Genomic DNA, 135,055 nt, shown 5'->3' on the forward strand with positions numbered 1-135,055 from the left:
AAAATTGAGGCTCTTAGCGCACTTTTTGATCAAAACGTGTCCCCCATCCACCACGGGGAGGTGGCCTCATTTAGGATGGGAACCTAGCACAAATTCTGAGCTTAACACTCAACTATCCACTCACCTCTGCTGGGCATATAGCCTCTGACTGGGTGACATGCTGGATCCATTTAAAACTCCACCTGTGAGAAAGGGGGAGGGGTGCACAGCTAAACAGGGTGCCATTTCCCCCTGAATTGTACACACAAGAAAAAAGAAAGATAGCCGGCACAACAGCCTAATACATGGGTGCACACTGCCATGGCATCAGAGTATACAAAAAAAGAGGATTGCAGCAGCACACATTGGTCAGCAGCAGCTGTGCACCCCTCCCCCTTTCTCACAGGTGGAGATGTAAATGGATCCAGCATGTCACCCAGTCAGAGGCTATATGCCCAGCAGAGGTGAGTGGATAGTTGAGTGTTAGGCTCAGAATTTGTGCTAGGTTCCCATCCTAAATGAGGCCACCTCCCCGTGGTGGATGGGGGACACGTTTTGATCAAAAAGTGCGCTAAGAGACTCAATTTTTTTGACCAATGTGTGCTGCTGCAATCCTCTTTTTTTTTGTATACTCTGATGCCATGGCAGTGTGCACCTGTGTATTAGGCTGTTGTGCCGGCTATCTTTCTTTTTTCTTGTGTGTACAATTCAGGGGTAAATGGCACCCTGTTTAGCTGTGCACCCCTCCCCCTTTCTCACAGGTGGAGTTTTAAATGGATCCAGCATGTCACCCAGTCAGAGGCTATATGCCCAGCAGAGGTGAGTGGATAGTTGAGTGTTAGGCTCAGAATTTGTGCTAGGTTCCCATCCTAAATGAGGCCACCTCCCCGTGGTGGATGGGGGACACGTTTTGATCAAAAAGTGCGCTAAGAGCCTCAATTTTTTTGACCAATGTGTGCTGCTGCAATCCTCTTTTTTTGTATACTCTGATGCCATGGCAGTGTGCACCCGTGTATTAGGCTGTTGTGCCAGCTATCTTTCTTTTTTCTTGTGTGTACAATTCAGGGGGAAATGGCACCCTGTTTAGCTGTGCACCCCTCCCCCTTTCTCACAGGTGGAGTTTTAAATGGATCCAGCATGTCACCCAGTCAGAGGCTATATGCCCAGCAGAGGTGAGTGGATAGTTGAGTGTTAGACTCAGAATTTGTGCTCGGTTCCCATCCTAAATAAGGTCACCTCCCCGTGGTGGATGGGGGACACGTTTTGATCAAAAAGTGCGCTAAGAGCCTCAATTTTTTTGACCAATGTGTGCTGCTGCAATCCTCTATATATATATATATATATATATATATATATATATATATATATATATATATATATGTTGCTCAGTATATTATCCTGATCATGTACATATCACTTTTATGTGTCTATGACCTATATTTCTCTCAGAATTAGCTTTATTTCTGAATTACCTTAATGTTGTCGACCAGAAGCAGAGGGGGCGGGTCCCTTCCTTCTCCTCAGGTGATAACCACTCCCACTCTTCCCCCTCCCTCACTCTCCTGAGTCACTGGTTTTAGGAGTGAGCATCTGTAACCCTTTCCTTTCTGGTTCTATGCTATACACACAGCTCCCAGCATGCCCACACTTTCTTTGAGTTGTAGCTTTGCAACAGCTGGAGGCATATGATTGGTAAAACTCAGATTTACAGCATTGTTGCGGCAGGCTGTGTTCCTCCTACTGTTGCAAAACTACAACTCCCAACATGCACACACATCATTTGGCTTTGCAGGCATGCTGGAAGTTGTAGTTTTGTAACAGCTGGAGGCATATGATTGTACTCCCCCTGAATTTAATACACACACACACATTTACTTAATTTATTCATATGCATGCACATTACCTAGACAACACAGATTTACACACCTACATATATATCCACACACACATATATACATGCAGGGACACTTACTTTTTATACAAAAAATCCTCCATTCAGTCCCCATCTTAAGTCATCAGCTTCTTTCATCATGTGCTCACAGGCAAGAGGAGACTGTGAAGTAAACACAGACAGTGAGGGAGCCGATCACAGCAGCTTAACATCTGCAGACCTGTCAATCATGAAGTGGGTCCATGATGTAGGTGATGATGAGTGGACACAGCCAGACTGGTATGTATCCTAGGAGGTAGGGAGTCAATCTTTTGACTGGCTTTTTCAGTATGAAATACTGAAAAATGTTTCATAAAAGCAATTGCAAAACCTATTGGTATTGCATGCTTTATAACATATCAAAAGTTTTTTTTTTTTTTTTTTTATCTGACTAATGCCCATTTAAAGACCCATACAAAACTATGGGAAATATATGTTACTGCATAACTTCCAAACGGCTGGAGATATTTCGATAATACTTGGTCACATGTTACTTATATGTCCACTTAAAATATAGGATAGTTAATGTAACCCTTAACTACCCCCATTTGTGAGGGTCGGGGTTTTTGTTTAACCCCTTAAGGACCAAGCCATTTTACACCTTAGGACCAGAGCGTTTTTTGAACATCTGACCACTGTCACTTTAAACATTAAAAACTCTGGGATGCTTTTACCTATCATTCTGATTCCGAGATTGTTTTTTCGTGACATATTCTACTTTATGTTATTGGTAAAATTTCTTTGATACTTGCATCGTTTCTTAGTGAAAAATTCAAAAATTTGATGAAAAAATTTTAAATTTTGCATTTTTCTAACTTTGAAGCTCTCTGCTTGTAAGGAAAATGGATATTCCAAATAAAAAAAATTGGGGATTCACATATACAATATGTCTACTTTATGACTGCATCATAAAATTTACTTGTTTTTACTTCTGGAAGACATCAGAGGGCTTCAAATTCAGCAGCAGTTTTCCAATTTTTCACAAAATTTTCAAACTCACTATTTTTCAGGGACCAATTCAGGTTTGAAGTTGATTTGAAGGGTCTTCATATTAAAAATACCCCATAAAAGACCCCATTATAAAAACTGCACCCCCCAAAGTAGTCAAAATGACATTCAGTCAGCGTTTTAACCCTTTAGGTGTTTCACAGGAATAGCAGCAAAGTGAAGGAGAAAATTCACAATCTTGATTTTTTACACTTGCATGTTCTTGTAGACCCAATTTTAGAATTTTTACAAGGGGTAAAAGGAGAAAATGTATACTTATATTTGTAGCCCAATTTCTCTTGAGTAAGCACATACCTCATATGCCTATGTAAATTGTTCGGCGGGCGAAGTAGAGGGCTCAGAAGCGAAGGAGCGACTAGGGGATTTTGGAGAGTACGTTTTTCTGAAAAAGTTTTTGGTGGGCATGTTGCATCTAGGAAGCCCCTATGATGCCAGAACAGCAAGAAAGAAAACACATGGCATATCATTTTGAAAATTAGACCCCTTGAGGAACGTAACAAGGAATAAAGTGAGCCTTAATACCCCACAGGTGTTTCACGACTTTTGCATATGTAAAAAAATATATTTTTTTAAAATAAAATGTGTGTTTCCCCCCAAATTTCACATTTTTGCAAGGGTTAATAGCAGAAAATACCCCCCAAAATTTGTAACCCCATCTCTTCTGAGTATGGAGGTACCCCATAAGTTGACCTGAAGTGCACTAGGGGCGAACTACAATGCTCAGAAGAGAAGGAGTCATATTTGGCTTTTGGAGAGCAAATTTTGCTCGGGGGGCATGTCGCATTTAGGAAGCCCCTATGGTCCCAGGACAGAAAAATAACCCCCACATGGCATACCATTTTGGAAACTAGACCCCTTGAGGAACATAACAAGGGGTACAGTGAGCATTTACCCCCACTGATGTCTGTCAGATCTTTGGAACAGTGGGCTGTACAAAATTTTTAATTTGCACAGCCCACTGTTCCAAAGATCTGTCAGACACCAATGGGGTGTAAATTATCACTGTACCCCTCATTACATTCTGTGAGGGGTGTAGTTTCAAAAATGGGGTCACATGTGTTTTGTTTTTTTGTTTTTTGCGTTTGTCAAAACCGCTGTAACAATCAGCCACCCCTGTGCAAATCAACTCAAATGTACATGGTGCACTCTCCCTTCTGGGCCTTGTTGTGCACCCCCAGAGCACTTTGCGCCCACTTTGCGCCTGCAGTCGGGAAAAATTGCATTACAAATTTTGGGGGGCTTTTTTCCCTTTTACCTCTTGTCAAAATGAACAGTATAGGGCAACACCAGCGTGTTAGTGTAAAAAATTAATTTTTTTACACTAACATGCTGTTGTAGACCCCAACTTCACCTTTTCATAAGGGGTTAAAGGAGAAAAAGCCCCAAAAAAAATTTGTTAGGCGATACCCCATATGTGACCCTATACTGTTGCCTTGAAATACGACAGGGCTCCAAAGTGAGAACACCATGGGCATTTGAGGCCTGAATTAGGGATTTGCATAGGGTTGGACATAGGGGTATTTAACGCCAGTGATTCCCAAACAGGGTGCCTCCAGCTGTTGCAAAACTCCCAGCTTGCTTGGACAGTCAACGGCTGTCCGGCAATACTGGGAGTTGTTGTTTTGCAACAGCTGGAGGCTCCGTTTTGGAAACAGTGGCGCACCAGACGTTATTATTTTTTATTGGGGAGGGGGGCTGTGTAGGGGTATGTGTATATGTAGTGTTTTTTACTTTTTATTTTGTGTTAGTGTAGTGTAGTGTAGTGTTTTTAGGGTACAGTCACACGGGCGGGGGATTACAACGAGTTTCCCGCTGCGAGTTTGAGCTGCTGCGCAAAATTTGCTGCATCGCAAACTTGCAGCCTGATACTCACTGTAAGCCCCCTGCCCATGTGAATGTACCCTGTACATTCACAAGGGGGGGCAACATCTTTAGAGCCAGATGTTGCCGAACTACAACTCCCAGCATGCTTGGAGTTGTAGTTTTGCAACATCTGGAGGATTACAGTTTGCAGACCACTAATACAGTGGTTCCCAATCTGTGCCCTTCCAGATGTTGCAAAACTACAACTCCCAGTATGCCAAAACTGTCCAGGCATGCTGGGAGTTGTAGTTCTGCAACATCTGAAGGGCCAGATGTTACAGAACTACAACTCCCAGCATGCCTGGACAGTAAGGGCATGCTGAGGATGTGTAGTTTTGCAACATCTGGAAGGGCACAGTGGTCTCCAAACTGTGGACCTCCAGATGTTGCAAAACTTCAACTCCCAGCATGCCCAGACACCAAGGGCTGTCTGGGCATGCTGGGAGTTGTAGTGTAAGGGGACCAGATGGAGCAGTCCAGATCGCTTTACTGCGGTCTGGACTGCTGCAAAGGTCCCCCGACGCATCCGAAGATCCACTCACCTGTTGCCGCTGCCGCCGTCTCCGCCGCCGGGATCCGGGTCTTCAGGGATGAGATAAGTACCGGTGCCGGGCCCCAGCACTCCCTTGTCCCCAGCCACATCCTCCGTTCTTCCTCCCGTTCTCTCCGGACTTCCAGGGGCCGGGCAGGACGGGAGGAAGTAACCGCCCCCCCTGCGATTGGTTGGTTAGCTAACTGAGGAATCGCAGGGGATAGGAGGAGGTGGTAGGCTTGCCACCTTGCTTCTATACTCCAGCATGGTCCTGGCTGTCTGTGACAACCGGGATCATGCAAAATTACAGGGCAGTCGGGTCCCAGAGACCTGATCAGCCCGGTATCGCTGCAGATCGCAGGGGCGATTACCCTCGCGATTGCGACGATCGCCGACATGGGGGGCCTATATGGCCCCCCTCGGCGTTTGCCCTGGATGCCTGCTGAAGCATTTCAGCAGGCATCCGCTTCCGATATCTGCCCAGCGTGCGGCAGGGACCGGAAAACGCCATGACGTCCTGGGACGTCATTGGTCCTTAAGGCCCAGGGTGCCATGACGTCCCAGGACGTCATTGGTCCTTAAGGGGTTAAAGTCCCATGCAATTCAATGGGAAATGTATGTTCCCACATGGTCTGTCTTGCAAATCACGCCCAGTCTCACAAAGCCATGTCCCCTTCTATTTTCAGCTTACAATATCTTCCTCACAAATCAGTCCCACCTGAGGACAAGATATGAGGATGGATCATTAGGAGGGATATGAGGTCGGGATATAAGGACGGGATATGAGGATGGGAAATAAGGACGGTATATGAGGTCAGGATATGAAGACAGGATGTGAGGACGGGATATGAGAACGGGAAAGGAGGTCAGAATATGAGGGCGGGATATGAGGTCGAGATAGGAGGATGGGAAATAAGGTTGAGATAGGAGGTGGGGATATGAGGACAGGATATGAGGACGGGATATGAGGATGGGATATGAGATTGAGATATGAGGACGGAATATGAGGACAGGATATGAGGTCGGGACAGGAGGTCGGGATAGGATGTCAAGATTTGAGGATGGGATATGGGGTCGGGATAGGAGGTCAGGATATGAGGATGGGTTATGAGGTCGGGATAGGAGGTCGGGATAGGGGGTCGGGATAGGAGGTCGAGATATGAGGTCAGGATATGAGGACGGGATACGAGAACAGGATATGAGGTCGACATAGGAGGACAGGATAGGAGGTCGGGATATGAGGACGGGATATGAGAACAGGATATGAGGACAGGATATGAGGTCGGGATAGGAGGTAGGGATATGAGGATGGGATAGGAGGACATGATATGAGGTTGAGATATGAGGACAGGATATGAGGTTGGGATATGAGGATGGGATATGAGGTTGACATATGAGGATGAGATATGGAGTTGGTGTTACGTTATGCGCTCCGGCCGCACACACTGGCCGTAAGCGCATGGTCCCATTACCTGCTGCTGTTGATGGGGCTGGGACTCGCATTGCGGGACGCCCCGCATGTGAGCCCCAGTCTGTCACTCACCTGGTGCTTCTCCTGCCCCCACCTCTACCTCTCTGCTCTGGCGTGTGTGTCCCCATCCCCTAGGGCTCACACGTGCTGGAGCTTTAAAATTTAAAGGGCCAGTGCGCTCATTAATGTAATTCACCTGTGGCTCATTGATAAATTCCTCCACCCTCCTCACTTCCCTGCCGGATCTTTGTTGCCTTGTGCCTGAGAGAAAGCATTCCTGAGTATTGTCTTGCCGTATATCTTTGCTCTGTGACTTGACCTTACTCCTCTGCCACCTGCCTATTGACCTCCTGCTACATCCTGACTACGCTACTGTGCCACCTGCCTTGACCTTCTACTATCCTGACTACGAGCTGCCTTATCTGTCCTGTGCCTCGCATCTCCTCAGCCGCCTGTGTGGTCGAGCTGGGTAGCGAGCTGGGTACCTCCTGCCGCAGCAATTCCATCCTGCTTTGCGGCGGGCTCTGGTGAAAACCACCGGCACCTTAGACTCTGCACCCTGGTATGGTCTGAGTCGTCTGCCACACAGGTCCAGCAGATCCATATCCACCGGAGTCCCTTCTGAAACGTGAGTGTTACAGTAAGATCCGACCATGGATCCCGCTGACTACATCCGCTTCAAGATCCCCTGTTACAAGCTCGGTCCTCGCTACCTTGGTCACTTCCAGATTCTAAAAAAAGCCAACCCTCTCTCTTACAAACTCCGTCTACCTGCTACGTTACGTATTCCCAATTCCTTCCACGTCTCTCTCCTCAAGCATCTTGTGATGAACCGGTTTTCTCAGAAGAATCTTGTCCCCACACCTGTCTCCAGCTCTTCTGACATCTTCAAGGTTAAAGAGATTCTTGCTACAAAACCGTGAGAGGTAAACACATTTTTTTGGTCGACTGGGAAGGTTACGATCCTGAGGAGAGATCTTGGGAGCCTGAGGAGAATATCCTGGACTGTGACCATCTCAAGAGTTTTCTGACTCATACTGTTTCATTATGCGCTCCAGCTGCACACACTGGCCGTGAGCGCATGGTCCCGTTACCTGCTGCTGCCGACGGGGCTGGGACTCGCATCGCGGAACGCGCCCGCATGCGAGTCCCAGTCCGTCACTCATCTGGTACTTCTCCTGCCCACAACTCTGCCTCTCTGCTCCGGCGCGTGTGTCCCTGTCCCCTAGGGCACGCACGCGCCTGAGCTTTATGCTTTAAAGGGCCAGTACGCTCATTAGTGTAATTCCCCTGTGGCTCGTTGATAAATTCCTCCACCCTCCTCACTTCCCTGCCAGATCTTTGTTGCCTTGTGCCTGAGAGAAAGCATTCCTGAATATTGTCTTGCCGTATATCTGATCCATTTCTCTGTGACTTGACCTTGCTCCTCTGCCGCCTGCCTATTGACCTCCTGCTATGTCCCGACTACGCTACTGTGCTGCCTGCCTTGATCTTCTGCTATCCTGACTACGAGCTGCCTTATCCCTCCTATGCCTCGCATCTCCTCAGCCGCCTGTGTGGTCGAGCTGTGCCAGAGGTAGCGACCTGGGTGCCACCTGCAGCAGCAAGTCCATCCCGCTTTGCGGCGGGCTCTGGTGAAAACCAGCGGCCCCTTAGACTCTGCTCCCTGGTACGGTCTGAGTCATCCACACAGGTCCAGCGGATCCACATCCACTGGAGTTCCTATCTTCTGAAATGTGAGTGTTACAGTTGGGATATGGCAACAATATATGAGGACGAGATATTAAGTCAAAAGCTTCCTCCTTTGTTGATTTTCATCCCCAACAAGGAATAGGAAGGAAAAAATGGGCAACGCCAGGTACTCAGCCAGTATATATATATATATATATATATATATATATACATATATATATAAAACTCAACGTGAGTGTGTGTGTATGTATGTGTGTATGTATATGTGTATGTTCCACAAAAACGTTCAAACGGCTAAAGATATTAAGATGAAACTTGGCACACATGTTACTTATATGTCAACAACAAACATAGGCTAAGTGATTTAACCCTTACTCACCCGCATTTGCCAGGGGCAGGGTTTATGTTTAAAGTCCTATACAAGTCTATGGGAAATATATGTTACTGCATAACTTCCAAACGGCTGGAGATATTTCGATAATACTTGGTCACATGTTACTTATATGCCCACTTAAAATATGGAATAGTTAATTTAACCCTTAACTACCCCCATTTGTGAGGGTTTTTTGTTTAAAGTCCCATGCAAATCAATGGGAAATGTATGTTCTCACATAACTTCCATACGGCTGGAGATATTTCAATACCTGGTACACATATTACAGGTCGGGATATGAGGACTGGATGGGAGATCGAGATAGGAGGTCAAGATAGGAGGACGGGAAGGTCGGGAGAGGAGGTCGAGTTAGGAGGTCGGGATATGAAGATGGGATTTGAGGTGGAGATAGCAGGACGGGATAAGAGGTCGAGATAGGAGGTCGGGATAGGAGATCGAGATAGGAGGACAAGATATGAGGACGGGATAGGTGGCTGAGATAGGAGGTCAGGATAAGAGGTAGAGATAGGAGGACGGGATAGCGGGTTGAGATAGGAGGACGGGATTGGAGGTCGGGATAGGAGGACGAGATAGGAGGTCGAGATAGGAGGTGGGGATAGGAGGTCAGGATAGGAAGTCGAGATAGGAGGTCAACATAGGAGGACGGGATAGGAGGACGGGATAAGAGGTCGGGATAGGAGGTCGGGATAGGAGGTCGAGATAGGAGGATGGGATAGGAGGTCAGGATAGGAGCTCGGGATAGGAGGTCGGGATAGGAGGTCGAGATAGGAGGTCGAGATAGGTCGGGATAGGAGAACGGGATATGAGGTTGGGATAAGAGTTCGGGATAGGAGGTCGGGATATGAGGACGAGATGTGAGGATGGGATATGAGGTTGGGATATGATGACGGGATAGGAGGTCTGGATATGAGGACAGGATATGGGGTTGGGATATGACAACAATATATGAGGACGGGATATGAAGTCAAAAGCTTTCTCCTCTGTTTATTTTCCTCCCCAACAAGGATTAGGAAAGAAAAACCGGGCAACGCCAGGTATTTAGCTAGTATATATATATATATATATATATATATATATATATATACATAAAAACTCAAGTAAATCTACCAGCATAATAGTGAGTGCAGTTCGGGATATAATACAGGACATAACGTAGGATCAGTACAGGAAAAGTAATGTAATTTATGTACAATGGCCCCACCAGCATAATAGTGAGAACAGCTCGGGGTATAAAACAGGAAATAACTTACAACTTAAGTACAGGATAAGTAATTTAATGTATGTACATGGTGACTCCACCAGCAGAATAGTGTTGCCCTCGGCTGATATCATGAGTTACCCCTCTAGAACACCATAGTGTTCCATAGATTGGTGTGACTCTTGAGATTTGCTAAGTTTGACAAAGGGGTCTGGAGGAGAACAGAGGGTCAGGGATGGACAGAGAGGTCTGGATTAGTACAGAGGGGTCAGGGATGGACAGAGGGATCTGGTGGAGTACAGAGGGGTCAGGGATAGGCAGGTAGGCAGAGACTAACAACACCACCATCTTTAGTGCAACCCCCCCCCCCCCCCTTTCACTGTTCCAGCTCTAGGTTGTATGGTTGTATGAGAATCCTGTCAAACTCTGGACAACCGGCCCCTCTACAGTGAGTGAGTGAGGGGTGAGGCATACATTACTTGATGCCACACTGCTGAATTAACATTTGCGAGTCTAGGTGCAGAGCATCCATAATGAGAGCAAAGTAGAGATAATGTAGTGAATGTCAATGCATGTAGCATTGCCCCTCACCTCTGGGTTGTTGTACACATTCGCTAGACAGGGTGTAAAGTGTCAAGCCCAGCAAATGTACAGAGCTGCAATGTATGTATGACACTCATGCACATTTTATCTGCACATTTTATCTAGATCTCAAACACTTGGTCAAGAGGTCTTAAGCGGGTGTGAGGGTTGGAGAACACTGGCACACTGTGGTACCTAGATGTCATGTTGTCACCCTTTTAATGCTGGCAGCTACATCTGTATATGTGTGCTCAGTGAATGTATGTATGTACATTTGTGTTTATGTGAGTTTGCTATTGTAACTAGTAAGTTGTTTGTATGCCCGTATAGTTAGTGTGCGTAAAAGAGTAAGTAGGACATTTGTGTGTATGTATGTTTGCACAAACTGTATGTACTTGTGTGTATTAAGACCATGTGGGTTGCTCTAATTTGTCAGCCAGGGTACTTTTTATTTACAATACTATTAAGAAGTTGCACCCTTATATGAACAAAGTGATTTATTCTGAGCATAGCTGGAGTTGTAGGAAGCTGGACATGTGACATGTGACTACATGTTTCAATGTCATTTTTCTAAATTGTCTCATTTGCAGTAAACATGTCTAGGATATGGATTTTGAAAACCTGAGTCATAGACATGCAATGTGATATTCACAACTTTTGACTGTTTCAGTTTAACTGTGGCACTGTGTGGGCACAGAAGTTATATCAGAGCAATGTTTTGGACCGTGTCCAGCAACATGCCTGCAAGGAAGAGGGCTGGGTGGGTGAGAAGGTATTGTAGGGATTATGAAAGGAAATGTAAAGTAGGCCCCCACATTACTATCACTTCCTCCCAGCTGCCTATATAGTTACAGCGTATGCTGAGTATGCAGACTGTCCTTAAAGCAATGGGACTTTTTAAATTTAGAAGCCTAAATGTGTGCACTGAAGTACAGTATAGAATAAACGTCATGAGCTGAGTATAGAAGGCTGGCATATGATTGGTATGTTTGGCATTAGCAAATAGTAAACCTTATATTCATCATGATAAAAAACAGTGACTAAGTCCTCAAGTTTAACTTTGTGGCAACTTTGTGAAGGACTTTTCCTGTTCTAGGTATTCACATGTTTTTGACTTTGTGCATTAGACTATAAAAAAAGAGAAAATTATTATACATATATTTTTTAAAGTGTAGCTCCCACCAAGTACTATATAATCTAATATGTCCCTACCTATTAATAATCTAGCCCTAACCCCCTACCTGGCTTTAAAACATTTTAAATCGCTTTAATAGAGCAGATTTAGTGCTTCTAAATCTGCTCTATCAAGCAGGGCAGGAAGCAGCGCTTCCCAGCAGGCACGACATCACTGATGCCTTGCTGGGCGCTTGCTTCCGCCCTCAGATCGTCTATGCAGCGCTCCTGTCAGGAGCGCTGCATAGACGATCTGCCAATAGCACGGCAGGCAGCTCCGGGGTCTCATCCTCCCTGTTTAGCTGTGCATGTGCTATCCAGGGTGGAGGAGTAGAGGAGCAACGCCGGCCTGCCGTGCACAATATTACGATATAAATATAAGACCTCAGATCAGACTTACCCATCCGGAGGATCAGCGCAGCAATGAGTGCTCGCGCTGCCTCCGGACAGGGTAACGGGGGCGGGCGGGGCCACGCGCAAGGCCAGTGTTGCTGGCCAATACACGCAGCCCCAGCTATCAGCGTGCTCGCTCTCGCCTGTTTGATTGACAGGCGGGAGCGAGCACAGCAGTGCCTGAATTTCGACTCATTGCCAGGCTGAAATGAGTCGAAATTCAGTGGTGACGTCACTGCTGAATGCATTCGGCCACTAGGAGGGTGACCCCTAGTGGCCGAATTTAAAAGTGATTTTAAAGTTGTTTAAAATCACTTTTTTAAATTAAAGTATATTAGAGATATGTTGTAGTACTGAAGTACTACAACATATCAATTTTTGTACTTCATGACAGTGCCCATTTAAATGTGTATATTGAACTCAAAATCACACATTTTCAGAAGAAACATAGGGTTAAATGCACCCCAAAATGTCTTAAACTAATACTGTAATTAAAATTATGTCAAATGTTAAAGTGTCCGTCATTTCAAAAAACCTATGACATGTCACAGACTATTGGTCTCATTTATTGCACCCCACATTAAAATGAGAAGGCAGTAGTGTGCTTCATTCCCCAACTTAACCCCTTAAGAACGCAGCCCTTTTTCACCTTAAGGACTGAGCCCTTTTTCACAATTATGACCACCGTCACTTTACAAATTAATAACGCAAAAACACTATTACCGAATATTCTGATTCTGAGATTGTTTTTTCGTGACATATTCTACTTTATTTTGGTGGTAAATTTTCGGCGTTAATTGCATCCTTTTTTGGTGAAAAATCCCAAAATTTCATGAAAATTTTGAAAATTTTGAATTTTTCTAATTTTGAAGCTCGCTAATTGTAAGGAAAATGGATATTCCAAATAAATGTTATTTTTCTTCACAAACACAATATGTCCACTTTATGTTGGCATCATAAAATGGACATACTTTTGCTTTTTGAAAAAATTAGAGGGCTTCAAAGTAGAGCAGCAATTTTCAAAAATGTCATGAAAATTGCTAAATCTGAAGGGACAGATGTTACAGAACTACAACTCCCAGCATGCCTGGGCAGTTGAGGCATGCTGAGAGTTGTAGTTTGGCAACATCTGGAGGGCTACTGTTTGGGCACCACTGTAACAGTGGTCTCCAAACTGTGACCCTCCAGATGTTGCAAAACTACAACTCCCAGCATGCCCAGACAGCCTTTGGCTCTCTGGGCATGCTGGGAGTTGCAGTTTGGCCCCCCTAGTGGTTGCCACAGTAAAGATCGATTTACTTTCACTTTCAATTCCCCCCCCCCCCCCCCCCCCCCCACTGTCGATTCCCTACCCGATCAGGATCCTGCAGGCTCCAGCGAAGATCCCAGGTCCCCAGGCATCTTCTCCTGCAGGTACGGCCTCCATCTTCTTTCCAGGGCCCCTCGACATCCAGGGGCGGGCAGAAAGGATGGTTGCCATGGCAACCCCCTGTCCTGCGCTGCCATTGGTCAGAACTCTGTTCTGAGTAATGGCAGGGGATAGGAGTAGATCGCAGCTTTGCGACCTCACTCCTATCCTTTAGGCTGATCGGGGCTTTTGCTGACAGCTCCGATCAGCCCTATTTTCCGGGTGATCGGGTCACCAGAGACCCGATCAGCCCGGAATTGGAGAAAATCGCATGTCTGAATTGACATGCGATTTTCTCCGATCGCCGACATGGGGGGGTCTCAGGACCCCCCTGGGCGATGTGCCAGGGTGACTGCTGAATGATTTCAGCAGGCATCCTGCTCCGGTCCCCTACCGGCTAGCGATGGGGACCGGATATCCCACGGGCGTATGGATACGCCCTCGGTCCTTAAGGACTCGGAATGCAGGGCGTATCCATACGCCCTGTGTCCTGAAGAGGTTAAAGTTATCTCTATCCTGCTTCTTTGAGCAGCCTTAACACTTTAAAACATTTTCCCTGAATACAGAAGCACCCAATATGTGACCATATAATGCTGTTTGGGTACACAGCAGGGCTCAGAAGGGCAAAGGTGCCATTTTCAGTACAGATTTTTTTTTGGAATGGTTTTAGGAAGTCATGCCGCAAATGTGCACAACCCGGAAGGCAGAAGAGTGGAAATGCCTGAAAAGTGATCTCCATTTCGCATACAGTGGTCCCTCAAGTTGCAATATTAATCGGTTCCAGGATGACCATTGTATGTTGAAACCATTGTGTGTTGAGACCATAACTCTATGGAAAAAATGGTAATTCATTTTTAAGCCCCCAAATCCATCCAAAAAATAAGAAGATAACTAATATAAATAAAGCAAGTCCTTACATATAAAAGTAAGAAAGAGCTGCTGACAGCTGTAAATCACTGTCTATGTAGAGGACAGGAGCTTCTTCAGGGTCCTAAACACAGAATACACAATGTCCAAAAAAAGTAACATGGTGCTGTTTCCCCAAAGTATCCAAAGTAGCAGCTAAGGAAAAGAGTAGAACAGAACATGTAGTACAGGTGTTTTACCAGTGAAACTTCCATTCTGATTGCTCAGTTCTTCCAGCCTTTGATATGTTTCACAGACTGTCTGTAGCATTGCATGTTAAGGTCATTGTAAGGTCATTGTACTAGACCCCTAAATGAATTATTTGGGATGTAGTGAGCTTTTTTGCCACAGCAATGCACATCAGATGGTGCTGAGGCAGGTGAGGGGGATCTTAGTGCAGTAGTAGCATTGCTGCAGCAAGACATTGCCTATTGCCAGGGGACTGTCTGCTTTAATAAGGGACATTTTTATAGAACCGGCTGGATGACCGGGCAGCATATATGCACTCATCAACTTGTTTATTTATATTTAATTGTTTGTCACTGTGCCACTTTTACGTGTTTGTTTTTGTACGCAGGATTTGTCAGGGTGCGGTAGCCCTTCTGTGTGTCCCTCCTGGTGGACTAGGGGAGGTGTGTGTGGCCATCAGGTTCCTCACCTCCCTGCAACCCCTGGGCATCTTGGCTTTGGTCGAGATGCCATCAGTATACGGCTCCTTGGCTGATACCTTGGTTAACGCCTAGGTTGAAGCCAGGTGCATTTGTGGCCCCTTAGTAGCTTTGGCCAAAAGGGGCATCGAACCTGGATCCTTGCAGGTGCCTTTTGGCCCAGAGGTGAATTGTAGGTTTCTTAAGGGGGTCTCTCTCCTGTTGGAAAAGGGCTTATCGATAGACAGCATGCTTTGTGCACTTTTTTTTAGTGTGACACGTTAACACTTTTTCTTGCACTTTGTATGATAGAGCGCACTTGTTTTGGCTCTAAAAAATATTTCTTTTAAATTTTAAAAATTTTAAAATGTAAAAAAAAAGTGTCTGCTTTAAAGAGGAGGGGAGTAGAAGTGCAGAGCAGGCCAAACAGGTGCTGGTAGTAGATGATTGAATTATTAAAGGTACAGGCAGGGCAATCTGTCATAAAGACAAGGATCATTGAACAGTGTGTTGTCTTCCTGGTGCTTAATCCTTAATCGCGGATTGGGTTGACAGATTACTGGGAGGGACTGGTGAAGATCCAGCAGTCATGGCGCAGATTGACACCAATGACAAAGTAGTAGGTAGATTAAGGGTCCTTAAAAAGGGTTTTATGGGTTTAGGCAGTAATCTTAACCCCTTGCCGCAAAACAGCATTTATAAAAGGCGCTGCAGCATGGGAGGGTTATCAAGCGAGCTCAGGATCTGAGCTCACATCACACCCGCACGGTCACGGCTGCTATCAGCAGCCAAGTACCCGTGACTAATGCAGGACGTCGCTGTTCAGGCAGATGTCCGGCATTAACTCTTTAGATGCGGCGATCAAAGTTGATTGCCGCGGCTGAAGTGAAAGCTTCCCAGCAGCTCAGTCGGGCTGATCGAGACCATCCCGGTAAAATCGCGATGTCCCAATCAGCTAGTATGCCTCAGGAGGGTACCCTACCTGCCTCCTGCGCGTCCGATCGGCGATTGATTGCTCCAAGCCTGAAATCCAGGCTTGAGCAATCAACCACCGATAACACTAATCAATGCATTGCAATGCAATGGCATTGTTCAGTGTATTGAATCAATGTACTGCATGTTATAGTCCTCTATGTGAGCTATAACATTGCAAAAAAAAGTAAAAAAAAAAAAAAAAAGTTACAAAAGATCATTTAACCCCTTCCCTAATAAAAGTTTGAATCACCCCTCTTTTCCCATAAAAAAAAAAAAAAACTGTGTAAATAAAAATAAACATATGTGGTATTGCCGCGTGCGTAAATGTCCGGACTATAAAAATATATCAATAATTAAACTGCGCGGTCAATGGCGTACGTGAAAAAAAATTCCAAAGTCCAAAATAGGGTTTTTTCTGCTCACTTTTTATACCATAAAAAGAATAATAAAAAGTAATCAAAATGTCTAATCAAAACAAAAATTGTGCCAATAAAAACTTCAGATCACGGCGCAAAAAAATTAGCCCTCATACCACCCGGTATGTGGAAAAATAAAAAAGTTATAGGGGTCATATTAGGACAATTTTAAACGTATACATTTTCCTGCATGTAGTTATGATTGACCATTGACCGTGTGGTTTAATTAAAGATATACTTTTATAGTTCGGACATTTCTGCACACGGCGATACCACATATGCCTATTATTATTTTTATTTACACAGGTTTTTTTTTAAATGGGAAAAGGGGGGTGATTCTTCCTTTTATTAGGGAAGGGGTTAAATGATCTTTATTAACTTCTTTTTCACACTTTTTTTTTTTGCAGTGTTATAGCCCCCCCTCCCGTGGCTATTATACTGAACATACTGGTCTCATACCCAGATCATTGCCACGCATTGACACGGCAAAGATCAGCGTTATCGGCGGACGATTGTTCAAGCCTGAGTTCAGGCTTGGAGCAATCAATCGCTGATTGGACGCGCAGGAGGCAGGTAGGGTACCCTCCTGAGGCATACTAGCTGATTGGGACATCGCAATTTCACCGCTATGGTCCCGATCAACCCGACTAAACTGCCAGAAAGCTTTTACTTTCATTTTAGATGCGGCAATCAACTTTGAATGCCGCGGCTAAAGAGTTAATAGCACGTGGCACAATGATCGGTGCAGCACACTATTAGCCCAGGGTCCCGGCTGTCATTAGCCGCCGGGACCGACCCGGTATGACAGAAAGCCACTCAACCAATTACTGGCTGAGATGGGACAGCAATGTGGCCAGTGATTGGCTAAGCGGCATTCTGACGGCCAAGGCCCCAGCGGTAGGAAGTAGAGAGAATGAACACCAGAAGCAGCAATTAAGGAGACTACGGGGGGCAGAGTGAGGTAAGGATATGTTTATATTTTGAAATGTCCATTAATGTCAAATAAAGGTGGTCATTATTAAAACGTCTGAAACTGGTATGTTAGTGTGGTGCCGGGAGAGTAATGGTGTCTAGGGTGTTGCGTCAATAGTGTAGGGTCGGGTGATATTAACCATTGAATGTTGTTACGCCAGGGTGCGGTTTCCTCAATAGTAATGTTCCTACCGCCAAACGTCCCACAAATGGCAGGGAGAAATAACTGAATGTCCACAGCAGATTTTATGAAGTAAACTGAAGAAACTTTACTTGCAGATTTTATGCAACGGAATTGAACATAACAGTCTTTTCAAGAGTGAACTGGGATACAGGTTCATCACAGGTTTTCTGGGACTTGGAAGCAATGAGCTTTTGAAGCTAGCCACTGATGAGATGTTTCTGCTTCTTTAGTGTCCAGGAGATAAGAGACCAAGAGAGTGAATTGATTGACTACAGCCCTTTATATAATAAGGGGCTGGACAAAGCTCATTGGTCAGAAAACCTGGAAGTTATGAACCCAGTGAACTCTGGGTACATCACATGACCTCCAAAGGTCCTTAAGCATTTTATACATTACAACGGTGCATCATGTCACCACTAAGGTCCTATACATATATTTCTTATACATTAAATTAATATGTACACACTTTACTTAAGACGACTAGGGGTGAGCCCTACAGGAGAGCCCTATAGACATGGAGAGACTCTAGCTGTGGGGCCCTTAGACAAGGGACAGGACCAGGTCCTATACCGGGACACCACATTATAATTAAATATAAAATAACTGACTGTTAACATCCATTACTATCCAATAAAACAACTGTTTATCTCCGTTAGTGTCAGTTATTTTTTTAACCTAAGCATGCTCAGTAGCAATAATGGATGTAAAAATTACGGAAACTAACGGAGAAGACTTCCATCACCATAGATTTCAATGTCAAGTACCTAACATACATTGGAATGTCTGTTATTTATGACAGAAAAAAATTATGCATGATATTTTTTCCACTAAAATAACGGAAATTAAGCAGGACTGATGGCAACTGAGTATAGCAGAGATTTAATTTACCTTCATTTTCCTTTTCTTTTCTCTTTTCTCAGATTCTTTAATGGAAATGAAAAATGCTGTGAGCCCACCCTAAGTATAGTTTTTTTGTGCTTGGTCATGTTATAAGAAAACCCTGTTTCTCCAGACAACCATTTTTAACCCCTTAAGGACTACGGATTTAAATTTATGTCCTGATGCGCTGGGACTCCCATCGTACACAGCAGGTCCCAGGTGCTGTCAGCAGTAGTGGCAGACATGAGCAATTGCGCTGATGTCCGCCATTAACCCCTCAGATGCTGTGATTAATACAGATCACGGCATCTGCGGCAATGCGGCATTTGTAATGGCTGATCTGATCGCCAGGGGCAAGGCCGCAGGGATTAGATTAGATGAGCCAAGATGGCAGACTGAGATCCCCTGACCTGCGTCTGTCTTCCCAGCGTCTTCTCCTCTGGTCTGCCTTTCAGCAGACAAGATAAGTAGATCTTGAATAATACTGCATAGCACTGAACAGTTTAGCAATCTAATGATTGCTATAAATAGTCCCCTATGGAGACATAAAAAGTATAAATAAATGTGAATAAAAAAATGTTAAAAAAATTAGAAAAATCCCCTCCCTCAATAAAAAATTCAACCTTGCCTTTTCCATATTTTACTTAAAAAAGGGTAAAAGAATAATTAATAAACATATTTAGTATCCGTATGTGTGTAAATGTTCTAACTATGAAAATATACTGTTAACCCGTTCCAGCAAATGAACGTTCATGAACGTCCATTTTTCCTGTCACTTAAGGCAAATGGACGTTCATGAATGTCCAATACATTTTCTATCAACATGTCCGTTGTCATTGTGATAGAAACGTCATCGCAGCTGTTCTGAACAGCTGACCGATGACACTATGCAGCTGGGGACCAATCAGAATGGTCCCCTGCTGCTGATCATTGTCATTAGTCAGTCAGTTAGTGACTTACTAATGACAAGTACTTGCACGGTTCCGGGCTGATCGGGTCTCTGGTGACCCGATAGCCCAGAAAATAGGGATGATCGGAGCTGTCAGAGATAGCCACAGATAGCCATAGTCACCTTGCTCCTATCCCCTGCCATTAGTCAGATATGACAACTGACCAATGGCAGTTGGGGCGGGGGGGGGGGGGGGTTAGGGGTTATCGTGGAAATGTCGGACAGAGCGGGGGGAGAAGAAGGCGGCGGGTACCTGGGGAGCGTCGGCGGGATCAGCGATAAGGAAGTGACGGCGGCTGTGAAGGTAGCAGTAAAGATCGCCGTAAAGCGATTGTTACTGCTGCCTTCTAGGGGTTGCCAAACTACAACTCCCAGCATGCACAGACAGCCAAAGGCTGTCTGGGCATGCTGGGAGCTGTAGTTTTGCGACATCTGTAGGGCCACAGTTGAGACCACTATACAGTGGTGCCCAAGCTGTAGCCCTCCAGATGTTGCAAAACTACAACTCTCAGCATGCCCAGACAGTCCAGACATGCTGGGAGTTGTAGTTCTGTAACATCTGTCCCTTCAGATGTTGCAGAACTACAACTCCCAGCATGCCTGGACAGTCAGGGCATGCTTGGAATTGAAGTTTTGCAACATCTGGAGGGCTACAGTTTGGACACCACTGCACAGTGGTCTCCAAACTGTGGCCCTCCAGATGTTGCAAAACTACAACTCCCAACATGTCATTCAGCGGTCTGGGCATGCTGGGAGTTGTAGTTTTGCAACAGCTGGAGGCACAATTGTTTGGAAACACTGAGTTAAGTAACAAACTCTGTGTTTTGCAAACAGTGTGCCTTCAGCTGTTGCATAACTACAACCCCCAGCATGCACGGACAGCCAAAAGGCATGCTGGGAGTGTTAGCAGTATGCCTCCAGCTGTTGCATAACTACAAGTCCCAGCATGCCCTTCAGTTGTCACTTCATGCTGAGAGCTGTAGTTTTTGCAACAGCTGAAGACACACTGCTTGCAAAGTTTGTTACCTAACCCAGTGTTTCGCAACCAGTGTGCCTCCAGCTGTGGCAAACTACAACTCCCAGCATGCACTGATAGACCGTACATGCTGGGAGTCGTAGTTTTGCAACAGCTGGAGGCACACTGGTTGGAAAATACTGAGTTAGGTAACAGAACCTAACTGAAGGTTTTCGAACCAGTGTGCCCCCAGCTGCTGCAAAAGTACAACTCCCAGCATGCACGGCCTGTCAGTACATGCTGGGAGTTGTAGTTTTACAACAGCTGGAGGTTTGCCCCCCCATGTGAATTTAGGTTTACATTAAGTTTCCTGCTTCAAGTTTGAGCTGCGGCAAATTTTTCGCCGCAGCGCAAACTCCTAGCAGGAAACTCACTGTAAACCTCCCCCTGAGTGAATGTAGCCTAAAAACAGTACACTACACTACACTAACACATAATAAAGGGTAAAACACTACATATACACCCCCTTACACTGTCTCCCCCAAGAAAAATGAAAAACGTATTGTACGTCAGTGTTTCCAAAACGGAGCCTCCAGCTGTTGCAAAACAACCACTCCCAGCATTTCCGGACAGCCACTGACTGTCCAGGCATGCTGGGAGTTTAGCAACAGCTGGAGGCACCCTGTTTGGGTATCACTGGCATAGAATACCCCTATGTCCACCCTTATGCAATCCCTAATATAGTCCTCAAATGCACATGGCGCTCTCTCACTTCGGAGCTCTGTCGTATTTCAAGGAAACAGTATAGGGCCACATATGGGGTATTTCCGTACTCGGGAGAAATTGCGCTACAAATTTTGGGGGTCTTTTTCTCCTATTACCAATTATGAAAAGGAAAAGTTGGGGGCTACACTAGCCTGTTAGTGTAAAAAAAGAAAAACAATTTACACTAACATGCTGGTGTTGCCATATACTTTTTATTTTCACAAGCGGTAAAAGGAAAGAAAGACCCACAAAATTTGTAACGCTATTTCTCCTGAGTACGGAAATACCCCATATGTGGGCGTAAAATGCTGTGCGGGCGCACAACAAGGCTCAGGAGTGAAAGCGCACTATGTACATTTGAGGCCTAAATTGGTGATTTGCACAGGGGTGGCTGATTTTACAGCGGTTCTGACATAAACGCAAAAAAATAAATACCCACATGTGACCCCATTTTGGAAACTACACCCCTCACGGAACATAACAAGGCGAATAGTGAGCCTGAACACCCCACAGGTGTTTGACAAATGTTCTTTAAAGTTAAATGGGAAAATGCAAAAAAAAATGTCACTAAAATGCCCCCCAAAAACCATTTCAACAAAATTCACTCTCCAAAATCCCATTGTTGCTCCTTCCCTTCTAAGCCCTCTACTACGCCCGACGAACACTTGACATACACATATTAGGTATTTCCTTACTCGAGAGAAAATGGGTTACAAATTTTGGGGGGCATTTTCTCCTATTACCACTTGTAAAAATTCAAAAACTGGGTCTACAAGAACATGTGAGTGTAAAAAATTAAGATTTAGAATTTTCTCCTTCACTTTGCTGCTATTCCTGTGAAACACCTAAAGGGTTAACACACTGACTGAATGTCATTTTGGATACTTTGAGGGTGCAGTTTTTATAATTAGATCATTTTTATAATTAGATCATAAATCAACTTCAAAACTGAACTGGTCCCTGAAAAATTCCGATTTTGAAAATGATGTGAAAAATTCGAAAATTGCTGCTGAACTTTGAAGCCCTCTGATGTCTTCCAAAAGTAAAAACATGTCACCTTTATGATGCAAACATAAAGTATACATATTTTTTATGTGAATTAATATATAATTTATTTGGAATATCCATTTTCCTTATGAGCAGAGAGCTTCAAAGTTAAAAAATCAAAATTTTCAATTTTTTTCATCAAATTTTCATCAACATTTTACCACTAACATAAAGTAGAATATGTCACGAAAAAAAATTCTCGTAATCAGAATGAAAAGTTAAAGCATCCCAGAGTTATTAATGTTTAAAGTGACAGTGGTCAGATGTTCAAAAAATGGCCGGGTCCTTAAGGTATAAATGGGCTGGGTCCTTAAGGGGTTAAGTAGTACAATAATAGAAAAGCATTAAAATATGGGTATAATTTTAATCCCTTAAGGATGCAGGGCAGGGCATACCGGTATGCCCTGACGCCCTGGTACTTTAGGACTCAAGGCGTACCTATACAACCTAGTCACGTTTACTGGGTTTAAACCTTTCTCACCAGCGGAGAATGGGTTAAACCTGGTGGGTCCCGGTTGCTACACGCAGCCAGGACCCACAGCTTTATGCCAGGCACCGCCAATCAGGCCGATGCTGCCTGGCATTAACCCTTTAGACGCCATGATCAAAGTTGATCGTGGCATCTAAAACTAAAGTGAAAGAATCCCAGAAGCTCAGTGGAGCTGATCGGGACTATCACGACAAAATCGTGATGTCCCAATCAGTTTACCAGACGACGAGAGGGTCCTTACCTGCCTCTCCATCGTTCGATCGGCAATCTACTGCTCCATGCCCATATTAAAAGTTAATAAAAGTTAATTATCCCCTTCCCTATTAAAAATTTAAATCACGTGCCTTGAATAAGTTGTATTATGGTTTAAGGACCTTTGGGTTATGTGATACCCAGAGTTCACATCTTAGCACGAACCATCAATTCAAGCTAGGCCCAAAGCCTAAGAATCCGCAGCCACTAAACGTGAGTTATTCAATGCTCAAATCACTGAATTTTGTGTGACTACTAGAAACTCAAAATCTCTTAAAAATAGTAGCACAGTGTCTAGCAAACAAAACTCATTGAACACGGAATCCCTGCAAACCTGTGAGGAACCTGTACCACAGTTCTCTCTCTCAAAGACTGTTCTTTTACATGCTGTTGCATAAAATATACAGTAAAGTTAATTCAAGTTTACTTCATAAAATCTGCTGTGGACATTCCGTTATTTCTTCCTGCCGTTTGTGGGACGGTTGGAGGTAGGACCATTACATTGAGGAAACCACACCCTGGCGTCACAACATTTAAGGGTTAACACCAATATACCCTACACTATCACCAGCACACCCCCGTCACCACACTAATGACAGGTACACTTTAAGGGGGAGATTCATCAAAACTTGTGCAGAGGAAACGTTGATCAGTTGCCTATAGCAACCAATTAGATTGCTTCTTTAATTTTTTTTGAAAGGTCTCTGAAAAATAAAATAAGAAATCTGATTGGTTACTATGGGCAACTGGTCAATTTTTCCTCTGCACAGTTCTTGATGATTCTCCCACAGAGTCTTTTGACCTTTTATTAAACTTTTATGTCATTACATTTCTGTATAACTCTAATGGGTGGTGTCATATCTACAAGACAAAGTACATTGAAAAGAGTCTGTAAATCCATCATACAGGCATACCTGTAGGCCCTTGTCCAGCTCCCCTTCTATGATGCGGGTTCAGGAGCTGAGTACACGTCCTAGCGGGTCGGTCCCGGCGGCTATCAGCCGCTGGGACCCGTGTCTAATGCCGGACAACACTGATTGTGCTGATGCCCGACATTAACCCCTTTGACGCTGCGATCAAAGTTGATTGTGGCATCTAAAATTAGAAAAAGAAACAGTCCCTGCAACTCAGCGGAGCTGATCGGGATCACTGTGGTAAAACCGCTGTGTTCTGATCAGTGGCGTTGCTAGGGTTGATGTCACCCAGTGCGGTAGAAAATGGTGTCACCCCATACCTCCCCCCCCCCCCCCCCAGTAAGTTTTTAGCCTGTTGTGACAGACACCACTGTTGGAGCGCATTGTGAGAAATTCCAGTATAATAATCAGATATACCAGTTGCCACAGAATAGGAAAGTGTTAAAGAAGTTTTCACCATTGAAATATACAGCTCCCAGAATTACTTAAAGGGGTACTCCACTGGAAAACATTTACTTTTATATCAACTGGTGCCAGAAAGTTAAACAGATTTTTAAATTACTTCTATTTAAAATCTTAATCCTTACAGTACTTATCAGCTGCTGTATGCTCCACAGGAAGTTGTGTAGTTCTTTCCAGTCTGACCACAGTGCTATTTGCTGACACCTCTGTCCATGTCAGGAACTGTCCAGAGCAGGATAGGTTTGCAATGGGGATTTGCTTCTACTCTGGACAGTTCTTGACATGGACAGCGGTGTCAGCAGAGAGCACTGTGGTCAGACAGAAAATAAATTAAAAAAGAAAAGAACTTCCTGTGAATCACTTATACAGCAGCTAATAAGTACTGGAAGGATAAAGATTTTTAAATAGAATTAATTTACAAATCTGTTTAACTTTGTAGCACCAATTGATTAAAAAAAAATGTTTTCCAGTAGAGTACCCCTTTGAGCAGTGGTGAGGTTATGCTGGGAGTTGTAGTTTCACTCACCATAACTGTGGAACTTACAAGTGACTACAGCTCTGATAGGACACAGAGAGGAGAATACACAATGATATCAGTGACTACAGGTGACGTCTTCTCTATAGTCTTCCCTCATCTAATTCAGATGGTACATACCGCCTGGTCCAGCTAAAACTTCTCTCTGCAGAATGTGACGCCCAAACGTCTCCTCACTATGTCAGCGCATTCTCATCCTCTATATGAAAACAAGTATTATTATAAACCTGCCAGACACTGTATCCTCTAAATATAATACTACTATACACTATACTCTTTGATTATAAACCTTCCATACACCATACCCACTGAATATAATACTACCACACACTGTACATTCTGAATATAATACCAACACATACTGTACACTCTGAATATAAATCTGCCACATACTGTACCCCTGAATCTAATACCGCCACACACTGTACCCTCTGAATATAATACTACCACACACTGTACATTATGAATATAATACCATCACATACTGTACCCTCTGAATATAAATCTACCACATACTGTACCCCTGAATATAATACTGCCACACACTGTACCCCTGAATATAATACTACCACCCACTGTACCCTCTGAATATAATGCTACCACAAACTGCGCCCTCTGAATTTAACGTTGCCATACAGTGCACCCTCTGAATATAATACCACAACCGCAGTAACACCCCTCAACATCCGTTAGCTGATGCTATTACCACGGGAGGGTTTTTTTGGTGGTGTTTCTAGTGGATGATGGGGGTGCTACTACTGGGGGGGTGTTGCTGGAGGATTATGAGGGTGCAACTGGCCATCCCCCCGTGGCAGTATCACCCCCATCATCCATCCACAGGATCATCCTCCTGGCAGGAGCACCGCCATCATCCACCATCAGGATCTGCTGATGGAGGTGCTACTGCTGGGGGGGGGGGGGTGTTGCTGGTGGATGATGAGGGTGCTACTGCCAGGGGGGGAGAATTAGGTAGGCAGCAGTTCCCCCACTTTAGGTAGGCAGCAGTTCCCCCACATTAGGTAGCATATTTTTCCCACATTAGGCAGCATAGATTCCCCACATTTGGTACGTGTTCCCCCACATTAGGTAGCAATTTCCCCACATTAGGTAGCACATATTCCCCACATTAGGTAGCAGTTCCCCCACATTAGGTAGCATAGATTCCTCCCCATTCAGTAGCACAGATTCCCCACATTAGGTAGCATAGACTCCCCACATTTGGTAGCACAGATTCCCCACATTAGGTAGCAGTTTCCCCACATTAGGTAGCATAGAATCCCCACATTAGGTAGCATAGACTCCGCACATTTGATAGTAGTTACCCCACATTAGGCCGCAGGTTCCCTTGCAGGTTCCCCACAATGGGTCAAAGTCTCCCCACATTAGATGGCTGTTTAACCCCCCCCCCCCCCCCCACAAAAAAACAACACAGACAGACACACACAGAGTCACAGTCACACACACAGAGTCACACACACACACAGAGTCACACACACACAGAAAATAAGGCATACTTGGCACACCAGAAGGCCTCCTACATAATTCCAATACAAGAAATGATTGTGGGCAGGGGTGTAGCGCTCCTGGGTCCCCCTGCAACACACACACACAGTCACATACACACACACACAGTCACACACAGACAGTCACACACAGACAGAGATAGTGACAGACAGACACACACACTCACCCATCCAGCACAGCGCTCCTTCTCTCCTGGTGCCCTGCGAGTGACGTCACTGACGTCCCATGCGGTGGTGCTGACAGACGGGCGCACAGCGGCGATGAAGGCCGGGGGGGGCAGCTGACAGACGGGCGCACAGCGGCGATGAAGGCCGGGGGGGGGCAGCTGACGGACAGGCGCACAGCGGCGATGAAGGGCGGGGGGGGGGGGGTGCTGCAGAGCGTCTTGGTGTCACCCCATTAGGTTGGTGTCACCCGGTGCGGGCCGCACCCCCCGCACCCGGGTCGCAACGCCACTGGTCCTGATCAGCTTAGAAGACGGCGGGAGGGCCTCAGCAGCCTAGCGCAATTGAGCACAGATAACACTAATCAATGCTATGCTGTGGCATAACATTGAACAGTGTATGCAATCCAAGGATTGCATGTGATAATCCCCTATGGGGACTATAAAATGGTGTAAATAAAGTAAAAAAAAAAAGTTAATAAATGTGAATGAGTAATAAAAGTTTGAATCACTCCCTTTTCCCATTTAAAAAAAAGGAAATATATAAACAAAAATAAACATAAATATATGTGGTATTGCCGCGTGTGTAAATGTCTGAACTATAAAAATATAATGTTAATTAAACCATATTCTACTTTAACTTAGTGGTAAAATTTTTTGGTAAATTGCATCCTTTCTTGGTGAAAAATCCCAAAATTTGATGAAAAATTTTAACATTTTGCATTTTTCTAACTTTGAAGCTCTCTGCTTGTAATGAAAATGGATATTCCAAATATTTATTTTATTTACATATACAATATGTCTACTTTATATTTGCATCATAAAATTGACGAGTTTTTACTTTTGGAAGACATCAGAGGGCTTCAAAGTTCAGCAGCAATTTTCCAATTTTTCACAAAATTTCCCAAATCACAATTTTTCAGGGACCAGTTCAGGTTTGAAGTGGATTTGAAGGGTCTTCATCTTAGAAATACCCCACAAGTGACCCCATTATAAAAACTGCACCCCCCAAAATATTCAAAATGACATTCAGTCAGCATTTTAACCCTTTAGGTGTTTCACAGGAATAGCAGCAAAGTGAAGGAGAAAATTCACAATTTCCATTTTTTACACTCGCATGTTCTTGTAGACCCAATTTTAGAATTTTTACAAGGGGTTAAAGGAGAAAATGTATACTTCTATTTGTAGCCCAATTTCTCTCGACTAAGCACATACCTCATATGTCTATGTAAAGTGTTCGGTGGGCGCAGTAGAGGGCTCAGAAGGGAAGGAGCGACAAGGGGATTTTGGAGCGTACGTTTTTCTGAAATGGTTTTTGGGGGGCATGTTGCATTTAGGAAGCCCCTATGGTGCCAGAACAGGAAAAAAAAAACACATGGCATACCATTTTGGAAACTAGACCCCCTTGAGGAACGTAACAAGGAATAAAGTGAGCCTTAATACCCCACAGGTGTTTCACGACTTTTGCATATGTAAAAAAAATTTAAAAAATTTCAATTAAATGTGTGCTTCCCCCCAAATTTCACATTTTTGCAAGGGTTAATAGCAGAAAATAGCCCCCAAAATTTGTAACCCCATCTCTTCTGAGTATGGAGGTACCCCATAAGTTGACATGAAGTGCAATATGGGCGAACTACAATGCTCAGAAGAGAAGGAGTCATATTTGGCTTTTTGAGAGCAAATTTTGCTCGGGGGCATGTCACATTTAGGAAGCCCCAATGGCGCCAGAACAGCAAAATAACCCCCACATGGCATACCATTTTGGAAACTAGACCCCTTGAGGAACGTAACAAGGGGTACAGTGAGCATTTACCCCCACTGGTGTCTGTCAGATCTTTGGAACAGTGGGCTGTACAAAATTTTTAATTTGCGCAGCCCACTGTTCCAAAGATCTGTCAGACACCAGTGGGGTGTAAATTCTCACTGCACCCCTCATTACATTCCGTGAGGGGTGTAGTTTCCGAAATGGGGTCACATGTGTTTTTTTTTTTTTTTGCGTTTGTCAAAACCGCTGTAACAATCAGCCACCCCTGTGCAAATCACCTCAAATGTACATGGTGCACTCTCCCTTCTGAGCCTTGTTGTGCGCCCCAGAGCACTTTGCGCCCACACATGGGGTATCTCCGTAGTCGGGAGAAGTTGCATTACAAATTTTGGGGGGCTTTTTTTCCTTTTTACCTCTTGTCAAAATGAAAAGTATAGGGCAACACCAGCATGTTAGTGTAAAAAATTAATTTTTTTACACTAACATGCTGGTGTAGACCCCAATTTCACCTTTTCATAAGGGGTGAAAGGAGAAAAAGCCCCCCAAAATTTGTAAGGCAATTTCTCCCGAGTACGGCGATACCCCATATGTGACCCTAAACTGTTGCCTTGAAATACGACAGGGCTCCGAAGTGAGAGCGCCATGCGCATTTGAGGCCTGAATTAGGGATTTGCATTGGGGTGGACATAGGGGTATTCTACGTCAGTGATTCCCAAACAGGGTGCCTCCAGCTGTTGCAAAACTCCCAGCATGCCTGGACAGTCAACGGCTGTCCGGCAATACTGGGAGTTGTTGTTTTGCAACAGCTGGAGGCTCCATTTTGAAAACAGTGGCGTACCAGACGTTTTTCATTTTTATTGGGGAGGGGAGGGGGGCTGTGTAGGGGTATGTGTATATGTAGTGTTTTTTTACTTTTTATTTTATTTTGTGTTAGTGTAGTGTAGTGTTTTTAGGGTACAGTCACACGGGCAGGGAGGGTTACAGCGATTTTCCCGCTGCGAGTTTGAGCTGCCGCGCAAAATTTGCTGCATCGCAAACTTGCAGCCTGATACTCACTGTAAGCCCCCTGCCCATGTGAATGTACCCTGTACATTCACAAGGGGGGTACCTCCAGCTGTTGCAAAACTACAACTCCCAGCATGCACAGTCTATCAGTGCATGCTGGTAGTTATAGTTTTGCAACAGCTGGAGGCACACGGGTTGGGAAACACTGAGTTAGGAAACAGACAATGTTTCCCAACCAGTGTGCCTCCTGTTGTTGCAAAACCACAACACCCAAACATTCTCAAGCATGCTGGGAGTAGTAGTTCGGCAACATCTTTAGAGCCAGATGTTGCCGAACTACAACTACCAGCATGCTTGGAGTTATAGTTTGCAACATCTGGAGGACTACAGTTTGCAGACCACTAATACAGTGGTTCCCAATCTGTGCCCTTCCAGATGTTGCAAAACTACAACTCCCAGTATGCCAAAACTGTCCAGGCATGCTGGGAGTTGTAGTTCTGCAACATCTGAAGGGCCAGATGTTACAGAACTACAACTCCCAGCATGCCTGGACAGTAAGGGCATGCTGAGAATGTGTAGTTTTGCAACATCTGGAAGGGCACAGTGGTCTCCAAACTGTGGACCTCCAGATGTTGCAAAACTGCAACTCCCAGCATGCCCAGACGCCAAGGGCTGTCTGGGCATGCTGGGAGTTGTAGTATATAGGGTCCCAATACAGCAATGCATGTCACTTTATGGTGACGTGCATTGCTGTAAAGGGCCCAACCGCGGCTGAAGATCTACTCACCTGTCGCCGCCACCGCCATCTTCCTCGCCGGGATCCGGGTCTTCAGGGACGAGGTAAGTACCGGGGTCGGTCCCCAGCACTCCCCCCGTCCCCCGCCGCGTCCTCCGGTCTTCCTCCCATCCTCTCCGGACTTCAAGGGGCCAGGCACGGCGGCAGGAAGTAACCGCCCCCCCTCCTGCGATTGGTCGGTTAACTAACCGACAGATCGCAGGGGATCGGAGGAGGTGGCAGGCTTGCCACCTCGCTTCTCGGCTCCAGCATGGTCCTGGCTGTCTGTGACAGCCGGGATCATGCGAAATTACCGGGCGGTCGGGTCCCAGAGACCCGATCAGCCCGGTATCGCCGCAGATCGCAAGGGCGATTTCCCATACATGGCCCCCCTCGGCGTTTGCCCTGGATCCCTGCTGAAGGATTTCAGCAGGGATCCGCTTCCGATCTCCGCCGGGTGAGCGGCGGAGACCAGGAAAGGACATGACGAATGCATACGTCATGGGTCTTTAAGACCCAGGGTGTGATGACGTATGCATACGTCATGTGTCCTGAAGAGGTTAATCTTACAAATTTTTGTGGCAATTTTTTTTTAACAGAAGTAAAACAAAATCAAACTTATATAAGTTAGGTATCAATGTAATCGTATTGACCTACAGAATAAAGATGCGGTGTTGTTTGTATCGAAAAAGTGCACTGCATAGAATCGAAAGCCCCCAAAAGTAAAATTTTATTTTATTTTATTAATTTTGTCTCACAATTTTTTTTCTGGTTTCGCTATAGATTTTGTGGTGAAATGATTGAAGGTATTACAAAGTACAATTGGTGGCACAAAAAGCAAGCCCTCATATAGGTATGTAGGTGGCAAATTGAAAGTGTTATGATTTTTAGAAGGTGAGGAGGAAAAAACAAAAGTGCAAAAATGAAAAAACCTGTGTCCTTAAGGGCCTAAAATGCTGTAGATTTGTGGCAGATTTTCAACTTTTCTATAAAGGGGAAAAAAGCAGCAAAACTAAAGTGTATCCGCTGCCTGTGAACATAAGTTTTGTAAGGATCCCAAGTGGAGTGAAGATCCAATCCCAGCCCGCACACCCCTCCCTCCCCACACACAGCACCACGCTTCTTTGTTTACAGACTGCAGGATACATTTACATAACCCCGCCCACTCCGAGTCTAGTTCCCAACCACAGTAAAAGGGGCGGAGCTTGTGCCCATCCATAAGAATACAATGTGAGAAGATTTCATATGATTTCATCAACCAGCAGCGTCCGGCGTCACCCGAACCTGAGCCCCAAAACTGGCAGCGACTTCTCCCAAGTAAGTGACAGCAGCAGCAGCATAGTGTGCGCCCCGGGGAGTGACGGGCAGTAACGCTGACACATCGGCAGTGAAGTGTGAACATGTCTGGACCATGCCAGCCCCGTGTGCCAGTCATTAGGGTGCAGCTTGTGATCATCCATGTGAGTTGGCACCGATGTCACTGTGTGAGTGCAATGTATATGTGTCAGGACCGGCATAGACTCAGGTAATGTGAACTGGTGTCTGTGATGAGGCCGGTGTGCGCCCGGTGCATGCAGTGACACGATATAGTATTAATGTATAGAATATACTATATCGTTTGTTATATGTGTGTGATGTGTAACAGGGGGCTCCAGGCGGGTGGGTGCAGTGTGACAGGGGCACAGGGTCCGGGTATTTTTAGGCTGAGGGGGCGGTGGGGCCGGGACATGTGCTCCGGAACAAGTCGGGGCTTGTAGGCAGCAGCAGCGCAGGTCCCATTCACTCCCCATGTGTGCCCCCAGCTATGTTCTGCCGGGCATGGAAGCTGCTGGTGGGCGGATGGGCAGACGTGTGTGGGAGAGTGTCATGCCTGGACCATGAGCTGCGTCCCAGATAAATATAGAGAAATGTAATGAAATAGGGAGAAGTAATGGGAGAGGGCGCCCTGGGGTGACATGGTGGGTGTTCTCTGTCACCTGTCTTCATACTTAGCAGAGAACAGGTGATAAGCTTCACTTGGCATAAAAGACAGAACTCAGTGACCAGTTCTTATGCCAGGAAGCGACTGGTACCAGGCTGGATGCAGATTAGCGTTGTTATGGAGGAAGGACCTGTAGACTGGCACCTGAACTCAGGTGGGCTTTGGAATAGCACTCAGACTGTTGGCTTGTACCCACAAGGGTGCAACAAGTAGCCACGGCCCCACTCCAACATGGACATTTATAACAACAAGTTCACTAACAATTCAAGGAAAACTGTCAGCTTGCCCCCCCCCCCCCCCCCCCCCCGCACCACTCTGACGTCAGCGCCGCTCGTCCGCAGCGCCTCCCAGCTCATCAATATTTCTTCTCTCCCTCTTCTCCCCGCTCTGTAATGAAGAGGGAGGGGCGCAGGGATGAGCTGGCCGGCGCTGTGGACAAGCGGCGCTGACGTCAGAGTGCCAGTAACCCCGCCTGTGCCACTTAGCACCTAATTAGCATATACAGAAAAATGAAGATTTCGTCCGAACAGCGTGGCGGAACCGGGCAAGGTAGGCATCAAACTGATCAGCGTCCCCCGCACTACAAGCCAGTAGCGCTGGTTAGTGCAGAGGGAGCAGGCTGACAGTTTTCCTTTAAGTTTAATGACTATTTTGCTCTCCCTGATGCACAGGAATAATGCACACAGTGATGTCACAGTGCAGGGATAATGCACTCAGGTATGTCACAATAATGCATGCCGTGCTGTCATAGTACAGGGATAATACGCTTCTCGGCCTTTTGGCTAAGATCAAGTTTAGTACCTTTCCTGTTAGTCGGCGGTGTGGAAGACCACAGTAGGATGGGTGTATAGCACAGCAGTCATCCCCGATGAGACCTGTTCCCTGCAGGATTTGGGCTTTCACTCCGGGTAGAGTGAAGGCCAAGTGCCCTGGGAGTGGTGACCCCAGGGTGCCGGAATTCACTTGGGATTTGCAACCCCACTTGAAGGAAAGCACGTAGCACACACTTTTTCTCTCACTCTTCTGGGCACTCACCCTTAGTAGGATCGGGGAATTTTTATAGATCCGGTCGGATGTCCGGGCAGTATTACACACTGCGCACATCCACTTATTTATTTATTTTAATTGTCACTGTGTCCACTTTTTGCGTTTGTTTTGTCCACTAGGATTTGGCAGGGTGCGGTAGCCCTTCTGGGTGTCCCCCCTGCCGGTCTAGGGAGGTGTGGGTGGCCATGAGGTTCCTCACCTCCCTGCTATACCCTCTGGCATCCTTGCTTCGGCAGGATGCCAAACCAGTTTTATTGGTTCCTTGGTGACAACTTGGTTAACGCATAGTTGTCCGCCGGGAACACCTTCGGTCCCTGAGTAGCTTCGGTGAAAGGGGACATTGTTCCTGGAACCTTACAGGTTCCTTTTGGCCCGGAGGGGAAGGGTTTGGTTTGTTGAGGGGCCTCTCCTTTTGGAGAAGGGCTTGCGATAGACCGCATCCTCGTGCACGTTTTTTTGTGTGAACACTTGCACTTTTTACTTGCACTCGGGTGATTTGAGAACACGTACCTCGGCTTTAAAAAAATAAAAAAAAGTACAGGGATAATACACACAGTGATATCACAGTATGAACTATTTTGTAAATAAGGTGATTTTCAATCAAGAAACACTATCAGGTAATGTACACAGAGATGTCAGAAAACAGTGATAATGCTCACTATGATCTCACAATATTAAGATGGTGGGCACAATGATGATTGACAACAATTACTTTAATCAGCAAAAAGAGATGTCACAAAACAGTGACAGGGATGTGGAAATCCTATCGCCTGACGCACGGGCCATGAAGTTCCGGGCATCGGGCAGGTAAAGCAGGGCCGGTAAGAGGTGCAGAATGGATACAGTTCGCACCTCACACACGACCTCTAATTTTGAGATGCTGGCGCTTAGGGTGTATGGAGCGGGGGATACACTATAGAGGTAGCTGGAGGTCTTACCTCTCATCCCATGGCTCTGTGGATGGCTCAATTAAATGAGCAAAGATCACACAGATCAATGGAGTTCTATGGAACTTCATTGATCTGTATGAGGAATCTATTGAGTCCCCTAGGGACTAATGAAGTGCAAAGAAAAAACAAAGTTTATTAAACGTTTAAAACACACCCCTTCCATATTAAAAGTTCATATCACCCCTCCCCCTTTTCACATTTGTCATGTAAACATGATTAAAAAAATACATTGACGTGTGCGTAATTGTCCAAACTTTTAAAATATAACATTATATACCCTATACAGTCAATGGCCCAATGGTTTAGAATTGCGTTTTTTCATCATATCCCAGAAAAAAATTTGTAAAAAGAGATCAAAAAGTCTGATCAATACAAAAATTGTATTTTTGTTTTGGAACATATGTTATCGAAAAATGAAAGGTGTCATTACAAATTATAATTGGTCCCGCAAAAAACAAACCCTATATGGATCTGTAGATGGGAAAAGAAAAAAGTTATGGTTATTATAGGGAGAGGAGGAAAAAAACGTAAGTGCAAAAACTAAATAAATCAACTAATATAGACCTTATTTACATGCTATTTGGGTTAAAATTATTTTGTGTACCAAGACAAGTGGATCTTCATGAGGGACAAGTAGATTGTACTCCGTTATAGTCCCTTGGACAAGTAGTTTTTTTAAAAATTTATACACCCCTGGGGGGCAGTGGCAGGGGTATATATTATGTGTGTATGGTGTCTGTGTATGTGTGATGTGTGTATGTAATGTATGATATAGGGGGCAGCAGCAGGTGTATGCATGAAGTGTGCATATGTATGGTGTATATTTATGGTGTGAGTGTGTGTATATATGATGTGTGTATGGTATATGTGTGATGTGTGTATGTAATGTATGATGGGGGGCAGTGGCGGGTGTATGTATGATGTGTCTGTATGTATGATGTATGTATATACTGTATAATATAGGGGACAGTGGCCCGATGTATGCATGTATGTGTTGTTCAGGGGCGGACTGACAAGTGCTGCTGCCAGTTGTGCTATCTAATTTTATTTATTTTTAGTGGTTTCTGGCCACCCGCACTGAATTGCACCCCGAGAATCCCGCCCCCTTCATACTCGCCCGCCGACCAAGAGCCCCGCGGATGCACGCAAATACGCCCGAACCAAAACTACAACTTCCAGCATGTTACACCGTAACCTAAACTGTAGAACTATAAAGTGTAACATGCTGGGAGTTGTAGTTTTGGTTTGGGTCAGCTGCAGAGCCATAGGCTACATCAGGGCATGCTGGGTGTTGTAGTTACTAACTGCAATTCCCAGTATTCCTTTACACAGCCTATGGCTCTGCAGCTGACACAAACCAAAACTACAACTCCCAGCATGTTACACAATAACCTTAACTGTACTACTATACAGTGCAACATGTTGCAACACCCACACAACCATAGGCTGCATCAGGGCATGCTGGGTGTTGTAGTTACTAACTGCAATTCCCAGTATTCCTTGACACAGCCTATGGCTATGCAGCTGACACAAACCAAAACTACAACTCCCAGCATATTACACAATAACCTTAAAGGACATCTGCAGCGTTACAAACACTTATCCCCTATCCTCAAGATAGGGGATAAGTGTTTGATCGCGTGGGGTCCGAACGCTGGGACCCCCAGCGATCTCCTGTACGGGGCCACGGCTGTCCCATGCAGGGGGCGTGCCAGCAGCAGCATGACGTTGCGGCCGGCACGCCTCCTCCATACATCTCTATGGGAGAGGCGGGGAGGCAGCATTCGTGCCTCCCCGCATCCCCCATAGAACTGTATGGGGAGGAGACGGGGCGCCTTAGCTCTCTATGAGCGCTTATGGCGGCGCCCCGTTAGGGAGATCGAGGGGGTCCCAGCGGTCGGTCCCCCCGCGATCAAACACTTATCCCCTATCCTGTGGATAGGGGATAAGTGTAATGCCGCTGTATTTGTCCTTTAACTGTACTACTATACAGTGCAACATGCTGCAACACCAACACAACCATAGGCTGTATCTGGGCATGCTGGGTGTTGTAGTTATCTAGTAACTAAATGCAACTTCCAGGATTTTATGACACTTAAATTAGAGTAAATAAAATGCACCATGTAAACTGGAGAAACAGAACCCCCCCCCCGCCCCCAGTAACACAGCGCTGTTCACTGTTACCCAATCAAAACACTCCATATATAAGTCCCTATTAAGACTGAAAAATAGTGATTCAAATTTTTTAAGAAGTGCGTATATATGTGAATAAGCACACTGGCACTCTGACGTCAGCGCCGCTCGTCCGCAGAGCCGGCCAGCTCATCAATATTCCTCCCCTCCCTCCGCCTCTCCCTCTTCATTACAGAGAGGTTAGCTGGTTAGTTCGGGGGGGGGAGCAAGTTGACAGTTTTCCTTTAAGGGCATCCTCTCTCGTTCCTTCTCCTGACATTTCATACAGTACAGCTCCCTAGCATCATGAGCAACTACCGTATATACTCGAGTATAAGCCGAGTTTTTCAGCACAATTTTTCGTGCTGAAAACGCCCCCTCTCGGCTTATACTCGAGTGAACTCTCCGCCTGTCAATCCCTTCTCAGTGGTCTTCAACCTGCGGACCTCCAGATGTTGCAAAACTACAACTCCCAGCATGCCCGGACAGCCATCGTCTGTCCGGGCATGCTGGGAGTTGTAGTTTTGAAACCTCTTGAGGTCCGCAGGTTGAGGACCACTGCGGCCTTCGTCATCATCCAGACACCCCCTTTAGTTTTCTACTCACCTCCCCTCGGTGGGAAGGAAGGGTGAGCTGGTCCGGGCCATCTATGCTGCAGGGACTGTCCGGTGGGGAGGATTGGTCGTTGCGGGCTGTCCATTTTCACCAGGGGGGGGCCCTCCCTGGAATATTGACCTTGCGGAATATTGACCTTGCCGTGACGACGACGTACAGGGACGTTCATGCGCAACGTCCCTGTGCGTCGTCGTTAAGGCAACGTCACTAGGCCAGGGCCGAAGCGCGGAGAAGAGGGCCCCCCCGTGGAAATGGACAGCCCGCACCGCAACGACCGCAGACCAGAGCAGAAGACCCATGGAAGGCAGCGGAGGCAGGTGAGGGGATCTCCGGCTGCCATGCTGGATGACCGGAACGCTGCGGCAGCGCTGCGGGCAATCCGATCATCCATTCAAAGTACCGCACTGCCGCAGATGCCGTGATCTGTATTTATCACGGCATCTGAGGGGTTAACGGCAGACATCCGCGTGATTGCCGACGGTTCCCTGGCTGCCATCAGCAGCCGGGCCTGCCGCGCATGATGCTCGCGGTTATGTGTAGGATGTAAATGTAAGTCCTGGTGTGTTAAGTACCAGCTCACCAGGACGTACATTTACGTCCGGCGTCGTTAAGGGGTTAAACATCTTATCTCCTATCTGAAGGATCTCCGGGCCGGCAGCGGCGGCGTCCGGAACACGGAAGCATGCAGCTTCCGCTTTCGTGACGCCACGCCCCCTCCATTTATGTCTATGGGAGGGGGCGTGACGGCTAGTACATTCTGGTTTTATGCCATACACACATACTGTGTGCTTACAGCTTTTGCAAAACTACAGCTCCCAGCATGCCTACACATCCTTTGAGTTGTAGTTTTCAACAGCTGGAGGAATATGATTGGTAAAACTCAGGTTTTTGCTGCAGGCTGTGTTCCTCCTACTGTGGCAAAAATACAACTCCCAGCATGCCCACACATCATTTAGCTGTGCAGACATGCTGGAAGTTGTAGTTTTGCAACAGCTGGAGGCATATGATTGTAGTCCCCCTGTATTAGATACACACACACCTATTCCACTATGGATTTCCAACTCCGCTGAAAGAATGAACTTTGTTTTGGTGGAATACATTACGGTCTATCGGGATCGTCAATGTCCACGTGGTCTTAGTGCCATCCTCCTTCATAATCAGAAATTACAAACAAACCTCCTCAATGATAATTTTTCTTCTTGGTGTGAATATCTCTCTTTTATCCAACTCTTTCTGATGTGGTCAGCCACTTGCTCCATCTTCCTCATTACTACATGGTGAATGTTGAGATGGATTTACCTCAGGCATTATGGTGTCCTATGTTGTTATGGCCTTGGTTGTGTTTGTAGATGGAGATGGGGTCACTTCTTTGTTGCTGGAGACACTAGCACCTAGGTTCATCCTGCTGTGGAAAATGTGTCTCTAGGAAAGGGTTGATATGGCCTCTGGTGTCTTCCTGGAGTCTCCACACCAATGACACAAGCCTCCATCTTTTCTCTAACCCAGAGTTAAAGATGTGAGGTAAAGATACATAATGTGATGTATGTGAGAGATTTAGGGGCAATGCACCACAGTTTGAGGTGCACAAAAAACAGGAATGTCCAGCTCCAGACTCTGGAACGATTCTTTATTAAATAGACATGGGAGACATCACAGGAACACAATGTGACGCGTTTTGGCCTCACTGAAAAACTTTAGTCATTATGAGTCTGGCACTGGACATTCCTGTATTTTTGCATTTTCTGAGACGCAGTCCATGTCAGGTCCGTGCGCCTGTTGCGGGGGGAGCTGAAACACATCTTTGCTTTATACAATTTGAAGTGGGCCCAAATTCTGGGTAATATAAGACACATTTATAAATGTGGGAAACAAAACAACATATGAAATACAAAAAACATACTATTCTTAAATTCTCACCCCTTCCTACGATGTAAGAATACTGTTAGTAAATCTGATGGAATGTAAATGGAAAACCCTAATAATACGTATTTGACAACCCACCAATCTTAGTAAATATGGGCCAGAATGTATGAATAAAGGTATACTGACATTTGTAAAACTGTCCATTGGACTTGAATGGGGTATGCAGAGGTATTTGATTATACCAGGTGTAGAGATGTTTTTTTTTTTTGCTTGTTAATTTGACACAGGCTTTTTTTTCAACACCTGTACATGTATTTTGGGGACCTGCTGCTAAGGCCCCTTTCGCACTATACATTCATCCGTATTTAAAGATCCGTTATATGTTCAGTTATGAAAACCCTGAAAATCGTCACTTAAACGGCCATTACAAAATGCCATTATAGTCTTATAGACTAAGGGATTTTACATTATCCATTTTAACCCGTCATAGCCCGTTATTTTGTAACGGGAGAAATAGTGCATGCTGTCTTTCTTCCGTTCTTTCTCCCGTCACAAAATAACGTCCGTTATTAATAACGGGCTATTACGGGTTAAAACAGATAATGTAAAAATCCCAGAGACTATAATGAGATTTTGTAACGGCCATATGGGGTTTTGTAACGGCCGTTTAATGGCCGATTTGCAGGGTTTTCATAATGGAACATATAAGGGATCTTTAAAAACGAATGAATGTATAGTGTGAAAGGGGCCTTACATAGTAATCACTGTGTAAACAAAGGGATGCATGTCTGTACAAGAGCAGTTCCTGGAACCTTGGCTCTTGGACTAATGTAATACAGAAAGTTTGTAAACTTTACCTTCATATCTGACGCATGTAAGCAGTAGGCACTACAGGAGGAATTTGTCATAGGTTTAACCCTGTTTTCGTGGTGTTAATTTGTTGCACATTTTGTCTCAGTTGCTGTTTAGAGACTTTTCATTGCGACTTTTGCTTTAGAAGCTTATTCTAAAGTTGTGTAGCTATTCCATACCTGGGTTAGCTTCCTGCAGTTGTCAGGAGTTTATCATAGCGATTTTAAACACAAATTGTCACAAAGCCCTCAATTTGTTGAAAATCTACACCAGCCCTGGCCTGGCCGACAAAACTGACTCTGAATAGCTTTTAAAAAAAAAAAGTTGCACATTTTGGCGCTTGCAGAGGTTGCAGAGAAAGTTGCAGAGAAAGCGCCTTACAAAGTTGAGTACTGAAGTGAAAAATGTATGCTAGCACTATCTTTATCACATGCCCTGCACTATCTAATAAATTTGGCGCAAAGTTTCTAAACACAAATAAAGTGGAGAAAGATATACACCTAAACCACTCTTGATAAATCCCCCCCACCCAAGTCCATGTGCAGCCTTTTCCACTGTCGATTTCAATGCTAATTTGCGGCAAATTCTTGGCAAAATCTTCAGCAGATTGCACTGAAAGGGTTAAATATGCAGCTTTTTTTTTTTTTACAGATTCACAGAATACACCACATCTGATTGTATTGTTAGTAGGTAACATGCCATAAATAATTTCATACAATCCGAGTATAAATATGCCGTGTTAAGATATATGAATATCGTATAATGCCATTTTCATATGGCGGTACTTTATGCATCGGTATTGGTAGGACAAATTTAGAAATGAGTCCAAAATACACAGGTGGTGGAAATCTTATATATACGTTATATTATTTGTGCTTGTTTTAGTACTGCAGCTCAGTTCTAGCCTTCAAACAGATCATGAAATATTCTCTGTCCAAGCAGTCCAGCAGCAGACACTGTTCTGCCATTATTACTATTACTGGAGAAGCAGATGACAGAGCGGCTGGTAGTCATCTTAGTTGGCATTCTGTACAGTGACATCATATCTACACTCATCACAGCTCTGGCCAGAAAATCCAGTGACCTCACCCCATGAAAATGTAGAGGTGACTGACTGACTTAACTGCATTGTTCGCATCAGAATTAGCTATTACTTTCCTGGGTCTCTTGGAGATCATTGTTTATTTTTTAGCGGCTGATTTAGTAATGCTGTGTACAGGGCTCAAGCCCTGCAGGAACCCATTAAAGTAAATGGGTAGCAAAATTAGCAGCAGAAAGTACACAGTAAATTTGACACGTGTGACCCTACCCTAAGGCTATGTTCACACTGCGAAATTTACGTGTGGAATTCTGCAGAAGAATTCCACTGGAATTTCTGCTGTAATTTACTGCTATTGTTTTCAATGGGATTCTGTAGTCTCATTCAGACAGCGGAATTCCGCTTTCCGCAAAAATAAAACATACTTTGTAGAATTTAGCAGCAGAGTCCCACTGAAGTCAAGAAATTCCGCTGTGTGAATATACCCTTAAAGGAAAACTGTCAGGTGTGGGTGTACAGGAGTCCAACGAGGGGTCACTTACTTAAATATGTCCAGTAGATCCTAAGATATGTCCCCCAGAAGATCCTCTGCTGAATTCAGGGAATCGCACACAGTGTGCTGGGCTCTGCCCACACATTCTACATATCAATTGTCTGTGACTCCACATCCTAGTCTTCTCAAACAGGGAGCCTAATATTGTTGCAAAACTACAACTCCCAGCATGCCCTTGACAGCCTTTGGCTGAACAGGCATGCTGACAGAGGTAGTTTAACAACAGCTGGAGTGTCACTGTTTGGCAAGACACAGCCAGAAGGGTCTGTTCACATTATACAAAACGTACATGTGTGAACAGAGCCTCAGACTTACCATTCTGGTCCCCGGCTGTAGCCCCACCCCTAATGACATCATCACTAGGGGTGGGGCTACACAGACCCAGCTGGGATAGGAGCCAGGGATCTATAGATGGCTGCATATAGGAGTAGGTAGGCAGGCAGTCCTGTCAGTATAGTGCCAGGATTCCCAGCTGCTGTATAGTATACATGTGAGCACTATGCACCCTTGCTTACTATAGGGCCGGAGGAGGTATAGTATGCATCACTCCACCTCCTTACGTTCCATGGGCCAGGCGCTCTGCGTACGACCCACAGAGTGGTGGCCTGGAGGCAATGAAAAACTGCCACAGGGTACAACATGGGCTGTTTCCACACATAAAAAAGAAATGCCATAAAAACTGCCAAAACACAGGAAAGAGCTGTGGCAGTTTTCTGGCGTTTTTTTTCTGGTGTTTTTTCTGGTGGGAAATCAACCTTTAGGCTATGTTTCTACTTTTTCTTTTTGCCCAAAATGCCAATAAAAACGCCCATTCTGCTGCATGGCGGCAAGTCAGCTGCAAGTCAATAGTTAACTGCAAAATGCCATATCCACTTGTTTTTTTTTATTTTTAATCCTTTTGGCATTTTTGGGCAGTTTTTAAAAAACGACGATTTTTGGGAAAATCTATGGGAGTGAAAAAAAATGCCAAGAAAGACGCCATGTGGGTTTTAACTTTGGCGTTTATTTTTACATTTTTAAGGTAGTACTACTACTACCAGCATTGAACACACTGCTCAATGAGAGGAGTAGTAGTACCTGTACTAATTGACAGATCGCCACAGGGGTGCCGGGAAGATCTGGTACCAACAGGCCAGGAGTGCCAAAAAATATTTATGAAAAAAAAACGCATAGGCTTCCCCGTATTGTTATTCTCAGCAAGATACCAACCAAGCAGCAACAGCCTGACATTACCAGGGCGGGCGAGGACCATTGTTACTGGCCTTCCCAAGCTTAAATAATGCCAGCCTGTTACCGCCTTAGCCCAGGAGCGCCATTTTTGACTCTTCAGGCCTGTTGGTGCCGGCTCTTCCCGGCACCCCTGTTGTGGTGGGTATAAGGGTAATAATTGGGGGTTAGCACTAGCTGTTTTTGGGGATTACACTAAGTCCCGGCTTAGTAATGGATTCCGTCAATAAGACAGCTTCCACTACTAAGCCTGAAAATTCTATAAAAAAAAAAAAAACAGGACACATTGGAAACATTATTTAACCCCTTCACGACGAGCGACGTACATGTACGGCGCCGCGAAGTGTCACTTGGCGCGCGGCGACGTACATGTACGTCGCGGGGTTCCGGGAGCGCCGCGTCACCGGTAGCGGTGATCGGGCCGGGATGACTGCTGTTATCTAACAGCAGGCATCCCGGCACATCGCCGAGGGGGGTCCTGAGACCCCCCCATGACCGCGATGCGCGCAAATCGCAGGTCAATTCAGACCTGCGATCTGCGCGATTCCGGGTCATACGGGTCACTGGTGACCCGGTGACCCGGAAAATAAGAGGGATCGTAGGTGTCCGAGACACCCTAGATCCCCCTAAAGGGATAGGAGTTTGGTGGCAGGGTTGCCACCCCTCCTATCCCTGCTATTGGTCGGCCGAGCGACCGACCGATAGCAGACCGGGGGAGGGGGGGTTAAAGTTCGGTTCCCCCGCTTTGCCCACCTATCGGTGTCCGGGCAAAACGGGGGAACCGTCCAGGGACGGGCGGCGCCGAAGGTCCCTACCTGGATCCCGGATCGCGATCCTCCATGCGGGGATCCCCCACGTGCGGCGGCGGCGGCGGCGGCTTCCGGGTCCTGCTAGGTGAGTTGTTGCCTAGCAACATCCGGAGGGCCACAGTTTACAGTGGTCTCTAAACCGTGGCCCTCCAGATGTTGCAAAACTACAACTCCCAGCATGCCCAGACAGCTGTTTGCTGTGTGGGCATGCTGGGACTTGTAGTTTTGCAATATTTAGAGGGGTTCAGGTTGTAGATCACTAAGTGGTCTCAAACTGTAGCCCTCCAGATGTTGCAAAACTACAACTCTCAGCATGCCCAGACAGAAGTTTGCTGGCTGGGCATGCTGAGAGTTGTAGTTTTGCAACATCTGGAGGGCCACAGTTTTGAGACCACTGGACAGTGATTTACAACTTGAACCCCTCTAAATCTTGCAAAACTACAACTCCCAGCATTCAGGAACAGCATAAGGCTGTCTTGGCATGCTGGGAGTTGTACTTGCGTGCCTCCAGCCATTGCATAACTACATCTCCCAGCATGCCCTTCCGCAATCAGTACATGCTGGGAGTTGCAGTTTTGCAACAGCTGGAGGCACACTGGTTGGAAAATACTGAGTTAGGTCATAGAACCTAACTCAAGGTTTTCCAGCCAGTGTGCCTCCAGCTGTTGCAATACTACAACTCCCAGCATGCATGGTCTGTCAGTGCATGCTGGGAGTTGTAGTTTTGACCCCCCTCCCGTGTGAATGTACAGGCTACATTCACACTGGCGGCAGATTACAGTGAGTTCCCCGCTGCAAATTTGAGATGCGGCAAATTTTCCGCTGCAGCTCAAACTCCTAGCGGGAGACTCAGTGTAATCTGCCTCCAGTGTGAATGTAACCTAAAAACACTACACTACACTGACATAAAATAAAGAGTAAAACACTACATATACACACGTACACTGCCCCCCCTTCTCCAATAAAAAATGAAAAACGTATTGTACGGCAGTGTTTCTAAGATGGAGCCTCCAGCTGTTGCAAAACAAAAATTCCCAGCATTTCTGGACAGCAATTGACTGTCCAAGCATGCTGGGAGTTTAGCAACAGCTGGAGGCACCCTGTTTGGGAATCACTGGCGTAGAATACCCCTATGTCCACCCCTATGCAAGTCCCTAATTCAGGCCTCAAATGCACATGGCGCTCTCACTTTGGAGCCCTGTCGTATTTCAAGGCAACAGAATAGGGTCACATATGGGGTATCGCCGTACTCGGGAGAAATTGCCTAACAAATTTTGGGGGGCTTTTTCTCCTTTTACCCCTTATGAAAAGGAACAGTTGGGGTCTACACCAGCATGTTAGTGTAAAAAAATAAAAAATTTTACACTAACATGCTGGTGTTGCCCTATACTTTTCATTTTCACAAGAGGTAAAAGGGAAAAACGCCCCCCAAAATTTGTAACACAATTTCTCCCGAGTACGGAGATACCCCATATGTGGGCGCAAAGTGCTCTGGGGGCGCACAACAAGGCCCAGGAGGGAGAGTGCGCCATGTACATTTGAGGTGATTTGCACAGAGGTGGCTGATTGTTACAGCGGTTCTGACAAACGCAAAAAAAAAAAAAAAACACATGTGACCCCATTTTGAAAACTACACCCCTCACGGAATGTAATAAGGGGTGCAGTGAGAATTTACACCCCACAGGTGTCTGACGGATCTTTGGAACAGTGGTCCGTGAAAATGAAAAATTTTGCACAGCCCACTGTTCCAAAGATCTGTCAGACACCAGTGGGGGGTACATGCTCACTGTACCCCTCATTACATTCTGTGAGGGGTCTAGTTTCCAAAATGGTATGCCATGTGGGGGTTATTTTGCTGTTCTGGCACCATAGGGGCTTCCTAAATGCGACATGCCCCCCGAGCAAAATTTGCTCTCAAAAGCCAAATATGACGCCTTCCCTTCTGAGCATTGTAGTTCGCCCGTAGTGCACTTCAGGTCCACTTATGGGGTACCTCCATACTCAGAAGAGATGGGGTTACAAATTTTGGGGGATCTTTTCTGCTATTAACCCTTGCAAAAATGTGAAATTTGGGGGGAAACCCACATTTTAGTGAAATTATTATTATTTTTTTTACATATGCAAAAGTCGTGAAACACCTGTGGGGTATTAAGGCTCACTTTATCCCTTGTTACGTTCCTCAAGGGGTCTAGTTTCCAAAATGATATGCCATGTGGATATTTTTTGCTGTTCTGGCACCATAGGGGCTTCCTAAAGGTGACATGCCCCCCAAAAACCATTTCAGAAAAACGTACTCTCTAAAATCCCCTTGTCGCTCCTTCGCTTCTGAGCCCTCTACTGCGCCCGCCGAACACTTTACATAGACATATGAGGTATGTGCTTACTCGAGAGAAATTGGGCTACAAATATAAGTATACATTTTCTCCTTTTACCCCTTGTAAAAATTCAAAAATTGGGTCTACAAGAACATGCGAGTGTAAAAAATGAAGATTTTGAATTTTCTCCTTCACTTTGCTGCTTTTCCTGTGAAACACCTAAAGGGTTAAAACATTTACTGAATGTCATTTTGAATACTTTGGGGGGTGCAGTTTTTATAATGGGGTCATTTATGGGGTATTTCTAATATGAAGACCCTTCAAATCCACTTCAAACCTGAACTGGTCCCTGAAAAATAGCGAGTTTGAAAATTTTGTGAAAAATTGGAAAATTGCTGCTGAACTTTGAAGCCCTCTGGTGTCTTCCAAAAGTAAAAACTTGTCAATTTTATGATGCAAACATAAAGTAGACATATTGTATATGTGAATCCAAAAAAAAATTATTTGGAATATCCATTTTCCTTACAAGCAGAGAGCTTCAAAGTTAGAAAAATGCAAAATTTTTAATTTTTTCATCAAATTTTGGAATTTTTCACCAAGAAAGAATGCAAGTTACCACAAAATTTTACCACAAAGTTAAAGTAGAATATGTCACGAAAAAACAATCTCAGAATCAGATTGATAACTAAAAGCATTCCAGAGTTATTAATGTTTAAAGTGACAGTGGTCAGATTTGCAAAAAAGGGCTTCGTCCTAGAGGTGAAAATGGGCTCCGTCCTTAAGGGGTTAAAAACACTCACCAACAGCCCTTGTTAGCCATTTAATTAAAAGATAAAAACTCTAGTTCATAGCCCTAATCCACCAAATTCACCGTAATCCTCTGCATACACTGTTCGTTGTGAATCGAGAATAAAAAAATAAATAATTGGTTAGTACATTTTTGGCGCTCTCCGATGGGGAGAGCGCCCATAATGCAATTTCTTCCAAAACAGGGAGCCTCCAATTGTTGCAAAACTACAACTCCCAGCATGCTCAAGACAGCCTTTGGCTGTCTGGGCATGCTGGAAGTTGTAGTTTAGCAACAGCTGCAGTCTCCCTGTCTGGGAAAACACTGCCAGAAGGGTCTGTTCACATTATACAAAACGTACAATGTGAACAGAGGCTCATACTGGAGCTACACTGACCCAGCCAGGACTGGCACAAGGGAGGTAAGTGGACTTTGTCTTCTATATACACTATATACAGCTATTTGTAGATAACTGTATATTCTGTACACCGCCCAAAGGGTTAACCTACACTGTCCAGCAGTGTAAGTTAACTCTTTCCTTGCTGGTCTGGTGCATAGCGCACAGCTCAGCAAAAGGTTAAGTGAGCCAGCAATGTGTATACTGTATACACATTGCAGGCTCACTAAAAGTTGCTGGGCATTAGATATACAACTTACACTGCTCAAAAAAATAAAGGGAATACTTAACCCTCAAGGACCGAGCGTTTTTCAGTTTTTTTCACTTTCGTTTTTTCTTCCTTACGTTTTAAAAATCATTACCCTTTCAATTTTGCACCTAAAAATCCATATGATGGCTTATTTTTTGCGCCACCAATTCTACTTTGTAATGACATCAGTCTTTTTACCAAAAAAATCAATGGTGAAACAAAAAAAAAAAAATCATTGTGCAACAAAATTGAAGAAAAAATGCAATTTTGTTATTTTGGGGGCTTCCGTTAGTACGCAGTATATTTTTCAGTAAAAATGACACCTTCTCTTTATTCTGCAGGTTCATACTACCGTATTTATCGGGGTATACCTCGCACCGGCCTATAACACGCACCCTCATTTTACCAAGGATATTTGGGTAAAAAAAGTTTTTTTTACCCAAATATCCTTGGTAAAATGAGGGTGCGTGTGTGTGCATGTGTATACCCCGATACACTGTTTCTGACCCCGAAGAAGCCCCCAGGAAAGGCAGGGGGAGAGAGGCCGTAGCTGCCTGCTTCTCTCCCCCTGCCTTTCCTGGGGACTAGAGCCCTGCTGCCGCCGCTTCTCTCCCCCTCTTATCGGCGCTGCTGCCCCTTCTCTCCCCCTGGCTATCGGTGGGGCAGGGGCACCGATAGCCAGGGGGAGAGAAGGGGCAGCGGCACCCATTGCCGGCGCTGCTGCCCCGTTGCCTCCCCCATCCCCGGTTGTATAATTGCTATGCGCTGCACGGCGCGGCGCAATGACGAGTGTCTCGCTGTGCATAGCAATGACGCAGGGGACGCCACACCGGAGGCCAGAAGCAGCGCGGACCCGACCCCGGCAACAGGTAATTATACAACCGGGGATGGGGGAGGCAACGGGGCAGCGGCGCCGGCAATGGGTGCCGCTGCCCCTTCTCTCCCCCTGTCTATCGGCGCCGCTGCCCCATTGCCGGCACCGCTTCTCTCCCCCTGGCTATAGGCGCCGGCAATGGGGCAGCGCCACCGATAGCCAGGGGGAGAGAAGGGGCAGCGGAGCCGATAGCAGGTCGAGAGAAACGGTGGCAGCAGGGCTCTAGACCCCAGGACAGGCAGGGGCAGAGAAGCTGGTAGGTCTCTGCACCTGCAAAAGCCGCTGCAGTTCATTGATTTAAAGCGCCCCCTTATCGGCGTATAACACGCCGATAAATACGGTATTTAAATGATACCCTACTTATATAGGTTTGATTTTGTCTTACTTCTGGAAAAAATCATAACTACATGCACGAAAAATAATACATTTAAAATTGTCATCTTCTGACCCCTATAACTTTGTTATTTTTCCGCGTATGGGGCAGTATGAGGGCCGTGATCTGAAGTTTTTAGCGGTACCATTTTTGTATTGATCGGACTTTTTGATTGCTTTTTATTCATTTTTTCATGATTTAAAAAGTGACCAAAAATATGCTATTTTGGACTTTGGAATTTTTTGGCGCATATGCCATTGACCATGAGGTTTTATTAGCAATTTATTTTTATAGTTCGGACATTTACGCATGCACATATGTTTATTTTTATTATGGTTACATATTTTTTATATGGAATTTGGGAAAAGGGGGGTGATTTAAACTTTTTACACTTTTAGTCCTCTTAGGGGACTTTTAGGAGGAATCATTAGATTCCTCATACAGATCAATGTGGTTTCATATAACCACATTGATCTGTGTGCCAGGCTTTATGATTCACAGCGCAGCAGCCGGCACAGGGCGTGAGGTAAGTCCTCTGGCTATCTCGGCAGTGAATTGCCCCTCTGTGATCCACCCTACTGGACCACCAGGGATGGTTTAAATGTCCCTTTAGTTGCCGCTGTCAACTTTGATAGCGGCGATCTAAAGGGTTAATAGCCGACCATGTCGGCTATTGACGCTGGACCCCAGCTACAGGAATCAGCTGGGGGGCGGCCGGAATGGTCGGGAGCCCGCGCCATACAATGGTTGCCGTCTCAGGTAACACAAGTCAATCACACTCAATGTAACACAAGTCAATCACACTGTCCACTCAGGAAGCAACACAGATGGACAATCAATTTCACATGATGTTGTGCAAATGGAACAGACAACAGGTAGAAATTATAGACAATTATTAGGACACCCCCAATAAAGAAGTGGTTCTGCAGATAGTGATCACAGACCACTTCCTAGTTCCTATGCTTACTAGCTGATGTTTGGTCACTTTTGAATGCTGGCGGTGGTTTCACTTTAGTGGCAGCATGAGACAGAGTCTAAAACCCACACAAGTGGCTCAGGTAGTGCAGCTCATCCAGGATGGCACGATCTGTGCGAGTTGTGGCAAGAAGGTTTGCTGTCTCTGTCAAAATAGTGGCCAGAGCATGGAGGCGCTACCATGAGACAGGCCAGTACATCAGGAGACGTGGAGGAGGCCATTAGAGGGCAACAACCCAGCAGCAGGACTGCTACCTCCGTCTCTGTGCAAGAAGGAGGAGCACTGCCAGAGCCCTGCAAAATGACCTCCAGCAGGCCACAAATGTGCATGTGTCCACTCAAACGGTCAGAAACAGACTCCATGAGGGTGGTATGAGGGCCCGATGGTAGGGGTTGTGCTTACAGCCCAACAACGCGCAGGATGTTTGGCATTTGCCAGAGAACACCAAGATTTTAAAATTTGCCACTGGCGACTGTGCTCTTCACAGATGAAAGCAGGTTAACACTTGAGCACATGTGACAGAGCACATGTGAGCACATGTGACAGATGAGTCTGGAGATGCCGTGGAGAACGTTCTGCTGCCTGTAACATCCTTCAGCATTACCGGTAATGGTGTGGGGTGGCATTTCTTTGGGGGGCCGCACAGCCCTCCATGTGCTTGCTAGATGTAGCCTGACTAGCATTAGGTACCGAGATGAGATCCTCAGACCCCTTGTTAGACCATATGCTGGTGCGGTTGGCCCTGGGTTCCTCCTAATGCAAGACAATTCTAGACCTTATGTGGCTGGAGTGTGTCAGCAGGAAGGCATTGATGCTATGGACTGGCTCGCCCAATCCCCAGACCTTAATCCGATTGAGCACATCTGGGACATCATGTCTCGCTCCATCCACCAACGCAACTTTGCACCACAGACTGTCCAGGAGTTGGTGGTTGCTTTAGTCCAGGTCTGGGAGGACATCTCTCAGGAGACCATCAGGAGCATGCCCGGGCATTGTAGGGAGGTCATACGGGCATGTGGAGGCCACACACACTACTGAGCCTCATTTTGACTTGTTTTAAGGACATTACATCATAGTTGGATCAACCTGTAGTGTGTTTTTTAGAGATGAGTGAAGTTACAGTACTTCGATTCTGCACGAACCTTGCGGCTTGGTGGTTGCTGACTTTAGCTTGCATAAATTAGTTTCAGGTGATCTGGTGGGCTGGAAAAGGTGGATTCAGTCTTAGGACACTCTCCTAGGACTGTATCCACCTTTTCCAGGCCATCGGAGCACCTGAAAGCTGAATTAAATGATGTTGTCAGCACGTTCGACTATGTAAAGACAAAAGTATTTTATACGATTAGTTCATTCATTCAGATCTAGGATGTGTTATCTTTGTGTTCCCTTTATTTTTTTTGAGCAGTGTATATCTACTGCTCAGCATCAGCTGTTCTCCCGGCTCTTTAGCTGTGAGCACAGCTGAGTCCCGAAATTCACATCAGGAGGATCGCAACAGGTGTCAGGAGTGACACTTGCTGCGATCTGTTCCTTACTGCAGGTACTACTACTCCCAACATGGAGCACACTCTGTTCCATGCTTGGAGTTTTAGTACCTGTACTAATAGACCGCAACGGGTGTCATTTCTAACACATGTTGCGATCTGTCCATTAATGCAGGTACTACAGCTCCGAGCATGTAGTTGGGTGTGCTTCATGTTGGGAGCATTAGAACCTGCAGTTAAGGACAGATCACAAGTGTCACTCCTGACGCCCAATGCGATCGTCCTGTATAATGTATAGATGTGGACTGCACGGCCGCTCTTTTCTGGTCCCCTGCACTGCCGAATATATACCTATTATTCAAATTTCCCACAGACAGTTGTGATTGGCTGGAACCATCTGGCCAATCACAGCTCTCCATGGGAAATATGAATCTTTGATGTGAATAACTTCAGGATAGCAGAGAAGAGCGGCCAGCCTCCTGCTTATATACATTATATAGAAGGATCGCAACGGGTGTCAGAAGTGACACGCGGGGCGATCTGTCTATTAGTAGAGGTACTACTACTCCTGTTATGGAACAGTCTGTTCCATGCTGGGAGTAGTAATTCTAGCTAAAGAAAAAAGAAAAAATAAAGAAAAAAATGAAAAAAGTTAAAAACACACACACACTTTATTAAACACATTATCAAAATAAATTACTAATAAAGAGTTTAACAAAATTAATAAAAAATAAAATAAATACAATTACCGTATTTATCGGCGTATAACACACTTTTTAGCCTAAAGTCTACCTGCGTGTTATACGCCGATAAGCTGCTGCAGTTCAATGATTTAAAGCGGGCGCTTTAAATCAATGAACTGCAGCGGCTTTGCAGGTGCAGAGACTTGCCGTCGCTGCCAGCTTCTCTGCCCCTGCCTGTCCTGGGGTCTAGAGCCCTGCTGCCGGCCCTTCTCTCCCCCTGGCTATCGCAGCCGCTGCCCATTCTCTCCCCCTGTCTATCGGTGCCGCTGCCCCATTGCCGGCGGGAGAAAAGCGGAGCCGGCAATGGGGCAGCGGCGCCGACAGACAGGGGGAGAGAAGGGGCAGCGGCACCCATTGCTGGCGCTGCTGCCCCGTTGCCTCCCTCATCCCTGGTTGTATAATTACCTGTTGCCGGGGTCGGGTCCGCGCTGCTTCAGGCCTCCGGTGTGCATCCCATGCGTCGTTGCTATTCACTGCACGGTGCGGCACAATGACGTCACTCGTCATTGCGCCGGGCCATGTAGTGCATAGCAACGAAGCAGGGGGACGCACACCGGAGGCCTGAAGCAGCGCGGATCCGACCCCGGCAACAGGTAATTATACAACCGGGGATGAAAAAAGTTAAAAACACACACACACACTTTATTAAACACATTATTAAAATAAATTACTAATAAAGAGTTTAACAAAATTAATTAAAAATAAATAAATACAATTACCGTATTTATCGGCGTATAACACACACTTTTTAGGCTAAAATTTTTAGCCTAAAGTCTACCTGCGTGTTATACGCCGATAAGCTGCTGCAGTTCAATGATTTAAAGCGGGCGCTTTAAATCAATGAACTGCAGCGGCTTTGAAGGTGCAGAGACCTGCCGTCGCTGCCGGCTTCTCTGCCCCTGCCTGTCCTGGGGTCTAGAGCCCTGCTGCCGGCCCTTCTCTCCCCCTGGCTATCGGTGCCGCTGCCCGTTCTCTCCCCCTGGCTATCGGTGCCACTGCCCCATTGCCGGCGCCGATAGCCAGGTGGAGAGAAGCGGCGCCGGCAATGGGGCAGCGGCGCCGACAGACAGGGGGAGAGAAGGGCCGGCGCCGCTGCCCCGTTGCCTCCCCCATTCCCGATTGTATAATTACCTGTTGCCGGGGTCGGGTCCGCGCTGCTTCAGGCCTCCGGTGTGCATCCCATGCGTCGTTGCTATGCAATGCAGGGCGCGGCACAATGACGTCACTCGGTATACGCATGCACACACACGCACCCTCATTTTACCAAGGATATTTGGGTAAAAAACTTTTTTTACCCAAATATCCTTGGTAAAAGACGGTGCGTGTTATAGGCCGGTGCGTGGTATACCCCGATAAATACGGTAATTTAAAAAAATAAATACATTTAAATGGCCCCTTTCTAAATGTTATTATTGTCTGCTACATTTTTAGGTCCCTGCCGCCCACATAAATTGATCCCTGTTTAAAAATTATTAAAAATGTTGTTATAAAAAATATAAATTTTGTTAAATACAATTTTTCTATCAATACTGTATCTGTTTTTTTTTTTAATGGTACCCTGCGAAATTTTTATAAAAAAGGTACATCCATCCCTTTTTTTGATTGCTAAAGTAAAAAAAAAAAAAAAAAAAAGAGCAAAAACCACCTGCAAAAACGCCAAAGTTAAAACCCACGTTTTTCTTGTTCTTTCACTCCCAAAGACTTCTATGGGAGGAAAATATTTCTGTGAAGAAAATGCCATACTCTGAACTTGAGGTTTTTGAAAACTAGCCTCTGAGCCCAAAATAGCTGAAAAACGCCCAAAGGAAAAAAAAAAAAAAATGACAACGCCAAGTGGATCTAGCATTTTGCAGTTTACTATTGACTTGCAGCTAACATCTGGCCGTGGCATTTTTTTCACAGAAAAAACGCTGTGTGGCAAGATGGGCCTTTTTTGGGGCGTTTTTGCATGAAAAACCTTAGTGGAATTCCAGCCTTACATTGAAATCTGCAATACTATCAAATCGGTGCAGGATACTGTACGTGGGAGCACACTCTCAGGGAGAGTTATCAAAACATGTGCACAGGCAAAATGAAGCAGTTGCCCATAGCAACCAATCAGATTGTTTCTCCAATTTTATAAAAAGGTCCCTGAAAACTAAAAGAATCTGACAGTTTACTATGAGCAACCGCTCCACTTTTCCGTTGCACAGGTTTTGATAAATATTTCCCCATGTCCAGTCGGTTTTAGGTCTGGTGTTTTTCACTTAAGCCATTGAATTTTTCTTCCATTCACCTCCATAGATTTTTTTCCTACATGTGTACATGTGTGTTTTTTTTGTAGCCTTTTCACATTCTTTAAGATAAATCCTTGAATCACCTCTTCAAGAATTTACATGACTTGTAATAGGAAAACTGCAATGGAAAAATACGTAACCAGAAAATGCATATACTAAAACACACTATTTGGGGGGATATAAAGCTACAAACACTGCAAAAAAAATGCATGAAGTACAACAACGGAGTGTGTAAAGCAGGTTGATCTGTAAATAATAAGTTGATCTCCACAGGTCATTGAAGACAGTAATGTAATAGGTTAATATACAGAAGTGCTACTACCAGGTCCAGTTTAAAGGGGTACTCCAGAGGTTAAAAAAAAATTTCAATCACTAGTGCAAGGGAATTATACAGATTTGTAAATTACTCCTATACTAAAGGTGGAGTTTTAATTCCCTACAATTTATTTTCCACTGTATTTACTAAGCTTTCCCTACATTTTGCACTTTTCCCTACACTTTGCTTTTTTTTTTTTTTACACGTGCTCTGATCTGTCTGGTTTTCCTCAGCTCAAATCCACCACATTTTATGTGGAAACCTTAGTAAATATGTTGGGATTTTTTGAATATGTCGGGAACATGCCCCTTTTCGGTGACCACGCCCACTTTTCCCAACGCCCACGCCCCTTTTTTTCAGGTTTTCTAAGCAAAATGGAGAGTTAGGGTTTTTTCAATTCTGGTGCACATTCTTTCAATTTGGCGCACAACCTGACAAAACATGTCGGGTTTGCAATAGTAAATGAGGGTCAATGTGTGTATGTTCCTCCATCACGTCCAAAAGGCTAAAGATATTAACATGAAACTTGGCACACATGTTACTTATATGCAAACAACAAACATAGGATAGGTGATTTAACCCTTACTCACCCCCATTTAACCCTTACTAACCCTTACTCACCTTTTCATAATTTAACCCTTAACTACCCCCATTTGTGAGGGTCAGGGTTTTTGTTTAAAGTCCCATACAAGTGTATGGGAAATATATGTTACTGCATAACTTCCAAACGGCTGGAGATATTTCGATAAATGCTTGTTCACATGTTACTTATATGTCCACTTAAAATATAGGATAGCTAATTTAACCCTTAGCGAAAAATAAACAGTGGCACACCAAGTGAAAAAAAGGAAAGGTGATTTATTCAAAAAATGTGTTAGGCAACATTTCGGCTGGCTCACCCAGCCATTTTCAAGCTTGAAAATGGCTGGGTGAGCCAGCCGAAACGTTGCCTAACACGTTTTTTTGAATAAATCACCTTTCCTTTTTTTCACTTGGTGTGCCACTGTTTATTTTTTGCTTTGTGTCTTGGAGGGGTCCCCAACCTGGACCTGACACAGTAGGCACCCGTGCACCTTTTTTTTCCTCTGGAGTGCTGCTTTCCTGCTCTTTTCATAATTTAACCCTTAACTACCCCCATGTGTGAGGGTCAGGGTTTTTGTTTAAAATCCCATGCAAATCAATGGGAAATGTATGTTCTCACATAACTTCCGCATGGCTGGAGAAATTTCAATAATATCTGGTACACATATTACTTATATGTCAGATAAAAAGATATCATAGGTAAATTGAGCCTTACCTACACCCTTACATAAAATATGGGTTTTTGTTTCAAGTCCCATGCAAGTATATCTGACTTCCATTACCTTACTCCACAAGCTCCGCTCTGTCTCAATATGGCTTGCAAGCCACACCCCATCTCACAAAGACATGCCCACATTTTCAGCCCCACCCCTTTTTAAACTTTTTTTTGTGTGTATCGGTCTGGCTTACAAATCATGCCCAGTCCCACAAAGCCACGTCCCCTTCTACCGTAATTTCACCTTACAATACCTTCATCACAAATCAGTCCCACCTGAGGACAGGATATGAGGATAGGACATAGGGACGGGATATGCGGTCGGAATATGAGGTCTGAATGTGAGGATGGGATATGAGGTCGAGATAGGAGGATGGGAAATGAGGTCGAGATACGAGGTCAACACACAAAGAGAAGAAAAAAAGACCGAAGAAAAGGCGCCTTGTGTATTACCCTTGGTGGTAGTGAAGATATAATATGGTGGATGACCCACTGCTCTTATGGATGGGTGGTCACCAGAAAAAATTGAAGAATGCGCATATCACCCCACAATCTCACTGGTGTCCAAGTGGCTGCTGTGCCGGAGGTCGCAGGAAGCAAGAGGACCCTTGTCCTGGAGAAGACGTCTAGGAACAGAAACGGAAAAAAGACCTATGGATTCCAGGCGCTGCCAGCTTCGTTTCCAGTGGGGATAAAGGCCAAAGATACTACAGGTTTAGATGAACACAGTAGTCTTTATTACATATAAAAACAAAAAACAGTGATGACGCGTTTCGAGGGGATACCCCTCTTCCTCAGATCAGGCATACACAAAGGTGTAAACCGAGATAGGAGGTCGGGATATGAGGACGGGATATGAGGGCAGAATATGAGGTTGAGATAGGAGGTCGAGATATGAGGATGGGATATGAGGTCGAGATAGGAGGACGGGATAGGAGGTCGGCATATGAGGACGGGATAGGAGGTCAGGATATGAGGTCGAGATATGATGACGGCATATGAGGTTGGGATATGAGGTTGAGATATGAGGACGGGATATGAGATTGGGATATGACAACAATATATAAGGATGGGATATGAAGTCAAAAGCTTCCTACTTTTTAGATTTTTCTCCCCAACAAGGATTAGGAAAGAAAAACCGGGCAACGCCGGGTACTCAGCTAGTCTATAATAAAAATACTTATTTTCTTTAGCTCACAGTGTGAAATTCTCTCAGGGAAAGGGGGCGTGTTCCTACCTTGTGGTGGGAGGTGATTGGTGTGTCTGCTTATGCAGCCTTGTCCATGAGTCATCTCTTGTCAGTAAGGCTGCTGTTAATTCCCCAATAGGTATGGGGACCCCTAGTGGTGAGATTTTCAGGAGCCGTTTTCTTTATTAAATGTAAGTTTTTTTAACACAGGTCTTCAATTTTCATCAGTGATAACTAGGGATGTACCGATACTAGTATTTCTAGCCATTTCCATCTTATCGGGGACTCGTTCAATGTCCCTGATACCAAATCCGATACCTGCTGCCGCTCTGCTGCCCCGTTCTCCTGTCCGCATCATGGCGTTCTAGGGAGGAGCATGTGACACACACGTCACTCCACCTCCTCCACTGCGCCCAGCATAACGCTACGGAGGAAGCGCAGAGTGACGTGTATGTCACACGCCATGATGCAGACGGGAGAACGGGGCAGCAGAGCGGCAGCACCCGTCAGAGGACAGACGCAGGTGAACTGTCTACAAGGGTGGGGGCTTCGGTCTACGGGGGCCCTGCTGTCTAAAGGGGGCCTGCTACTAACGTCTGCAGGGGGGCTGCGGTCTACATGGGGGCCTGCTGACTCAAACTGGGCTGCGGTCTACAAGGGGAGCCTGCTACTAAAATCTAAAGGGGGGGGGGCCTGCTGTCCTAAGGGGGGCCCTGCTGTTTAAAGGGGGGCTTGCTGTTTACAAGGGGGACTGTGATCTACAAGGGGGGCTGCTACTAATGTCTACAGGGGGGCCTGCTGTCTACAAGGGGGTGGGCTGCGGTCTACAGGGGGGCTGCTACTAATGTCTACAGGGGGTCCTGCTGTCTACAAGGGGGAGGCTGCGGTCTACAGGGGGGCTGCTACTAATGTCTGCAAGGGGATACTACCTACTATTAAAGGCAATTTTACAGCAGAGTCACCTGCACTAACTTCAATTTATAAGTAGATACCCACATATCATACAGTAAGCAGTACCAGAAACCGGGTCACCCTGGTGTCAGATTCCCTTTAAAATAAAGTTCTCGTAATTGGTATCGGTACTCGTACTAGAATTAAAGTATCGGTACTCGTACTCGGTCTTAAAAAAATTATATCGGGACATCCCTAGTAATAACATATAAAAAGTTTTTGATTCTGGCAGTGCCCATTTAAGCCTTCCAGTACTTATCAGCTGCTATGCTCCAGAAGAAGTTGTGTAGTTTTTTTCCAGTCTGATCACAGTGCTCTCTGCTGCAGGAGAGGTTTGCTATGAGGATTTGCTCTTGCTCTGGACAATTCCTGACATGGACAGAGGTGGCAGCACTCTAGTTATACTGGAGAGGACTACGCAACTCTGCAGCATACAGCAGCTGATAAGTACTGGAAGGATTGGGTTTTTTAAATAGAAGTAATTTACTAATCTGTTTAACTTTCTGGCACCAGTTGATTAGAAAAAAATTGTTTTCCACCGAAGTACCCCATTAAAGGCTTATGATTTTTAAATAGAAGTAATTCACGAAACTGCTAAACTTTTTGACATCAGTTCATTGGAAAACTGCCTTTTCTTTTTTTGTTTCATTATAGTAAAAATTGCTTTTTTAAGCCTTTGGGAGTTTTTTTTACTGCTTTAAGAATGCCATTTTTTCACACAGATAGAAGTGATCAACAGTAAGGCTGTGTTTTTCATATTGCATTTTTCTTGCCATTTTTCCTACTTCCACTGAGCCACAAAAAAAAAAAAAAAAAAACAAAGAGTGGAAAAAAGCGCCAAAGGAAAAACCTCAAATTCATTTTTTTTTTTCAATTATAATTATTTTTGTAGAAGTAAGTCTGGTTTCAGATTAACATAACACAGCTGCATTTTTGAGTCCTTATTATGACAGAAAATTGGAATACATCACAGGAATGTACCGTATGTCACTTTCAGTATTTGCCATTAGATCCGCTGTCGGGACAGGTCTTTCTTTCAGGACTTTCAGGTTACTTATGCACCTTTGGATTTCTAGGCTCCACTTCAGGATTATGAAAGGTAAAAAAAGAAACAGAAGCACTATGTGCCGTTATTCCAATAGGTACTAATGTTCTTGTCTAGATCATTTTTGTGGTTTGTCCAGATGCGTTTTTTATTTTTTTGGCAGTGCTGCTCCAAATGTATCATATTGTCGCAGTGACCATGATAAATTTTGCCCAGATCTGCTCCCAGATCATTTTCTACACCGCTTTCAGATCATGTCTATCCTGTTTCTAAGGCTAGGATTCACCTTTTTTTTTTCCTGCATTTTTTTCACAGAAAAGAACGCCAGAAAAAACACCACTGTAATTTCCTGCATCTGACGTTTTCTCTGGCGTTTTTGCATTTGAGTGGAAATTGCATTTTTTGGGCCCTTTGGCGGTTTTTTCAAAATGTGTAAAATGTGTTGGATACAAAAAAAAAATAGAGAATAAAAAAAAAAATAAAAAAAAAAAAGGATGCAGTAGGGATAAGAAAAATTTATTTAACAAAATTTTTATTTTTTATAACTAAATTTTAATTAATTGTTAATAAAGTGTGTGTGGGCTTCACTTTTTCTTCATGATGGGAGTAGTAGTACCTGTACTAATAAACATATCGCCCCCGGTGTGACACTCCTAACACCCGATGCGATCGTCCTATCTATTGCAGAGATGCGGAGCGGCCAGTGATGTTAATGGAAATTCACCTCACTCATTCATATTTTCTGCCCAGAGTGGGGATTGGCCAGATGGTTGCAGCCAAGCACAGCTCTCAGAGGGAAATATGAATGAGTGATGTTCTATTCATATCACTGGCCAGCCGGAGTATAGTGCATAGATGCGAGTGCTGTATAGAGCCGCTCCGCATCCCTGCAGTAGATAGGATGATCGCATTGGGTGTCAGGAGTGACGCCTACTGTGATCTGTCTTTAACTGCAGGTACTACCACTCCCAACATGGAGCACACTCTGCTCCATGCCGGGAGCTGTAGTACCTGCATTAATAGACAGATCACAGCAAGTGTAACTTCTAACATCTGTCTATTAATGCAAGTACTATAGCTCCCAGCACATAGCAGAGTGTGCTCCATGTTAGGAGTAGTAGTACCTGCAGTTAAGGAAAGATCACAGCGGATGTCACTCCTGACACCTTCTGTAATCCTCCTGTATAATTTATAGATTTGGCCGGCCGCTCTTCTATGGTCCCCTGCATTGACGTATATATACGCTGGAACCATCTGGCCAATCACCCTCTCTGCGGGAAATATGAATAGGTGTATATATATGGCAGTGCAGGGGACAATAGAGGAGGGGCCGGCCGCATCTATACATTATACAGGAGGATTGCAACGGACCCAGGGCAATCTGTCAAATAGTACAGGTACTACTACTCCCAGCATGAAACAGTGTGTTCCATGCTGGGAGTAGTAGTACTACCTAAAAAAAATTAAAAATAAAGAAAAATAAGTGAAAACACACACACACTCCATTTTTATTATTGTTGGCTACATTTTTAGTGCCCTGCCCGCACACATAAATTGATCCCTATTTAATTTATAAAAATTTTGTTGTAAAACAGATAAATTTCATTAAATACAATCTTTCCCATCATTACTGTACGCAATTGTATTAAAAAAGGTGTATCCATCACTTTTTTGGATCGCTAAAGTCCAAAAAATAATTAAAACCACCTGCAAAAACGCCAAAGGAGAAGTAATTTTTTTTTAGACCTGGTCGGGAGGTGCTCTAGATTTGGGGGGGGGGGGGGGGGAATTGCACCATTTGCGGAAAAATTAAAAACACACAGATAATAAATTTGTGACCACTGCATGTGTCACTTTAAAAAACGGTCTAGCAACACCAGAAGGTCAAAATTACGGAATTTAGAACTTGTTAAAAAAAAAACAACAAAAAAAACAGCAATAAGCGCAAAGTTAAATAAAATTTGCTGATTTAGACAAAAAAAATGATAAATAACCCCCTAGCTGTTTTAGGGGTCAGATGAATTAGGCTGGGTTCACATATGTGCATCGCCCAGGACAGTTGCATCGGAGGAAAACTGATGCTAGAACTGATCCCATTAATTTGAATGGGACAGTTCACAATCATCCAGCGTCTCAGTTTTGACGCCGGATGGTTTAACACGCATGAGGACACAGTTGCCCAGAAACAATGGACACCGGATGCCAAACAACTGATGACAAGTTGTCATCAGTTGTGGGATCAGTTGCGTCGAGATTTAGGCTGAGTTGACTGAGTTTCTATGCCGGATGCCAGACATATGTGAACCCAGCCTTAGTGTTGCTCACCTGACTGTGTTGCTCTATGAGCACAACACCATTGCTGGCATTTACACAACAACGCATTGACACAACAATGGCTGTCCGGGCATGCTGGGAGTTGTGGGATCAGCCGCGGAGACTCCAATGGAGGATGCGTCAGGAATGCAGTTTGCAGAGTTCTCCAGGGATGGATCTGACGAAAAGTTTTCGACTTGAAACACGTTGTCTGTGCTCTCTGCAATAAACTTTTTTTTTATTTTTTATGTCTGTGTCCGATGGTTAATTCTCATAGTCCCCAGTTTCCCCCTACACCCTTGGAGTCCATCCACGGAGGTTTCACCGGCGGTGGACTGTTTGGAGAACTCTGCAAACTAGGCTCCACTTTAGGGAGAATACAGGTAGTACCCCTGTTCAGCTCCATATAGGTATTTGCAATATATCATGACCTCTAACGCACAGCACCTTTCAAGCCTTTAGTACTCCTGGCTCGTGCATACATTAGCCAACAGCACCATCTTTGCCTCTTACAAGGCTCCTCTCCCAAACCCTGTTAGTGCACCAAACGAGGGCTGGGCGGTGTGGCCAATTATGTGTATGGCGGTTCCACAGTATATATCGGTATTCCCCCCCCCCCCCCCCCCCCAAAAAAAAAAAAAATGTAAAAAAATTAATCATTAGCCCAGCGCTGCGCTGTCCCCATCTGGGTACTACTCACGTCACACGCAAGCGCTGCTCTCCTCGTCCTCTTGTCTGATCCATCCGCCGGCGCTGACACTCTATAGCTGTATCCCTATGCCCGGGCTGCAAAAGGTAAACAAAAATAAACTTTAACGCATGTTCCTACGTTGGCCTTACGCTCTTCCTGGGGACGTGAACGTCGGACAGCCGTCAGCCTACCGCAGTGATGTTCCGGCTTCTTACATGACAGTGGGCTCAACTCGCTGAGGCGGAACATCGCTGCGGCCGGTGATAGGCTGACGGCTTTCCGACGTGCCATTCCCTAGGAAGCTGGTCCAGACCGACGGGGAAGGTGAGTTAAAGTTTATTTTGCATAGGGATACAGTATAGAGCAGTGTTCTTCAACCTGCGGACCTCCAGAGATTGCAAAACTACAACTCGCAGCATGCCCGGACAGCTGTTGGCTGTCCGGGCATGCTGGGAATTGTAGTTTTGCAACATCTGGAGGTTGAAGATCACTGGTATAGAGTGTCAGCGCTGGCGGCCGCAACAGACAGGAGGACGAGAAGGGCAGCGATTGCGGGTGACATATGTGAGTAGTACCCCGATGGGGACAGCGCAGTGCTGGGCTAATAATTGGGGAGGGGGGTGCAGAACAGCGCTCGTGGGACACACATGATTAGTTCACTGATTTGGGGACAGCGCAGCGCTGGACTGACAATTCATTCATTCCCGAGGGGGAGGGTCCAAACCGGTATTGCGGTATGGGTTAGAATTCATATCGTGCAGCACAAAAATTTTGGTAATCGGTATGAACCGGTATACCGCCCAGCCCTACCCCAAACCAGCACTACCACTCAAGTACTAGGTCCATTCAATGCCTATACCCATAGATGCATCCTTTCTGGTTGTTTGCAACCCAGGAGACCCTCCTCCCTGTGCCAATTCAACATTGTAGAGCTACTTGGTACCGACACAGACAGAAGGGTACCCCTGACAGGAACATTATATCAGCCCATTGCTGTTGAACAGCTCATCTTGGTGCATTCCTTCTCTAACAAAAATTACAAGTAAGAGCAAACTAAATAATTCAGGCCCTAAAATGCAGTCTAAGGCTAGGTTTCCACTTGTTTTTTGGGGGCAAAAACGGCAATAAAAACGCCCATTCTGCTGCATGGCGTTTTTTTTTGTGTGAAAAAACGCTGCTGCCAGATGTTAGCTGTAAGTCAATAGGGAACTGCAAAATGCCATATCCACTTGGCGTTTTTCAGTTTGGCGTTTTTTTTTTTTTTTATCCTTTTGCCATTTTCTGCTATTTTGGGCTCCTTGGCAGTTTTTCAAAAACGACCTCTTGTTCACACTTTGGCGTTTTTTCTGGAAAATCTTGGCATTTTCCTCCCATAGACGCCATGTGGGTTTTTACTTGTTTTTGTTGGCGTTTTTTATTCTTTTTTGGACTTTTAGCGATCCAAAAAAGTGTTGGAGATACCTTTTTATTAAAATTTCGTAGGGTACCATTAAAAAAATAATAATATAAAAGATACAGTAGTGATGGAAAAAATTGTATTTAACAAAATGTATCTTTATTACAAAATTTTAATACATTTTTTAACGGATCAATTTATGTGTGCGGGTAGGGCACTAAAATTGTAGCCGACAATAATAAAAATGTAGTGTGTGTGTGTGTTTTTCACTTTTTTATTTTTATTTTTTTACTTTTTTTTTAGGTAGTACTACCATTCCCAGCATGGAACACACTGCTCCATGATGGCAGTAGTAGTGCCTGTACTAATTGACAGATCGCCGGGGTTCGTTGCGATCCTCCTGTATAATTTATAGTTGCGTCCGGCCGCTATTTTATGGTCAACTGCACTGCCGTATATATATACACTATTCATATTTCCTGCAGAGAGCTGTGATTGGCCAGATGGTTCCAGCCAATCACAACTCTCTGTGGGAAATATGAATAGGTGTATATACGTCAGTGCAGGGGACGCCCTCGCGTCCCATCACTTAAGGACAGGGGGCGTACCTGGGGTGCAAATGCTTATTATATTCTGTGAGGGGTGTAGTTTCCAAAATGGGGTCACATGTGGGGGGTTCCACTGTTCTGGCACCATGGGGGTTTTGTAAACGCACATGGCCCCGACTTCCATTCCAATCAAATTCTCTCTCCAAAAGCCCAATGGCGCCCCTTCTCTTCTGAGTATTGTAGTTTGCCCGCAGAGTTTACATCCATGTATAGGGTATTTCCACACTCAGAATAAATGGGGTTAAAACTTTTTGGGGGCCTTTTCTCCTATTACCCCTTGTGAAAATGAAAAATTTGGGGTAACACCAGCATTTTATTGAAAAAAAGATTTTATTTATTTTTATGTCCAAATTTTACGAAAGTTCATCAATCACCTGTGGGGTGTTAAAGCTCACTGTACCCCTTGTTACGTTCCTTGAGGGTTGTAGTTTCCAAAATTGTATGCCACGTTTTTTTTTTCCTAAATGGGACATGCCCCCCAAAAACCATTTCAGCAAAATTCGCTCTCCAAAATGCCATTGTTGCTCCTTCCCTTCTGAGCTCTCTAGTGCACCCACAGAGCACTTTACATCCACATATGAGGTATTTCCTTACTCGAGAAAAAATGAATTACAAGTTTTGGGGGGCCTTTTTACTCCTTGTAAAAATGAAAAAAATGGGGTTACAATAACATTTTAGTGTAAAAAATTGAGATTTATATTTTTCTCCTCCATTTTGCTGCTATTCCTGTGAAACACCTAAAGGGTTAACAAACTTTTTGAATGTCATTTTGAATACTTTGAGGGGTGCAGTTTTCACAATGGGGTCCATTATAGGGTATTTCCAAGATAAAGACCCTCAAATTTACTTCTAAACTTAACTGGTCCCTGACAAATTCAGATTTTGAAATTTTCGGGAAAAATTTGAAAATTGCTGCTATACTTTGAAGCCCTCTAATGTCTTCAAAAAGTTAAAACACGTCAACTTCATGATGCAATCATAAAGTACACATATTGTATATGTGAAGCAATGTGTAATTTATTTGACATGTCCCTTTTCCTTACAAGCAGAGTGCTTAAAAGTTAGAAAAATGCAAAATTTTCTAATTTTCCTGAAATTTTCGAATTTTTAAGTATCAACGTAAATTTACCACTAACATAAAGCAGAATATGTCACGAAAAAACAATTTCGGAATCAAATCCCAGAGTTATTTACATAAAGTGATAGTGGTCAGATTTGCAAAAAATGCTCCCGTCCTTAGTGTTATAATAGGCTCCGTCCCCAAGGGGTTAATGCAGGTACTACAGCTCCCAGCATAGAGCAGAATGTGCTCCATGTTGGGAGCAGTAGTACCTGCAGTAAGGGACAGATCACAGCGTATGTCACCTTTTGCGATCCTCCTGAGGTGAATTTCGGGACTCAGATGTGCCCACGGCTACAGAGCCAGGAGAACAGCTGACGCTGAGCAGTAGATATACATGGTAGGTTAACCCTTTGGGTGGTATACAATATATACAGCTATCTATAGATAGCTGTATATAGTGTATACAGAAGACGAAATCCGCTTACTTCCCTCCAGTCCTGGCTTGGCCCGTTTAGCTCCGCCCCTAGTGATGACATAATTAGAGGGCAGAGCTACAGATGGGAGCCAGGCTGGTAAGGGTAGGGAGACACCCGCTGTTGCTAAACTACAACTCCTGAGCATGCTGGGAGTTGTAGTTTTGCAACTATTGTAGGCTCTCCAGCGGAGAACGGCAAAAATGTACTAACCAATATTTTGTGTTTTTTTTTTTCTTCTCGTTTCAGATCCATGTATGCAAAGGATTATGACGGATTCAGAGGACTTTTTTTTTTTTAAATGAATTTTCAGGCTTAGTAGTGGAAGCTGGCTAATAGACGGAATCCATTACTAACTGGGGCTTATCGTTAGCCCTAAAAACAGCTAGCGCTAACCCCCTATTATTACCCCAGTACCCACCACCACAGGGTTGCCGGAAAGAGCCGTTACCAAGAGGCCCGGAGTGTCAAAAATGGCACTCCTAGGCGGTAACAGGCTGGCATTATTTAGGCTGGGGAGGGCCAGTAACAATGGTCCTCGCACACCCTGGTAACATCAGGCTGCTGCTGCTTGATTGGTATCTGGCTGAGAATAAAAAGACTGGAAACCCTATACGTATTTTTTTTAAATAAATAAAAAAACGCATAGGATTCCCCGACATTTTATTCTTAGCCAGATACCAACCAAGCAGCAACAGGCTGACGTTACCAGGGTGGGCAAGGACCATTGTTACTGGCCCTCCGCAGCCTAAATAACGCCAGCCTGTTACCGCCTATGCCCAGGAGCGCCATTTTTACCCTCTGGGCCTGTTGGTACTGGTTCTTCCCGGCAACTCTGTGTTGGTGGGTACCAGGGTAATAATTGGGGGTTAGCGCTAGCTGTTTTTGGGGCTAACGTTAAGCCCGGCTTAATAATGGATCTGTCTATTAGACAGCTTCCACTACTAAGCCTGAAAATTAAATTTAAAAAAAAAGACAACACATTGGAAAAATTATTTTATTTTAAAAAACACTCCCCCACAGCGATCGTTAACCACTTTATTAAAAGGGAAAAAATCCAGTTCATCCGCAGTAGTCCTCCGAATCTGCCGTAAGCCTCTGCATACACGGATCTGAAATGAGAAGAAAAAAGAAACAAAAAAATGAGTTAGAACATTTTTGGCGCTGTCTGCTAGGGAGAGCGCCCGTGATGCAATGTCTTCCCAAACAGGGAGCCTACAATTGTTGCAAAACTACAACTCCCAGCATGCTCAGACAGCCTTTGGCTGTCTGGACAAGCTGGGAGTTGTAGTTTAGCAACAGCTGGAGTCTCCCTGTCTTGTAGGACACTGCCAGAAGGGTCTGTTCACATTATACAAAACGGACAATGTGAACAGAGCCTCACTCTCTTACCAGCCTGGCTCCCGTCTGTACCCTGCCCCCTAATGACATCATCACTAGGGGCGGAGTTACACAGACTCTGCCGGGACAGGAGCAAGGGAGGTAAGTGGACGTCGGCTTCTGTATATACTATATACAGCTATCTATAGATAGCTGTATATACTGTATGCCACCCAAAGGGGCTATAGGAGCAGGGAGTCTTGTCAGTCTGGTGAAAGGATTCCCGGCTCCTGTATAGTATACACGGCACTATGCCCCCCTGTATACTATACGGCCGGTGGAGGTGAATAGTGATTCTGTGCATCGCTTCTCATCTCCTTACACTCTGTGGACCGGGCACTCAGCATCCAACCCACAGAGTGGTACCTGAAGACAGTGAGAGAATTGCCACACGGGACAAATTTGGCTGTTTCCACACACCAGGGAAAACGCCAGAAAGAAATGCCAGAAATACTGCCAAAACTCAGGAAAAAGCAGTGGCAGTTTTTCTGGCATTTTTGTTGTTTTTTTTTTAGGTGTTAAAATAAAACCAAATGGAACCCTAGCCTAATAGAAAGAAGAAAGGGGTTATTCACCATAATGTGATTTTAGTACTTACCTGACAGAACTAGGCATTTCATGTTGCATTTTGTTCTCTAAACTACACATCCCACAGTTCCATGCTTGCAAGTATTAGGTCACTTTCCTTCCTCCCACACATCAGCCTCCCCACCCATTGAAACACAAATAGTTTTCTAACCAGGGGGCCTACAGCTGTTGCAAATTTGAAGCAGGGTAGGCTCCCTCTGATCACCTGACTAGTGATATCAGGTCTTGATGCACTGCAACCTTGGAAATCCCGAGACATGAGTAATTTTGTATGCTGTTAAAAATAAATATTGGGGCGATAATCACAGAAGAATTGTGAGATCACCGTCACACACAGAACTACACTAACTTTACAGCCCCTGTTGCATAGTCAAGTCAAAAAAATCATGGAATACCCCTTTAGAGTAGGGTCACACGTAACGGATACGCAGAGTATTTTACGCTGCAGATACGCCGGTGACCTGACCCATTTTGTGCCTCCAGCTGTTGCCACCCTCGTTCCCCCGCCCCTGGCCTGCTCGCAGCAGCAATGGGTTTGGTCACCTGTTGATCTGCAGCATAAAATACACTACGGATCCGTTATGTGTGACCGTTAAGGTAGCAGCATGCGCCACTTACCCATTGGGCCTTATTGTAGTGGTTTTAGCAGTGATAAATTCACCCCTGGTACCGCAGTCTAGCACTTTGCTGCACCGTTAAATAAAAGAGACATACGCAATTCAGCAAAGCATCATACAACAATAAATATATAAGTGTAAGGTCAGTCTCTTTAATGTAAAAGAGCTATTTTAATACTATATACACAGAAATGCATAGTACAACAAAGATCTGTTTATTCACTTACCCCCCCCCCCCCCCCCCCCCCACACACACACACACGCACATTTTTTAAACATACTTCCTGTATATTTTTGGCAGCTTATCCAGTATGTATTTTGACTAGAAATGTATAGTTTGCCAGTTGTAGTCCTGACTTATGTGCCTGCCTCCAAAAATACCCAATATTTCAGAATTCTTACTTTCTTCGTGCCAGGGAGGGTTGATCTTATTCATCTTTTCACTAGGAAGGCCAGCATTGTTATCTTTCTATACCTTTAACATATTGTTAAAGTTCCGATGTATGTGTATAGCAGACCCTCTCTGACAGAGTATATGAGGTGTGATTGTGAAGCAGGAACACTTTGCATGTCTGCACAGGTCTGCTTTATAAGCATTCATTTCCTATACAGCCTAAAGTAACTTTATAGTTTCTGTTCTGGAATTTATAAAAAAAAAATAATAATAATATTTCACCTTTCTGGAGAATTCCAGGATTTCATAACAAAGGATTTGTATGATTTAGAAAGTGGACAAGTAAAAAAAAAAAAAAAAAAAAAAAATATATATATATATATATATATATATATATATATATATATACACACCGTATATATCTTTAGAAAAAAATTGGATGAGGTAAGATGTCTCTCAAAAATTGATGATAAAATCCTTGAAGTTCAGTGACGTTCCAACAGGTAAAAGGAGAGCGAGGAAACTGAAAATACTAATGTACTAGGTATGAGACTTTTACTTGTGAGGATCAGGTGTATGTGGATAGTACTAGAGCGCCTCACATTCCTATTTAAAAATGTTTTGCTCTAATAATTCAAATAGCGTTCCTAGTGAAGGAGCTGAGTGCAGATAAGAGAGGCAACCATGTAAGCCTATATTAGTGAACAATCAAATTATGAAGAGTTAGTCATGCTTGTTTTGCTGTATATACATAAATAAAAATATTTGTAAATTATTGTAAATTATCCGTACCCACTTGCTGTCAGATTATCCGTACCCATTGCTGTCAAGACTGCACGACAATAAAGAGGTGCGGGTTGATTATAGTTGTGGAGGATATTGCAAATAGAGATGATCTGTGTATGGTATACAAAAAATTATTTTGAAAGTGAATACATTTTTACTATATTACAAGATTGGTGAGGGTTATATAAAAAAAGAAGACGTACTGAGTATGTCATAAAATCTCCTATTTGTCCGATATCGAGTTAACCATACATAAATGTTGCTTTTCATATATCCCTTGTTATTTCATTGATAGTGTACATAGATGTCCAGTTGTTGATAAATGATCCTTTATGGAAAAAATGCACAAAGACAAAAACAGATGAAAATCTAGTATATAGGGTAATTGCTTCTTACAAAAAGAAAAGGACTTATGCTATTTTGATCAGCTAGCTACTTACACTGCCCTAGGAGCTGAGAGTACAATATAGTGAGTTCAGTGGACAATAGTTAGAGTGGCGTAGAGCTCTGGCTTAGTAATGGATTCTGTCAATCCACTACTAAGCCTGAAAATTCAAAAACAAAAGACAACATTTTGGAAAAATTAGTCCACTCTCAAGATAGGGAACTTCCTGGCACTACTACTTAAACTGTTCAGATAGGTGCATTGATTATACCAAGCTTGTCAGAACGTTAATGTAGCCTGTCTATTCTGGTGGTGCTTCTCGTATAAATCGTGTAGCATAAATCAGTCCAATCAAGAAGAAAAATAACGGAGCACTCACCACTTCAGATGCTGCAAACAGGTACTTTCTTTATTTTCCTTTAGTGCATAAATACAAGACTTGAAGGTAGGGAAGGTGGACAGGATCCGTCAGGGGCCCGAGGAAGCGCAACAGCGCGATACTGTCGTCGCCCCGTGTGAACACCAGAAAACCCCCCGCACAAGATCTGGTCCACCTTCCCTACCTTCAAGTCTTGTCTTTATGCACTAAAGGAAAATAAAGAAAGTACCTGTTTGCAGCATCTGAAGTGGTGAGTGCTCCGTTATTTTTCTTCTTGATTGGACTGATATTGGAAAAATTATTTTATTTAAAAAAACACTCCCCCCAAACCCCTTTTAACCATTTTATTAAAAGGAAAAAATCCAGTTCATCCGCAGTAGTCCTCCGAATGCGCTATAATCCTCTGCATACATGGATCTGAAACGAGAAGAAAAAAGAAACACAAAAAATGAGTTAGGACATTTTTTGCACTCTCTGCTGGGGAGAGTGCCCATAATGCAATGTCTTCCCAAACAGAGAGCCTACTACATTCTTGCTGAGCAGTAGATATGTATATCTACTGCTCAGCATCAGCTGTTCTCCCGGCTCTGTAGCCGTGAGCACAGCTGAGTCCCGAAATTCACTTCAGGACGATCACATCAAGTGTCAGGAGGAGTGACATCTGCTGTGATCTGTCCCTTACTGCAGGTACTACTACTCCCAACATGAAGCACATTCTGCTCCATGCTGGGAGCTGTAGTACCTACATTAATAGATTCACTCCTGACACTCCTGACAGCCGTCAGCCTATCAGCGGCTGGAGCGATGTCCTGCCCCGGCCAGTGATAGGCTGAGCCCACTGTCATGTAAGAAGCCGGCTGTCCGGCCGAGGTGGGTGAGATAAAAGTTTATTTTCTGTAGCTTTTGCAGCCCGGGCATAGGTATACAGCGTACGCCAGTGGTCTCCAACCTGCGGACCTCCAGCTGTTGCAAAACTACAACTCCCAGCATGCCCGGATAGCCAACGGCTGTCCGGGCATGCTGGGAGTTGTAGTTTTGCAACATCTGGAGTTCTGCAGGTTGGAGACCACTGGCGTACAGTATAGAGTTCCAGCGGCCCCCAACAAAGAGGAGGTGGGCAGTGCTTGATATATGTGAGTAGTACCCCGCTGGGCTGATCATTAATTGGGGGGGGGGGCAGAACAGCGCAGGCGGGTAACTTAGGATTAGTTCCCCGATGTGGGGACAGCTCTGGGCTGAGCCTGATAATTCATTCTCGAGGGGGGGGGGGGGCAACCGGTATTGCGGTATGGGGGAAAATTCATATCGTGCAGCCCAAAAAATTCGATATTCGGTATGAACCGGTATACCGCCCAGCCCTAATATGAATTAATACCTTACCTCCCTGATGAATTAGCGGTAGAAACGTGTCAGTGGTTAGTTTAATATATTTGTATTTAGCACTACTAGGCTGGCAGGGCCCAGCAGAGCCTTGTGTGTGCTATACTTGTTGTATCATAATTGGAGCACATAACATTTGATACTCTTTAAATGGGGGCGGTGTATATAGAGATTAATATATTTTTAATCAGACTCAATAAAAGGTATATTTTCGGCACACCCTGAGCACCTGATGGTTATTCTGTTATATGTATGCCCACCCAGTGTACTTTGATGCTTAAGTATATGCTTGTATCTTATTTTATTTATTCTTAATTATTTATAGCTGTAACAATAAGGGCTTAAAAAAAACACACAGAGGGGTTCAGTATTTTCCTGTTGATCTCAATAGATGTCCCAGGTAGGTATGGGGACCCCTAGTGGTGGAATTTTTCGTAGCCATTTTCTTTATTAAATATTCAAATTTTGGATCTGACAGATTGCTTCTTCATTTTTCAGAGGGCTTGTTAAAAATGAAAGAAGTGAGCTTATTGGTTGCTATGGGCAACTGGGCAACTTTTCCTCTGGGCAGGTTTTGATAAATCTCCCCCTATATGTGTATTTTAAGATGATTCCATGTTATATATGGTGTCCTGGCTATACATATCAGATCAGATTGATGCTCATTTTCACTGAAATCAGCACTTTTAGCCAGCTGTAAGGTATATGTAGAGCTTTACTGGAATTTAATGTTATAAAACCTATAAATATAACAGAATATGGATACACAGTGCGTGGCATTACTATAGCTGGTATACAGAACACAGTTGGGTATTTTTAGAGTAAACAAACCATGTTCTGTAAGGAAAGCTAGTGATGTTTGAAGACGTGGAAACAGTTCTCAAAATATTAAATCCTAAAGTGACAAAGGGATTGTACCTGTAACATATCCTAATCCTTTGCACTCTGGTTGCTGGGTTTCAATGTTCTGGCCTCACAACATGACAAGAGTAGGCAGCGGAAAGCCAAGAAAGAGGGTTAAGGATTGCAATGGATATGTTTTAAGGTACTGTGTGGGCGACACTGGCTGGATACACATGAACTCTACACTGCCAAGGGCTTTAGTAGATCTGTCTGATAATAGAAAGACATTTACAGATAGTGTGAAACTATAATATACAATACTGTTCTTCAACCTAGAGGCATAAGAAAGATGTTTTGGTGATGTTACTGATCCTCACTCTGAATGAGCACTCATGGCATAAATTGTACACACATACGTGTGATAATGGATTATCTAGTACCAGTCTTGAATACAGAGGCTCCACAGCAGAAAAGAGCAGACTTCTGTCCTGGTGAATACAGTACAGAAGTCTTGGACAAGGTTTATAGTTGGTTCTAAATCGAGCTGTCAGCCATTGTCTTTAGTCTTAGATAATTGTTTTGCTTTAATAGGCGTCAGTTTACGGACAGAATATGATTTCCTTGAAGATGTACTGTATATAATCTGCTTTCTTTGTCCACTTACATCTGCAGTTTGTGCAGAGTTCATTTGGAAAAACAATATGCCAGCATTGAGATTTGCCTGTGCCAATTTTAAGAAAATAACAAGTACTCAAATTTACCAGGCATATCTGGTATACGTGCTCCACTAAATTTGCTATCCACTTACTTTCCAATGGCTTCTTTGGTGGGAAACCTTAGAGACAACTCTTACCAGCGTTCTGAGGTGTTATACGGGAGAAAGCCTCCAAGTTGTCAAGAGACTGAATACAAGTTACTTCTGACTTGGTACTATACCACAGAACATCTTTACAAAGGTAATCGTCACATCTCTCTACATGCTGGAGATGTTTTCAAGATGACTTACTGCCTGTTCTAGACCTGACCCAACCTTGCCCTCTTCTGGAGGGGAGTATATGAGCTTTTTAGAGCAGCAGTGGATAGGGATAACGTTTGTGACCCCTAAACTTTCTAGACTGCTTGCCCATACTTTCTTGGCTGCCAAAATACTCATTGCCTCTTCTTGGAATCAAACAGCCCCTTCTTCTTGCGTAGACCTGATTGTTCTTCCCTTGTGTTTCTTTGTCTTGTCCTTTTGTTTCAACTTTAATGCACCACCACCAGGTATAGACTGGTTATCTTACTGTTCCATAGCTTGACAACTTACGGTATATGGTTGAATCCAGCTTTAGTTTAATACGGCTTTACATTATTTACTAGTTGTGCCCTTTCTATGATAAATATTGTTTATCATTTGTAATTGATATTTTTGCTGACACCAATATATATTGTCTCATTTTAATGTATGCAGTTTGTCTTTGCAATGGCCAGGGCTGATGTGCCTGTATTCTTTAATATTGAATCATTACCTTCTCTTGTTTTTTGTGTAGGTGGAAAATCTTTAAAGAAGTACTTTTTTCTGTCTATATTTGTAGTACAGCATAGGCTATTATCAAATAATAATGTTGTGGTTCTCGTGTGGTTTGAGCCCCCCCCCCCCCCTCACATACACATACGCATAAATGTCCGAACTATAAAAGTATAACATTAATTAAACTGTGTGATCAATGGCGTATACATAAAAAAATAATTCCCAAAGTACAAAATTGCTTATTTTTGGCCACTTTGTATACCCTAAAAAAAAATGTATAAAAAAATTATCAAAAAGTCCCATGAAAACAAAAATGGCACCTATAAAACTACAGATCATGGTGCAAAAAATGAGCCCCATATAGGGAAAAATACAAAAGTTACAAAATGCTGGGTTTTCAATTTCGCCACACAAATATATTTTTTTCTGGTTTTGCTGTAGCTTTTGTGGTGAAATTATTGATGTCATTACAAAGTAAAATTGCTGGCTCAAAAAACAAGCCCTAATATGGGTCTCTAAGTGGAAAATTGAAAGTGTTATGATTTTTAGAAGGTGTGCAGGAAAAAATGAAAGTTTAAAAATGAAAAAACCTGTGGTCCTTAAGGGGTTAATAAATAATATCTGCTGAAAAATACTTAGAACTTTTTGTAGAATCTCTCTAATCGTCTTCTTCTCCTGTATTCTATATGTGCAAAGAAAGTTACTCACGTTATGCAATGTTCTCTTATATTTACAGGTTTAGATCGCCACAGATTTCCTTTGACTCTTTGATTCGCTATATCTCCCGGGATGGGGGCCCATTTCTATCAGCTGATCGGTATCCTACTCATCTTTAAGGTAGAACTGTGAAACATGATGTAAATGAACAGTCTCCAGTCTTAGCCTGCATTAACACCACGTTTTTGCAATACAGTTCCAGTATCAGGTTTTTGATGAAAAACGGATTCCTCAAAACCGGACTAAACTGTATCAAAACGTGTGTACAAATTTTAACCCATATACGGTTAAAAACCGTATACGGTTTGAAAAATGATGTCCGGTTGTATCCGTTTTTAAATAAAAAAAGGTATCCGTTTTTAACTTTTCACCCCATAATGAATAAAGTTTCACTTGTTTGATTGAAATTCCAAGAAAAAAAAAACTGCAAAGTCAAAAACCGTTTGATGCAAACTAGATGGCACATACGGTTCTCTATGGTTCCCATTGACTCCCATGTTTCAAAAAAAGCGTATACGGTTTAATACGGTTTTTCACCCGGACCAAGAACCGTGGTAGGCTACGGTTTTGGGTACGGGAAATAAAACGGACAAAATAGAGAGTTAATGCAAACGGTTTTCAATACGGTTCCGTGCGGTTTTAACATTGAAAACGTATACGGGAACTGTATTGCAAAAATGTGGTGAGAATGCACCCTTAGTGAGCATAAGACTAAAACCACAAAACCTCCCAGACATACTAATACAGGTCCAGAAAGATGATGGGGAGTTGTTTGGTGAAATCCTTCCACTAAAAGGTTGCTTTGGTTGTTCATATGCTTACTTGTGATATAGGGGAACACTGTGGTCACAACTTTTCTAAGGCCACCTTAGAATTATGCATGTCCAGGTCCATGAACTATAGGTCCACTGCAAACACACAATGGATCCCACTGACTTACAATCCAATGCAGATTCAGTCAGACTTGATAGAAAAATGACACATCATTCAGCACTTTCTTTCCTGCCTAATCTGACACAATCTGTGACATATAGGGAGATTTATCAAAATCTATCAAAATCTGTGCAAAGGAAAAGTTGCCCAGTAGCCACCAATCAGATTGCTTCTTTAATTTTGCAGAAGCCTTATTAAAAATGAAAGAAGCGATTTGGTTGGGTGCTATGGGCAACTTTTCCTCTGGACGGGTTTTGATAAATCTGCCCCATAGTCACTAAGCCCTGCACAATTGCCAATAAACCTCAATAATAAGCATATTTTTTCTTGTTTCCTTGGACCCTACAGCTGGCCATAAACATTCAAATTATGTAGGCTGAACCTACTCAATTAAGCTAGATCAACCGTACATCTAAAGAGTCAGAGGAGAGAAGAGTTGGGCATGTTATATTTTAACATGCTTGATCCTTTTGTTCTTGGGGAAATATTCAGCCAGTGGATTTTTCTTCTCTCCTCATTCAGGATACATTCACACTTGCTGCAGCCCAGCACATGTGTATTGGAAAGAAAGCTGTCGGTTGAATAAGGCTAGGTTCACAAGGCCGTTGTCCCCTGTCCCAATTTTCTCCCGTCACTGTCTCCTAATACTACAAACATGCAAAGGGATGCCATTTAGTGGTATCCTTTTGCATCAGTTTTTCATCCGTTAGGATGAAAAGTCAACCACCCACAGACACCTGCAGCCGGGACTACTACTACTCCCATTATGGAACAGACTTATTTCTATGATTGGAGTAAGACTTCCCCGGGGGCAGGAGTCTGCAGGCGGCTGGGGCGACTACAGTAGTGCTTGTTCTACTACCCCCCATCATGGAACAGAGTCTGCTACATATTGGGGTTAGTAGTACAGGGGCTTAGGGATTGATCGCACCGGGTCTCACTTATTAGACCCAATGTGATCAGAAGCTATTAACCAGGGGATGTAGCATACTCCACTCCCCAGCAATGTATATAGTGTCTTGTACTTTAATTTTCAAATACCCTGCCGGGAGCCCTGAATTGCCGGCAGCGCACAGCGGGGACACATCTGTCCATTCCCCGCTGCTCATCTCCAAATCCGAGGGGGATGAGCAGTGGGGAATAGACTGACATGTCCCTGCTGCACCCGCTCCTCATCTTCTAGTGCAGTCAGAGCGCACAGTGGGGACATGTCAGTCCATTCCCTGCTGCTCATCTCTGTTGGGTACGGGGATGAGCGGAAGGGAAAGGACTGACATGTCACCGCTGTGCACTCTGATTGCGCTAGAAGATGAGGAGCGGGGTCGGGTGGAATGAATTGTGAATATGCACATTATAATTTTAACCATTTGGAGACCAAGAGCGTACAGGTACGCCCCTGCTCCCTGGTACTTAAGGACCAAGGGCGTACCTGTACGCCCTTGGCGTTTCCGTTCACTGCCGCGCATGGGGCAGTGATTGGAACGGGATGACTGCTGATATCACCGGGGGCACCGGTGAAAGTTGAGATCCTCCACTCTGTCCGCCCCTGTAAGTACGGGCAGAGTGGGGGAAGATGGAAGCGATGGCTGTGGGGCCATTGAGGTGGGGGGACCGGCAGCAGGAACTTGGAGGATCTTCAGCAGCCTGCATCATCAGCGGCAGCAGTGAGTAAGTGATCTTTACTGATGCCTTTTGGAGTTTCACAACTACAACTCCAAAATGCTTAGAGTTGTAGTTTTGCAACATCTGGAGGGCCACAGTTTGGAGACCACTGTGCAGTGGTCTCCAAACTGTGCCCATCCAGATGTTGCAAAACTGCAACTCTCAGCATGCCCAGACAATCCAGGAATGCTGGAAGTTGTAGTTCTGTAACATATGGCCCTTCAGATATTGCAGAACTACAACTCCCAGCATGCCTGGACAGTCTCGGCATGCTGGGAATTGTAGTTTTGTAACATCTGGAAGGGCACAGTTTGGAGACCACTATACCACTATAGTGGTCTCCAAACTGTAGTGCTCCAGATGTTGCAAAACTACAATTTAAAGCATGCCGAGACTGTCCAGGCATGCTTAGAGTTGCAGTTTTGCAACATCTGGAGGGCCACAGTTTGGAGACCACTGTGCAATGGTCTCCAAACTGTGCCTATCCAGATTTTGCAAAACTTGCAGACAGTCCAAGCATGCTGAGAGTTGAAGTTATGTAACATCTTGCCCTTCAGATGTTGCTGAACTGCAACTCCCAGCATACATACCTAGGCAGTCTGAGCATGTTTGGAGTTGAAGTTATGCAACATCTGGAGGGCTACAGTTTGGATACCACTACACAGTGATCACCAAACTGTTCTCCTCCAGTTGTAGCATAACTACATCTCCCAGCATGCTGGGAGTTGTAGTTTTGCAACAACTAAAGGCACACTGGTTGGGAAACATAGTCTGTTTCCCAACCTATGTGCCTCCAGCTGTTGCAAAACTACAACTCTCAGCATTCACTGACAGACCATGCATACTGGGAGTTGTAGTTTTGCAACAGCTGGAGGTGCACTGGTGTGGAAACACTGCGGTAGTCTGTTACTTTGCAACAGCTGGAACTCCCCCCCCCCCCCTTACAGCTCAAAGTCTCCCAGCGGGAAACTCACTGTAAACCCCCGCCGATGTGAATTTACCCGAAAAACACTACACTACACGAGCACAAAATAAAGAATAAAACACTACATATACACTACACACCCTTACATTGTACCCCACCCCCCTCCCCCCAACCAGTAAAAATGAAAAACGTCACGTATGGCAACGTTTACAAAACAGAGCCTCCAGCTGTTGCAAAATAACTCCCTGCATTGCCGGACAGCCGTTGACTGTAGTTTTGCAAAAGCTGGAGGCACCCTGTTTGGGAAACACTGCCGTAGGCTATTTTTGGTGGAGGAGGCAAGCGCCATGCTTGCATCTGGGTCTGGCCCTATGAAAATCCCTAATTTAGGCCTCAAATGCACATTACGCTTTCTCACTTCGGAGCCCTGTCGTATTTCAAGGCAACAGTTTAGGGCCATATATGGGGTATTTCCATACTCGAGAGAAATTGCTTAACTAATTTTGGTGGTCTTTTTCTTCTTTTACCCCTTATGAAAAGGTAAAGTTAGGGTCTACACCAGCATGTTATTGTAAAATGCTGGTGTTGCCCCATACTTTTCATTTTCACAAGAGGTAAAAGGAAAAAAAATACCCCCAAGATTTGTAATGCACATAGTATGGAAATACCCCCTATGTGGACATAAAATGCTCTGTGGGTACACAACAAGGCTCAGCACACCATGTACATTTGAGATGATTTGCACAGGGGTGGCTGCTGGTTACTAGAGATGAGCGAACTTACACTAAATTCGATTCGTCACGAACTTCTCGGCTCGGCAGTTGATAACTTTTCCTGCATAAATTAGTTCAGCTTTCAGGTGCTCCCGTGGGCTGGAAAAGGTGGATACAGTCCTCGGAGACTCTTTCCTAAGACTGTATCCACCTTTTCCAGCCCACCGGAGCACCGGAATGCTGAACTAATTTATGCAGGAAAAGTCAGCAACCGCCGAGCCGAGAAGTTCGTGATGAATCGAATTTACTGTAAGTTTGCTCATCTTTACTGGTTACAACAATTCTGACATAAACGCAAAAAATAAATTAAAAAAAACACCCACGTGTGACCCCATTTTGGAAACTACACCCCTCACGGAACGTAACAAGGGTTATGGTGAGCCTTTACACTCCACAGATGTTTGACAAATTTTCGTTAAAGTTGGGTGTGAAAATTAGAAAAAAAATGCTGGTGTTACCCAAAATTTTTCATTTTCACAAGGAAAAATAGGAAAAAATCCCCCCAAAATTTGCAACCCCAATTCTTCTTGAAACACCCCATATGTGCTCTGCTGGCACACTACAGGGGTCAGAAGAGAAGGAGCGCTATTGGGCTTTTAGAGAGAGAATGTGTCCGGAATTGAAGGCGATGTGCGTTTACAAAGTCCCATAGTGCCAGAACAATGGACTCCCCCCACATGTGACCCCATTTTGGAAACTACACCCTTCACGTAATGCAATAAGGGCTACAGTGAGCATTTACACCCCACAATAAGGGCCACAATAAGTTGTCCGTGAAAATTAAAAAAAAATATTTTTCATTTGTACAGCCCACTGTTCCAAAGATATGTCAAATGCCAGTGGGGTGTAGATGCTCACTGTACCCTTTATTAAATTCTGTGAGGGGTGTAGTTTCCAAAATGTAGTCACATGTGGGAGGTCCACTGTTCTGGCACCAGGGGGGCTTTGTAAATGCACTTGGCCCCCGACTTCCATTCCAAACAAATTATCTCTCCAAAAGCTCAATGGCATGCCTTCTCTTCTGAGCATTGTAGTTCGCCCACAGAGCACTTTACATCCACATATGGGTTATTTCCATACTCAGGAGAAATAGTGTTAGAAATTTTGGCAGGCTTTTTCTCCTATTATCCCTTGTGAAAATGAAAAATTTGTGGTAACACCCTCATTTAAGTAAAAAAAAAAAAAAATGCCCTTTGATGTGGTAGCCAGTGTGGTAGCTTTGGCACTAGCAGTAGCTGTATCTGAAATGTAAGGCCTGCTCAAAAACATTGCATGGGGGTGGAGAGTGGGGAAGACTGATCTACTTCAGCCTTACTTCATGTCAGCTTCAACTTACTTCTTGTGTCATTACAGCTAGACAGCTCAGAATCTGCAGACTGTTTGGAGAATGAATATGAAGATAAACAAGGAAACTGCGTCCCATGCAAGCAATGTGGACCAGGTTATGAGCTTTCTGAGGTAAATATTCTACAGTCCATTAGCATGTACAGTTTAAGGCCAGCTTCACACAATGTAAAACAAAAACAAAAAACTGTAGATAAATAGGTTTTAAACAACTGTTGTATATATATAAAAAAAAGAATCAAATAATGTGTAATATGAAAGTCTATTACTGCCGTTTTTAAAACAATAGCCCTGATTTACTAAGAGTGGAGTGTTTATTCTGGAGTTATTTCAATATCACTCGTCTTTTTTTTTTTTTCTCAGGCTTATTTACTATTCTGTCACACATTTATTTATTTTTTTCTGTCGCACGTTTTGTTGTGTCGCACTAGTCAATTGTGTCGCACAAAATCCGAGTGAGAAGCTAAATAGCCACATGTTTTTTTTTTTTAAAAACATTACAACAATTTTCCTTGTTTATCAGCTTGGTTGTTAAATTGGTTTAAACCTAATTTTGCAAATGTGTTAAAAAAATATTAATAATAATAATTAAACATTAACTATCACTAAAGTATTCAATATTTTATTCATAAAAGTGTTGAACTGTACAAAATGTTTTTCAAGTTAGAAAACAAGTTACTTTAACACAAACCACAATGGTAAACAGTCCCTTGTTACAAATTAGGGATCGACCGATTATCGGATTGGCCGATATTATCGGCCGATATTCACGATTTTGTTAGTTATTGGTATCGGCATCTAACCTTGCCGATAATGGCGATAATGCGTTTTGCCCACCGGAGAACAGTGCTGCTGGCTGCTTTTTTTTTGCATCTCCCACACAGCCACGGCAGCCCTGTAAGAGAACCGCAGTGGCTTCCTGGGAGAGGCGCTTTGAACTCCGGCGTGGCACATGGGGGTGACGTTACCTCACATCTAAGCACAGCAGTGCCACGTCGGAGTTCACTGTGCCACCGATCATTGCGCCCACCACCCTGCTCTCTTGTACACAGCCCTGCTTGTCCTCAGTGTACAGAGCCCTGCTTGTCCTCAGGTACAGAGCTCTGCTTGTCCTCAGTGTACAGAGCCCTGCTTGTCCACAGTGTACAGAGCCCTGCTTGTCCTTAGTGTATAGAGTCCTGCTTGTCCTCAGTGTACAGAGTCCTGCTTGTCCTCAGTGTACAGAGTCCTGCTTGTCTTCAGTGTACAGAGTCTTGCTTGTCCTCAGTGTACAGAGTCCTGCTTGTCCTCAGTGTACAGAGTCCTGCTTGTCCTCAGTGTACAGAGTCCTGCTTGTCCTCAGTGTACAGAGTCCTGCTTGTCTTCAGTGTACAGAGTCTTGCTTGTCCTCAGTGTACAGAGTCCTGCTTGTCCTCAGTGTACAGAGTCCTGCTTGTCCTCAGTGTACAGAGTCCTGCTTGTCCTCAGTGTACAGAGTCCTGCTTGTCCTCAGTGTACAGAGTCCTGCTTGTCCTCAGTGTACAGAGTCCTGCTTGTCCTCAGTGTACAGAGTCCTGCTTATCCTCAGTGTACAGAGTCCTGCTTGTCCTCAGTGTACAGAGTCCTGCTTGTCCTCAGTGTACAGAGCCCTGCTTGTCCTCAGTGTAAAGAGCCCTGCTTGTCCTCAGTGCATATAGCCCTGCTTGTCCTCAGTGTACATTGCCCTGCTTTAAAATGCCCAAAAATTTTAATGCACGGAATATCGGTATAAGTTATCGGTATCGGCTCTAAAAAATCATTATTGGTCGATCCCTATTCTAAATCACTCCATTTTTTTATTTTCTCTCGTCCCTTTGGCTGTCGGTTATTCTTTGCGCCAAACTCAAGCTTTTTCTGGAGTGATTTTGGAAGTACTCTGAGTAATTTCTGCTTTTTTGTCGGGAATACGCCCATTTTTGGGTTAACCACACCCATTTTTAAGGGAGAAAAAAAACACTCCGAGTTTTTTCAAAAGTGTAGGTTGTGCGGTGTAAAATTTGGGCGCAGAAATAGTCGCACAGATAATGCGACAAAAATTTAGGCGCATAAACCGAGAAAAAAAGTCAGTTGGACTTTAGTAAATCAGGGCCAATGTGTGAATTGAGATGCTTTTTCATAGACTATACTATAGCACATTATTAGAATAAAAAAAAAAAATGCTTCTTTTACTAGCAGTTGTGCTGTGTGAAAGATCACGGGGTCCCCAGTGGCGGGACCCCTACGATCAGGCAACTTATCCCCTATGCTTTGGATAGGGGATAAGATATCTTAGTGCCGGAGTATCCCTTTAAGATTACCTCAAGGTATGAGTAGCCCAAATAGCCTGAAAACTGGTATAACTTATCTCAAAAAGATAGAAGGCTTCCCCAATACACATTATATGTGCCCATCTTTTATTCAGGGACCAAGAGCATTTATACAAACTTATTGAAGCATCTGAGCTTCCATTCATATGTAAAACTTTTGGGCACACATTCCTATATCAATGAAACCAGTGTTCACTTATCATTGTCAATGGCATGTGTTCTTACGTGAGCAAGTGGCTGGGCATACATTATATCACAGAAACAGATTTTTAAACAATAGCTTTGATATGTCTTATAGTAATAAGAAAATTACTATGTTTCCGTATGACAAATTACTGTGTTTCCATATATGGGTGAGGAATTGAGAGCATAGCCTTGGATCTGTAATGTTATTTTTTTCTTAATGATACAGATTTTTCAGCAGCTCTGGGCATGTATTTCTCCTTATATAATAGGGAATCTGCGCTGAGACACATTAATAAGTTATAAGTAATGTCACTTATTTTGCATTCCACATGGGTGTTTGAAATATGTATCTGTGTTTTGTTGCTTTGTCACATGTATTACTATTGACATATTTTAATGTAGGAATGTGGCAGTGGAAGAGAAAGTCTGTGTCTGCCTTGTAGACCTGGGAGATACAAAGAAGACCGAGGAGAACATTGCCTCCGATGCCTCAACTGTGCCGTAATAAACCGCAGTCTAAAAGCTAACTGCTCTCTCACTTCTAATTCCATCTGTGGAGATTGTCTACCCGGGTGAGAACTTAAATTATTTAATTTTGTTTTTATTTCTTTTTTCTGATCAACCTTTTCCGCTTGCAGATGGGTATGTTATACAATTTCTCGAAGCTTGGAGCTTAGTTTTTCTGTTGAATCCCCTGCATACTAGTTAAAGAGGTATTCCGAAAATTATAATTTTTTAAAACTATGCCCAAGCAAGTGCTAAATAGAAAAATAACATGTACTTACCTTCTTCATTCACCAGCTGCCATTGTTATCACAGAACGGCTGGTGCCACTGCGTAGCACCACCGTAATCAGGGTCAACTTGTGCAGTTGCCTACTTAGCCAGTTAGTGGTCGCAGTGATGTTCTGCCTAAGCCACTGATTGGCTAAGCTGGTAATTGCATCTGCCAACCCCAATCTCAAAAGTGCTTCACAGTGGGACAGGGATTTTTGTGAGATTAGTGGCAGCAGGTTCTTTTTGGCACCTACCTCAGGATAGTTCCAAATGAAATCACCAAAATTCCTCTTTTGCTTATATAATGCGGATTTATCTCCAATGGTTCTGCAGTGTCCTCTGTTTAACCCTAGCTCAGCCGCAGCAATACATTTCAATACATTTCCTGTGAACTACAAGATTACATAATCAGATGCCTCCTGGCAGCTCAGACCTCTCTCCTCTCAGCTTTCCTTTCATTTATTTAATGCTCCTCCCTGAAGATTTTTATATAAGCAAAAAATAAATAAATAAATACTTGGCTACCTGCAACCACTGCTAGAGCGAGAGTACTACACACTGCTTATAGCCTGAACGCAATTAAATAACATGTCCTGCCAACAAAAAAAAATAAAAAGGATCCCCTATCCACAGTAAAGGACCCTGTCTCCACCTCTCCCAAGCTCAAATAGGTGGGTGGTGAATACAAGATTGCAGGGGTCCCCAGCGGCAGGAGCGGCGGTGAGACATCTTATCCCCTATCCTTTGGATAGGGGATAAGATGTCTCAGTGCCGGAGTACCCCTTTAAGTATGTATTTGCACCTTAAAGATAATGGATTATTCAAAGGGGTTAACTTTAAGATTATTTTTTTTTTTTCAGGTTTTACAGTAAAACTCAAATCGGAGGATTTCGTGAGCGTGAGTGCTTCCCATGTACTGCTCACACACCTCGTACAGAGAGTCAGTGTAAGTTCTCTGGCCATGTGGCCTGGAATGATTATGTGATTATGTTGCAAGGCTGAAGTCTGAATAATCTTGTATTATTGCAGGTTACCCTAAGCCTGGGCCACCTACCAGTACTACCCCCCCTCCTCAGGATCCTGTACTTCTAGTGGCTGTTATAATGGTGGCTTTGTCATTAATCTTGGTTACCTTAGTGACCTTCTCAGTCATCTGTTGTGGACGCTTTTTGAAAAGCCAATTCCAGAGAGGTGAGTTGAAGCAAATATGTTCCTTTATGCCATCTACTGCTTGCCACTGTCCCTTTGTGTATAGGCTGCTGTGAGATAAGTTGAGTGCTGAGCCAATCTGTGGTAAGACATAAAAAGCTCTTATAGATAAAAAAAAAAGGAATAACACAAAAAGACCAGTGCCTATACCATGGTCTTTTACTAAATAAAACCATTTAGTAGGTAAATAACTATGGCTGTTTCTTACGCCCCCAGTCGCTTTGACATCCATTGGCACCTACAGTCACGTTTGTGGGGTGCCAGTTGGTTATCATGAAAGCCCACTGTCTTTCTAATCACCGGAGAGGACAGACTGCATTTGAATGTACCTGTGTGTTATTGTGACTTTATGTAATGCAATCCATGTGATACAGGTATGTCATGGTGTCTCAAGGGGTTTAATTGAAGGATGTACCCATATAATCTGTTTTGACCCTAGTACTTATCACGTATTTATTAAATTGAGCGTCCCTCAAGCCTAAGATTGCAGTAAGTTTGACCTTAAAGTGTAACTGTAATTTAAAGAAAAATAAAAAAAACTTTCACATATCATAGAGAAGCTGAGGGATTTCTTCTGATTGCCATATTGGAGTCAGGAATGAATTTTTCCTCTGTTATGGGGAATTTGGCATCAGCCTCATGGGGAATTTTGCCTTCCTCTGGATGAACACAGTAGACTTTCTTTAAAATCTGTCTTTCACACTCCCACACTCTCAGCACCCAGGCCCAGGCAGAATCCATGACAATTACACTTCAAGGACCAAAATAAATATAATTCTTCATATTCAGTTAAGAAATGAATAAGTCATAGCAATAACTCATACTATTAACCCCTTCTGGTGGGTTATCTTCTACCATAACTCTTATATTTCCACATACAGAGCCAAAGTTTGTACTTTTTAAAGAAGCCCTTAATTTTACCATAAAATGCACTGCGAAACAGAAAAAAAAAATTGTGAGCTAAAACTGGAAAACAAAAAAAAGTCAACATCCCATTTGTTTGAATGAGTCAGCTAGTGAGCTAGTGACTCTGGTCAGTTCATTTTTGAAACATATCTGGTATTGTTGCAGACCTGAAAAAAGCGGTGTGCCAGGGCTTTGGTCCGGCAACCAAACTGAGCCCACTGAAGTAATTGGCTGTGGTGCTGGTCTAACTGGCTGCTGTATCCCAAAAACATTATTGGAGTACACCCTTACCTTGTGAACTTTTGCCCAAAAAGCCATATCTTTAACAAGCTTTGCTCTCCCTGTTTTGGCTCTCTTTCCCATTCCCACAAGACACTGCAGAATGCACATACATTAGGCTAACCCGGTATGTGGAACCCATATACCGTACTTGCAGCTAACATTCTGTCTAACTTTTACCATAAAATGCACTGCGAAACAGAAAAAAAAAATTGTGAGCTAAAACTGGAAAACAAAAAAAAGTCAACATCCCATTTGTTTGAATGAGTCAGCTAGTGAGCTAGTGACTCTGGTCAGTTCATTTTTGAAACATATCTGGTATTGTTGCAGACCTGAAAAAAGCGGTGTGCCAGGGCTTTGGTCCGGCAACCAAACTGAGCCCACTGAAGTAATTGGCTGTGGTGCTGGTCTAACTGGCTGCTGTATCCCAAAAACATTATTGGAGTACACCCTTACCTTGTGAACTTTTGCCCAAAAAGCCATATCTTTAACAAGCTTTGCTCTCCCTGTTTTGGCTCTCTTTCCCATTCCCACAAGACACTGCAGAATGCACATACATTAGGCTAACCCGGTATGTGGAACCCATATACCGTACTTGCAGCTAACATTCTGTCTAACTTTTACCATAAAATGCACTGCGAAACAGAAAAAAAAAATTGTGAGCTAAAACTGGAAAACAAAAAAAAGTCAACAGCCCATTTGTTTGAATGAGTCAGCTAGTGAGCTAGTGACTCTGGTCAGTTCATTTTTGAAACATATCTGGTATTGTTGCAGACCTGAAAAAAGCGGTGTGCCAGGGCTTTGGTCCGGCAACCAAACTGAGCCCACTGAAGTAATTGGCTGTGGTGCTGGTCTAACTGGCTGCTGTATCCCAAAAACATTATTGGAGTACACCCTTACCTTGTGAACTTTTGCCCAAAAAGCCATATCTTTAACAAGCTTTGCTCTCCCTGTTTTGGCTCTCTTTCCCATTCCCACAAGACACTGCAGAATGCACATTAGGCTAACCCGGTATGTGGAACCCATATACCGTACTTGTAGCTAACATTCTGTCTAACTTTTTTAACTACCGTATGCTAGTAGTATGGGTCCTAAAGTGCCAAAGCTTGACCCATACTACTACCCAACCTGACCAGCAAGGCAATCCTGTTTGCAGCATCAGCTTACCATATGGGGACAAAATGTTGGTACACTTTTTTTGTGTTCTTTTGCCACCCTGTGACATTGTTTGGCCTTTAAGATACATTTTTCCAAGAAAAAAAAACGACAACTTAAAAGGCCCAGGTAAAGGTTTACTGAGCTGAAACAGGCTAGACAAGAACACCAAAGCTGCTCCATCAGACCTCCATCTGTTTCAGACATTTCTTGCTTAGATTTTTGCCTGTGAGGTAATTTTTATCTCTTTGGTGTACGTGTACAACATTTATTAATGGCCGTGTGCACTCTTGATACATTTTGCACACATAAGCAAAAAAGAGCACAAAGAAAAACCCTTCAGAAAGCGCGTACCAAAGCCATCCATTAATAAATTTCCCCAAATGAGAGAAAAGTATCTGCCCATAAATGCTGACAATCTTAAAGGGGTGGCAAGAGTGACATAATAGGTACAGTACATAATGTTTATGGTGCTTTACGCTGTCTGGGTAACAATAAGTTGTTTCGGCAAGGTCAATGCAGATGTGAACTTGTCACACCGACATCATTTGATATTAAATGCTAAAGTGATGCCACAAGGGTAGCTAGTTTAGGACAGGGTGAAGATAAGGTCTTTGGCCAGGTCAGGTTGTGTTCAGGTGATGGATTAATGTGAGATGAGCCTCATTGAAAATACTTGTTACTGTGGTCCTTGCTCGCCTCCACCGGTATCTGCCCTCAGCGTGGCTCTTGGTGGGGGGGGGGGGGGGGGGGGGAGTTGTCGGGGGGGCTGGAGGGTTTTATCTAGTTTTTTCTTCCACTGTAGCCTTCTCTCCTTCCCCTGCCCAGTTACGCCTTTCTTCTGACTTTCGGCACTTGGTTCGTGCCTCCTCTCTTTATGATAACTGGCGTATTAACCACCCTACTGATCATTCTTTTACTTTCTACTCACACCCTCATAAACTTTATACCTATATTGACTATTTCTTTGGTAATCTCCCTATAGTTCATATGCTTTCGAGTGCTTCCCTAGACCCTATCTCATGGTCGGATCATAGCCGGGTTCTTCTTTCCTTCTCCCCTTTACTTCCAGTTCTAGACGTTGCCATTGGCGCCTTAATGATTCCCTACTTAAGTTTCCATATTCCTGGGACTTGATCCTATAGTACTTAACTGACTATTTTGCCACTAATGATTGATCTGTGTCCTCCCAGGCTGTGCTGTGTGAAGCTCATAAATCAGTGGTATGAGGCCATTGTATTGCAGTGGGCTCTGTGCTCGAGCCCAGTGACTCTGCTGCTCGAGCCCAGGAACTTCGAATACAGATTTTTGATCTCGAGGCTCTTTTGATTTCTTCCCCATCTCTCTCGGTGCTGAGGCACCTGGTTGCTGCTCGGTCTCAATTGGCTGATCTGGCCCTGCAGAGGGTGGAACGCTCTATGCCAAGCATAGAAAAAGGTAATAAAGCTCACACTATGCTGGCCGTGCGACTGCCCAGTCTCCCTCTGCTCTGAAGGACTCTTCGGGGGTACTTCACTATCATCCTGATAAGATTTCCCAGCTCTTCTTTGATTATTATTCCCATCCCTTCTCAACTTCCATCTGCCCCGGATGAGCATGCTGCAGTTTTGGATTCCTACTTCTCCCGATGCAGTCTGCCGACTCTCTGATTGTGAAGTGCTAAATGCTCCTATTACTTTGGAGGAACTGTCTGAGGAGCTTAAGACTCTCCAGGTCCAAATGGTTTCACCTACTTATACTACAAGACTTTCTCTTCTACCCTTCTACCTAGGCTTGTTTCCCTTTTCAATTCTTTCATGGGTGGCGAAGAGATCCTGCGGTCTCTCTTGCACTCACTGATTACTTTGATCCCTAAAGCGGATAAAGATCCTCATGATTGCTCCATCTATAGGCCCATTGCTCTCCTTAACTTAGATCTCAAGCTTTTTTCGAAGGTTCTGGCGGCTCTCCTGTTTTCTTCCCTCCCTTGTGCATAAGGATAAGGTGGGGGTTTATTCTCTGTTGCCAGGGAGGAGATAATACAAGGAGAGTAGTGGGCCTTATAGATCTGCTTAATCAAAGGTTTGAACAGGCCTTGATTTTAAGCCTGGATACCAAGAAGGCCTTTGATAGGCTTGGTTGGCCTTTTCTTTTTGCTACCCTTCAACAATTTGGCACTAGGGGGAATTTTCTTACAGCACTACGGGGTCTTTACTCTTCTCCTACTGCTTCTCTCAAACTTCCTCCCCCTCTTTTCCTCTCTTTAATGGCACTCGGCAGGGTTGCCCTCTCTCCCTCCTGATCTTTGCTTTGTGTATTGAACCTCTAGCGGTTATGATCCGGTCAAATCAGGACATATCCGGGGTCTCCATCCATCATAGGGAATTCAAGATTTGCCTCTTTGCCGATGATGTCCTCCTTACTCTCACTAAGCCTCTAATCTCTCTTCCTAACCTTTATAGGGTTCTTCATTCCTATGGTGTGGTTTCGGGGTATAAAGTGAACCTTTCTAAGTCTGAGACCCTGCCCCTGAATCTTCCCCTGTCTTTATCTTCCCTTCTACGAACTAACTTCTCCTTTAAATGGTCGCCTTGTGCAATAAAATATCTGGGGGTAATGATATCTCCTTACTCATCTCTCTATTCAACCAATTTCCCCTCTCTCTTTCGTGACCTAAGGGCTCTTATGGAGAAGTGGCGGTCCTAATATATTTCTTTTTTCAGTCGAATCGTGGCGGTTAAGATGACCATTCTCCCTAAATTAATTTATTATTTTGAGACCCTGCCTGTGAGAATCCTGCTCTCTGCTCTTCGCTCCTTTCAATCTGCTATTTTTTTATTTATCTGGGATGCTAAACGGGATCGTCATGTTAGCTTGCAAATCTATGGGGGATTTAGGTGTACCTGATGTCACCAATTACTGGGCTGCCCATTTACGTCATTTGGTTGCATGGTCTACATATCACACCTATCCACCTATATATTGGTGGATGGAGTTGGAGAAGCTATGGCTTGCACCAGTCCACCCGAATGCTCTCTTGTGAAGCTTTTCCTCCCCCTACGCTTCTTTAGGTCCGTTATTGGGTACCATGTCCTTTTCCCGTTATGTCTGGGACTATTGCATTTGTAAGTTTAACCTTTACTCCTTTCTCTCCCCTTCAATCTTTTCTTTATCACCTTGCTTTTCCCTTTGGCTTGACTTCAGGGATGGTACGGGTGGGGGGCTCTCGGGTCCTTTTTTGCTGGGCGGATGTAGTTGATCCCCTCTCTCGTACTCTCCTATCCTTTGAGCAGTTGTCCTCTCACAAGAATCTCCCCCCGACTGAGGAACTTCACTACCAACAGCTTCGCCACTATCTGTCCTCTCAACGAGGGTCTCTGGCTGTGTCCGTTCCCACTGGTTTTGAGCAGGTATGTTGGAGTGGGACTCAGGCGAAGGGACTTCTTTCTGATATCTACTCGATCCTCCTTATGTCCACAGATGGTGACACCTTGTCCCATCGCTATATGCAGTGTTGGGAGGAAGCTCTTCATACCTCAGTGGCAGGTGATTTGGGAGCGGGCCTCTAAAGCGTCCATATGTTCAGTCTATAACGAGACCCAATTTAAAATGCTAATGAGAAGGTACCATACTCCAGGGCTCCTGAATAAGCTATCCCTCCCCAATGCTGGCATTGGTGAATGTTTACAGTATTATGATCGCTGGCATCACCATTATATTGTGCCATTAGCATGAAATATTAATGGACCGGAGTCATTCACGGGTGGTGAGTGGTGCAGTGCACTGGTCCATTAATATTTCATGCTAACGGCACAATATCAATCTTTACACTAAAAATCAGTGATGCCAGCGATCATAATACTGTAATCATCCACTTATATTTGGGACATTCGTTCTGAACTGTTATCATTCTGAACTGCCATACAGTTACTGGTGGTTTTGAGGTCTTCAATATTTTTAATTAATTATTCCATTTTTTGCTCTCATTCATTTTGTTTTAATCATTTTGGTATTCCCGGAAAGGGCCCTGTCGGTATACCTGTTATGTGTATTTTTAATCTATTATTAAATCTTTATTTATCTTCAATACTGGTCACATCCATTAATATTGGTCGTATTTCATATAATTATTATAATTTATATACCTAGAGGACTGTTCTTCCCTTTCTATGTCTTAAACTGTGTCATCCACAGAATATTTGTAAGGTCATTTTTTAAAACCTTATTAGTAGACACTCACCTTCTCTGCTGGATATAAGTCTAACTGGGGGCTGGGGGGCTGGGCACAACAGGCATTGACTGTTCCAACTAGTGACATGCAAATTCTTAAACAGTGATAAATCTCTGCTTTCCATTCTTCCCTTCTTCCACTTCTGTATTTAATGTTGTGTGTTGTTAATGAAAGCTCAATATCTCCCATGTAATGTCCACTTTTCACCAGCAGATGGCAGACAGTGTTACATATACCCTGTCTGACATAAGAGTAGGAGAGACAGAGAGAGCAATGAAGAATCGCATTAGAGAGGTTTAAACTGTCTACTCCTTTCTCATTTTTATGTCTCTGATATTTAAAGTCAATAACTCACCCCTTGTGCTGTCCTGTCTGTTAAAATTACAGTTTGACATCCTCTCCCTGTATCCATTCTGTCTCATTCTGTGTGGCACTACCATAACTCCCTGGCAGTACACCCACTGTCTTAGGGTTATGCTAGACTTGTTTTTTCACTCCATATATTTAATCTCTTTTACGTTTGTCACCTATCCCTCAAAAACATCTACAGAATCTTCCCTACTATTATTATTTCCCCCCTCATTTTCCATTCATTAGTGACACCCCCTGACTCTCCATGTACTTCAGATGTTAAGAGATTGTCTAATGATTTGCTCATCCTCCTTCATGTGCTCTATCCTTTTTATAAACAATGGCTAGAACATTGTATACATAAAGCACTTTCCATTTTATAGAAAAGCTCTTGTGAACAGGGCCCTCACTGCTCTTGTTTATTTATGTAGTTCTATAATGGGTTTTCCTGTATATGCACCCTCTGAATTGTAAAATACTGCAGAATATTTTGGCACGTTAATAATAATAAATTGTATTTCAGCTTTCAGAAGGTCACAAGATTTTGCAGGGCAACCTGGCAGGTTAGATGACAGACAAAGGGAGTCCACTAATAACTCCCATGGGGAGCAACAAGTCCCTAAATGCTGTTTTGGATCACCTGAAATTTCTGGACAAGCCAAAGGTGAGGCTATCCTTCAATATTGGTCTGTCTAAGCATTTCTGAGATCTTCACATCTTAACATGAGAAAGGCAGGACCTGACTTTACTATTTCTACATACTACAGTGTTATTGGTTACATTTGTGTTAAAGTAGATGTTTCCTTGCATGTTTATTTTTCAAAGAGTTTTATTAAGTGGTTTTAGGAAAAGTAAACAACATACAATATATAAATATATAAATGAACTCACAGCAGTGAATAATAACAAAGAGCATAATAATGAGGCAGCTTCAAGTCAAAAGCAAACAAGTAAAGTCATCAAAAATAGAATAAAGGCTCAGCAGTCGGAGAGCCGACAGGGAGACGTGAGTAGACAACCTTTCTGGATCACAACATCCAGAAGGACCCTAAAGTAATGCCTCTAAAACAGTTCGTAAACTTATTACTAACAACTAAAGCTCAGCCATGAACAACATATTGAGCAGAATAAACCATTTCCAGGGGTAACCAGGCAAATAGCTTGACAAAGACAGGAACATGAAGGAGAAATAGCAAAACATAGAAAGACACATACAGGGAAATGGGAGGGAGATAAAAAGAGGGAAAGATAAAATAGAGGGGGAAGGAGTTCCATAGGCTAAAGACCAAGTTAATGAGATGTAATTAAATACCCCATCCAAGGCTGCCAGGTAGCATTGAAAGCTTTTTGAGAATCAAAGAGAATACTAGCCAATGTATCGTTAGCCATAGTCCAATTCAGCTTGGATTTAATAAGCTGAAAAGGAACGGAAATCGACTTCCAACTGGTTGCTATCACAATCTTGGTAGCTAGAAAGATGTAGTAGATAAGTTTACATTTTCCCTTGGAGATTTTAGGGATGTATGCATTCACTAAGGCCTGCTCTGGTGACTTTTTAAGATGAATATCTGTAAAAGATAATATTAAATGGTATACATGTATCCAAAGTGTTGAACTCTAGAGCAGTCCTACCAGACATGGAACATAGTACCCGTCTGCTGACATTTACAAAAACAAGCGGGAGACGCATCTTCACTATTCTCCCAGGGGCCAGGTACCATCTAAGCAAAACTTTCCAGCCCGCTTCCTTCAAGGATGTATTAATAGAAAGTTTAGAAGTGACAAGAGCGCTATCAGCCCAGTCCTTCAATTCTATCGACCTCCCCAGGTCCTTCTCTAAGGCCAACATATATGGAAGCTTGGTGACAGATCCCAAAAGGATGTCATAGATAGTAGTAATAAAGCCTCTACCATCTGAGGAAATAAGGCAAAGTGATTCATACAGGGAACGACAAGTGATATCCGTCCCTTGACTTTTCAAACTAGACAGAAAATGGGGGATTTGGTTATAGCGGAACAATTCAGAGTCAGGCATACCATAAAATGTACGGAATGATCTAATGATTTGATGCTCAATCTGTCGATGAAGTCACCAATGCAAAGAAGACCCTTATTGGACCACAAGAGAATGCCAAAGCGACCATACCAGGAGGGAACCTGGGATTACGGAGGATTGGGGCCGCCGTTTGCAAGGGGAAGTGGCTTTGGAGACCATTCCACAAAGCCAGCGACTGTGAGAGGACAGAAGAGAGGAGTGGAGGCCTTTCTTTAGAAGGGAGCTATTGGAGAAGCATCAACGAGGTGCGAGGAGAAGCCAACTCCTCTATAGCGATCCATTGAGGACAGAACCATTTGAGGAATTTGTGCCAACTGGCCTAGTCTAGCTGCCTGAAATTATTTCGTAAGGTTAAGCATCCTCAAGCCCCCCTGGAGACAGGAAGCATAAAGAGTTTTGCAGCCCACGCGACTACCTCTAGAGCCCCAAATAAAGTGCAATAAATCCGATTGTAGGCAATCTAAAGCTAGGGCTGGGACAGGGATCGGGAGAGAGCAGAAAGCATATAAGAGTCTAGGTAATATATTCATTTTAATAGAAGCTATCCTACCTAGCCACGACAGAGGAAAGTCAGACCAAGCATGTAAGTCATTCCTGATCACTTGAAATAAAGGGGGAAGATTGGCAGAATATAAAGACGAGAATAAGGGAGTTAGCTGAATGCCCAGATAAGGTAAGCTATGTTTACACCACTGAAAGTCAAAATTGAGCTCCAGGAGTTTTACAGTCCTATCTGGTAAATTAATATTTAAAGCTTCAGACTTAGAAGAGTTTAACTCCAAGCCCGAGATCTCTGAAAAAAGGCGTAAGATACTAAACAGATTCAAGAGAGAGGTCAAGGGGGAGGAAAGAGATAACAAAAGGTCATCAGCAAAAGCAAAATTTATGTTCCCCCACCCCGGCCCAAATGAAGAAGAATTGCGTATAACAGCCGCAAGTGGCTCAATTGCTAGGGTAAAAAGGACGGAAGAGAGCGGACAACCCTGTCTCGTTCCTCTCCCAATCCTGAAGGCCTCCGTAACATACCCCTTAACATTAACCGCAGCCCAGAGAGAAGCAAACAAGTTCCGTAATAGCGTAAGAAAACCAGGGCCAAAGCCCCTATGCTCTAAAGCAGTGGTTCTTAACCTTGTTGGAGGTACTGAACCCCACCAGTTTCATATGCGCATTGACCGAACCCCTGTTAATTGGTAAAATAAAATATAATTTTTTCAAATTCAAAACATAGGAGGTATATATTTAAGTATATATTTATACATAGGTGCACAAAATGAAGAACAAAGAACAAAACCATGAAAACATGATTTTTACACAAAAACTAAAAAATAATGAATATTTATTGCAAATCAGTTTGACTTCTGCTGTTGTCTTTCAGAGACGAGTTCAGAAATGCGCGGCTTTACCTTGGCAAGTGCAACTCTCATTTTCGCAACAATGGCAGTGTTCCCCCACATTAGGCAGGCAGTGTTCCCCCACATTAGGCATGCAGTGTTCCCCACATTAGGCAGGCAGAGTTCCCCCCACATTAGGCAGGCAGAGTTCCCCCCACATTAGGCAGGCAGTGTTCCCCCACATTAGGCTGGGAGTTGTAGTTTTGCAACATCTGGAGGTCCACAGGTTGAAGACCACTGATGTAGGCAGTGTTCCCCCACAGACATACAGCCTCTAGCCATATATAGTGTATGGCTGGAGGCTGTATGCCTTTGTACTGCCCACTTCAGTGCTCCGACCACTGCTCCGGCTATAGCAGTAGGTCTCGGGATCGGTGGTTGGAGCACCGAAGATGACGTGCCACTGGTCACTTACCAAGCTGGCCAGCGCGTGTCTTCCTCCTTCTCTATCCTCCGGTCCTCGGCACCTTCGTCTCCATGGGCACACGCACGGCGTGCGCTATGTCCCGGCGGCCCTGCGTTTTTAAACTTAACCCGGGGCCGCAGGGAGTTAATAGTGATGGGGGGATTTGCCCCGTCGCTACGGGACGGGCAAACACCGGCTCTGCTTGGGGACCCGGGCCAGCTCTGGGCCCCAAGCTATTGCATGGTTTGCCTGTCCTGTTGGGACCTCCCTCACCGAACCCCCGGGACTGACTCACCGAACCCCTGGGGTTCGATCAAACCCAGGTTAAGAACACCTGCTCTAAAGTAAAGAATAAATATTTCCAATGTAAGGAATCGAAGGCCTTCCGTAAATCAAGAGAAAGAAGGAAACCAAAGCAAGAGCGGGTGCTACCATCCCAGGAAGAATTCAAAAGTGAGACTAAATCAATAATCCTACAGGTCTGAACAGGTGCTTTCCTTACCAGTATAAAGCCCATCTGGTCCGGATGTACATAAGATGCAATAAACATAATCAGCTGCATGGTCATAATCTTAGTGAGCAGATTAATATCATGATTAATTAAAGGAATAGGGCGATGGTATGATCCTTATTCGGTTTAGGAATAGTTTTAATTGTGGCCATATAGTATTCAGGACCCAAGAGGGCTCCCTGACGTATGGCATTTAAAAGATCTGTGAGGTGAGGGAGAAGGACAGGAGCAAACTTTTTATAGTATAAAGCATCAAAGCCATCCGGGCCAGGAGCACTAATTGCTAAGGAAACCTCCTCCGAAGTAATCGGCTTCTCCATTATATCTCTATGTTCAGGAGAGAGTAGATGAAAGTTTGCAGTAGATAGAAAGGCAGACACCCAATCCATATCTAAAGGGGGAGAAGGGCTATATAAAGACTGAAAATAATGAACAAACTCAACAAGAAATTATTTAGGGTTCTGCGAGAGTGTGCCATCTTAGAGTCGAAGCTTGGGGACCGCTCCCAGGGATTGCCGGGAGCCAACTTCCTCGCCAAAAGAGTGCTCGGCTTATCGCCCCGAGAGAAAAAGCGATAGCCAAACAATCGCAAACTCTTCTCTGCACGGACCTTAAGAGTCATATTGAGATCAGCACGAGCTTCTTCTATCTTAGCCCCCAGGTCACGCTCAGGGAAAGTCTTATGCTCAGTCAGGAGATCAGCATAAGCCTTCTTCTTGGCTTTCAAAGCAGACAAATAAGCTTTCTTAAGCCGGGCACCCAATTGGATCATTTTCCTCCTAATTGTGGCTTTATGGGCCGGCCACACTATAGCTGCGGACATGTCAGCAGTTTAGTTAGTAGAAAAATATATTTTTAGGTCCTCAGTGAGTCCTCAACCCTGGCACAATCAGACAGTAAAGACTCATTTAGACACCTACAAATGTCTCAGGTTTAGCCCACCAATCGCTGAGGCCCACACACACACAGTGTCATGGTCCGACCACGAGCAAGGGAGAATCTTCACATAGGTGAGTAGCAGCAACAAAAGGGCTGGAAGAAAGATGTGATCAATCCGAGAATAAGTGAAATGGAGAGGAGGGGGGGGGGGGGGGTGAGGGAAAAAAATGTATAGTCACACATGGTAGGATTAAAATTCTTCCAGGCATCAGTGAGATCATAATCAAACAGTAATTTAGCAAGCTGAAGACCCTAGGGACAAGGAGCCCACAACCTAGGAGATCCTGGATCAGATTTGTCCATAACGTGATCCTACGCCAGATTCCAGTTGCCTCCCATAATCAGGGAGCCCTCAATGTGAGGTTGGATGGCAGCTAACATATCACAAAAAAATGGAAATTGGTTGTCATTGGGCGAATAATAAGAGATGAACGTCACCACCAAATCGAGTAGATCCCCTGAAATAAGTAAATAACGCCCCTCAGGGTCTCTTACCACATTATGTAGAACAAAAGAGACCTTGCTAGAGAGACAAATACAGTAGCTACCCCCTTTTCTCCTCAGGAGACGAGGCTAGATAAAAAGTTGGATACCAACTGTGCAAATAGATAAGCAATTTGACCGTGTAGTAGGAGATGTCGGCGCTGGATGAAGGAACCAGGAGGAATGCAGCATAAAATCAAGTTGGGTTTATTAGATGGCATCTAATAAACCCAACTTGATTTTATGCTGCACTCCTCCTGGTTCCTTCATCCAGCGCCGACATCTCCTACTACACGGTCAAATTGCTTATCTACTGCCTCTTAGGAGGGCTGCGGATGAGGACACAAGCATCTACAGGCGCCTCCCATTGTTGTGTGTGTGCACACAACCAACTCTGGTAAGCGGCGTGGGATAGATCGTTTCCCTTTCCCTATGGGCCTGACCTGCTGATCCCGCACATGGAGCGCCTTCTGCTTTCCTTTTAGATCATCAACTGTGCAAATAAGCAGGGGCCGACTTGTGGATAAGTGCGACTCCTGCAAAAAGAGAACCTCCGCCCCCAGTCAACTGTACTGGCGAAAAGCCTGAGTTGGGTGAAAAGAAAACAGGTTACCAACATGGAAGAACTCCGTGACACACTTAAGGAAGACAAACAGGAAACAAAAGGGAGGGGAGAAGACACAATGCAAACATATACACAGAAAGAAAAACTGAACAAATAGCATAGGTGAAAGCTCAAGGCGTACAACGCTCTAATCCAGAACGCCAACAGTGGGAGAAAGTGGAAACATTCCATCCCTAAAGATGGGAGGGATGGGACCAGTTTCTCAAGGGGAACCCCAGCACAACACAAGAGCAAATAAATGGTGACTACAACCATAACAAGTTATCAAGAACAATGACATAAGTAGGCCCCATAAAGCAGAAAAAAAAAAAAGTTAACTGAATTCAGGAGGGCCTCCAGGCAATGAGGTGCTCAAGACGGCACATCTGTAGAGGATTCAGGGCAGCAGATGAGGGCATCCAGTCGACGCTCCCACTGTCTATGCCATAGAGGAGAGATTGCTGCACCAGAGGTGGAACGCTGAGATCTGCCAGGACCCTCTTTCGTGATGAGATGCAGCTTTTCTAGAAGAGCTTTGCCATCTTGAAGTGAAGTGAAGGAGTGGGTGCAATACTTTATATTGTGCCGAATTAGTACTTGGAGGAGCAGCTTCTGGGTGTGGTGTCGCTGTATGGTCAGTGGAGCAATGTCAGGAAAAATCTGCACTTCATGGCCAGCAATCTTAATCGAATAACGACCCCTCGCAGCTTTCATCACATTTACTTCGTTTTATAGAAGGCAGGTTTCACAATCACATCTTGTGGAAGACCGTCGGTCTTGGAGGAGCAGCTTCTGGGTGCGCTGTCGCCGAATGGTCAGTGGCGCAATGTCAGGAAAAATCTGCACTTCATGGCCAGCAATCTTAACCCCTTAAGGACCCAGCCCAAATATACCTTAAGGACCCGGACATTTTTTGAACATCTGACCACTGTCACTTCAAGCATTAATAACTCTGGGATGCTTTTACCTTTCATTCTGATTCCGAGAAAGTTTTTTCGTGACATATTCTACTTTGTGTTAGTGGTAAAATTTTGTCGATACTTGTATCATTTCTTTAACTTTGAAGCTCTCTGCTTATAAGAAAAATGGATATTCAAAATAAATTATACATTGATTCACATATACAATATGTCTACTTTATGTTTGCATCATAAAGTTTACATGTTTTTACTTTTGGAAGACATCAGAGGGCTTCAAAGTTCAGCAGCAATTTTACAATTTTTCACAAAATTTTCAAAATCGGAATTTTTCAGGGACCAGTTCAGTTTTGAAGTGGATTTGAAGGGCCTTCATATTAGAAATACCCCACAAATGACCCAATTATAAAAACTGCACCCCTCAAAGTATCCAAAATGACATTGAGTAAAACCTTTAGGTGTTTCACAGGAATAGCAGCAAAGTGAAGGAGAAAATTCTAAATCTTCATTTTTTACACTCGCATGTTCTTGTAGACCCAGTTTTTGAATTTTTATAAGTGGTAATAGGAGAAAAAGCCCCCAAAATTTGTAACCCAATTTCTCTCGAGTAAGGAAATACCTCATATGTGTATGTCAAGTGTTCGGCGGGCGCAGTAGAGGGCTCAGAAGGGAAGGAGCAACAATGGGATTTTGGAGAGTGAATTTTTCTGAAATGGTTTTACAGGGCATGTCACATTTAGAAAGCCCCTATGGTGCCAGAACAGCAGAAAACCCCACATGGCATACCATTTTGGAAACTACACCCCTCAAGGCACGTAACAAGGGGTCCAGTTAGCCTTAACACCCCACAGGTGTTTGACAACTTTTCGTTAAAATCGGATGTGTAAATAGAAAAAAAAATGTTTTCACTAAAGTGCAGTTTTTTCCCCAAATTTACCATTTTTACAAAGGGTAATGGGAGAAAATGCCCCCCCATAATTTGTAACCCCATCTCTTCTGAGTATTGAAATACCCCATGTTAGGATGTAAAATGCTCTGCTGGCTAACTACAATGCTCAGAAGAGAAGGAGTCACATTTGGCTTTTTGAAAGCAACTTTTGCTGAAATGGTTTTTTGGGGGCATGTCACATTTAGGAAGCCCCTGTGGTGCCAGAACAGCAAAAAATACCCACATTTTTCCCTAAATTTTACATTTTTACAAGGGGTCATAGGAGAAAATGACCCTCAAAATTTGTAACCCCATTTCTTCTGAGTATGGAAATACCCCATGTGTGGACGTCAAGTGCTCTGCTGGCGAACTACAATGCTCAGAAGAGGAGGAGCGCCATTGAGCTTTTGGAAAGAAAATTCATTTGGAATGGTAGTCAGGGGCAATGTGTGTTTACAAAGCCCCCTGTGGTGCCAGAACAGTGGACCCCATTGTGACCCCATTTTGGAAACTACACCCCTCACAGAATTTAATAAGGGGTGCAGTGAGTATTTACACCCCACTGGCGTTTGACAGATCTTTGAAACAGTGGGCCGTGCAAATGAAAAATGTTATTTTTCATTTTCATGGACCACTGTTCCAAAAATCTGTCAGACACCTGTGGGGCGTAAATTCTCACTGTACCCCTTATTACATTACATGAGGGGTGTAGTTTCCAAAATGGGGTCACATGTGGCGGGGGTCCATTGTTCTCACACTATGAGGGCTTTGTAAACACAAGTGGCCTTCAATTCCAGACAAATTGTCTCTTCAAAATCCCAATGGTGCTCCTTCTCTTCTGAGCATTGTAGTTTGCCAGCAGAGCACTTTTCATCCACATCCCTTGTGAAAATGAAAAATTTTGGGTAAAACCAGAATTTTTGTGAACAAATTTATTTAATTTTTTTTCATTTTCCCATCCAACTTTAATGAAAATTTGCCAAACACCTGTGCGGTGTTAAGGCTCACTATACCCTTTGTCACGTTCCGTGAGGGGTGTAGTTTCCAAAAGGGGGTCATATGTGTTTTTTTTTTTTGCGTTTATGTCAGAACCGCTGTAAAATCAGCCACCCCTATGCAAATCACCAATTTAGGCCTCAAATGTACATGGTGCGCTCTCACTCCTTAGCCTTGTTGTGCGTCCGTAGAGCATTTTGCGCCCACATATGGGGTATTTCCGTACTCAGGAGAAATTGCGTTACAAATTTTGGGGGTCTTTTTTTCCTTTTACCTCTTGTGAAAATAAAAAGTATGGGGCAACACCAGCATGTTAGTGTAACATTTTTTATTTTTTTACACTAACAGGCTGGTGTAGCCCCCCAACCTTTCCTTTTCATAAGGGGTCAAAGCCCCCCAAAATTTGTAGTGCAATTTCTCCCGAGTACAGAAATACCCCATATGTGTCCCTAAACTGTTTCCTTGAAATACGACAGGGCTCTGAAGTGAGAGAGCGCCATGCGCATTTGAGGACTAAATTAGGGATTGCATAGGGGTGGACATAGGGGTATTCTATGCCAGTGATTGCCAAACAGGGGGCCTCCAGCTGTTGCTAAACTCCCAGAATGCATGGACAGTTAGTGGCTGTCCAGAAATGCTGGGAGTTGTTGTTTTGCAACAGCTTGAGGCTCCGTTTTGGAAACACTGCCATACAAGATGTTTTAAATTTTTATTGTGGGGGACAGTGTAAGGGGGTGTATATGTTGTGTTTACCCTTTATTATGTGTTAGTGTAGTGTAGTGTTTTTAGGGTACATTTATACTGGCGGGTTACGGTGAGTTTCCCGCTAGGAGTTTGCGCTGCGGCGAAAAATTTGCCGCAGCCCAAACTTGAAGCAGAAAATTTACTGTAAACCTGCACAGGGTACATTCACACGGGGGGGGGCAAACCTCCAGCTGTTTCAAAACTACAACTCCCAGCATTACTGACAGACCGTGCATGCTGGGAGTTGTACTTTTGCAACAGCTGGAGGCACACTGGTTGGAAAACCTTCAGTTATGTTCTGTTACCTAACTCAGTATTTTCCAACCGGTGTGCCTCCAGCTGTTGCAAAACTACAACTCCCCAACTCCCAGCATGTACTAATCACCGAAGGGCATGCTGGGAGATGTAGTTATGCAACAGCTGGAGGTACCCAACTACAACTCCCAGCATGCCGAGACAGCTGTTTGCTGTCTGGGCATGCTGGGATTTGCAGTTTTGCAACATCTGGGAGGGCTACAGATTATAGACTGCTGCACAGTGATCTCCAAACTGTGGACCTCCAGATGTTGCAAAACTACAAATCACAGCATGCCCAGACAGCAAACAGCTATGTGGGCATGCTAGGAGTTGTAGTTTTGCAAGATCTGGAGGGATACAGTTTAGATACCACTGTATAGTGGTCTCTAACTGTAGCCCTCCAGCTGTTGCGAAACTACATATTTCAGCATGCCCAAACTGCTGTCTGGACATGCTGGGAGTTGTAGTTTTGCAACATCTGGAGGGCTAGAGTTTAGAGACCACAGTGTCAAACTGTAGCCCTCCAAATCAACTTACCGGCTTCCGTAGGATCCCGGGAGCCGTCCTCTTCTGACGCACAACATTTCCGCCCGCCGATCACCGCCGCCGCTGCCTCCAGACGGGTAAGTGGACATCGGCGCCCGGTCCCCTTCGTTTCCCCGTTCTGCCCTGCCTATTGTGGGTGGGCAGAATGGGGAAAACTAAAATTAACCCCCCCCCCCACCCCCGATCTGCTATTGGTCGTCGCTTCTGACGATCAATAGCAGACCAATAGGAGGGGTGGCACACCTGCCACCTCACTCCTATCCCTTCAGGGGGATCGTGGGTGTCTTAGACAACAGCGATCCCCCTTATATTCCGGGTCACTATAGACCCGTATGATCCGGAATCGGCGCACATTGCAAGTGTGAATTCACTTGCAATTTGCACCAATCGCTGACATGGGGGGTCTGATGACCCCCCTGGGCATTTGCGCGGGGTGCCTGCTGATAGATATCAGCAGTCACCCCCATCCGGCGCGCAGCGGGGACCGAAATTCCCGCGGGTGTATGGATACGCCCTTGGTCCTTAAGTACCAGGATTTCAAGGCGTATACATACGCCCTAGGTCCTTAAGTGGTTAATAGTATAACGACCCCTCGCAGCTTTCATCACATTTTACTTCGTTTTATAGAAGGCAGGTTTCACAATCGCATCTCGTGGAAGACCGTCAGTCCAGGGACCTGTGAGCCCGATCAGTTTCGTAGAAGATCTCGTTATGACCAGGTATGAGGGAGCGATATAGGTCGTGTAATGCTGCATCTAGATCCGTAACAGTCTCAGGGAAGCCTCTAATCTAAAGTTGACACGGCGGGACCTATTCTCAAGAACTTTTATCTTATCATTAGCCTCCTCCAGGTGAACAAAGGGTTCAGAGATACTCTCGTCATGTTGGTTAATCTTTGCAATAGTAGAGTCTTATTTGGATTCAAATAGCTTCAACACGTTGGCCAAAGTCCTTGAACTCTGCGAAACTCTCCGAAAGAACAGAAGCTGAAGATTTGGCCAGTTCATACTGCAGAAGCTGAGAGAATTTGGCAATAACCATTGCATTACCTGAGTAGAGGCTGTTGTGGAGGGGGAGGGTCACTTTCCTGGAAAGAATGTGAAGATGTCGCAGCCATAGGTCGGTCCATGGAGGATTGCGAAGAGCCCGGAGGATCAAACAGGTCTGCTTGAGAATGGTGAGGAGAATGTGGTGGAGATGAGTTAAGGTCCAAAGCCTCCATACAAAAAGGCGCCTCATCCTGGATCGGCAATAAAGTGGACAATCTTTGTCTGAAGAAGCAGCCAGGATATCGGATGGCAGAGAGGACGATGTAGAGTGGGTGTTAGCCCGATGTTTGGTAAACTGGCCTCTCATCCGCAGAGGGAAGAAGCATGGAGATAAGGAGAGCGATATATAGTAGTCAATAATGCTGGGGGGAGGCAACTGCTGGGGGGAGGAATAAGTGCTGGGGGGAGGCAACTGCTGGGGGGAGGAATAAGTGCTGGGGGGAGGCAACTGGCTTCAGGGGAACATAGAGTCTCTGGGTGGAGAAATGAGGCAAAGATTAGTGAATCTAGAATGAAAAACACTAAAAGAGGTATAGTTTCAGCAATATAGTAATACCCCAAATTTTTTTTTTTCGCCAGTTATCGGCTACTGGCACGCCATACAAATAGCGGAGGGAACAAACTGAAGAAGCATAAGCAGTGTTGTAAAATTGGATAATATGAAATGATGGATATACTCATCCAAATGAAACTTTGCAGAATGCAGTACTTGCAAGTAGCCACTGGGTGGCAGTATAATGCCAGAAACTGAAAGAACTGAAATGAGGAGCTCCGGTTCCCAGGTAGAAATACAATGGTGGAAAGGAGGCCACTCAGCCCAGCAGACAGTTTCCTTTAGGAGAATCAGGAAGCCTGCAGGCTGCTGTCTCGGTATATGGGCTTTTTATACAGGGATCTCCCCCATACAGCAGTTCGACCGCACGAGGAGTGAGGTAGGAGACCGGGGCCGGAACTGTGAGGCCAGACATCTCCAGGTACAGAACACTAAAGCTGTTCCAAATAGAGTAGGGATAAAGGTGCTGACCTGTGCATAGCTGGTATGTCCTTGCATGTTTAAAGAGTTTCTCTGCCCACAGGATAAGTGTCTGATTCCGGGGGCAGGGGGTTTGGTGGGGGCGGTCTGGTCGCTTAGACCCCCCGCAATCTCCTGCCTAGCACCCCCCCTAATCCAAGCACGGAGCGATCTCTGTTCCATGCCGGATAACTGGCCACCACAGCTCAAAGCTGTAGTCAAAATGCCCCCTCCATATATCTCTATGGGAGATACAGAGATATGCAAATGTATCTCCGTCTCTCCTGTAGACATGAATGGAGGAGGCGTGATGACCACAGTCACCCGAAGCCTAGCACAGCACGAGTTGTCGGGTAGATCGCTGGATATGGGATAAGATGTCTAGGACTAAAGTACCCCTTAAAGTCTTTTTTACAATCAGTGAACGTTTATGATAGAGGTTTCCCTTTACATGACTAAACACTATTCAAGTTAATAGGGCTATGCTGCAATACTGGACATAAAATAATTTCAACATGTAGAACAACTGTGTGTTGTCCATTTATTAGTAGTCTAGGATGTAATAGAATGGAAACACAATGAAAGCATTAAAATTTTTATCTCACTCAACAGCGGCGACATTGGAGGAAGTACATGTGATTTCAAAGAGCATCACCTCAAATTCCTGCACAGTTTCCACCGCGCTGTGTTCCTTGACGCCATCGGTAGAGCTCTGTGCCATACCTTCTCCACCCGTGAAGCCTCATTATTCCCGTAGTGTATCAGAGACTCAACCACTGATCCGAAACTCAGGTTGCAGTGACTGCTTCTCTGGCTCTGCACCTGCCTCAGACCCTAACCAGGGAGTGTTAGAACAACTTCCATTACAAGCTCATTCCTGTGCATCAGAGAAGCAGCACTGGTCTCATGCACCTGTGGAATGCACCGAGCTGGATTTAGAGAACTTCTCAGAAGATGCCAGCCAGGCTCACTTAGGAACTAACAAGAAAAAACCCAGTCTGCCTACCTGTTCATGCCCTACGCCTGGTGGTTCCAGTACTCAGGATGAGGTAAGGTACCTTGTCAGTTTGAGGAAATATCACTTTGTTATTGATCACTGCTATTGTGGATTACAAAGTAAATTCCCTTAAAGGAGATCTGCAGTGTTAGACACTTATCCCCTATCCGCAGGGGGGATAAGTGTCTGATTGCGGGAGGTCCGAACGCTGGGACCCCCCACGATCTCCTGTACGAGCTTTCCCATGCAGGAGGTGTATCAGCCGCAGTATGACTCCACAGCCGACACGCCCCCTCCATGTATCTTTATGGGAGAGGCAGAAATGCAGCATTTGTGCATCCCCACCTCTTGCATAGAGCTGTATGGAGGGGGCATGTCATCAACCTCAGTGAGGTCTGCAATACGCGCATTAGTTGCGCAGAGACTGCGGATAGGGGATAAGTGTCTAACACTGCAGTACTCCTTTAACCAAGTTGGGGCACAGCATACTTCGGCCTTCAGGATGCAATTTCTTTTATATATTTTTTCATACCTGCCCTACCATAACTTTTATTTAATGTAAACATAGGTGCATGAGGGCTTATTTTTTTAACAGGGAAACTTCTGATTTGAAAAACTATTGAAAAATAAAATTTTCATTGGGTATGGGATGGAAAAAACTAGCAATTATATAATTATTTGGGGTTATGTTTTTTTGGATTTTGTTCTGGCTCCTTTCACACTATACTGTTGCTCCGTTGCAAAGACCCCTTACAATTTCCCGTTAAGAAAACCCTTAAAAAAGTATGTTAAAAAATCTAACTCATGTCTATGGGATTTTTTGATTATCTGTTCTCACCTGTTAAAGCCCGTTATGAATAACGGACGTTATTTGTGACGGGAGAAAAAACTTCACATGCACAAATTTTTCTCATGTCACAAATAATGTCCATTATTCATAATGGGCTAACACGCGTGAGAACGGATAATCAAAAAATCCTATAGACATGAATGGGATTTTTTAACACCCGTTTTTCTTAACATAGTTCATAAGATTGAAAAAAGACCAGAGTCCATCAAGTTCAACCTATATCCCTAATGAATCCCTACTGAGTTGATCCAGAGGAAGGCAAAAAACCCTCATGCTGGAGGTAAAAATTCCTTCCTGACTCCAAATTTGGCAGTCAGAATAAATCCCTGGATCAACCTTCTGTCCCTATAAATCTACTATCCATAACCAGCGATGTTATTATTCTCCAAAAAATGTATCCAGACCCCTTTTGAACTCTTACAGAGTTCACCATGACCACCTCCTCAGGCAGAGAATTCCACAGTCTCACTGCTCTTACAGTAAAGAACCCCCATCTGTGCTGGTGTAGAAACCTTCTTTCCTGTAAACGTAGAGGATGCCCCCTTGTTATAGATACAGTCCTGGGTATGAATAGATCATGAGAGAGATCTCTGTACTGTCCCCTGATATATTTATACATAGTTCTTAGGTCTCCCCTAAGCCTTCTTTTTTCTAAACTAAATAACCCCAATTCTGATAATCTTTCTGGGTACTGTCGTCCTCCTATTCCCTGTATTACCCTGGTTGCCCGTCTTTGAACCCTCTCCAGCTCCACTGTATCTTTCTTGTACACTAGTGCCCAGTACTGTACACAGTATTCCATGTGTGGTCTGACTAGTGATTTGTACAGCGGTAGAATTATTTCCTTGTCGTGGGCATCTATGCACCTATTGATGCACCCCATGATTTTATTTGCCTTGGCAGCAGCTGCCCGACACTGGTCACCACAGCTTTACTATTAACTAAGACTCCTGTGTCCTTTTCCATGTCAGTCGTCCCAAGTGTTCTCCCATTTAATACATAATCCCAGCCCGGATTTTTCCTCCCCATGTGCATTACCTCACATTTATTAGTGTTGAACCTCATCTGCCTCTTCCCAGCCCAAACCTCCAACCTATCCAGATCCATTTGTAACAGTGCACTGTCCTCTATAGTGTTTACTGCTTTACAGAGTTTAGTATCATCTGCAAAGATTGCTACTTTACTATTCAACCCCTCTTCAAGGTCATTAATAAATATATTAAATAGAACAGGACCCAAGACGGACCCGTGTGGTACCCCACTAGTAACAGTCACCCAATCAGAATAAGTACCATTAATAATCACCCTCTGTTTCCTATCATTGAGCCAGTTACTTACCCACTTGCACACATTCTCCCCCAGCCCCATCCTTCTCATTTTATGCACCAACCTTTTATGTGGAACTGTATCAAATGCTTTGGAAAAATCCAGATATACGACATCCAGTGATTGCCCCTGGTCCAGTCTGGAGCTCACCTCCTCATAAAAGCTGATCAGGTTAGTGTGACAGGACCGATCCCTCATAAAGCCATGTTGATATGGGGGTCATACATTTATTTTTATTAAGATACTCCAGAATTGCATCCCTTAGAAAACCCTCAAACAATTTACATACAAAGGAGGTTAAACTAACAGGTCTATAATTCCCGGGGTCACCTTTTGATCCCTTTTTAAATATTGGTACCACATTTGCCATGTGCCAGTCATGGGGAACAGTCCCTGTTACTATAGAGTCCCTGAATATAAAAATAGGGGTCATTGTAATGGGTCTTTTGTAACAGAGCAAAAGGAGCCTTACTATGTTCATTGTGCTGTGTAAACTACATGTTAACTTTTTCTTGTGGGTCAGTACGATTTTTTCTTTTCTTTTTATAAAATAGAGAAATTCTAATTATTTTGGGGGGAGGGGCTTGTACGACATACTGACAATGTTTCATTGATAATGCATAAATATTTCAGATCCATATAATAAATGCATACCAATTTAAGTAAAAAAAAGGCCTTAGGCCATTTTCATACAACAGTAAGCATTTGTTAGCCAACTAGGAGTGGTACTACTGGCTTAAAATACTGACCCAAATACTGGCATGTGAAAAAGGCCCAAACAACACTCTTAGGACAAGTTTGGCTAATATTTTAATATATATTTCCCAAGAATTTCCCAACATAGGAGATTGGTAGAGGAAAATGTGGCATATTCCTAACCATGCAAGCACTTTTTTTTTTTTTTTTTTTACAGTTCTTGGAATGTTTTAAGCTGGGGGCTATATGGAGAGATTTTCTACTTGGGGCCCTTGATTGTAAAGTAGCTGCATGTTCAAAGAAATATATAGGGAGCCCCCAATGCACATTTTTTTAAATAAATGTCAAAAAATGTATATTCCTTTTTTTTTTTTCCTTTTTAATAGACGTGGGATGAACTTGTGTCCTGCTTGGATAGCACAACTTTAGGTAGGTGTCAGAACTGTTAATTAAAACATGAGAACCTAAAGTATGTATTTCTCCAGTACTGTGTTCAGTTTATTCATGGTTTACACCTCTGCCTTTAGCTCTACCTCTAGGCCTTCTTCACACACTTTTCTTTCTGTGTTTTAACACGTTTACATACTCCACACAATTCAAGCTATTTTTTCTAAATGATGCTTTGTTGTTTTCTTTGTTATTATTTTTTTTATATTCAGTGTCAATTTGTAGATGTGTTTTTGAAGATAGACACCTGAAAAAAATGCCATAAAAACACCAAAATGCTGTATGTAGACTGTATGTCAGCATTTTACTATACATTTTAAATTGAAGGGAACCAGTCATCAGTGTCATGCTGCCTGAATCATAAGTCATTGGTGCAGTGCTTGTTGGCTTCTCCTTGCCACTGGGAGAGACCTGTCAATCAAGGCCAGCGGGTTGGGTAAAGCCACTGGAACCGCTCTGATGACTTGTGATTCAGGCAGCAGTGATGAAAGTGATGATGTTTTTCCTTTAACTTGTGCTGCAGCATTTATGTACAAAATGAAATGTTGTTTGTGAAAGCAGCCTCATGCAGATTCCACCAGAACAATATTTAAATTTTCCACTGGAATCCAATTTGTCAACAAAAGTTTTGCTACAGCTCTACCGACGTGTAAACCAAGCAGCAAAATTCTTATAGAAATAATCAGGAGAGTGCAGAAAGATGGAATTCCTTGTGGAAATTCCATGTGGTTTGTCTGTAGTGTGAACGATATCTGCAACTCTAAGCAGCTTATAGGCTGTTTCTAATAGTTTTTTTTTTTACCCCCCAAAAAACGCTAAACGGTCCCCATGGCGTTTTTTCACAGAAAAAACGCCATGGGGGCCAGATGTTACCTGTAAATCAATGAGAAATTGCTAAATTCTTTTTCCACTTTGCGTTTTTCAGGTTGGCTTTTTTTTTCTTTTTATCCTTTTTGGTGTTTTTACCCCTTTTTCGCTCCTTGGCGGTTTGGCAAAGTGGCAGTTTGTTGAGCCTATGATGTTTTTTCTCCCTGAAATCGTGGTGTTTTTCTCCCATAGAAGTCTATGGGAGTAATAATACGCCAAGAAAAACGAGATGTGGGTTTTAACTTTGGCGTATTTGCAGGCGGTTTTTATTCTTTTTTTTTTTTGGACTTTAGCGATCCAAAAAAGTGATCGAGATACCTTTTTTAATAAAATTTCGTAGGGTACCATTAAAAAAAAAAAAGATACAGTAGTGATGGAAAAAATTGTATCTAACGAAATGTATCTTTTTTTAAATGACATTTTTATAAATTTTTAAAACAGGGATCAATTAATGTGGGTGGGCAGGAACCTAAAAAATGTAGCCAACAATAATAAAAATGTGTGTGGGTTTTTCACTTGTTTTTTCTTTTTTATTTTGTATAAATTTTTTAAGTATTTCTACTACTCCCAGCATGGAACGCATTGTTCTATGACACCCGTTGTGATCCTCCTGTATAATGTATAGATGCAGCCAGACATTCTTCTATGGTCCCCTGCACTGCCATATATACAGTCATGGCTGTAAATGTTGGCACCCCTGAATTTACCGAAAATGATTGAAGTAACACATGTTTTGCTATACACATGTTTATTCCCTTTGTGTGTATTGGAACTAAACCAAAAAGGGAGGAAAAAAGCAAATATAATGTCACACCAAACTCCAAAAATGATCTGGACAAAATGATTGGCACCCTTTCAAAATTGTGGAAAAATAAGATTGTTTCAGCATGTGATGTTCCTTTAAACTCACCTGGGGCAAGTAACAGGTGTGGGCAACATAAAGATCACACCTGAAAGCACATAAAAAGGAGAGAAGTCTGGATGGTGGATAAGCAGCCCCAAACAAGTTTCAAAGATATTCAAGCTGTCCTGCAGGCTCAGGGAGCATCAGTGTCATCACGAACTATCCATTGACATTTAAATGAGACCCTGCTGACACAGAGACATAAAAAAGCAAGACTACATTTTGCCAAAATGAACTTGCGTAAGCCAAAATCCTTTTGGGGAAACATCTTGTGGACAGATGAGACCAAGATAGAGCCTTTTGGTAAAGCACATCATTCTACTGTTTACCGAAAACGGAGTGAGGCCTACAAAGAAATGAACACAGTACCTATCGTACTGGTGGTTCAATGATGTTTTGGGGTTGTTTTGTTGCCTCTGGCACTGGGTGCCTTGAACGTGTGCAAGGCATCATGAAATCTGAGGATTACCAAGGATTTTGGGTCGCACTGTACAGCCTAGGGTCAGAAAACTGGGTTTGCGTCCGAGATCTTGGGTCTTCAAGCAGGACAATGACCCCAAACATAAGTCAAAAAGCACCCAGAAATGGATTGCAACAAAGCGCTGGAGAGTTCTGAAGTGGCCAGCAATGAGTCCAGATCTAAATCCCGTTGAACACCTATGGAGAGATCTTAAAATTGCTGTTGGGAAAAGGCGCCCTTCCAATAAGAGAGACCTCGAGCAGTTTGCAAAGCAAGAGTGTTCCAACATTCCTAAGAAGCTTATTGATGGTTATAGAAAGTGACTGATTTCAGTAATTTTTTCAAAGGTGTGCAACCAAATATTAATTTAAGGGTGCCAAAAATTTTGTCCAGACCATTTTGGGAGTTTGGTGTGACATTATGTCCAATTTGCTTTTTTTCCTCCCTTTTCTGGTTTAGTTCCAGTACACACAAAGGGAATAAACATGTGTATAGCAAAACATGAGTTACTACAATCCTTTTCTGTGAGAACAGGAGTAGGGATGTCCCAATACCATTTTTTTAAGACCGAGTACAAGTACCGATACTTTAATTCTAATACTCGCCGATACCAAGTACGAGTACTTATATTTTAAAGGGAATCTGACCCCAGGGTGACCTGGTTTCTGGCGCTGCTTACCGTATGATATGTGGGTCCTTGTTGTGAACAATGGAGGTGGCTGCTGTAGTATGAGCCAAGATTTCTCTCTTCTCCATTGGGCAGAAGAGGGAATTTGCATTGGCGGTGAGACCGATGACCACATGAGCAGCGGTAGAAACCGGGTCACCTGCACTATCTACCCATAAATTCAAGTTAGTGCAGGTGACTCTGCTGTAAGATTACCTTTAATAGTAGGGAGTATTCCCTTGCAGACATTAGCAGCAGCCCCCTGGCAGTCATTAGTAGCAGCCCCCCCTGTAGACAGCAGCTCCCCCTGTAGACAGCTTCCCCCCTTGTAGACAGCAGCCCCCCTGTAGACATAAGTAGCAGCCCCCCTTTAGACAGTGGGCCCCCATTTAAACAGCAGCAGCCCCCCCTTTAGACAGCAGCATGGCCCCTCCTTTAGACAGCAGCAGGGCCCTCCTTTAGACAGCAGCAGCCCCCCCCTTTAGACAGCAGCAGGGCCCCCCCTTTAAACAGCAGCCCCCCCCCTTTAGACAGCAGCAGAGCTCCCCTTTAGACAGCAGCAGGGTCTCACCTTTAGACAGCAGCAGCCCCCCCCCTTTAAACGGCATCAGGGGCCCCCCTTTAGACAACAGCAGCCCCCCTTTAGACAGCAGCAGCCCCCCCCCCCCTTTAGACAGCAGCAGGGCCCCTGCCCCCCCCCCCTGTTTAGACATTAGTAGCAGCCCCCTCCTTGCAGGCAGCTCACCTCCTCGGGTCAGGTGCTGGTGCTGCCTCTCTGCTGCCCCGTTCTCCCGTCCTCCGGTCCTCATTGTGTCGTCCTATGGAGGAGCATGTGACATATACGTCACTCTGCTTCCTGCGTAGCGTTACGCTGGGCGCAGGGGAGGAGGCGCAGTGACGTGTGTGTCACATGCTCCTCCATGGAACACTATGATGCGGACCGGAGGATGGAAGAACAGGGCAGCAGAGCAGCACCAGGTATTGGGCATGGTATCGGGAACATTAAACGAGTCCCCGATACCATGCAAATGGCTAGTATCGGCCCCGATACCAGTATCGGTATCGGGACATCCCTAAACAGGAGTGTGGAAATTTAATAAAAAACTACTTGTTCACGGGACTAAAACGGAGCAAAATCTACTTGTCCCTCATGACGATCCACTTGTCCGGACCAATTTTCGCTTTTACACTCTCATTATTTTCCTCCTTGCCCTATATTAGCAATAAATAACCACCGTAATGATACCTTTTACTTTTTCAATAACATTCTCCGATCAAAAAAAAAAAATAATATATATATATATATATATATATATATATATATATATATATAAGATCGGTGAAGTGAAATTGAAATAGTAAAAGATAATTTAGCAAATTTGGTGGTTTTCTTTTCTACGCCATTTACCTTGTGGTTGAGCTAACATGTTATGTTACTTTAGGCCGGCCTGGTTACAGCAATACCAGATTTTTATAGTTTCTGTCATGTTTTACTAATTTAAAAAAAAAATCTAAACTTTTTTTAATTGCCATTTTTTTACCCCTGTAGCTTTTTTTTTCCGCATAACAGGTTGTATGAGGGCTAATTTTTTGTGCCATAATCAGTTTTTTGTATCGGTACCATTTTAGTATTGATCTGACTTTTTAATCGCTTTTTAACTTTTTTTTTCTGTGATATTATAAAAATTGCAATTCTGTGGTTTGGTATTTTTTTTTTTTACATTTACGTCATTTACCGTACGGGATACATAATGTTATATTTTAACTGTTCATAAAATAACACGCAGCAACACTAAATATGTTTATTTTTATTGTATTTACATGTTTTTATATTGGAAAAGGGTGATTTAAACTTTTAACATGGAAGGGGTTAATGTGTGTCTTTTAAACTTTTATTAAAACTTTTTTTTTGTTTTGTCTTGTTTTACACCTTATTATACAGATCAATTGAGTTCTATTGAATTCCATTGATCTGTGTGCTCTACGATCCATTGATAGAGCCTAGTCCAGCCAGGCTCTATCAATGACAGCCACGGACACCAGGGAACAGAGGTAAGCCCTCCGTCTACCTCTATAGTGGATCTTCCCAGACCCCCAGTACCTGCAGTTAGGGACAGATTACAGTGGGTGTCACTCCTGACACACACTACGATCGTCCTTCTTCCGTGAGATGCGGAGCGGCTTTCTCCTTCGCTCGCATCTCTGCTCTGTACTCCTAGATGTAATTTCTATTCACAGCACTGGCCAGCCCGGAGTAAAGTGCAGAGATGCAAGCACTGTATAGAGCTGCTCCGCATCTCTGCAATATTATGGACGATCGCATCGGGTGTCAGTAGTAACACTCGGGGTGATCTGTTTATTAGTACAGGAACAACTACTCCCATCATGGAACAGTGTGTTCCATACTGGGAGTAGTATTACTACCTAAAAAATATAAAAAAATAAAGAAAAAAAGTGAAAAACATCCACACTACATTTTTATTACTGTCGGCTACATTTTTTATTTTTATTTTTAAACTGTTTTTATTGCAATGTAAGTGCTCAAGACAATAAATACAGACGGAGAGTATCAAAAGCTGGCGGTGAGAAATACAGGTATCATCCGACACCGTGCCGGAAAAAGGATGATCATTCATCAGCATGACACGAGCAGATACATCAGCAATGAATCAACTGAAACACAGAAAACATTAAAACCAACCACCGTTTGGTGGGAACGCAAGAACTATGGAAAGGGAAACAAAGACAAAGACGAGACACTACAAACGCAAAAACACCACACAAATCCGTCCAGGTCAGGGAGGAAGGGGGAAGAGGAAGAGGGAGATGAGAAAGAGAGAGAAAAAAAAAAAAAAAGGGAAGGGGGGAGGGAAAAAAGAGAAAATAAGGGGGAAAGGAAGAGAGAGAGGGAAAAGGAGAAAGGGAAACAAAGAAGGGGGGAAATATCAGCCTAGGTCAGACGTGAAAAGAGAAATCAAGTAGCCGGGGAAGAAGACTGTGATAGAATGAGGTCTCTTGCTGCCAAGAACCTGGATACCGTGTATTGGGCATGGGGGAGGCACACCAGGTCGCCCATATTTTATAGAACTTGGCAGGGTTCTTACGATGTTTGTAAACCAGATACTCATAGTTCACTGAGGTGTTCACAAGGGCCTTCCAACCAGCAACCGTGGGAGTCCTAGAGTCCATCCAACGCAATGCTATGGCCTTGCGTGCAAGGAAGAGAACCTCCCTGAGGAAGATGACCTCAGCTGGCGACCACAGTTCCTCATCAAAAAGACCCAAAAGGCAGTGCCTCGGGAGCATCGGCACTGGTCGTCGAGTTAAGGAATTAAGAAACTGTATCACCTCGGACCAGAATTATGCTATATAATGGCAGGACCACATCATGTGCATAAAGTCAGAGTCAGGATGTCCACAACGGTGGCAAGATGAGTCTGGGTGCCTACCCATTTTAGCCAAGCGTATCGGGGTGAGGTACGACTGGTGGAACATGTACAGCTGAATCAGTCTGTTGTTGATAGGTGAGACGCACAGATGTGAGGAGAGGGCATCATCCCACTCCTCATCAGTCATGTCAGCTACACAGCTCCTCCAGCGCGCCTCAACCGACAACGCCCCCCCCCCCCCATCTTAGCATTCAAAAGGGCAGTATATAGAGCTGATATAAGTCCCCGAGGCCCCTGAGTGGTGAACACCCCAATAACCGGGAAGTGAGAGAATGGAGCACTAGACCTAGGGAATTGTACTTGAAAGGCGTGTCTGAGCTGGAGGTATCGGTAAAATGATCGTCTGGGGACAGATTTAACGTCAATAAAGTACTGGAAGTCCCTAAAGGCACTACCATCATAGACATCACCAACGGAGATCACACCATAGGACCTCCAAAAGTGCGGATCCAGTTGGTCAGAGAAGTGCGGCAACGTAGGATCATGCCACAGTTGTCTATCCAACAGGTTGTCCGTAAAGACAAATAAACGTTTAGCATAGGTCCAGAGTTTCAGGGCCAGTCTATGCAAAGGAAGCAAAGGGCCCCCCAGGCCAACCCTACCCTCCAAGACGGGCCACAAGTGAGAGAGGTGTAGACTGTGGGCAAGGTGATGTTCACTATTGGGGAGGGGCTGCAAGGAGACCCAGTGTCTAAGATACCTGAGCTGGCCAGCCATGTAATATAACTGTAGATCGGGTAGTGACATACCTCCCTGAGTTCTAGGTCATTGCAATGTGGTCAGTTTTAGCTTGGATCTATTACAGCCCCAAATAAACGGGGGAAAGAGAGAATGCAGCTGCTTAAAAAAGGAGACTGGTACTATGGCTGAAGCATGCTCTAACAGATAAAGACACTTGGGGAGGACCACCATTTTGATGAGATTAATGCGGCCCGCAACAGAAAGGGGCAGGGCAGCCCAGGTCCGGAATTTGGCACGGACATAGGATAGAAGAGGTAGAATGTTCGTCTGATGATCCTCCCCAAACGTCGGCAACATTTTTAGGTCCCTGCCCGCCCACATAAATTGATCCCTGTTTAAAAATGAATAAAAATGTAATTATAAAAAATATGAATTTCGTTAAATACAATTTTTTCCATCACTACCGCTGTTTTTTTTTTCTTTGGGTACCCAACAAATTTTGAAAAAACGTCAAAGGAGCCAAAAATGCAATTTCCACTCAAACGCAAAAAACACAAGAAAAAAACACCAAACCCAGGAAAATGCTGTGGTTTTTTTCCTGGCATTTTATTCTTGCGTTTTTTTTGGGCCACAAAAAAAACGAGTAGAAACTTAGCTGGTAGATTCCCTCTATCGTATCTGGAGCACACATTCTTGCATATTCCCTCTAATCGTATCTGGAGCACACGTTCTTGCCTATTAAATGTTTATTTTTATTTTTTCTCTTCCAGGTCTTCCAATCTCTCAGATTCCAGATTCTCTGCTTGTATTACTTGCACATAAACTGGACACTATGACTCATGGAGTGCAAGATTTCAAGGACATAGGAATTGCTCTAGGGGTTCAGCCACATCTTGTGGATCGCATGGCAGGATTTAGGGCATTGCACAAGTACCTGTCTCCCAACACCTCATGTACGCTGCTGCACTTGGTGCGCACTCTTCAGAGACTGCAACGCAGAGACGCTGTGGCCATAATTTGCTCACATTTCAGCCAGTAGTCTTCTGCTCTTGTGAAAATGCATTACGATTACTAAGTGCATATGCATTAGACAAGCTACTGCATCTTCTGTGGGGTCATTGTTCTTGTAATATTTGACTATACCACTGCTGGAACTAAGCCCACATGGTTTGTGCAGAATCTCAGGCTGTAGTAAGTCTCACTAAGGAGCACTTACAGACACCTCAGCCAACCTCTTGGATGACTTTCATTCCTCAATAGAGAACTTCCATGTATTGAATCCTTTCTGTATTTTGATGTAACATTATTATTGTCCAACTCCTTTATTGCTGCAAAAACTAAAGCCACAATGAACAAGTATAGAACAGTGAGATCACTTTTGACATTGTCTCTGTACGTGCGATACTGTTCTGTTGATATACAAATTAATTTTATTCTGTTGGAGTCTACATCTAAAGAAGGTCACTGTCATTTTCAGGTATTAGTAGATACCTACAAATGCATATTGTGTTTCTAGTGGTATTAAAAAATGTGAATTTCATTGCTATTTTAGGCCCCAAAAAGAATGCAGTATTCTTAAAACATTTACTATCACTTATAATAACTTAAGACATATGGTTCATACATGTCCAAAGTTTAGATGACACCAGGTCTCACTCTATTAGATCCACAGCGATCATGAATTATAACCTGCTTCACTCCCCAGCCAGTCGCTCGATATGACTGGTGCTCTCTATTATAGTCTATGGAGCACATCTGTCGTGCATCAGTCAGTTATAGCTCATGATGGTGAAGTCTTGTGACCCGGTGCGATCTAAACTTTTTGCATGACTTGATGATGCCAAAAATGTATATAAGTAAAAAAAAATCTGGTTAGTATATTGTAATGTCTACCATTGGCCTATAGATGACAGTCTATGCCTGCCTTAATTTTCTATGACTGAAGTAAGGGAGTCTCATCTTCCTTTTAAATGCAGCTTGTAAAAAAATACCTTGGCATTTTATAACCTTTTTATAGTATTGGTCTAAAAATGTGCTTGTCCTTTTATTGCCATTTTCTAGAAGTGGAGTTGATCGCACTGTGACAAGGTATTATTTCTTGCTGAGTACAATACATTGACACTTGAAATTTATATTTTAATGAAATTTCTCTTTACAATCAGTCAGTTGTTGACCAAGTCGAACTTAACAGCGCATAGAGTATGTCTCACTGTTGTGTATATCACATCATTTTATGATGTAGCAGAGGTGAGTTTGTCGTTTGCCACATCTCTTCAAACTATCACATTTTGTTTAGCAGTGATTGTTCATAGAATTGCAGGTAAAAGTCTTAACTCAGTGAATAATTATGATGCACAAAACAAGTGACAGATTCGGCTGTGCTACATACCACTATCTTCATATTGTATGCTGGAATATTGAGTTTATTCTTTTAAAGCTTTATAAGTCACTATTTTATTTCTCCTGCACTATGACCGTAATACTGAGCAGTGTTCATGTGTGATCCACACTTTTAATGTAATATTAGTGTGATGTGCCATAGACAGAGCCCTAAAAGTGGAGCTCCATTTTCACTAAGATTTGCCATGTAACATTCTGCCAGTTGCTTCTGTACGACTACCTAAAAAGTGCCAGTCTGTATTCTGTAGAACTGTAAATATCTTTGGAGAAAACTCTTGTAAACTCTCTGTAAAAAATATCATAGTTACATGGATATGCAATGTTTTGTCTGGTAGAGACGCACAAGGTATGATATTATGGAAAGGTGTGTTGTATAGTTTAGAGGATTTCACTTTAAAATGAGTGCTGTTAGCACCATCCAAATTAAAAGAGTTATCTAGCCTTATAACGTTGAAGTACATTAATTTTATACGACTGGATAATCACTTTTTGTAAATGTTTGTAAATTTAATAAAATAGATTAATTTGGCAACCAGTAATCCAGTACTTCACAGTACAGAATTACAATTTAATGTGTAGTTTTATTAGATCAAAAAGAGAAGCCTGAACCAGTTAAGCAATTCCCCTGATTAAAATAAATATAAAACAATATACAAATATATAATAATACACATGAATAATAATTTTCATTCTTTCCAAATACTGCAAAGGAATTTATACATTCAAACTATTGTTTTTCTTTATTAGTATGCATCTTTAACCATATTTTTTGAGGAAATTTTGGGTTGTTTTTTTCTACTTTTACATTTAACTGTAAATTTTAAGCCCCACCTCACCCACCCCTCACAGTGACCTCTGTGCTGGTCACAGAGCATGCCCCCAAAACGTTCTCTCATAGAAGTCATTCAGTCCAGTTTATTACGTACCGTGATCCATATGGCTACGGTAAAGTGGTTCTCTAAATGCTATTATGGGTAGGGTCACAGGTGACATGCCAGTCACAAGATCGAATTCCCTTCTGTGTCCAGGTAGCCCTGTGTGTCTGCTCATAGCAGCGAATTTCCCTCTGCATTTTTGTTTGAGCAGAGACACAGGGCTACCCCACCGCAGCAGGGAGCTTGCTCTAGTGGCTTGCGTCGAGGCATCTGCAGCATGTGAACTACAGATGTGCTATGTGTGAACCTACCCTAGGCTACCTGGTGTTGTTCCATTTAAAATCTGCATCAAGGAACAACAAGGCACTATTTTTTCTGCAAAGTAGATCTTAAACCTGTGATGCAAATTTTTTATTGGAATAAAGAGAATGTGTAGACCTGTATGGTGTAGATTTCAATGCTAAATCTCAATTGGAGTAAACATGGGGGGAATTCATCAAGCCGTTTACTTTTTTTTTTTTGCTTATATTTGTTGCATTATTTGTTGCATTTGATCGCGTGCGACTATTTGATGCGCCAAACCGTTTACGCCGCTTTTTATACCAAAATGTGTTTTGTTTAAATTTAGCCGTTTTGGTCCAGTGGTCACAAATTTATCATGTGCGACAAACGCATATAGTCGCCCATTTTGTCGCATCCTATGTTCATTTGTTGTATTTCTATACCATATAGTTTATGGTGTAGAAAAAACGCTGTCCAGGAAAACCGTCCAAAAAACAGCTGTCCAAACCAGATTCATCAAACAGCGTACACCTTGCGATGAATTTTAACCTGGACAACCAAAAATTAAGCAAAAAAAAAGGGGGGGGGGGGGGGGTAAAAACATACAGAGGACAACCATTTTTGATGAATTCCCCCCATAGTGTATTTTCAATTTCAACCTAAAACATAAATTTTTTTTTTTTTTTTCTTACTGCATGAATAAACCCATACTGATTTCAGACTGCAATAGGTAGCTCTCCGATAAGACAATGCTGGGAAATCAATGCAGAATGTACAGTAAATATTGGGGGCAATAATATATTGCTGGGTGTCTGTATTGTGTATATGGCATTACAAATAGTTTTTTATACAAAATTCTGTGAATATGGCTGCTGAAGTTTTAGACACATGATCACCTGCTTGTTGGTAACTGTGGAATAAATTAATGTTGTGACTTTCAGAATTCAAGCATGTTTCCTCTGTGATCAATCTGTGTTCTATGTTTTTTTATTATTTTTTTTATTTGTTATTCTTATACTACGTGTTGGATTTATGTATTTTGTTATGTTCATTAATTTAATTTAATAAAAGGTAATTTTCATCATGTTCTGCATTTCTTCTTCTTATACATAGAATCTAGTAAACTCTCCTAAAGCTTTTTTATTTTTGCACTCTCATTTTTTCCTCCTCGCCTTTTTTATAGTCATAACACTTTCAGAATTCCACCTACAGACCCGTATGAAGGTTTTTTTTTTTTTGCACCACCAATTGTACTTTGCAATGGCGTCACTCATTTTAGCACCAGATCAATGATGAAACAAAAAATTTATAATTTGTGGGGAACAGTTGAAAAAAATAGCATTTTGCTAATTTCGTGGGCCTCTGTTTCTACGCAGTGCACTTTTTGGTAAAGATGACACATTTTTATTCTGAAGGTCTATACAATTCCAGTGATGCCACATTTATGTAGGTTTTATTTCATTTTACTACTTTAAAGAAAATTATATCTTTTTGTACAAAAATTTGTATGCTTAACCCCTTAAGGACGCAGACAATTTTATTTTTACGTTTTCGATTTTTCCTCCTCGCCTTCAAAAAATCATAACTCTTTTATATTTTCATCCACAGACACCAGTTGTCCGTTGTAATGCCATAACTTTACCATAAAATGTATGACGCAACCAAAAAAATACTATTTGTGTGGGGAAATTAAAAAGAAAACCGCAATTTTGCTATTTTTGGAAGGTTTTGTTTTCACGCCGTACAATATACGGTAAAAATGACGTGTTATTTATTCTTTGGCTCAATATTAAAAATGATAGCCATGATAACATACTTTTCTATTACTGTTGCCCTTAAAAAAAATCACACACTTTTTAACCAAATTAGTACGTTTAAAATCCCCCTATTTTGAAGACCCATAACTTTTTTTCATTTTTCCGTATAATCGGCAGTATGAGGGCTAATTTTTTGTGCCGTGATCTGTACTTTTTATTGATACCACATTTGTGTATATAATACATTTATAAATTTTTTTATTATTATTTTTTCATAAAATGTGACAAAAAAGCAGTAATTTTGTGCTTTTTTTTTATGTTCACGCCGTTCACCGTACGGGATCAGTAACATTATATTTTAATAGTTCGGACATTTACGCATGCGGCAATACAAAATATGTGTATTATTATTTTTTTTTTACTTTATGGGGTAAAATGGTAAAAAAGGATATTTTACATTTTTATTGGGGGAGGGGATTTTTCAAATTTTTTTAACTGTTTTTTAAACTTTTTTTTTTACTTTCATTTTTACACTTTAATAGTCCCCATAGGGGACTATCTATAGCAATCCTTTGATTGCTAATACTGTTCAGTGCTATGCATAGAGCATAGCACCGATCAGTATTATCAGTAATCTTCTGCTCTGGTGTGCTCGATCTCAGACCAGAACAGAAGACTCTGGGAGACGGCAAGAGCCAGGTGAGGGGACCTCTGGCCACCATGGTGGATGATTGGATCCCCGCGGCAGCGCTGCGGGCGATCCGATCATCTATTTAAAGTACCGCACTGCTGTAAATGCCGTGATCTGTATTGATCACGGCATCTGAGGGCTTAATGTTGGACATTCGTGCTGATAGCAGCCGGGACCTAAATAACGAAAAAGAGAGATGGTGTCAACTGGCAGGCTGGAGGTGCTCAACCCCACATGCGGTTTTGCATATATACTGGGGGAGCAGATCCTACCCTTGTAGTCTGTTGCTAAGGGTGATCCCCAGCATAAAAATGCATACGGTGGGGGATGCCTGCAACAGACTACAAGTGCCACATTAACATCCTACACCAGATAAGCTGTGCGGATGTGTAAAAATTTGAATAATAACATACAGGGATTAGGTACACTACTGTGGTAGATGTAACAATGACATTGGCTAACCCTCAACACTGATGTTAAAATTGAGACATTAGCCAGTATATCCTTATATAAAGGACATACCTGAGCCCGCACACCAACGCCAAGGTTTCTCAAGTGGCAAAGGACCTAGCACTAACCTACCTGTGCCTGATAAGCAAAACCAGGGGCCAGTGGGCAATTACGGCAGCATTAGGTCCGACTCACAGCCTGAGGTACTCCCAGTTACCTCCAGTGTGAACTGGGCACACATACAATTGCAGCCAGGACCTGCCATGCATGACACGCGCACGACGGAGAGTAAATGTACGCCATGGTGCGTTACGTACCACGGTACCATGACATACATTTACGTCCATTGTTGTTAAGGGGTTAATATGCCAATTCCCAGAATGATGACCCAGAGTATAGCTGAAAGTAAAAATGATGCCCACTCCAAACCCTATGCTCTGAATCATCATTCTGGGAATGTTATGTGTGTGGCCATCCCTAACCGGTTACCTCAAATGCGCACCCTGCGTAGGTGGGGAGAGAGCGCTGCGCATTTGAGGCAACTGCAAACCCCCAATGCTGTTGACTCTGTGTCCCATGACCCTTTTTTTGAGGGGGGGGGGGGGGGGGGGGGAATATATCAGGGGTTTTGTAAAATAGTTTTTTGTGTTTTTTTTTTTTGGGGGGGGGGGTTGGTTTTAAAATTTGGAAGACAATGTACTCTGGACTGGTACATTGGAGTATAATTCTGGGGAATTAAAATCAGGGAAAAGGATTAAAAATGTAGTGTTCCATGGAAGTGTGATACTCCCTGAAGCAATCCTTAATGCAGAGGCCCGGATGATCGGGGCAAGTGTTGCATTGAGTGGTGGTGTCCTTCCGAATCCCCCTTCCATTGACAAACACTGCATTTTTCTGGGATCTTCCCTTCTTTCCAGTGTGGGGACCTCACCTGGAAGGTGTTGGTGGGCACGATCCGAGGCACTGAAGTTCCAGAGATGCTCTGACCCACAATCTCTTGAAACTGCAGGAATGTCCCTGTGTTGCCAGCGTGCTGGAACAGTACAAAAGAGTTATGCATGGCAACCTGTACCATGTAGACTGTAATTTTTTTGTACCATACCCGTGTTTTGCGCATGGTATCATATGGCTTGAGGACTTGATCAGAAAGATCAACTCCCCCCCATATACTGATTGTAGTCCAGAATACAATCAGGCTTGAGGACCGATCCCACAGCACCTCGCACTGGGACAAGGGTGCTGCCATTCCCATGAATTGTGGTGAGCATAAGGACATCCCTCTTGTCCTTATACCTAACCAGCAACAGGTTTTCATGGGAAAAGGCACGGGACTCACCCGGGGGATAGGAGTGTGTAGGGGATGGGGCGGAAGGCCTCTTTGATTCTTCCGGACTGTCCCACAAGCGACCGTAGATCTTGTGGTGAGGGATGTGAAGAGAGGGATACTAGTGTAAAAGTTATCCACGTAAAGGTGGTAACCTTTATCTAGTAATGGGTGCAAAAGGCCCCAAACTATTTCCCCACTAACACCCAGAGTGGGGGGACATTCTGGGGGTTCTATATGGGAATTTTGTCCCTTATACACCATAAACTTGCAAGTGTACCCTGAGGTACTCTTACAAAGTTTATATATCTTCACGCCATATCGTGCTTGCTTGGTTGGGATCAATAGCGACCTCCCGCCCAGGAACATAGGCCTCCCAAAATTTGGCCCCGGGGACGTGTCTTAGCCATACCGTAGAGCAACAGGCAGGGTAAGACAGGAACAAGGAATGCTTTCTCTCAGTCACAAAGGCAACAAAGATCCAGCAGGTTGCTGTGGGAGGAAACGGTACTTATAGGCAGTGCACAGATAAGGCCTAATTAAGTCCAAACAGCACTCCCTCTCACAAAGCTTAACCCTTAATAAATCAGTTTGGACCAGGCACCAATCACCTGTGCATTGGTCCTTTAGATCTAAGCATCCCGGTGCATGCGCGCCCTAGAGAGCGGGGATGCACACGCCGAGACGCAGAAGCCCTGCCTGGGGACACACGCTCTGAGCGCTACGAGGCCAGCAGGGGGCCCGGAGCGCTCAGCGTAATAACAGGGTTTTTTAACTAGATCCATATGCAGCATGAGGCCCCAAAAGGTCCTCATTTCGGCCGCATTGACGGCGTACCATTCATTGGGTCTAGCTAAAAATTAGCCCAGGTTTTAGTGACGAACTGTTGGGCGTACAAGTTCGTCTGGTCAACCATGAGATTGACAAAGTCGTAACTGAAAAAGAAACTGAAACAGTCCATTTCACTGAACCCGTCGATGTCAATCTTGATTCCTGAGTAGCCAATAAGCTCAGGAATCACGGGCTCATGGTCCGCTGGCTATGTCCAGACAAGTTCGCCGATACGGGGCACCAGTGAACTTGGCTGGGGGGCTTGACTAGTATGAGCGCCAGGGAGAATCATACTAGCATGGGGAACAGGGTCAGGTGCAGAGGAGGTTTGCGGCCTCACTTGGCGGCGTCTCCGCGGCCTTGGTGGCTCATCATCAGAAGATGATCAGAAGGACGAGGAAATAAGGAATGTGGGGTCTTACTCGTCCTCTGTGGCACTTTCAGAGTCAGAGGCAAGTAAGGCATATGCATCCTCTGCTGAATACACCCTGTGGGCCATTTACCTACTCTAATGGGGGGGGGGGGGGTGAAGTGTATACAGTGCATAGTGAAAGTATTCGGCCCCCTTGAACTTTTCAACCTTTTGCCACATTTCAGGCTTCAAACATAAAGATGTAAAACTGTAATTTTTTGTGAAGATTCAACAAGTGGGACACAATCATGAAGTGGAACAACATTTATTGGATATTACAAACTTTGTTAACAAATATAAAACTGAAAAATTGGGCGTGCAAAATTATTCAGCCCCTTTACTTTCAGTGCAGCAAACTCTCTCCAGAAGTTCAGTGAGGATCTCTGAATGATCCAATGAGGACCTAAATGACTAATGATGATAAATAGAATCCATCTATGTGTAATCAAGTCTCCGTATAAATGCACCTGCACTGTGATAGTCTCAGAGGTCCGTTTAAAGCGCAGAGAGCATCATGAAGAACAAGGAACACACCAGGCAGGTCCGAGATACTGTTGTGGAGAAGATTAAAGCCGTATTTGGATACAAAAAGATTTCCCAAGCTTTAAACATCCCAAGAAGCACTGTGCAAGCGATAATATTGAAATGGAAGGAGTATCAGACCACTGCAAATTTACGAAGACCTAGCCGTCCCTCTAAACTTTCAGCTCATACAAGGAGAAAACTGATCAGAGTTGCAACCAAGAGGTCAACCATGATCACTCTAGATGAACTGCAGAGATCTACAGCTGAGGTGGGAGACTCTGTCCATAGGACAACAATTAGTCGTATACTGCACAAATCTGGCCTTTATGGAAGAGTGGCAAGAAGAAAGCCATTTCTTAAAGATATCCATAAAAAGTGTCGTTTAAAGTTTACCACAAGCCACCTGGGAGACCCACCAAACATGTGGAAGAAGGTGCTCTGGTCAGATGAAACCAAAATCAAACTTTTTGGCAACAATGAAAAACGTTATTTTGGCGTAAAAGCAACACAGCTCAGCACCCTGAACACACCATCCCCACTATCAAACATGGTGGTCGCAGCATCATGGTTTGGGCCTGCTTTTCTTCAGCAGGGACAGGGAAGATGGTTAAATTGATGGGAAGATGGATGGAGCCAAATACAGGACCATTCTGGAAGAAAACCTGATGGAGTCTGCAAAAGACCTGAGACTGGGACGGAGATTTGTCTTCCAACAAGACAATGATCCAAAACATAAAGCAAAATCTACAATGGAATGTTTCACAAATAAACATATCCAGGTGTTAGAATGGCCAAGTCAAAGTCCAGACCTGAATCCAATCGAGAATCTGTGGAAAGAACTGAAAACTGCTGTTCACAAACACTCTCCATCCAACCTCACTGAGCTCGAGCTATTTTGCAAGGAGGAATGGGAAAAAATTTCAGTCTCTCGATGTGCAAAACTGATAGAGACATATCCCAAACGACTTACATCTGTAATCGCAGCAAACGGTGGCGCTACAGAGTATTAATTTAAGGGGGCTGAATAATTTTGCACGCCCAATTTTTCAGTTTTTTATTTGTTAAAAAAGTTTGAAATATCCAATAAATTTCGTTCCACTTCATGATTGTGTCCCACTTGTTGTTGATTCTTCACAAAAAATTATAGTTTTATATCTTTATGTTTGAAGCCTGAAATGTGGCAAAAGGTCGAAAAGTTCAAGGGGGCCGAATACTTTCACCATGCACTGTAAGCAGCAGATGTTTTCTTGTGGAAAAAATACACAGAATTGTGCAGAAAAATCATTCCTACCTCCTCTAATAAGGTTCATGAAGTTCAGGCAGCTTCTTGATATATATGGGGCAACGAAAAGTTATCTGCCCCACTCTGATAAAATGCTGAATAAAGTGACTGGGAGATTAACCTCTTGGGGATGGAGCCCATTATAACCCTAAGGACGGGAGCATTTTTTGCACATCTGACCACTGTCACTTTAAGCATTAATAACTCTGGGATGCTTTTACTTATAAATTTGATTCCGAGATAGTTTTTTTTGTGACCTATTCTACTTTATGGTAGTGGTAAATTTTCGTCGATACTTGGATAATTTCTTGGTGAAAAATTCAAAAATTTGATGAAAAATTTGCATTTTTTTTTTTACTTTGAAGCTCTCTGCTTGTAAGGAAAATAGACATTCCAAATAAATTATATATTGATTCACATATACAATATGTCTACTTTATATTTGCATCATAAAGTACAATTATTTTTTACTTTGGAAGACATCAGAGGGCTTCAAAGTTCATCAGCAATTTTCCAATTTTTCACAAAATTTTCAAAATCGTAATTTTTCAGGGACCAGTTCAGTTTTGAAGTGGATTTGAAGGGCCTTCAAATTAGAAATACCCCACAAATGACCCAATTATAAAAACTGCACCCCTCAAGGTATCCAAAATGACATTCAGTAAGTTTGTTAACCCTTTAGGTGTTTCACAGGAATAGCAGCAAAGTGAAGGAGAAAATTCTAAATCAATTTTTTACTCTCGTATGTTCTTGTAGACCCAGTTTTTGAATTTTTACAAGTGGTAATAGGAGAAAAAGCCCCCCAAAATTTGTAATCCAATTTCTTTTGATTAAGGAAATACCTCATATGTGTATGTCAAGTGTTCGTCGGGCGCAGTAGAGGGCTCAGAAGGGAAGGAGCAACAATGGGATTTTGGAGAGTGAATTTTGCTGAAATGTTTTTTTCTTTGGGGGGGGGGGGGGGCATATCACATTTACAAAGCCCCTATGGGGCCAGAACAGCAGAGAACGGCATACCATTTTGGAAACTACACCCCTCAAGGCACGTAACAAGGGGTCCAGTGAGCCTTAACACCTCAGAGTTGTTTGACGACTTTTCGTTAAAATTGCATGTGTAAATGAAAAAAAAACTTTTTTTTCACTAAAGTGCAGTTTTTTCCCCAAATTTACCATTTTTGCAAAAGGTAATGGGAGAAAATGCCCCCCAAAATTTGGAACCCCATCTCTTCTGAGTATGGAAACACCCCATGTTAGGACGCAAAATGCTCTGCTGGCGAACTACAATGCTCAGAAGAGAAGGAGCGCCATTGAGCTTTTGGAAAGAGAATTCATTTGGAATGGTAGTCAGGGGCCATTTGCGTTTACAAAGCCCCCCGTGGTGCCAGAACAGTGGACCCCCCCACATGTGACCCCATTTTGGAATCTGCACCCCTCACAGAATTTAATAAGGGGTGCAGTGAGTATTTACACCCCACTGGCGTTTGACAGATTTTTGGAACAGTGGGCTGTGCAAATGAAAAATTAAATTTTTCATTTTCACGGACCACTGTTCCAAAAATCTGTCAGACACCTGTGGGTCGTAAATGCTCACTCCACCCTTTAATACTTTACATGAGGGGTGTAGTTTCCAAAATGGGGTCACATATGGGGGGGTCCATTGTTCTGGCACTATGGGGGCTTTGTAAACACACGTGGCCTTCAATTCCGGACAAATTTTCACTTCAAAATCCCAATGGCGCTCCTTTTCTTCTGAGCATTGTAGTGTGCCAGCAGAGCACTTATATCCACATATGGGGTATTTTCTTACTCAGAAGAAATGGGGTTACAAACTTTGGGGGGCTTTTTTCCTATTTTCCCTTGTGAAAATGAAAAATTTTGGGTAAAACCAGCATTTTAGTGAAAACATTTTTTTTTTCATATTCCAATCCAAATTTAATGAAAATTTGTCAAACACCTGTGGGGTGTTAAGGCACACTATACCCCTTGTCACGTTCCGTGAGGGGTGTAGTTTCCAAAATGGGGTCACATGTGGGTATTTATGTTTTTGCTTTTATGTCAGAACCGCTGTAAAATCAGCCACCCCAGTGCAAATCACCAATTTAGGCCTCAAATGTACATGGTGCGCTCTCTCACTCCTGAGCCTTTTTATGCGCCCGCAGAGCATTTTACACCCACATATGGGGTATTTCCGTACTCAGGAGAAATTGCGTTACAAATTTTGAAGGACTTTTTTTCCTTTTACTGCTTGTGAAAATAAAAAGTATGGGGCAACACCAGCATGTTAGTGTAAAATGTTTTATTATTTTACACTGACAGGCTGGTGTAGCCACCAACTTTTCCTTTTCCTAAGGGGTAGAAGGAGAAAAAGACCCCCAAAATTTGTAGTGCAATTTCTCCCAAGTACGGAAATATGAGGCCCTAAACTGTTTCCTTGAAATACGACAGGGCTCCGAAGTGAGAGAGCTCCATGCGCATTCGAGGACTAAATTACGGATTGCATAGGGGTGGACATAGGGGTATTCTACGCCAGTGATTCCCAAACAGGGTGCCTCCAGCTGTTGGTAAACTCCCAGCATGCCTGCACAGTCAGTGGCTGTCCAGAAATGCTGGGAGTTGTTGTTTTGCAACAGCTGGAGGCTCCGTTTTGGAAACACTGCCGTACAATACGTTTTTCATTTTTATTGGGGGGGGGGGGCAATGTAAGGGGGTGTATATGTTGTGTTTTACCCTTTATTATGTGTTAGTGTAGTGTAGTGTTTTTAGGGTACATTCGCACTGGTGTGCGACGGTGAGTTTCCCGGTAGGAGTGTGCGCTGCGGCACTTGAAGCAGGAAACTTACTGTAAACCTGCCTGTGTGAATGTACCCTGTACATTCACATGGGGGGGGGGGGGGGGGGCAGGGCCGGTGAAAGGATTTCTGCAGTCCACCCTGCGCCACACCTCCCTTGCATATAGGTTTCTTTAAATTATTTCCTATGTAACACCACAGATAACAGTGATAACTCTGAGTACAGATAATGTATAGATGTCACCTGCAGTCCTATGTAACACCACAGATAACACAGTGATAACTCTCTGAGTACAGATAATGTATAGATGTGACCTGCAGTCCTATGTAACACCACAGATAACACAGTGATAACTCTGAGTACAGATAATGTAGTAGATGTGACCTGCAGTCTATATTTTTCTATTATTGTTCGACTTGTACGGGAAAGGGATTTTTATCTTTATTGGGGAAGGGGCTTGTTCACATTTTTACACAATACACCCATGGCCTCCAAACTATGTACCTCCTGCTGTTGCAAAACTACAATTCCCAGCATACCTGGAGAGCCAAAAGCTTTCTGGGCATGCTGGGTGGTGTAGTCTGTAACAGCAGGAGGTACATAGTATGGAGACCACTGTAATACACTTACCTCATGCAGCCCGTCTCCTTACCTTTCACTCCATTCAGGGATGCTGTGAAGGGGGGTCTGCAGCCGGGAGGAGATCAGCAGAGGTGATGAAGAGGAGGGCACGGGACTGACTGCACAGGGGCCTCCGGCCTTTGACCTCTCAGGCCTCTTTGCTCCTTCCACCCCTCCCCCTCCTGATACAGGAAGATGTCTGGAGGTGCAGCATAGAAGTAAGGCACCTCCAGTACTGTGCAACTGCCCCAGGCCGGACTGCAGCTGCACAGTGTGTGACAGGTATAGGATGGCCGCAGCGGAGTCAGGGTTCCCCAGCAGAAATCTGCCCTTACATCATCAAGGCAGCCTGCAGGAAACTTCAAATAATCTGTTGCTGCCGGTGCATGGGCTTCTAGAGAAGGCGGCTACTTCATTGATGTGTGACATCCTCCTGCGCGGCTCCCCGGCGCAGGAGGACATACCTCGTCACTGCCGCAGGCCGCAGATAGGTTAAAGGACAACTGCAGTGGTATGACACTTATCCCCTATCCACAGCTGTTTCAAAACTACAACTCCCAGCATGTACTGACAGACTGTGCATGCTGGGAGTTGTACTTTTGCAACAGCTGGAGGCACACCATTTGGAAAACCTTCAGTTAGGTTCTGTTACCTAACTCAGTATTTTCCAACCAGTGTGCCTCCAGCTGTTTCAAAACTTCAACTCCCAGCATGTACTGATCACCGAGGGGCATGCTGGGAGATGTAGTTATGCAACAGCTTGAGGTACGCAACTACAACTCCCAGCATGCTGAGACAGCTGTTTGCTGTTTGGGCATGCTGGGATTTGCAGTTTTGCAATCTGGAGGGCTACAGTTTATAGACCACTGCACAGTGATCTCCAAACTGTGAACCTCCAGATGTTGCAAAACTACAAATCCCAGCATGCCTAGACAGCAAAGAGCTGTTTGGGCATGCTAGGAGTTGTAGTTTTGCAAGATCTGGAGGGATACAGTTTAGAGACCATTGTATAGTGGTCTCAAACTGCAGTCCTCCAGCTGTTGCAAAACTACATATTAGACATGTGCAGAAGAAAAATTTTCGTTTTTTTTTTCGTTTAGTTTTTTTCTTTTTTTATAAAATTTTCGGTTTAGTAATATTTTCAGTTTTTCGGATACATTCGGTATTCGGGTGTCCGGGGCCAAATTTTTTCGGATACATTCGGTATTCGGGTGTCTGGGTTTGAATTTTTTTCGGATACATTCGTATTCGGGTGGGTTTGATTTTTCGGATACATTCGGTATTCGGGTACATTCAGGTAAATCTTTTTTAAGCAGGGGACCATTATCGGGAGTGTGTGCAGGAAAAGAGGGCAGCCGCAGAGATCGGAACATTGGAAGACAGGTAAGACAATATGATTTTATGTGATTTATATTAATACATAATGTAATGTTGAATGAATGAATGAGTAAATGAATGAATGCTGTATGAATGATTGATGTGTTTGATCGATGTGTTTGATTGTCGGGTGATTTATGTATAACATGATGTTATACATAAATCACCCGACAATCAAACGCATCGATCAAACTGTTGCAAAACTACAACAGCCACTGACTGTGCAGGCATGCTGGGAGTTTAGCAACAGCTGGAGGCACCCTGTTTGGGAATCACTGGTGCAGAATACCCCTATGCAATCCCTAATTTAGTCCTCAAATGCGCATGGCGCTCTCTCACTTCAGAGCCCTGTCATAGTTCAAGGAAACAGTTCAGTGCCACATATGGGGTATTTCCATACTCGGGAGAAATTGCACTATAAATTTTGGGGGGCTTTTTCTCCTTTTACCCCTTATGAAAAGGAAAAGTTGGCATCTACACCAGCCTGTTAGTGTAAAATTGTTTTAATTTTTATACTAACATGCTGATGTTGCCCCATACTTTATATTTTCACAAGCGGTAAAAGCAAAAAAAGACCCCCAAAATTTGTAACACAATTTCTCCTGAGTACGGAAATACCCCATATGTGGGCGTAAAATGCTCTGCGGACGCACAACAAGGCTCAGGAGTGAGAGCGCACTATGTACATTTGAGGCCTAAATTGATGATTTGCACAGGGGTGGCTGATTTTACAGCCGTTCTGACATAAACGCAAAAAAATAAATACCCACATGCTGGTGTTACCCTAAATTTTTCATTTTCACAAGGGAAAATAGGAAAAAAGCCCTCCAAAATTTGGAACCCCATTTCTTCTGAGTAAGAACATATCCCATATGTGGATGTAAAGTGCTCTGCGGGTGAAGTACAAAGCTCAGAAGAGAGGGAGCGCCAGATCAATGGACCCCCCCACATGTAACCCCATTTTGGAAACTACACCCCTAACGTAATGTAATTAGGGGAACAGTGAGCATTTACGCCCCACAGGTGTCTGACAGATTTTTGAAACAGTCGTCCGTGAAAATGAAAAATTGAATTTTTAATTTGCACAGCCCACTATTCCGAAGACCTGTCAAAGGCCAGTGGGGTGTAAATACTCACTTCACCCCTTATTAAATTCTGTGAGGGGTGTAGTTTCCAAAATGCGGTCACATGTGAGGGGGTCCACTGTTCTGGCACCATGGGGGCTTTGTAAACACACATGGCCCCTGACTCCCATTCCAAACAAATTCACTCTCCGAAAGCTCAATGGCGCTCCTTCTCTTCTGAGAATTGTAGTGCGCCAGCAGAGCACTTTATGCCCACACATGGGGTATTTCCATACTCAGAAGAAATTTTGTTGGTCATTTACTCCTATTACCCCTTGTAAAAATGGGAGAAAAGCAGCATTTTAGTGGAAAAAAAATCATTTACACATCCAACTTTAACGAAAAGTCGTCAAACACCTGTCGGGTGTTAAGGCTCACTGTACCCCTTGTTACGTTCCTTGAGGGGTGTAGATTCCAAAATAGTATGCCATGTGAGGTTTTTTTTTGCTGTCCTGCCACCATAGGGGCTTCCTAAATGGGACATGCCCCCCAAAAACCGTTTCAGTAAAATTTGCTTTCCAGAAGCCAAATGTGACTCCTTCTCTTCTGAGCATTGTAGTGCACCCGCAGTGCACTTGACGTCCACACATGGGGTTACAAATTTTGGGGTGCATTTTCTACTATTACCCCTTGTAAAAATGTAAAATTTGGGGGAAAAGCAGCATTTTAATGAAAAAAAACAATAATTTACACATCCAACTTTAACAAAAAGTCGTCAAACACCTGTGGGGTGTTAAGGCTCACTGGACCCCTTGTTATGTTCCTTGAGGTGTGTAGTTTCCAAAATAGTATGCCATGTGTTTTTTTTGTTTTTTGTTTTTTTTTGCTGTCCTGGCACCATAGGGGCTTCATAAATGTGACATGCCCCCTCAAAAACCATTTCAGAAAAACTCTCCAAAATCCCAGTGTCGCTCCTTCCCTTCTGAGCCCTCTACTGCGCCCGCCGAACACTTTACATACACATATGAGGTATTTCCTTACTAGAGAGAAATTGAGTTACAAATTTTAGGAAGATTTCTCTCCTTTTACTCCTTGTAAAAATTCAAAAACTGGGTTTACAAGAACATGCGAGTGTAAAAAATGAAGATTTTGAATTTTCTCCTTCACTTTGCTGATATTCCTGTGAAACACCTAAAGGGTTAAAACACTTACTGAATGTCATTTTGAATACTTTGAGGGGTGCAGTTTTTATAATGGGGTAATTTATTGGGCATTTCTAATATGAAGGCCCTTCAAATCCCCTTCAAAACTGAACTTGTCCCAAAAAAATTCTGAATTTGAAAATTTTGTGAAAAATTGCTGCTGTACTTTGAAGCTCTCTGATGTCTTCCAAAAGTAAAAACATGTCAACTTAATTATGTAATCATAAAGTAGACATATTTTATATGTGAATCAATATATAATTTATTTGGTATGTCTATTTTCCTGATAAGCAGAGAGCTTCAAAGTTATAAAAATGCAAAATTTTAAATTTTTTTTATAAAATTTTGGAATTTTTCACCAAGAAATGATGCAAGGATCGATGAAATTTTACTACTAAAATAAAGCAGAATATGTCGCGAAAGAACAAACTCGGAATCAGAATGAAAGGTAAAAGCATCCCAGAGTTATTAATGCTTAAAGTGACAATGGTCAGATGTGCAAAAAATGCTCTGGTCCTTAAGGCCAAAATGGGCCTTGTCCTTAAGGGGTTAAAGATGATCACCACCTGGTACTATTTTGAGCTAATTTTCAGATTTGAAGCCAATGGGTTAAATAGCTATATCTTCAGAACACTGGGGTGTAGAGCAAATAGAAAAAAAACCTATCGCAGTGAAACGTGATATAGTGAACTAAAATTTTGCACCGGCCATAGGTTCTCTTTAAGTCCATTTTTAACCCCTTCATGCAGAATGACTTATTTAAACGTCATGTTATGCTGGTAGTTCGTGCATCATGATGTTTACATAAGTCATTCAATTAACCTTGCGATGCCCGGCATCACACAGGTTAACAGGTAGAAATCCCACTGTTACCAGCAGGAGACAACTTCTGCAAGCCGCCCCCCCCCCCCCCCCCCCCCCCCAGGACCATCTGTGGATGGTCCTGGTCAGCGATCACTGTGATTGGTCCCTGTGGAGTGCCTCAGCTAACTGGGGGGAGTTAAAGTTAATTTCATCTGCTCTGCCCGCCCCTATAAGTGTGGGCAGAGCAGGGGAAGATGAGAACTGCGGAAGATGAGAGCTGCGGTTGGGACATACTGCAGGACAGGCGCAGGCAGCGGGGACTGGGAATCAGCGGTAGGCAAGTGGAGGAGGCAGCGGCAGCAGGCAAGTGGAGGACACAGAGGCAGCAGTGAAGATCGCTGTAAAGTGATCTTCACTGCTGCTTCTAGGAGTCTGAAAACTACAACTCCCAGCATGCCCAGACAGCTTTGCTGGGAGTTGTAGTTTTGCAACATCTGGAGGGCCACAGTTTGGAGACCACTGTGCAGTGGTCTCAAATCTGTGCTCTTCCAGATGTTGCAAAACTACAACTCTCAGCATGTCCAGCCAGTCCAGGAATGCTTTTTCTGCAGATGTTGCCGAACTACAACTCCCAGTATGCCTTTGCAGTCTGGGCATGCTTGCAGTTGAAGTTTTGCAACATCTGGAGGGCAACAGTTTGGACACCACTACACAGTGGTCTCCAAACTGTTCTTTTCCAGTTGTTGCAAAACTACAACTCCCAGCATGCCCTTCGGCTGTCTGGGCATGCTGGGAGTTGTAGTTCTGCAACAACTGAAGGCACACTGGTTGGGAAACATTGTTTGTTTCCTAACTCAGTGTTTCCCAACCCGTGTGCCTCCAGCTGTTGCAAAACTATAACTCCCAGCATGTACTGACAGACTGTGCATGCTGGGAGTTGTAGTTTTGCAACAGCTGGAGGCACAAAGGTTGAGAAACACTTAGTTTAGTAACAAACTCTCAGTG

At 43.7% G+C, this 135,055-nt stretch overlaps 1 protein-coding gene across 3 annotated transcripts; it reads left to right on the forward strand.

Annotated features, from left to right (window-relative positions):
- Positions 1–31,402: 31,402 nt before the first annotated feature.
- EDA2R (ectodysplasin A2 receptor) lies at positions 31,403–119,994 on the forward strand. 3 transcript variants are annotated; one of them, XM_056539797.1, is made up of 10 exons: positions 31,403–31,520; positions 74,127–74,227; positions 79,754–79,858; positions 82,657–82,826; positions 83,891–83,976; positions 84,060–84,221; positions 91,664–91,804; positions 104,632–105,068; positions 108,275–108,317; positions 116,134–119,994. In XM_056539797.1, the coding sequence occupies exons 2-10, from the start codon at positions 74,180–74,182 to the stop codon at positions 116,400–116,402; spliced, it is 1,461 nt and encodes a 486-aa protein (XP_056395772.1). In that variant the 5' UTR covers positions 31,403–31,520; positions 74,127–74,179; the 3' UTR covers positions 116,403–119,994. The 3 variants fall into 3 exon arrangements, with proteins under 3 accessions (XP_056395772.1, XP_056395773.1, XP_056395774.1); XM_056539798.1 differs by lacking the exon at positions 31,403–31,520 and adding an exon at positions 31,540–31,663; XM_056539799.1 differs by lacking the exon at positions 31,403–31,520 and adding an exon at positions 37,267–37,285.
- Positions 119,995–135,055: the final 15,061 nt, after the last annotated feature.

This window comes from Hyla sarda, chromosome 9 (genome assembly GCF_029499605.1).
Source record: "Hyla sarda isolate aHylSar1 chromosome 9, aHylSar1.hap1, whole genome shotgun sequence".
In the NCBI taxonomy this organism is placed as follows: Eukaryota; Metazoa; Chordata; class Amphibia; order Anura; family Hylidae; genus Hyla; species Hyla sarda.

Bases quoted from the DNA above. Each gene is read 5' to 3' on its own strand.
- EDA2R (XM_056539797.1), top strand. From the start codon at position 74,180: ATGGGGGCCCATTTCTATCAGCTGATCGGTATCCTACTCATCTTTAAG. The intron at 74,228-79,753 runs GTAGAACTGTGA...GTGTCATTACAG, and splicing joins GTATCCTACTCATCTTTAAG to CTAGACAGCTCAGAATCTGC. The intron at 105,069-108,274 runs GTAAGGTACCTT...CCTTTTTAATAG, and splicing joins GTTCCAGTACTCAGGATGAG to ACGTGGGATGAACTTGTGTC.